Source organism: Lactuca saligna, chromosome 4 (assembly GCF_052625555.1).
Source record: "Lactuca saligna cultivar CGN05327 chromosome 4, ASM5262555v1, whole genome shotgun sequence".
Classification (NCBI taxonomy): Eukaryota; Viridiplantae; Streptophyta; class Magnoliopsida; order Asterales; family Asteraceae; genus Lactuca; species Lactuca saligna.
The window spans coordinates 94113110-94253685 of NC_136420.1; the positions used below are offsets into that span (position 1 = coordinate 94113110).

General features: G+C 35.6%; 5 protein-coding genes and 1 pseudogene across 7 annotated transcripts; 4 read left to right on the forward strand and 2 right to left on the reverse strand.

The window, feature by feature from the left end:
- Positions 1 to 17733: 17733 nt before the first annotated feature.
- On the forward strand, positions 17734 to 22010 carry LOC145042404 (protein ROLLING AND ERECT LEAF 2-like; annotated as a pseudogene). Its single transcript, XR_013680651.1, has 4 exons — positions 17734 to 19079; positions 19958 to 20178; positions 20477 to 20700; positions 20855 to 22010. The product of XR_013680651.1 is annotated as a protein ROLLING AND ERECT LEAF 2-like (transcript).
- Positions 22011 to 24913: 2903 nt separating this feature from the next.
- LOC145042406 (uncharacterized) lies at positions 24914 to 25683 on the forward strand. The gene has a single exon (XM_078990820.1). It carries the CDS (start codon positions 25061 to 25063, stop codon positions 25481 to 25483), a length of 423 nt encoding a protein of 140 aa, XP_078846946.1. The 5' UTR covers positions 24914 to 25060; the 3' UTR covers positions 25484 to 25683.
- A 51-nt stretch (positions 25684 to 25734) lies between these two features.
- On the reverse strand, positions 25735 to 31071 carry AMS (basic helix-loop-helix (bHLH) DNA-binding superfamily protein). The gene is made up of 10 exons (XM_078990819.1): positions 30872 to 31071; positions 30691 to 30737; positions 29297 to 29398; positions 29020 to 29196; positions 28825 to 28903; positions 28643 to 28711; positions 27521 to 28216; positions 26584 to 26892; positions 26232 to 26408; positions 25735 to 26084 (listed from the first exon to the last, which is right to left on the reverse strand). Exons 3-10 carry the CDS (start codon positions 29392 to 29394, stop codon positions 25839 to 25841), a joined length of 1851 nt encoding a protein of 616 aa, XP_078846945.1. The 5' UTR covers positions 29395 to 29398; positions 30691 to 30737; positions 30872 to 31071; the 3' UTR covers positions 25735 to 25838.
- A 28126-nt stretch (positions 31072 to 59197) lies between these two features.
- On the forward strand, positions 59198 to 63610 carry LOC145042407 (S-adenosyl-L-methionine-dependent methyltransferases superfamily protein). Its single transcript, XM_078990821.1, has 13 exons — positions 59198 to 59328; positions 59872 to 59972; positions 60125 to 60186; positions 60297 to 60347; positions 60460 to 60486; positions 60604 to 60708; positions 60828 to 60935; positions 61330 to 61401; positions 61600 to 61650; positions 61836 to 61898; positions 62156 to 62280; positions 62380 to 62515; positions 62636 to 63610. Exons 2-13 carry the CDS (start codon positions 59882 to 59884, stop codon positions 63320 to 63322), a joined length of 1578 nt encoding a protein of 525 aa, XP_078846947.1. The 5' UTR covers positions 59198 to 59328; positions 59872 to 59881; the 3' UTR covers positions 63323 to 63610.
- A 1004-nt stretch (positions 63611 to 64614) lies between these two features.
- Positions 64615 to 66856, forward strand: LOC145042409 (GCIP-interacting family protein). 2 transcript variants are annotated; one of them, XM_078990823.1, is made up of 6 exons: positions 64615 to 64793; positions 65393 to 65561; positions 65658 to 65836; positions 65929 to 66169; positions 66266 to 66402; positions 66491 to 66856. In XM_078990823.1, the coding sequence occupies exons 2-6, from the start codon at positions 65438 to 65440 to the stop codon at positions 66716 to 66718; spliced, it is 909 nt and encodes a 302-aa protein (XP_078846949.1). In that variant the 5' UTR covers positions 64615 to 64793; positions 65393 to 65437; the 3' UTR covers positions 66719 to 66856. The 2 variants fall into 2 exon arrangements, with proteins under 2 accessions (XP_078846949.1, XP_078846948.1); XM_078990822.1 differs by having other exon boundaries at positions 64616 to 64793; positions 65411 to 65561.
- A 1388-nt stretch (positions 66857 to 68244) lies between these two features.
- Positions 68245 to 69618, reverse strand: LOC145042410 (SKP1-like protein 1A). Its single transcript, XM_078990824.1, has 2 exons — positions 69225 to 69618; positions 68245 to 68633 (listed from the first exon to the last, which is right to left on the reverse strand). The coding sequence occupies exons 1-2, from the start codon at positions 69519 to 69521 to the stop codon at positions 68460 to 68462; spliced, it is 471 nt and encodes a 156-aa protein (XP_078846950.1). The 5' UTR covers positions 69522 to 69618; the 3' UTR covers positions 68245 to 68459.
- Positions 69619 to 140576: the final 70958 nt, after the last annotated feature.

Genomic DNA, 140576 nt, shown 5'->3' on the forward strand with positions numbered 1-140576 from the left:
GGACTCCTTGAGCATAAAGCTGCAAGCTTTATGAGAAAATTTGGTTACATGCATGCATTAAGTCACTTATTAAGTCCCTTTGAAGCTTAAGAGCTTCATTTATACATGCATGTACGTAAAGTTGGTAACTTTACGTGGTTTTCCAGCTCAAGGAGGTCAAATCTATGCTTTGAGGCTATGTCTTCAAGAGTTAAGTGCTTATTGGTTAAGCCTTATGTTATTAAGCCTTAGGTGTCACACCCCCAAAACCGGAACGACGGAAACGTTCGGGGGTGGATGACGTCATGTCAAGTATCACGAGATATGTATATGGTAAGCAAGTAATGAACAACCATTTCATTTAAAAGGAAAGTGTTTACAATGTATGTGTTCACAAAACATAGAAGTCATAAACAAATAACAAAACAAGACTTGAAGCTATAATGCTCCATCTTCTGAAGTCCCACCACGAGCACCTGTCTAATAGTCTCCTGAGAATACAAGTTATTTGAAAGAGTTGATCAGCAATTAAGCTGGTGAGTTCATAAGATTTTAGTGATGTGAGTAAGCTATAAAAATGTGGTTGAAAATGTATATGTAAAGTACTGTAAGCTGTAAGGTGTTGTTTTGTAAAGTTCTCCTATTCTTTTAGAAAATCATATATTTCCTACTTAAAATGGGAGTTGAGTAAAATGACACTACAAGCCTTTCTATGCGTAATAAGTGGGTACAAGTTATATATACTTGGAGTAAGCAAACAATCGATTGTGCGCATCTGCCCTCAACCCACAACCCAACGGGGTACAGCAAGTAAGGCGGATAGCACACATTCCATTGGTTGTTAGGTCGTTGTCATATATAACCTTGGTGTATTCACTTGTTACTCATGGAGTTATTTCTAATGGTTCCTTTATATCTAATGGAGAGTTCCTTTTAAGAATACTTATATTTCTTATAGTAAAATATTGACTATGGTGATTACTTTTACAATAGCTTTGTTTATACTGCTATATATAATTTCATATCGGGTAGATAGTAGATTGGGTGACCTCGGTGTAAACCCACATCCAACGGGAACAGGACGTACAGCGAAGAGTACACATCCTACTAGCTGTCGGATACTAGTTTTATATATAAACATGGTGTATAAACTAAGGTATTATAGAGTTAACTCACTTAAAGTCTTTAAAACTGTACTAGCTTAATAAAATGGATTAAGCCCTTAACTGGGAAATCGCTAGTTTTGTATACCAAAAGTACTGACTTTGAAATGAAAGTTTTGTACTAGAAAAACTGTGCATTGACTATGTGTCCTATGACCTGATCCATACCTGGTACCCTTATGATGAATTAACGTATACTAAGCATAAATATATATATAGATTCAGGTAGATAATAGATTGGGCGACCTCGGTGTAAACCCACATCCAACGGGAATAGGACATACAACGAAGAACACACATCCTATTAGCTGTCGGAATCTACTTAGCATATATGTATCCTATAGTGTATACATTACAGAATCATAAGGTTAGCATCATGGTCCTAACTTTTGAAAAGTAGCCTTCTACCAAGACTCGATTGTTTTGAAAGCAGTCTTCTACCAAGACCCTACTGTTTTGAAAGCAGTCTTCTACCAAGACTCTACTGTTCCTTTGTCAACTGTAAAGTACATTCTCCCTAGTTTATAACCTATCTCGAATAGAGAATAGATTAACCTTCAAGTGTTACCGACACTTTATGAAAGTAATGGGAGAAATGAGTACCCTGGTGTCGTTTATAATGACATACGGAGGTACTATCAACCTAAAAACATATGTGTTTTATTATGGTCATAATGTGAAAGCTAGAACCCCTACTAACCCGCTCTCATGTATGGAGATTGAAGGAACCATACGCGACCCGAGCAAATCCATGCAAGTCGTGTATTTCACATTAAAGTTAGATCATGTCTGCGTGTTATCATGCTATAGCAAATTTACTTGTTCTGTTCTGTTCTGTTTTGTTCTGTTATGTCCTGTTTTGTTCTGTTATGTTCTGTTCTGTGTGTGCTTCATTGTACTAGAAGTAATGAATAGCATTCTCCTAAAGTATACCTATAATAGTTTACTAATGTTCTAACTGGACTGATACTGAAAAGACTCATTTATCTACAAAGTTATGCTTATACTTTAAAAATGGAGTTTTGTATAACTATAAAGTAACATAACCTTTAAAAGAGTTTTGAAATGTTTTAACAACTTATAAATTAAATAAGTAACATTTTGAAAGATGTTTATAACAAACATTTACACAATTATCATTGTGTTCAACTTGTATTCCCCCCCCCCCCCCTTAAAACAATTAAAATAGTTAAAAGATTCATTACAGGGTATGAACTCACCTGATGTGGGTGATTCAAACGGGTATGCGCATACGGATGAGAAGTTCCAAGAATGAAGTTCCGAGACACAATAAGTCCTAAATGATATTTAAGGACACATAATAACATGAATATAGTGTTTATAAACAACTATACGAAAGATAACACCTTCCGGGACTAGGAAAACACCTTGGCTAGGTGTTGGAATCACATGTGATTCAACAAAGGGAAGTGGAATTGCACTAAATGGTGTTTACGGTTTTGTAACTCACTCTACTTGAGTTTACGGTGGTAAACCCATGATACCTTGACCATGTGGTGGTTTGAAGTCCTAGAAGTCCTTTTGAAGCACCCTAACTTCAAGTTTTAGCTTTAGGAAGTGATTAGGGCAATATATCACTCCTTTATAGGGTTTACGGTTTTTGGACCATATGACTTTGAGTTTACGGTAGTAAACTCAAATGGTTTATGGTCAAATGAAGTTTTCCAGTCCTAAACACTTCTAGGTAAAGATCTAGGCTAGTTTATAAGCTTAATGAATGAGTTTGGTGCATCAAAACATGTCTAAGAAGGGTTTACGGTTTTTAGGAGATCCCCAAACCGTAAACTCATATATATGGGACATTTTTGAGGTTTTCATGTGCTAAACACATCCAAGGAAGGTTCCAAGTTTGCTCCTAGGGTTTGGCAAGAGTTTAAGGCACTTTGGCACACTTTTAGCAACCTTAATAGGGTTTACGGTCCAAGGAGATTTTTGGACCTTAAACACCTCATCCTTGTGATATTTGGGTGTTTACTTGAGGCTCTTATGGTTTAAACATGTTAGGGTTTGTTTCTATGCTTGTTTCAAAGGTCTAAAGGGACAAAGGCACATTTAAGCCTTACTTTTAGTGTTCACGGTCCAAGAAGATTCTTGGGTCGTGAACACCTTGTTCTTGGGGAATCTTGATGATTTCTTGATGTTGAACACTTGATCTAATGATAATAGGGCTAGAAACACTTACTATTTGAAGATCTTTGAAGAAGACGGGATGATACTTGGGAGAGAAATGGCTCTATTTTTTTGGAATTGTGAAAAAGTGATAAAAATAACTAAGTCACATTTATATAGCCTTTTGGGTTTACGGTCCTAATACCTTTTTGGATCGTTAACTCAAAACTCTTGAATTTTTGGGCATGTTTTGCTACTTAGTGCACCCTAGGGTATCCACTCTCCTGATATCTCTTGAAGCACTAACTTTAAACCATTCAAACTTATTCCAAAAAGTTTGAAAGTTAGCAAAAATAGTTTTAACTCATATTAAAGTGAATGGTTGAACATAATGGAAAGTTTTGGGTTGTCACATCATCCCCCCGTTAGAATGAATTTCATCCCGAAATTAGCTCTCTTAACATTACTACCGCGGTTGAGCTCTTCTGCTTTGTAGAACACTTACTCGTAGACCTGGCAAGTTTCCCTGGTGTTCTTGATAGGATTCATACTTGGTCCATCTATCATTTCCTCATGTATACCAGCCATATATGATTAAGATTAGTAGGACTGTCGGATGTGCGACTCTGCCCCAAGTCCACAATCCATGCGGACCCTTTTGGTGGTCCCTATAGGTAAAGTTGGAAACTTTACCCTTCTAAATCTCGTTTTGGTCTAGATTTGGGTTTTGGAGCCCTTAGAGTCGAAGAAGGTAGCTTAATGTGTTAAGCTGTTGGAACACAGGCAAACACGGCGTGTTTGTAAGTCAGGGCAACATTAATTGTTGACCTTGACCTTGACTTTTGTCTTTGACCAAGTTTGACCCTAGGGAGGGTGTTGAGGTATTTTGAGTTATATCTAAGGATTGGTTACTGTTTAGGTGTCGGGTAGAGTTGATATTCGGAGTCGGGACCTATTCAGCTATCACTTAGATTCAGAGGTGAGTTTCCTCATTGTGTTTAGCAGGTCGAATGCACAAATTTCGACCCATGGTCTATTATGTTAGGATGCTCTTGTCTGCGTGACACTAGTATGTATGTATGCTTATATGCTTACTGGGCAGGCCCGATAGTTATTTTGCTTGCTATTATCTGTTATGCTTATATAGATTGTTTGTGGGCGGGGCCCGTTATGCGAGTTTGGGTGGGCCCATTATACTCATTTGGGTGGGGGCCGTTACGTTTATGGTATGTAGTAGTTTGGGAACTCACTAAGCTTTGTACTTACAGTTTTCAGTTTATGTTTCAGGTACTTCAGGTTCTTAGGGGAAGGGCTCGGAATGACTGCATCGCACACAACATATAGCTCCTCTTTTGTGATATACTTTGATTTGCGATGATATTGATACACTTATTCTACCTGGATTATATTAACAATGTTTGACTGTTTTTATTAAATTAAAAATGAATTTTTTAGGTTATATTTATGGGACACTTTAATCGTCATACGACTGCCTCCAAACATCCTAGTGGTTAGCAAAGGGGTTCTTATCTTTGTCTTCTCCCTTTCCCCAAATGATGGAATTCGTCTCAATGTCCTTGTCGAACACCTCTCTTTAATAGTTCCAGCTCTCGGGCCCTTAGTAGAAGGCACTCAATCTCAATATTATGCGGGTCTCTTAGGTCCGCATTGTTTACTTCATCAATGTCTCTACAAGGTTGATTGTGAGGTTGTCCATGTTCAACCATTTGCGAGACATGTGGTATGATGCCAAATGATGCAAACAAGAAATAAATGGCCAAATCCATACAAATGCAAACCAGAATAAATTCTCCCAAAGTTTTATTGACAAAATAATCAAAAGTTTATCTCAACACAATAGCAAAATAAGTACTTATCAATGGCTTCAAAAAAGTTTTCAAGCTCATCTCAATCCACAAATAAGATACAGCCTAATCCCTAACTATTAAATCTTTTGAATCTATAAACAACTCAAATAATAAAAAAAGATCGACGAAGGCAAATCAAAACATGAGAATTGCCCAAAAGATGCAAGGTTGGATGCCTAGTGCCCCTTCATAAGTTATTATGACTAAGAGACTAACCCTCTTAATTTAGTTTGAAATTTGGACGAATATTACCACAGTGTTCATACATTAGTGACCAAAAATATAATTGAGTGTTTATTAATATGAATCATTATAAATCATCAACTTAAATGGACCATCTTTATGCAATTCTAAATTCTTTTACATTAGAAATATTTAAAAATAAAATGTTTTAAATTGTTTTTTTTTAAAGCAGAATTACAACAAAACAACAAATTAAGCATAATTAATAATGGGTTGAGGCTTTTCAGATTATTTGGTCAGATTGTCAGTCAAACCTATATTCCCACCACCCAACATAAATGGTGTCAATTTAGCAACACCCGAATTGGCTAAAAAGACACCCAAATTTTCCATTTGGACACCCTATTTGATTTTTAAGGTTTTTTTATTGGTTAAATTTGCATTATTTTTTGAAAAAGTAAATTGTAAATAGTTTATTATATGTTAACTTTTAATAAAAGTGTTTATAGGGTGTCTAAATGGTGTCAATTTAGCAACACCCTAACTAGTGATAGTACGGGAATTTTGAAACAAGTAGGAGGATATTCTCTTTTCTTCATCATGGTATGGACATCTCAGTTTTTATTGTAATGAAGTAGTTGGAAAAAATATTGTGTTTTTCAAAAATATTTATTAAAATGTTTTTTTTTTTTTTTTCTTAACTTTTTAGTTTTCTTTTCAGTTTTTTTTTATTTTAAATATCTTTTTTTCTCTTTTATTCCACCTTTTTATTGTTTTTTTATATAATTTTTTTAAATGACAACTTTTATTTTAGTTTTTTTACTGTTTTTTTAAGGGAAATCTTCAGAAAAGTCCCAAAATTTACGGAAAAGTTACACTTTAGTCCCAAGATTTTTTTTTGAACGAAAAAGTCCCGAAAACCGGCAAAAATTTACAGTTTGACCCTTTTTGACCGGTTGAAACCGGTACCAAATTAATTTTGGACTATTTCGTAAACTAATCCAAAATATTGGGATTTTTCAGTAAACAAAAAATATTATGACTTTTCTGTAAACAAAAATATTAGGACTTTTCTATAAACAAAACCCTTATTATTATTATTATTATTATTATTATTATTATTGTTGTTGTTATCATCATCATCATCATCATCATTATTATTATTATTATTATTATTATTATTATTATTATTATTATTATTAAAAATATAAATAAGAATACTTTTTTTGAACTTGTTATTATTAATATTGTTACTAATACATATAAATGAATTTAAATGAAAAAATAATATTAATGACATTGTTTAAGGGTGGAGGTGGAGGAGATGTTGATGCCTTTAACATTGAAATCATGAATGTTTGCTTGTATATTTTTACTTTTTATATGGCCATTTCACATTTGTTGTTATTGTTTTCAATTAAAAATAATAATACTTAACAATTTAAAAGAAGTTGCATGTTTGTAAAATTGTTTATAAATAGTTTAAGTTAGAAGGATTTCTCACTTTGTATATAAAAATGTTTACAGTATAAGGATTATTTTCCAAATCCAACAGATCCACTACAAAAATCTACATAGGTAGCCCATATCAAAATTCAAAAATATTAATTACAATATCTTGTTTAATAAAAAGTAATAGGACATGTTTTTTGGATTAATACTTTTGAATTTTGATTAATACTTTTGAATTATTCCTATTACTTTTTGTTAAACAAAATATTGTAATTAATACTTTTGAATTTTAATATAGGTTACTTATGTAGATGTTTGTAGTAGATTTGTTAGATTTGGAAAGTAATTCTTCAACCTTAAATAATTTTATATACAAAATGAGAAACTCTACTACCTTAAACTATTAATATGCAACTTCTTTCAAATTGTTAAGTATTAATATTCTGAATTGAAAACAATAATAACAAATATGAAATGACCATATACAAAGTAAAAATATACAAGTAGACATTCACGATTTCAATACTAAAAACATCACTATCTCCTCCACCTCCACCCTTAAACAATGTCATTAATATTATTTTTTTCATTTAATGCATTTATATGTATTAGTAATAATATTAAAAATAACAAGTTCAAAAAATAGTATTCTTATTTATATTTTTAATAATAATAATAACAACAACAACAACAACAACAACAACAACAACAACAATAATAATAATAATAATAATAATAATAATAATAATAAGGGTTGTGTTTGTAGAAAAGTCATAATATTTTTGTTTACAGAAAAGTCATAATATATTTTTTTTACAAAAAAGTCCCAATATTTTGGATTAGTTTACAAAATAGTGTCAAATTAATTTGGTACCGGTTTCAACCGGTCAAAAAGGGTCAAACTGCAAATTTTTGCCATTTTTCATGACTTTTTTGTTAAAAAAAATATATATATTGGGACTAAAGTGTAACTTTTCCGTAAATATTGGGAATTTTCTGAAGATTTCCCTTTTTTTAAATAACAGTTTTCTTAATCTTTTTTTTTTCTATTTTTTTTAGATATATGTTTTTCTTATACAAAATTTTTATCATCAAATTTTCGTCATCAAAAATTTAAAATACAATATATTTTAAGGTGCAAAAACTCAAACATTCACATACAATATTTTTAAGATAAAAAAAAAAAAAAAACAAAATATATTATCAACATTTCATCATAAAGCATCTTTATCAACATTTTAGCTTTTAAGGAAAATCCTTTTCAAAACCCCTTTGCAAAAAAAAGACATTTAGTACTCATACTAAAGCAAATTACATGTATAGACACATAAAGATCGTCAAACAAGTTATCATATATATATATATATATATATATATATATATATATATATATATATATATATATATATATATATATATATATAACAATATGCATAAACTTTAGAGTATAATATCATAGTAAGGGACATGTGTTATCGGTAGACTCACATTAGTCCAAAGTTTAGTACAACACCACACTCTCTTCTTTACTTGAACTAAATTTCCCAAGCTTTGTGTTTCTTAATTAACGCCTAATGTCATCATTAAAAGGTGTCAAAAGACTAAAATACCCTTCTATTGCTCAAACAAACATCTTATGCTCACAATGATGCTTAAGTATCCAAATATTAATTATGGAAGCTAAAGAGGACCAAAGGAATGAAATAAAATCAAGATACAAGAACAATACCAATTCTAAACATACCACCTAACATGACACATGTCATTTATGACTTGGATAAAACGGACCTTGTCATGCCTTTTGTACACCCAATTTGTGTAGAATTTTCCCATACATGACACCTTACATTATGGACCTCAATACGAATCAGATGGCTTTAGGAGCTTCAAATACATGTTATAACACTTCAATTGACATAATAAAGGATCTCAAGTGGTTCATATCCTTGGAATATACATCAAACATCAAAACATCTCTCAAACGTCACCTAGAATCTTGAAGAGCACATATTGCACTAAATCGTTATGTGTGACTCGTGAACTATAATAAAATGGACTAGATACCACCTTTACAGCTTAATACACATGGATAGAGGAAGTTATGAATATTTAAAACTCGCTCACTGGAGTACCTTGAGCTTCAAACTTCATATGTACACTAAAAACTTCAAAAGACAAAATATGAAACTAATTGAAAGGATTCCAACTCTAAGTATAAAGTGATGATATAATACTTATTTTTATCAGGATAATTTCATATTAGCATCACATGAAGCTTGAATCTAGATTCATGAACATATATGGTTTGGTAAATCTACAAACCATACCATAGAAGATAAGATTTCATCAAAACTCCATAATCATAAAAATGAGACATGAATTAGCAAATGATCTGGTGATTTAAAGTTAAATACATAACCTAAACATGAAACTAAGTTCATATCATTTCTTGGAAACATAAAATTGGATCTAATGCCTAGGGTTTGAAAACGCCAACCTATGATTAAAAACTCAATTAAACCCAGATGAGAGTAGGATATGAAAATCCAATCATGGATGATGAACTAACTACATTAGACGAACATAAAACACCATAGATTCTCAAATTAAATCATCAAATCCATGTTCTATAGTCTAAGGCTTGAAAACACATAAAACAACAACTATTTGTTAGTTGTAGATTAGAGATGGATTAAGGAATGGAATCACCATATAAAATTCATATGAATTCTATAATTGGAAAGGGAATTCGAATTTACAAACTCATATAAATATTTTTTTGTGTTATATTGTCTATAACCAAATATTAATAAATTATAAAGTTAATCACTAGAATTACCAAATCTTTTGAAATTAACCGAAGAAATAATCATTGTCTTGGAAAATTTAACAAAATGAATATTTTGTTCGCTATATTAACAATTTTATTTATTGTATTTTAGCAATTATTATATTTAGTTATTTCATATAAGAGTCTTTAAAAATCATATCATTACAATGGTCTTTATATTTGATTTTCATATGATTAAAACTAAATAAAATTTTAATTTATAATTATTTATAATTATATTATATAGTTAATTTCAGTTTATTTCAGCAGTCTGCATACGTTAAGAAAAACAAACAAACAAACCGTCTCATTTGGAACATCCATTAAAATAACCTTTGACTTGCATTTTGTGCACGCATTATAGTACCAATTCCGCATATCTTCAAACATCTTTATTGTTCCAAGAATTACCGCACAACTTCCCTATGATAGTAGGTGTATTTGTTGTTAGTTAATATTTAAGTATTGGATTAATTATATTAATAGGGGATAAATTATGTACCTCATTCAATTCGTGAATAGCAGATATTTTGTAAAAGGCGTTCTTTTGAAGAAAATCATCATGTAGTGAATACATGATCGATGATCCTAATGCACGTGAGACCGAAGAACACGAAGAGTCTTTTCTTGCTTGTAAACTGTTATTGTAGCAATTAATAATTATTATATATCATAAATATTAATTAATAAAATATTGTATTGAAATGAGAAATCGTTTAGAAAAATCATGAAACCTTTTTTTGAAAGCACTTATCTCCTCAATGTCGTCCTCAATAAAAAGCTTTGTCGCCAAGTACGTGTTGTTTACATATGGACGCTCTGAAATGGATATTTTAATTTTTGTATGAATGTTAATAGTTTTATAAAACCAAAATTTTAAGAATATAAATATTACAAATTAGTATCATGGTTAATACATACGTCGGATATTCTTGAACTTAGCAAGTTGAATAATCATTACAAAATCACCATGATGCTTTGAAACATATGAAATAATTTCTTCAGCATAACGTCCCCATAGAGTAACAAAAACTTCATGTCCTCTGTAAAAAGAAATAAAATTAAATAACAAACCATCATTAGAATAATAAAAATATTTATAAAGAATGAAACTCACTCTAAATCCTCCATTTTTAGTGTGATTTTCTGCTCCTGTTTGTCTTTTGGAGGTTCCAATGGAAAACATTTCCTATAATATCTATATTATAGAAAACGAAAAATGTAAGGATGTCTTTGTTATGGTGTAAAAAATCAAAATTGGATAAGTTAATCCATTAGCAAAGGGATTGTAGGGAATATACTAACCAAATGACACATTGGGTTGGATTGAATTAGAATGAAGTTGTTTGAAGTCAATGAAAGCAAATTAATTCCGGGGCCCACAAAAGTCTTTGCATCTAATAACCTTAGTGCTATACTGGAAATAGAGTTTATGTGGACCATCAACAAACTTTATAGCACCATTATTTAACCCTATTGTGGGTTTTTGAATGTAGTAATCACCATATTCTTCCAAAGTCTTTCCTTGTAGGGATGCAAATGGTCTATCGACATTACATTCAATTTTGGCACCCTATTAATAGATGAAATAATATAATAATAAGGCATACTACACATAAAAATAATTATAACTTAACATGTATAAATAAATAATTTTAAAAATAATAAACTAAAAAAACCCAAAATACCCTTTCGTCCATCAATATCATTCCAATTATACGAATCTGTTTCCACAGACGAATGATTCGAACCTTGATCATGTAGTCATCTTTTGCAAGTGCCAAGTCACTGATCATGGTAACATTGGTGTTTTCCATTAAGCTGTAAACAAAACGTAGTAACAAAGATTAGCTGTTATATAACAGAAAAGTATTATAAATAAATGACAAAAATAATTTAAGGAAATATAAATTAGGGACATATAAGGAAATATATGGCGAAATGTCCAAAATACCCTTATGTGAAAATACCAGCAATATATGTAAAACCAAACAGAGAAGAAAAAAAAATTGATACACTTTTATGTTCAAAAGGCAATCACAGTCATATATTTATTCCAAAAGAATGTTGGATTTTTAGAAATCCATAGATGAGAAAGAATATATGTTTTGGGTGTTTGTACTTTGAGAAACATGAAAATATAATGCGGTTGAAACGGCATAAGACACATATATTAGCGACATTTAAAGAAAGATTTGAAGTTTTTACATGTAGATAAAATAAAAAAAAAATTGTCCGTCATTTAAAGAAAGCCATTATACAGGTTCAAAGATCAGTAAATAAAGTAACAATAATAAAAAAATAGAAATTCCTAAATCGTTGTATTCCATAACTTTGTGTTACAATATGTAATAATTGTAAACCAAGTTATTCAACTTTAAAATTCCTTTATGTACAGAAATATAAAGTAAGGGCATTTAAGGAAATATGGCGAAATGTCCAAAATACCCTTATGTGCAACTACCAGCAATATATGTAAAACCGAACAGAGAAGAAAAATAATTTGATACACTTTTATGTTCAAAAGGCAATCACAGTCATATATTTATTCCAAAAGAATGTTGGATTTTTAGAAATCCATGGATGAGAAAGAATATGTGTTTTGGGTGTTTGTACATTGAGAAACATGAAAATATAATGCGGTTGAAAAGGCATAAGACACATATATTTCTATCACAAATTTATTCCAAACCATTATTCACAAACTGTTTAGTACAAGTGCATCACGGGAAACAGTTTGAATGTTGTTTAGTAATATTAAATCTGGAAAGGAAAATTTCCTTTCACTTAAACGACAGCATATGGTTTTTTTAACTCGGAGTAAAAGTGCAAAAAATAACAATCACAATTGTTGCAGGAGGGTGTGTGACAGGGAAAAAAAATTTCTTTGAGGCATTTAATCGAACACCTTATATGCAGTAAAAAATGTGTAAATAATTAGTATATAAATTTGTATATAAATCGACCATATGATGGAAAGGAGAAGAGGAAAACATAAAATGTTCAAATAAAAAAGAATCAAATAATTTTGGTGATTCTGTAAAGTAATTGTATCGATAATTACATAGGCTAACCTGGTGTAGAAGATATTGTTGATAATGGAGTTTGATGATGAACGTGGTGATGCTGTAAATCTTCAATCTCTCAATAAAAGGCGACATATGAATAAGATTGAAGCTGTATATATTTTTCAAATTTGATTCTGGAAAGGATATGAAGAATAGCTGTGATTGAATTGATTTGATAAGTTTCTGCAAATAAGAGTTAATATGAGTGTTGATTACCGACAATTGTGTATGTTATTTAGGGAGATATATTTGGAGTAAATGTATTCATTGACAAAAAAAACTGAAGGATATCGCCGTTTCCTTTAATTTTGTATAATGCAGTAAATAAATGAGAATTTTTAATTTGAAAAAAAAAATCCATAATTTGCCAAGTGGAAAAGAATTTAATTGAAAAAGTATAAAAATGTCATTTGTCATATTAAATGAGAGGTTGCCATGTGGCAGAGAAGTTTTCATTTATTAAGGGAGATTTACTTATTGCGGTGAGAATAAACATTTTTTTAAAATGTGTTTGGATTAACTTATTGCGGTGTGAATAAGCAATAAGCATTTAAGTGTTTGGCAAAATAAAACAACTTATATGAGTAAAATAATCAATAATCAATAAGCAATAAGCATTTCCCTCCTTGCTTATTAAAATCACCTTATTTGGCTTATTTCTACCGCAATAAGCTGATTTTTAAAGACTCATATACAAACACTTAAATTTACTTATTACGGTGAGATTAAGCAATAAGCAATAAGCAGTCTATTTTTTCCCTATCCAAACACCCCTTAATATAGTGAATTATACGAATGATCAATTTATGTTTTATATATTTAATTTTTTATACTTTAGTAATGTTTCATTTTACCACTTAAAATTTTAGTTTTAAATAATTTTATTTATGTACTAATGTATTCATTGTATTTATAAAATATAAAATTATATTGAGTAAACTTTTTTAATTTTTTTATGAGAATGACCTAATAACTTTTTTATATTAATTTTATAAACGATTTGTTGTAGTATATTTCTTTTGAAACAATATATTATAACATTTCTAATAAATTCAAATATGATATGTTTAGAAATGACTAATCAAATAAAAATGATTGTAGTATAACATTTTAGATAGATGTTGATAAATTAATTAGATTTATATAAATAAAAAATTATATAAATAAAAACTATTGAAAAACATTGGCCGCTATAAATATTATTTAATTGGAGATTAAAGTTAATATAATAATATGGTGTCAATAATCTTAAATAATAAAATAAGTTTACCATTAACACTATCATAAAATATAATTACACTAGGTGTGAGACCCGTGTAATACACGGGTTTTTAAAAAAAAATTAATTAATTTTGTTAAACATTACATGTTTAATAATTTACAAAACTGAATTTGGAAAGAATATCAATATTAGCTGTGAATAAACCAATTTTTGTAAGGTTTCTTCAAATTATCGTGAATTCAAATGGATTGCCCGAAAATTGTGTTTTTCAATTAAGAAAGTTGATTTGAATTTAAATTGAATTTAATACATTAAGGGACAAATTATGAGATGATTTATGTAGATATTTAAGTTTCCTTATTTTGTTTATTATATTTTTAGATTAGATTTTTTTATAATTTAATAACAAAGCCAAAAAAAATCACAATTTGCCAAGTGGATTTAAATGAAATTGAAAAAATTAAAAAAATGACATGTGGCATATTGAATTAGGTGATGACATGTGGCAAAAAAAACCTTTATTTATTAAGTAGGATTAATTGTTCATAAAAAATTCTTATAAGATAAATAGTTATTAATTTGTAACAAATATAACAGATAGATTAAATAAATTACATTTTTGTATGCATTTAACAGAAATAAAGTAATAAATGTTCTCTAATCTAGCATACACCAAGAGGCTAAATCCACCTCCCTCCTCGAGCCCCACCAGCTTTTTCTTACAACCCTTGGATTCTGCCCCCCTCTTCTCACTTCCATATTATCTCCATTTCCACTACTTTACAACACAAATTAATATCAACTGAACATGTACAACTACCAATGCACACAATACAACTTAAACTCTATTTTTTCCAAAAATAATTAAGTTAATGACTAAAATACTACTAATATCACAAAATAAAAATAACTCTAATTTTATTACAAAATAAGTACTTATTTTGTAAATAATATATGGAACACATATTTTCGAACGATTTTCTCTAAAACTCTTTAAAATGGTTGCTCGTTTTAGTTTCACAAAATGGAATTACAACTACAAGCAGATATTTAAGTTTCTCTGGACTTTTAATAATTTTACATAACAGTGCATAACAAGTTATTCTTTGATCGCACCTTTTAGCCAAATATAAGGGATAATGACTTAAAATGGTAACATATTATTGGTTTTGTATATATTTAGTACCTGATTTTTTTTGTCCATATTTTACCATTGAACTTGTTCTTGTGTATAAATCAAATCATTATTATCGGTTGCTTCCGATTAAGCCGATCATTTTGTGTTTGAATGGTTTACATGGCAACTACTCTCTTCCACCCTCATTTATCAAGAAACCTCATTTACGAACGAAGATCAGTTAGGGTTCTATTGTATTTAATCGGTTCGTGATCAGTGTCTCATTACTCACCCGTCTCTTCTCTCAATCTCTCAAAACACCATTCTGATTCAATGGAGGAAAATCAAGCTTTTTCAAAAGTCGATGTACCCTATAACGGTAATTTTGTGCCTAATCCATTAGTGTATTTTGGTCCACAAGTACTACATCTGAATTAAGATGCAAACAAGTTTGCTTTCTCCGATTTCATCAAATACGTTGAGAAGCTTATCGATTTTTAGTGCAAGCATGTGTATTACTGTATACAAGAAGTGAGATTGAGTGAGAGGCTCCAAACACTACAAAATGAATGTGACTACTCCGAGTTTCTTGATGTTGCAAATGCTAACAGACATGTGGATGTGTATGTTGACCATGATAATTAACCTATATTTGAGTGGATTCAGAAAGACGAACCACAAGATGAAGAACTTGTGTATTCAGAAGATGTTGGCTCTGTTTTGGCAGATGATGAGAACTGTGAACATGAAGAGGATGAATCTGTTACATCAAGCAAAAGAACCATCAAAAGAACCTATAATGATAAGTTTTTAAACAAGTTATGTCTAGTAGTTTTTGAAGATGAAGATGAAAAAGGCAATGAACTTCCAGCTGTCTACCCTAGGCATGATGCTACTCAATGTAGGAAGATGAAGCCTGAACTAGGTATGAGATTCTCTTCTCCTGCTGAACTTAAGTCATCTCTCAGTAACTATGTAGCTGCACATGGATATGACTTGTATTATGAGAAGAATGACAAGGATGAGTTGCTTGTAAAGTGTTGTAATGGAAAAAGACCACAATACCCTTTTAGACTGTGGGCTTCCTGGATGAAAGATGAGCAAACATTTCAAATAAAGTCCCTTAGAGAAGACCATAGTTGTTCAATGACATTCAAACTTGGGTCAATTGTTACTTACAAGTGGATAGGGAAACAATTTGTCACTGATATTTTGGAGTCCCCTAAAATGAGTCTGAGGAAGATGAAAGCTATGGTATCCAAATTATTAAACATAAATGTTAGTGTTGGACAATATAGGAATGCAAAAAGATTTGCATTGTGTGAAATTAAGGGTGATTTGAAGGATCATTATTCCAAGTTGTGGGATTATAAAGCTACAATTAAAAGGGTCAACCCAGGATCTCATGTTGAAGTGTATGTGTAGCCCCAAAATAATTCTATTGTGGTGTTTGAAAGGTTTATGTGAGCTTTAAAGGAGGTGTTGATGGCTGGTTAGATGGTGTAGGAAGGTAATTGGGATATATGGATGTTTTCTGAAGGGTATCTGTAAAGGGAAGCTCCTCTCAGCAGTAGGCAGGGATGGAAACAATAACATATACCCAATAGCCTGGGCAGTAGTAAATGTTGAGAACAAGAGTACATGGAAGTTGTTCTTGGACAATCTAATGGAAGACATATATGAAGGGGGAAATGGTAATGGAATCACATTGATGTCAGATGGACACAAGGTACATATATACACAAATTATCTTTTACAAAAATTACCTTTTACACAAACTAACATTCCAAATCAATGTAGGGTATAATGGAGACTGTGAAAGAAAAATGCCCAGAAGTTGAGCATAGGTTGTGTGCTAGGCACATCCTTGCTAACTTCCATAAAAATTTTAAGGGTGAGTATTACATTAAACCTTTTTGGAGGGCTGTAAAGGCAACTACAATTCAAAATTTTGAACTTGCAATGGAAGAAATCAAGAGCTTTGATGTATGGGCATATGATTATCTCATTAAAAGAGACCCCAATTGTTGGTCAAAGGGCTTTTTTTAAGGTTGGAATGGGATGTGATGCAATGGAATATCAAAATCTTGATATTTCCGGTTCTAGACTCACTTTACCCGGTTCCATCCGACCAATTTTAATATTTTTGGGTTTTCCGGTTCTAGACCCATTTTACATGGAACCGAACCGAAACCGGTTCCTATATACCGGTCCGGTTTCCGGTCCTACAAAATCTTGTTAACCGGTTTCCGGGTTTTCTGGATCCGGATCTACCGGTCCGGGTTTGGACTCACTCTCATCCCTAGTCGGAAGTAAAAAGAGATAAGTAAAAAGACGAAAACCCCTAATGTGAGGGGGTATGCAAGGTCTTTTAACGGTAGCAACCAAAAGGATCAGCTCTGATTTAGAAACCATAAGGACCACTCGTATCAAAAATCTAAAAATTAGACTAAAACTGAAGGATAATACTAATCGTAGGGACTAAAACTGTAATTTACTCTAATTTATATAATCTAAGCCAAAGAGGCCAAAATATAAGTATTACAGGTCCCAATTCGGTGTATATGGAGGTCTTACTGAAGTACGTACAAGTTCAAATCAATAGTATACAAGTCAATACAACATCATTAGTCTGCATTTGGGGTTTTCAGTAAGGAGTTAATTCAAACAAATATAACACACACATTCCTCTCCCCCCCCACCCCCCCCCCCCCCCCCCCCCTCTCTCTCTCTCTCTCTCTCATACACACTTATGTTTGACAAGCCATTTTCAGAAAAAACCTAGCTTTACCATTTCTCTTCTCTCTTTCTCTGTATCTCAAGCTCCAACTTTTTTCTCCAGAAAAATGAATACCGCGACATGGGTTTCTCTTGGGGTTTTATCAAACAAGATTTCTTTTAGCTAAAGCTCACCCAGATCTTCAAAATCGAAATGTGTTTGTTTCTCCTTTAAAAATCAACACTTTCTTGAACTCCCTCTGAAAACCTCAAAGAAAGATACCTTTTTTACGCAAACCCATTACTTTTCTACTAAAAATCTGTAAAACCCTTCGTTCATTCTTCTAAAAACCATTCCTTTCATTTTTTTTTTCAAGGGTTTATATTTATAATGGGGTGTGTTGCTACAAAGTTAGAAGAAGAAGAGGAAGTGGTGTCTATTTGTAGAGAGAGAAAGCATTTCTTGAAGTTAGCCGTAAAGAAAAGGTACGCGCTTGCAGAAGCTCATTTTAGGTACTGTCAATTAGTTTATGGCGTTTCAGCAGCCATACGACTTTTTGTTGCCAGACATTCTTCATCTTCTTCGCCATTTCTCATCACTTTTCCACCACCATCTCCTCCTAAAGAGAACAAGGTTGTTTCAAACCCTTTGTTTCTTCAACAAAACCTTTCTAAAGAACCCAACAAAAAGAATAAAGATGCCACTGCATGTGCGTCTGGTTCATGTTCTTGCTCCTCCTCTTCAACATCTTCAGAAGAAGACGAAGAGAGAGAAGATAAGTTTAAGAGAGAGAGGGAGGTAGAGAGAGAAAGAGAACAAGTATAGAGTTGTGGGTATTTTTATATGGGAATGCAAATGCCAATGCATATGCATATGCCTCCTCCAGTTTCAAATATTCCATCGATGCCATCGCCACAGAGGGAGTTTGGGTGGGATTTCTTTGACCCTTTTGTGACGATGAGGCCAGAGGTCATCAGTGGGTATAATCGTAATTCTGACGATGATTTGAGGGTAGTAAGGGAAGAAGAAGGGATACCATAGCTTGAAGAAGAAGTTGAGCGAGTGGATGAAGTGAAAAACAAGGTGGTGGGGGGAGTGAAGAAAAGAAAGAGGAAAGTTGTGGGGGGTGAAGTTCTAGGGTCCACAGTGGACTGTGCTAACGTGAGCCAGGGTGAACCTCAAAAGGGTATAACAGTCATTGATACACCCGAAAGTGGAAGAGAGTTGTTGGAAGCATTGAAAGATATTGAAGACTATTTTATACGGATTTATGATTCTGGAAAAGGTGTATCCAAGATGTTGGAATCTAACAGGATCCAATCACAATCTGGCTTAGAGGAAATAAAAGGTAGGGTCTTTTTCGTCTTTTTACATCATGAACCCACACCTGGTTGGTTTTCAATCAAATTTGTACAAATTACTTCTTCATAACTTCACTTGTCTTCTTATGCGAGTAGATATTTCCTTCTCATTTGCCATTTTTCTCCTCAAAAAATGTCACTTCTTTAATCAAGATTTTCAAAAGAACATTAATTTATCATATTCTGACATGATTTACAATTTTATAAGAATTACTCTACAGAACTGTAAGAAAAGCCTTACTTGAGTAGTATTTGGTTTGATTATCTAAAGTCAATGTTAAATTTTCATTTATGATTGTTTTTTTGCATGTTTCATTGAACATGCTTCTGTTTAAGCTTTTTTCTTTACCAATATCGTTATTCCTTTATTATGGGAGTAAAAACCAAAAAGGGTACTTAATTATTTCAGGTTTCATTTGTTGTAGCTACTTTTTGCATTTAATTTTCATGGGACCTTGTTTGTGAGGTTGGGGATAATTAAGAAAAATGATCAAAAAAAAAAAAAGTGGACCCTTTAAAAAGTACCCATGAGAATTGCAGTAATTGCTTATGTGTGAATTACTTATTTACCCATTGTCAGCTCTACATATAACTCATGCAGTTGATGAGGTCACTCCTTTTTTCTTAACTAAAAGAAGTCTATTCTACATAAATATTACCTTTCACATGTTTAATGCTTATCTTATCCTATTCTTGTTTCTTGAATTACCCTTTTCTTTTCAAGAATTATCTGTATATTTTGACTTTCTAGAGTTAAACTTAGGAATTCACAAATTAAAATGTGGTGTGAGCTTAACAAATCTACTTTTTCTGTACCTTTCTTTCATTTAATAATTGTGATAATTATTGTCATATAATTATGAAGAAAACTCAACTAAACTCATTCAAGCAATCGCACACAGATCAACATCCTATCGATTAACAACATGTAAGACTCTTGTAGCGTCAAATTCTAAAACGGCTTCTACATAGACAGAATTCAATAATGATCTATTTGATGATGGAGGGGGAATGAATTCAGGAAGCCATACATTAACATTAGGAAGACTTTATGCTTGGGAGAAGAAGCTATATGAAGAAGTTAAGGTAATTCCTATAATCCTATCGTCTTTGTGTGATTGACTTTTCTGGTCAAACCGCATAAAATTTTAATATAAAAATTTATGTGAGTTGTTCAAATTACACGAAAACATTTGTTACCCATTGAACTATCTAACATATAATATCAATAGAGAAAATATTGGTGGTTAATCTTTCAATATCCGAGTCAATATATAATTTGAAAAACTGTATGTTTGACCTCGATAAAAACAGAGGTAGCTTTTTCTGAAGGGTATTTTAGACATTTAGTTAATAGTCGTTGAAACATTTGCATAATTCATAGGCGGGAGACAACACTCGGAAGTTATACGATAGAAAATGCAGCCAATTGAGGAATCAAGATGTGAAGGGGGATGAGGGAGTTTCAATAGACAAAACACAAGCTGCAGTTAAAGATTTGTATAACAGGATTTTGGTTGCAATTCGAAGTGCTGAATCAATCTCTGAAAGAATTGAGAAACTCAGAGATGAAGAATTGCAGCCTCAAATCATTGAACTCTTACATGGGTAAGTACTTAATAGTTAATAACAAGTAAATTTCCACATACTCATGCATTTGATACTTGTACTAGACGCAATAAAGATGGTACATTGTTAAAAGATACAATCTTTTAGGCTAAAGAAGCAATCTTTTTGATACCCCGTTTCATATTTTATGCAGCACGATGAACATGTGGAAGATTATGTTGGAATCACATGAAATCCAAAACAAGATCATGATTGAAGTCAAACTATTCACTTGTCCAACGTTTGGAAAATTCTCAAACAACACTCATCGTCTTGCAACTCTATAGCTAGAGGCTGAGCTTCAAAACTGGAGGACATGCTTCAGAGAATATCTCACTGCACAAAAACAATACGTTGGAGCTCTTTACAATTGGCTTTCAAAGTTCATAGTACCTGAAATAGAATTCTACTCAAAAAGCCGAAACACATCGCAACCTTTTCAAACAATAAATGGGCCTCGATTGCTCATGATTTGCCAAGATTGGTTTAATTTGATGGATAAATTGCCTGATAAATCGGTTTACTTTGCCATGAAAAGCTTCTCAAAAGATTTACACTCTTTGTGGACACAACAAGGAAATGAACAAGACCAGAAGAGGAAAGTCGATAGTTTGTCAAAAAAAACTCGATCGCAAGATTCTTGCTTTTCAGAAGACTGAAAACCGGGTTTTTGAGCCGAATCTTGAACTGTGTGAGATTGGGGTTGATCATCGGGCAGATTATTTGAAAGAAAGGAAGGATTTTTTAGATGGGTTTAGGGAAAAAGTGGAATCAGAGAGAGGAAAACATCAAATTTATATGCAAGAGACTCAGAGGATCACATTGAATGGATTCCAAACGGGATTTTGTCGGATTTTTGAGGCGTCAATTGAGTTCTCAAAAGGGTCGATAAAGATGTATAATGATCTTGTTGGCTCTTCTCAGGAAGAAGATGAGAGTATGAGATGATAGGTTTTTTTTATTAATTGATTAATGGTTAGTTTAGTGGTGATTGTTGTACATTAGATTGCGATCGAAGCTGCTTGCTGAGATAATATTGGTTTAGACTTTAGATGATTAGTTGGATTTGTTTAAGGTGATCAAGAAGTGGTTTTTTCTTCTTGATTTGATTAGGGTTTGGTGTTTTTGCTCACAATTTTGTTGGTAAGAACTGAAATTTCCTAATTTCTTGCAATCTTTATTGGTAATAAGTTCCAAGAAGTTGTAGAGAAAGTTGGAGATTCAAGTGGGCAATTGGTTTGTAAGTAGTAGTCTCTGTTTTTCTGAAGGAAACAGGGTTCTATTGTGTATTTGTTGAGTAGCTTTCTGCAGTTTATTGTTCATTTGGGTTTGATATTAATCTGTTAAAAAGTTCATATTCTCGGTGGTTGTAAATCAAAAAGGAAGATTTTAGTCAAGAAGAATTAAGAAATTTGAAAATCAGGAGTAGATACTCAAATATTGTGCCACTCCACACGGCATCCTCCTGTGGTGATTACAGCGGCGTGGTGTCGTCTTCTCCACGTGCCCTCCTTCCTCTATTCGGTAAATATATTGATAATGGAGTAAATTATTGAAATGGTCCCTATGGTTTGGTTAAAATTATATGTTTGGTCCCTATTTTTTTTTATTCGGATTGTCCATGTGGTTTGATTTTGTTGCATAATATATATATATATATATATATATATATATATATATATATATATATATATATATATATATATATATATATATATATATATATATATATATATAAGTTGTTATGAGTTAGCTCCAGATCTATTTTTTTAATATCTCGTAGCTAGCAATGGTTATTGAAGCAAGAAGTTTTGAATGTAGTTAAATTTGGCTTTGTTGTTTGTTGAATAATAAGATGAATTGGGAAAAGGGCGAAACAGTTTTCATAAATTATACATATAGGTTGTTTATTTTAAATGGGGTTAGTCTGTCTTAAATTTTGAAGAATGGGTGTTTTTTGGCTAAAGATCTTAATAACATTGAAGATTGATGGCAGTTGAATCCCCTTTAGTTTCCAGTTGTTCTTGGACTGAAGAGGATGGAGGGGGTAAAGTGTAAGGGTTGTAAGGTGGATGGATTGTGGAGTGGAAGAGTTTTAAGTGTTGTGAAGGACCATAACTTCTGCCACCTTCCATCGTCCTTGACAACAAACACAATCTCCTTCTGCATGTAACACAACATTTAACCACAATGTTCTTATTTGCATGCTCTTCCAATGGACTACATTACAATTCCTATGATGGAAACTGATAATTGACTATAAAAAAAGGTCTCTTTCAGAAGTTGGTTTGATTAAGGAGTGCATACAAGCATTTATATTTGAATTTGACTTTAAAGTATTAAATGAGTTTTTTGCTTCACAGAATTATGCACAAATAACGTCAAGCTTGACTTTTCTCTTTTACTCGATTTGTAGGTAATGGAGATGGAGGGTATGCAAAAGAGAATGGTCAAGCTAATATAAAGTCAACCCAAGTCTTGGAATGTACTTTTATGCTTATACATGTCTACTGAGATCTACTATATTAATTTACTTATTGTGTTGTTTGACTGTTTATGATTCAGTTGACCTATAATTAATGATGTGAAACAAATTTCTTTGAGATTAAATAATGCAACTAATTTATGATTCATTGTGATTCCTTTTGATTGTAGCTTATGTATGTGTGCACCCCTGTTTTCATTTTCTTACAAACATAAATTTGGTTCACGTCTATTTAAACTTGTGCTTTTATATGAATCCAATTTCGAATGTGTCTGCATTGAGAATAAGAAAGCTGGTGGCAGTGATTATTTTTCTGTAAGAAATGGTCATTTGCAACGTTTTTTTTAATAAGATATTTCATTATCAATTACTTATTTTTATTAAACTAATAAAATGGACAAGAAATATAGTGTTGGTTTACTTCTAACATAAGAAAGGACTCGCATCAAAGTGATATGCGAGGTTCCCTTTTCTTTGGTTTTTATGTATGCATATGTCAGTAATTTCTTTTTTCCACTGTTCATACAATGTTGTTTTACTTCTGACTTTGTAATAGAAATATAGGCTACTTCATGTTCCATAGGAGCTTTGGCGATGACCGTTATGCCCATCCACAAAGCATCATATTTATTTTTCATGGCTAACTTTTCTAACAACTACTTTTGTACAATGTTCTTAGAATACATGAAGGGTAGTTTAGATTTCAATATTTTATAACTCACATGTTAAACTCAAATTATATTATAACATTATAGAAATTGTTCTTTGAAAATTTCATGTATTCATGTATTTAATTATTTTTCATTTTCTGTTCCAAATTAAAGGAGCTATTAATGTTTTGGACAATCATAAGCAATATTTTCTGATAAAAATATAAAAATAATATTTGTTTACTTGGTTATTAATAATTTTTTTATAATAATAGTTCAATAATACTTTTTAAATAATTATCAAAATCATCTAATATGATTCTTATACACATAATCAAATATGAATATATATATATATATATATATATATATATATATATATATATATATATATATTATGATAATATGATTATTTAAGAAATCTTTTATAGTAAAACTATTTTATGTTTTCTATGTTTAATTATATATTCAAATATTAAAAAACATTTGAAAAAGTTTAATTTGATTTATTTTGATATCAAGACACAATGTATCTTTCAATCTACAGATAAGATATGTGTGTTGTGGTTTAAAAAATAAAAATAAATAAAATAAGATTTTTTAATTAATGTAAAAAAAAAAATTATAAAATAGTGTGTGTCATTGAAAGGTAAAATATATTTATTGTTGCATTGCATACTTTTGAATACCACACTTGCCAAAAAAAAAAAAAAAATAGTTGTCTATCGAATCCAAACAAATCACCAAATAAAACTAATTTCCGTAATAGAAATTAATAACTACAAAAATAATAGTCGAAAAGAAATTGACGTTGAAAAATAAACTTCATTATTCAATAAATGAAACTAATTGACACTCGAACCTATTCATCGATCCCGCCTTGAAGATCATTACATACATTTTTATATTTAATTTAATCGTAAAACAAAACCCACATCGCATTAGAAACTATTCCGCTCCTACATTTACATACCTAGCTAGAAACTATTCGCCGAATAAACTATCTGACACAAAACAATCTGTCAAAAGGCTGAATAAACTATGCGAAAATAAAACCAATGACACGGTTGGGTCACTTTCCTTGGACCGATAAAGCCCAGCCCGATAGCATGCTGAAAAGTCTACCATCGGCGGCGCCCGTCAAACGACTTTTCATCCTCTCCGACATCTAAAACCCTGTTAACAAACCCTAGACTATCAAATCCACGAAGAAATTCTTACATCAATGGCTGGAGGTCGATTCCGTGAGTTATTAAAGAAGTACGGAAAGGTAGCTCTCGGAGTACACTTTTCCGTCTCCGCCGCAAGCATCTCCGGTTTATACGTTGCTATAAAAAACAACGTCGACGTCGAATCCGCTCTGGAAATGGTTCGTTTCAAACAGCTTGAATCAATCCTCGAAAAAGTCGGTATGGGAGGCCCAAAAGAAGAAACGGAAGGAGAAGTTGCAACTATGTCCCAATCAAATCAGGAAGTGAAACCGAGGAATCGGACGGCTGAACTAGCGGCATCGAGCGGCGGTGCACTGGCGCTGGCTGTTCTCTGTAATAAGGCTCTCTTTCCGGTAAGGGTTCCAATCACAATTGCTCTCACTCCTTCCATAGCAAAGTTTTTAGCAAGGAGACAAATAATTAAAAGCAGTGTATGACTGATCATCTTATTTCATCTTTATGAATCAGAAGTGCTTTTTATCACCAAAAACTTAGGGATTGTGAATTGTTCTTGTTAGAAAAGGATACTGAGTTTTGCTGGATGCCATAGTTGATCGTTTTGTACAATTATTTTGATGTTGTGCTTAATGACTCTTCTTCGTTGATTAATAAACACCACTTATGTACGATTATGTGATACTATTATCAAGAAACTGTACAATTATCTCCATTGAATAGCAAATTATAGTATCAGAAACTGCAATTTATTGATGGAAAGTAGGACAAGTAGACAACAGATCATTTGTTTCATATGAAGCTAAAACATTGAAACTAAAAAGTGTTTTGAACACTTCAGTTAAGAACTTGATAAATTGCATTGTAGTGGTACTGTGGTTTCTGGTGGTTATGGAGGTGGGAATGGTGGTTGTGGTGATGATTGTGGTTGTGATGATGGTGGTGGAGTTGGTGGTCCGCCATGCCATGCCCATTTTCTGGTGCTTTGGTGGTGGTTTCCGGCCACCCTCTAGATGGGTTTCGTGTTATCTCAAGCAGGGATTCCCTGACATGGTCTGCTTGCACCATTTCACTATCTTTCCTCTGTTACAACAAACACAAATATATGTCAATAAACTTATAACTCTTCATTAAAGTAGAATGCTAATAAACAAATAAATGAAAGTATGTTGCTATTTCTTGCATTTACACCGAAAAGAGAAGTGGAGTGGTTTTTGTTTATGTGCTTACCTCAACTTTGAAGACATTCAAAACCAAACATCTGAAGCTAGTAACATTCACATTTGTCACTTCGAGTCCTAGAGAATTGAATGCTTCCATTAACCTCACAAATTCTCCTGGTTTGTGCTCACAAAATACCTTCACGTAAAATTCGTTTCCATCTAAGGATGCAACTTCCACTTGTGGCTATGCAAAACATGAATAGAGAAATGAGTTAGAAAGTTTTCTAGTCAACACTCATATGGTGTTTCCATCTAAGGATGCAACTTCCACTTTGTTTTTTGTTTTTGTTGTGATTTTCTAAGATGTTATTTTACATATTATTTATCAAGAAAAAAATGAAATAACGCGTTTGTTTTACCTCCATTTGTTGCCCTTTTTCGTTAGCACCTTCAGTGTCTGGTGTATGTTTCGGGACATCAATGGCACCAATGCCTGAATAAGCTTCTAATTGATGACCATTCACGAACATCCCTTGTCCATGGCTAAACCTACGTTTTAGGTTGCTTCCATTGCCATGCATCACCTCTTGTTCAACAATTGTGCTTTGGTTATTTGTGGTACCCTCGTCATCGGAGTTCTCTTCTAACTCATTTTGGAGTTCTTCTACTTGTCTCTTCAACTCCATCACATACTCGATTGCATCTTTTAGTATCGAGGCTCTATCCAACTACCATAACATAACTCAATGTCATATTGGTGATACTTTTTTACTTAATAAACTTAACATGAACATGACTTAATCATGTAGGCTACATATAAGTGTTTTCTTTTAGCTTAACATACAAATAACAACTCAATAGAGAAAGTGAGATAAATGAGGCTTTCTCATTTTAGCTTAACATACAAATTACAACTCAATAGAGAAAGTGAGATAAATGAGGGTTTCTCGATCGCATCCTCGAGTATTGAGGCTTTATCCTATTACAAAAACAAAGCTCAAATGATCCGTTATGGGTACATTTGACTGTTAGTGTTATTAGGGTGATATTTTTTTTTACTTAATAAACATAAAAATAAACATGATTAATATGCTAAGGTATAAATGGATTTATTTATTTATTTATTTTTTTGACATAATGCAAAAAAAGAACGACTTAATAGAAAAAAAAAAAAAACCTAAGAAAAATGAGATTTTATTCATCAAGCCCAAATTATTTATAGATTTGTCATTTATATTTTTCCTACCATTTTCTAAATATGGAATCAGTTTCTTAAATATTTTTTAACATCATTTATTAGACTGCCATTTAACTTGATAATCAAACGCATATGATAACTATAGCTTTTAAGTGTACCTTGGTGATTTTGGGTACTAAAGAACGAAGAGTATAGAGGCGATCATTAAGCTTCTTTCGTCTCTTACGCTCCGCCATAAGGTTCTTCGACTGTGGTTTTCCATTCCTCCTCCGACATTTTGGATCATCTTCTTCATCATTTTGATCACTACAATCAGAGATAGAATCCGAACGATTCATGTCCCCTTGCTTCTTTGCACCATTCTCCAACGGCTCCATGAGGTGCCCCTTGTTCATATTCTCACCCATCATTTGCCCTTGCAACGCCATATCAATCTCATGGTCAAACCCTACATTCTCCTCCGAATTAGGGTCAAAAGGGTCATCATTGTTCATCATCATCGGCTCACTCGTGCCTTCCAAGAACATGTTCTTGCCATTTCGATTTTCACCATAGTTGAATTGTTGCAAGAAGTTCATCGGATGCAAATGATTATCAGAGATATTGTGGGGTGAGAGGTTTAGGTTTTCTAACATGGTCGCCGGAGAAATCGGTGGTTGGAAATGGTTATTTGGATCTTTTTGGTCGTCAAGTACTTGAGCTATGTAATCCTTTGATTCTTCATTGTCTAAATTGTCCATGTTTACCGAGAAGCTTGAATCCACATTGTTGTTCGTGTTCAAGATAGGGTGTTGTTCTAGTGACATGTTGAATAGAGTGGTCACAAAATCAATGATGCTTTGATCTTCAGGTATCTACATACAATAACATATATTTGAGAAAAAATCCTGCAAGGAAATCTTGAGTTCATTTTCTCTTTTAAAGGCGAAAGCACATAGTTTCCATTCTTGTTATTTATGATAAACAAAATGCTAAATTCAAGAAACAACAACATACTTTTAACACTCTATTCATGTACTTCTACTACACAACTTTTTTATAATTTTCCACAATTAGGGCATTATACCTTATTAACCCTACCTAAGTATAGTAGTGAGAATTGCTTTGTCGTAGATTTTGAAATTACAAATTTTGTAATATGAGGAAATGGAAGTTGAGTGCTATAATAAACAAATCAACAATATTTTGCTACTAGTTCTCAAATTAATCATATTGATTCATCATATTCTCGTTGTTTCATATGTAACATATCAAGGCTTTCTAAAGTAAAAAAAAGTTACTTGTTTAGATACAAAGAGTTCAACAAGTCCAATTGGAACAGGAATCAAAGCTTTGGTCCCAAGATTATCCTGCAATACAAGTGAAATTACGTAATTAATATTGGTGTAACAACAGTAACTTATACAGTAAAAGTTAAAGTTGCTTGGAATAAAATTGGGTAAATATCGATGGTTAATTTTACCTCAGAAAAATCAGTATTGGAGCTATTGGAAAAGTTTAGCCATCGTGGTTGATTAGATATCATGGTTTGTCCATATATCCTGATGAACATAAATTTAGTAAACCAAAGGAAAAAATATTAAATAGTCTGATTACTCAAATATATTACAAAAGAAAATATACTAGAAGAAAGAAAAATTAAGAGAAGAAATTTAACCCAGAGTGATCATAAGGCATGGAAGAAGGTAAAAGTGAAAGAAGGTGGCAAGCATCCGTGGTTGAGTGATTGAAGGTGACATCTTTGCACTGAAAGAGCACTTGTTGTTCATCGTCTCCACCATTTCCATGGCTTCCATTGCTCCCAGAACAGCAGCAATCCGCCCATTCAATCAACCTAATTCATTTCACATTTTAATGATCACCACTTTTCTTAAATTTATCACACCCCATCAACACACATGTATGTGTATGTATGTATGTATGTATGTATGTACCTTTGATCTTTACTTGGTTTCCAAAGCACACAGTAATCCCAACTTTCAGGACCCACAATTGATCTTAGCCTCTCCATTACCTCTTGAAGCACTTCCATCTCCCTACACCCAAAATAAAACACAATAAGAGAGGCCCTAGTGAAGGTCATATACATAAATATCCATATATACACGTATATGTATATATACATATACATATACATACATGTAAATGTCATGTGTATGTGTATCTATGATGGATATACTGGTTTACGTGGTTCTACTTAATGATATAGACCCTAAGAAAGAAAGTAAACAAAGAAAAACAGACAATTTTGTAAGCGAAGAAAAGAAATTAACCATGAAATTGAAAGAAAAAGAAACACAATTTTTTTTTTTTTTTTTTTATCGTAATTAAATAAGTTTTCGACTAATAAATAATAAAATACTTAGAACTAGAATATCATTTCGGAAGACAAAATAATAGAAAACTTTTGAAACATGGGAAGTATTCTCTGTTATGTCGTGTAAAAAATTAATGGGCAAATAGGCATATTTGAAAACAAAATTTCCCTAAAAGGAAATGCATGTCTTTTGGTGATCATCTAAAATAGAAAATGGTAACGCTACTATAAATTGATTTTAGCGACGCTTTCTAAATCCGTTGATAATACACATTTACTTCTCTAGCGACGAGTTCGTTTTATTTGTAAATGAAGAAACCCCTAAAGAGGTTTTTTATTTATTTATTTATTTATTTTTTTATATAAATCTAATTACACTAGAATTCAAAATACAAGAAACATATGTAATAATACTATTAACAACAACCAATATTCACATGTACTTCATAATTAATATAGGAAAAGTTGTGGTTTGTAAACAAAGATGGCTTAAAGGAAATTTTTAATACAAATTCTTAGTGTGTGATCTTATCACATCTGGCAGACACGTTCCCTTCTATATTTCTTTATGCATGTTGAAATCTATATTTTCGTCATAAAGGCTCTTTACATATATCTTATACAAATAATGTGTGAATTTGAATTCAAAATACAAAGAAAGTATGTACGAAAACTCTTAAAAGCAAACTATTATAAATTTCATCTATTTTGTACAAAGATTTAAGAAAACCATATACAAATATTATATATGTAAACGATGAAACCCTAAATTTTTCTGAGAAATTTCGTCCAAAACGATTCTAGGAAAAGTAACATGTATACCATTAATATTAATAACAAGCTACATAAATTTTCAAATGTTAAAAGACTAATAAGTGCTTCATGTATTTATAAATACTCTATAAATGAAGAAACCATATAAGACTTATCTACCAAAGACAAATCCAAATTTAAAAAGGTACTCGTTCTATCACAAAATTTGACAAAAAATCAAATGTATACGCCACTTACAAATTAAGCTTGTTGATCACTCTTATGATGTTATGATCCTCCTTTGACTGAAACAAATGTAGAGAAAAGTTAACCCCAAAATTAAATGATGAAACACCACTCACTCAAAGTACAAACAACTAAAAGCAGGTGAGGGCCTTCTTTTTTTGACAGCAATGGTTAACAACTAGAAGATACCCACCTCATGTTCTTCATCATCTTCAAATATCTTATGATCTCATGATGAAAAACATTAATCCCAAGCAAAAAAAGCATCGAAAACGAGGAGATAGAATTAGGGTTTTTGCAAAGACATACGAAGATGAAAGTAGGTTTTGAATTTTATATGGAGATGTTTTTGAGGGTAGGTGAAGTGTAGATGATGCATGAGAGAGAGATCAAGAAACTAAGTTCTTGTGTAATTGGAGAAATATGTGCTGTTAGGATGGGAGCAGCTCAGATTGCATGACCTAAGATGGCGTATAAATTAAACTTAAACTACTTTTTTATTAATTTTTTTAACTAAAGAACTATATTAGAGCATGTTTATTTTATTAGAGATTGATGGAATTGGGTGGAATGAAATTCAGGATTCGCTTTTACCACATTTCGTATATATATCATGCATGATTTAATGATTGGAATTGATCAATATAAATTATTTCAGATCAATCTTAGTTGTAAGCTCTTAGATGGAGTTGTTTCATGTTACAAACATTTTATAATTTCATTACATATTATAAAGTCTTCTAAGGATGCAAAAGATAGGACTACGAAATGGCTACCATCTCCTAAAATTCTTGGTGGTATGTCGTAGGATGCACATTCAAAAAAAAATAATTAGATGCCAAAGTGTAAAGTTAGTTATGGTTTTTATATGTGATAGTTCATTATTTAGTGGTTTGGGCTAGGCAATGATATGTATAGGTCTTAACAAGTTCTTGGTCATGTATTGTTGATTTTGGTATAGTTTACGGTTGAGTTGGTGTTTACGGCCGTAAACAGGTTTACGGTCAGTCGTTCCCTATATATAGTTTGTTTTAGAGTCCTGTTTACGGCCGTAAACCTGTTACGGCCAGTTGTTCCTTATATATAGTTTGTGTCAGAGTGTGTCAGAAGGTTGATGTACTGAGTGACGAATCACAACTGTTTACAGTCAGTGTGTGTGTATCTTCAAGGTGTACTTGACGTTTTAGTGAATGAACATGTGCATTGCTTGATCATCTTGTTCTTCTACTCATTCTTGCTATTGTTTGTTTTGATCACTAGTTTTGATGTTCATAATTGGGACCTTACAATTGGTATCAGAGCAAATATGGTGTCAAAACAACTTTAGTGGAGTTTACGGTTGAAAGAATTTGCATTTGTTCGAATAGTCACGGCTAAGGGAATCAGAATCAGTACGAAAAACACTTGTTCTCATCAGTTCTGTGAGTTTATGGTTATTGGTGTTGAAGGGAGTACATCCATAAACATTTTATACAGCTGTAATTCGTTGATCTTCAAAGGCCGTAAATAGCTAATTTTCGATAGTCGTAAACAGTTAATCTTCAAGGACCGGAAACTATTGCCTGACCGTAATCTATCAAACTATATTTGAGTATACGATTGTAAACAACTTTCCACCGTAAACTAGTGTGAATTGATTACGGCCGTAAACAAGTTCTCATATTTTAATTTTTTGTTCAAGTATATTTTCTTTTAATCAAGAAAAAATTAAAAAAATATATTAAAAAAATGGATTCACAAAATTCTCATCATAACTTGATTCGGTTATGGACACTACCACTCGCATCCCTCGTTTGTTATCGGTTGAGGGGTTTTCGGAATAGAAGTATCGTATGGAGAAATATATCAAGAAGAAAGATTTTAAAATTTGGAGATGTATTTTGAAGGGACCTATCAGAATCACCACAATACTTTCGGATAAAACGATCCTTGACAAGGCTGTCGAAGAGTATACTGATGAAGAATTCGATAAAATTGAACAGCAAGAAAGAGCACTTGCTACTCTTACTATGACTTTGTCACCAGAAATTGCTCAAGGATTTCGTGAATACACGTCTGCAAAGGCACTTTGGGAGGCTTTGATTGAAGTGTATGAAGGGAATGAGGATATGAAACGAAGCCGTTAAGACATGCTGAGACAGAAATTCAATATGTTTAATCACATTCTTGGAGACACTTTGGAAGTTCAACTACAACGCTTTATCACACTCACCACTGAGATGAGTTCAACTGGTGTTTTAGTGCCAAGATCAGAAGTCAACAAGAAGTTGCTTAACTTTCTCCCAAAGAAATGGGATATGAATGTTGTTGTCATCAAGAAAACAAAAGATCTTGATCGACTTAGTTTGGCTGAAATCATGGTCATCATTAAAGCTTGTGATCTGGATGACAAACAAAGAGAGATCACATGTTAACTCATATTCTTCTGCTAATCTCGGAATTCAATCAAACAATGCTTTCTCATTCTTCACCAATCCTCAAGTTCAACCATTTGCTGCTCCTCAATCATCATCATATGACACTCCATTCATGCAAAGTGCTCAACTTCCAGTATCTTATCCACAAGTTACTTCTTCTTCAAAGACACATGCTCCAGTTCCTGCTCCAATCCTTGCTCCCAAAGAGAATGACGAAAATTTGGCTCTTGCAACCAGTCTTCTCAATTGTTATAATGCTTTTGTAGCTGGTGAGCTACCTCCCCAATTGTCATTTGTTGATTTGGACAAATTCATCCCGAAGATGTTGGCAAATTACTATGGCGGTGTTCAGAGCCAACAGTTCTCCAAAGAGACCGGCAAAAATAACTGGGGAATGAATGTAGAGAAGAAGGTGGGGTTCAAAAAAGGCAAACTCTGATGCTTTAACTGCCATTAACCTGGTCATTTTGCTAGAGACTGCCCTAAGCCTGATAGGAGAGAGAACAATGAAAGAACAATGGTGCCAGTAGGTAACAGCAGGGGAGCCACCATCAACAATCAGATCGCAAATATTGCGGTGGTGGCTCAATCATTTGATCGGGATGACCAAATTCAGGCCCTGAACATCTCAGGACCTGAAAATGCGCATCTAGCTCAAATCAACGATATTGTGGAAGGAGAAGTTGAGATAGATCCAGAGGAGGAATGTAACGTCATAAAATTTCCAACCAAAAATTTTCATTTTTACAACCATCAAAACATGAGTAATAAGTTTAGATTTCCATAGTAACAATGTAGACACAACTGATTACATAACAAAAGATAACAAAATAGTTTCCCGAGTGTGTGTACGGTCACGTTGGCGCCTTCCCACGGTCCTCACTCGTACCTGAAACACATAAAGCAACAATTGTAAGCATAAAGCTTAGTGAGTTCCCAAAATACAACATACGTACATACGCCTTTCCAGGCCTTGACCTTCCGGTCCATGTGTCTCAGGGGACTTCCGTCCCGACTGGGTAAACCTTCCGGTCCTACCCACGTCAACCCTTACAGTCCATATGACCACGCCTTCCGGCCCATATCAAACATATCATACATGACACATATAACAAATAACTTAACACACATAAGGCATATATTTCATATCATATTCGACCTTCCGGTCACACAGTCAAAACCCTTCCGGGCACAGTATAGTGAGAAGACTCACCTCGTATGCCTCGCTAAGTCGCTAATCGTGAATCCTGGAATCACTCGGGCTCGAACCCTCGAGCTGCAATCCTCCTATGATATTATAAATCTATAATTATTACTTGTACCACTAAGGTGGACCATCCAAATCAAGTCAACACAGGTTGACCTGGTCAATAGTCTTTGGTCAATTTGGACCAGACTCGGCGAGTGCACAATAGTGACTCGGCGAGTCTACGCGTTTTTACCAACTCTCAAGAATTTTCCCTTTGACTCGTCGAGTAATCCCCCGACTCGACGAGTTCCACCTGGGCCTGAATCACAGGGCCACCGCGACTCAACTCGCCGAGTCGAAGGTCAACTCGACGAGTCCCAACCTGACTCGGTCCACCTGTCAAAACCTTTCCAACTCTCTGCGACTCACTGAGTCGCCCACAACTCGGTCCGGTCTACACACAGGATGGTCTCAAGGACAATCTTCAAGCGACTCGTCGAGTCTGTTCTTCAGACTCGGCGAGTCCATGCCATGCACCAGCTAAAACTGGCTTTTGCGGTCAGATCCGTTCCATAAATACATAGATCTGGCCTTCCCAAGCTTATTTGTCACGTAAAGTCTCAGTCTTGGTTGCCATGCAATGCATACAAGGCTTATTTTGAAGAAACAACCTTTAATATGGCAAGTTTAATTTCTAACTCAAAAGGATGGACATAAAGCTTGTCATAAGGGGTCTCCTGGACCTGCTAAAGTCCAGATCTAGGTCCCATATCCCCATGGGACCTCTCATACTTCTTATTCAAGCCAAGAAATGCAAGAAGAAACCCTAGATTTGGCACATCAACACAAAACACGAAGTTTGGCTCTGAAAATTACCTCAAGAAGACTCCCTTGATGAAATAGCAACAGATCTAAGCTCCCCAACACTTCAAGCTTGCTCCTCTCCCTCCTTTCCTTGCAAAATCCCACAAAATGATGAACAAATGGCCTTCAAACACACTCACAAGGGCTTACAGACGTATGGAGGCTCTTAAGGTTCAAGGTGGCCGCAAATGAGGGCCATAAGGTCCTTTAAATAGGGCTTAGGACCGGGAAATTAGGGTTTCATTAAACAGCACGGACTCGCCGAGTCCATCCCTTGGACTCGCCGAGTCCGGACGCGAACCCCCGCTAAAAACCGCGACCCGACTCGGCGAGTTCGACCACCAACTCGTCGAGTCCCCTCACAGAATGTCAAAATATAAGAAATGAAGATACCTGGGGATCCGGGCTGTTACAAATCTCCCCCACTAGAATAAGACTTCGCCCTCGAAGTCTCGCTTAGGCAAAAAGCTCCGGATGCTGCTCCCGCATCTACCGTTCCGGCTCCCAGGTCATCTCTGATCCCTTCCGATGCTGCCACTGAACCAATACCAGGGGTACCTCCTTGTTTCTCAAAACCTTGATCTTCCGATCTTTGATGGCTACAGGTCTTTCAGCATAATTCAGACTTGCATCCACCTGAATATCCCTAACGGAACCACCGCTGATTCGTCGACTATACATTTCCGCAGTTGCGACACATGGAAAGTATCGTGAATCTGTCCCAACTCTGCTGGCAAGTCTAAACGGTAGGCTACCCGACCCACCCTTGCGATCACACGGAAAGGACCAATATATCGGGGCCCCAACTTGCCCCTCTTCCTGAACCGAATCACTCCTTTCCAAGGAGAGACCTTCAGGAGCACGAGATCACCCACTTGGAACTCAAGCTCGGACCGTCGCCTGTCTGCATAACTCTTCTGCCGGCTCTGAGCGGTCAACAACCTTTTCCTGACCATCTGAATTTGCTCGGTCGTCTGAAGCACGATCTTCGTGCTACCAATAACCTGCTGTCCCACCTCACCCCAACAGATGGGGGTGCGACACCTCCGCCCATACAACAGCTCAAAGGGCGGCATACCAATGCTCGAATGATGGCTGTTGTTATACGAGAACTCTGCTAAAGGTAGATAGGTGTCCCAGCCCCCTCCGAAGTCCAACACACATGCCCGAAGCATGTCCTCGAGTGTCTGAATTGTCCGCTCACTCTGACCGTCTGTCTGAGGATGATATGCTGTACTGAAATGTAACATAGTACCCAACTCTTCATGGAATTTCTTCCAGAACCTGGAAGTGAAACGCACGTCGCGGTCCGAAATAATCGAGATCGGCACCCCGTGCCGAGATACTACTTCCCTCACATATAACTCAACCAACTTCTCCGCAGAAGAGCTCTCGCTAATGGCTAGAAAATGAGCGCTCTTTGTCAGCCGATCCATGATCACCCAAATCGCATCGACTCCTCTCGCAGTTCGCGGTAACTTGGTGATGAAATCCATAGAGATTTGTTCCCACTTCCATTCGGGAATCTCTAGCGGTTGCAGCTTGCCGTGCGGTCGCTGGTGTTCGGCCTTGACCTGCCGACAAGTCAAGCATCTCTCGACGAACCAAGCGACATCCCTTTTCATACATGGCCACCAGTACTCCTTCTTGAGATCCAAATACATTTTCGTAGCACCAGGATGAATCGAGAATTTCGATCGATGCGCTTCCTCCATCAAAATAGTGCGCGCACCGCCCACAAACGGCACCCAAATCCGCCCCTGAAAAGTCATAAGCCCTCGACCATCCGTAACAAATCCTGATACCTGACCTACAACCCGTTCCTTCTTCTGATGCTTCGGCTTCGCAGCCTCCACCTGAGCCCCTCGGATAATATCCAGAATCGGGGTCAAAACCGTCAACCTCATACAAATATCTCGGATCGGGGCGCTATCCGCCCTACGGCTCAATGCGTCGGCTACCACATTAGCCTTGCCCGGATGGTACAGGATCTCACAATCGTAATCCTTCACCACATCCAACCACCTCCTCTATCGCATATTCAGATTTGGCTGATCCATCAAGTATTTCAAGCTCTTATGGTCCGTGTAAATCGTACACCGAACCCCGTACAAATAGTGTCGCCAGATCTTGAGGGCAAACACCACTGCCCCCAATTCCAGGTCGTGCGTGGGATATCTCGACTCATGAGGCTTCAACTGCCTCGAAGCGTACGCTATCACATGACCCCTCTGCATAAGTACCGCCCCCAAACCCGATATAGAGGCATCGCAGTATACCACAAAATCCTCCATCCCTTCCGGGAGTGCAAGCACTGGAGCCTCGCACAATTTCTAACGAAGCGTCTTGAATGAAGACTGCTGCTCCGGTCCCCACGAAAACGTAACACCCTTCCGGGTCATCCTAGTAAGTGGCACAACGATCTTGGAGAAATCCTTGATAAATCTGCGGTAATATCCAGCCAAACCTAGAAAACTCCTGATCTCGGTGGGCGATCTCGGCACCTCCCACCTCAACACCGCCTCAATCTTGGCCGGGTCGACCAATATCCCCTTCTGGTTCACAAGATGTCCGAGGAACTGGACCTCTCGTAACCATAAATCACACTTGGAGAACTTGGCATACAATCTTTCCGATCTCAAAACCCGAAGAATCTCCCGCAAATGTTCCTCATGCTGGTCCCTAGTCCTCGAATACACCAAAATATCATCGATGAATACGATCACCGACCGATCCAGCATCGGTCGGCACACCCGGTTCATGAGATCCATGAATGCGGCCGGGGCATTGGTGAGCCCAAAAGGCATCACCACAAACTCATAATGTCCATAACGAGTCCTGAAGACAGTCTTTTGGATATCCTCCTCGCGAACCCTCATCTGATGATATCCCGACCTCAAGTCAATCTTGGAAAACCAAGATGCCCCCTGCAACTGATCGAACAGGTCGTCGATCCTAGGTAACGGGTATCGGTTCTTAACCGTCAACTTGTTCAATTCCCGATAATCGATACACATCCGATGTGAACCATCCTTCTTCTTGACGAACAAAATCGGCGCTCCCCAAGGCGAACTACTCGGTTGAATGAATCCCTTCCCCAACAGCTCCAGAAGCTGCGAGGATAATTCCTGCATTTCCGGTGGAGCGAGATGGTAAGGTGCCTTGGCGATGGGCGCCGCTCCCGGAACCAAATCGATACGAAACTCCACTTGCCTCTCCGGAGGCACACCTGGTAACTCCTCGGGGAACACATCCGCAAGCTCGCATACAACCGGAACGTCATCAATCGAATTGGGCCTCTCCGCGGTCACACGAGTATCCATCACATAAGCTATGAATCCATCACAGCCCTGCTGCAAACTCTGCCTTGCCCTGGCCGCTGAACAAAACGCCGACCCCCACCGGGTCCCTTCGCCATAAACCGTGAGCACTCCCCCACTAGGGTCTCGAATCATCACCAGCTGTCTCTTGCAGTCAATGACTGCTCCAAACTTACTCAACCAATCCATGCGCACGATAATGCAAACATCCCCCATAGCTATAGGGACCAAGTCTATAGGAAACTCGACCCCAAAAATCTCGAGCACGCATCCTCGAATTACCTCGGTGGCGTATACCGCTCTCTCATTCGCTATAGCAACTCACAGGGGACGACTCATCGTCTCCCGATCGATATCGATGTGCTGGCTAAAAGCCAACGAAACAAAGGACCGACTCGCACCCGAGTCGAATAATACCAAAGTAGGCACATGATTCACAAGAAAAGTACCTACGCAGATAGTAATATAAGCATAATATCTCAGCATAAATGTAAATACTTGAAAGAATACATACCGGCCACTACATCAGGCGCCGCGCGGACCTCCTCTGCAGTCAACTGGAAAGCTCTCCCACGAGCCTTCGGGGCCTCGGTCTTCACTGGCCGAACCTCAGGAACCCTGGCAGCAGGCGAAGATCCCTGGCGAAGCTGGGGGCACTCGGACTTCCGATGGCCAGTCTGGTTGCAATGGAAGCAAACCATAAATCCCTTGGGGCAATCCCTCGCAATGTGCCCCTCCTTGCCACACTTGTAGCAAGCACCCGATCGACATTCCCCCTCGTGACCCTTGCCGCACTTCCCACAAGTGCGGCTCTTCTGTCCTCCGGATCTCAAATCAGCAGACTTGGTCCGCTTGGCTGCCGGCTGCGACTGAGCCGGCCGCAGATCCACCCGTTGAGACTCGACCTCCTCCCTGGCCTGGGTCTCCAACTCGATCTCCCGCTTCCTGGCATTCGCCTGAAGCTCAGCAAAAGTCTGATATGACGAGTTCGATACGAACTCCTGGATGTCTCTCCTCAGCACTCCCAAATACCTGCTCATCCGATCCTGCTCCGTGGACACCTGCTCGGGGCAGAACATTGCCCTCTCATGAAACTTCCGCGTGATCACTATAACCGAATCGTTACCCTGCTTGAGGGTCAAGAACTCCTGAACCAACCGTTCCCTCTCCACCAGGGGAACATACTCGTCTCTGAACATAGCAGTAAATCTCTCCCAAGTCATGGCTGAAACCTCCGCAAGAGTGAAGTTCGTTGTCACGAACTTCCACCAATCCTTTGCTCCCAGGCGGAGCTGGTTCAAGGCGAACCGCACCCTCAGATGCTCCGAACATGAACAAGTATAGAAGCATCCCTCGATATCAGTAATCCACCTCATTGCAGCAATCGGATCCTGCGTCCCGTCAAACTCTAGTGGTTTCGTGTTGCTGAACTCCCGGAACAGCAGCGAATCACCCCCCTATGGTCTGGCAGCGGCCACAACTGCGGTAGCTGCAGCGGCGGCAGCCTCGGACAACGCGGCGTACTGCTCATCAAACATCTCCATCAGCGTGGTCTTAATAGACCCAAACATCTCCGGAATCTCGGCCCGGATCGCTGCAGCTACCTCCTCATGAATCATCTGACGAAGCTCCTCGTCATTCACTCCACTCGTGCCAGGTCTGTGTCGTGGTCCAACCATGATGTCTCTGAAATACAACATAAAAATATCAGAGACTCTATCGGTAAAATCGCACTCGATAACGCAGTCCTACTCAGTCTCCGTTACTCAGGGGTTCTTACTTGGGCTGCCCACTGACCCGGTGTCCTTGGTAGTACGGGCCCAATACTACCAGTTACACCGCATCGATATTCACCCCAAGTCCTCCTCCCTAAACCCCGAATCCTGAGTACTCTATTCTTATCATATTCTAGTTACCCACTCGCTCTCGAGCACCTCATAGAAGCAGGTTCCCTAGACTAAGGCATCACAAAATCAGGCCACTCTAGTCCTAATATGTATACCTAGTCTACTAGCATGCGTATCATATCATATCATATATCGTAACACATATAATAAGAGTATTTTGGGGATTTTTACCGTTCGGGCGCTGGTTGACCGTACACACTTTTTCTTCTTTGGTCATCTCACTTATCAAAATTTTTAATTTTAATTAATTAAATTAAATTTTTTTTTTTAATTTTCTCAAATCCCCGGTTTGAGTCCAGTTACGCCCGAAGGTGTACCCGAATCCCTCAAACCAAGGCTCTAATACCAATTGTAACACCCCCCTCTGGCACGTATCACAATATTGTCCGCTTTGGGCCACTCGGCATGAGGACTTCCCAGGGGGTCACCCATCCCGGTACTACTCCCGCCCGAGCACGCTTAACTGCAGAGTTCTTATGGGATCTGCTGCCCTCACGGCTTTAAAACGCGTTGTGACAGGGAAGGTATCCACACCCCTTATAAGGAGATGTTTCGTTCTCCTTCCAAGCCGATGTGGGATCAGATCTAACCCACTTTCACCCCCCATTATAGGGCTTGACGTCCCTGTCGAACACATCGACCCGTGCCCTAGCTCTGATACCAACTTGTAACGTCATAAAATTTCCAACCAAAAATTTTCATTTTTACAACCATCAAAACATGAGTAATAAGTTTAGATTTCCATAGTAACAATGTAGACACAACCGATTACATAACAAAAGATAACAAAATAGTTTCCCGAGTGTGTGTACGGTCACGTTGACGCCTTCCCACGGTCCTCACTCGTACCTGAAACACATAAAGCAACAATTGTAAGCATAAAGCTTAATGAGTTCCCAAAATACAACATACGCACATACGCCTTTCCAGGCCTTGACCTTCCGGTCCATGTGTCTCAGGGGACTTCCATCCCGACTGGGTAAACCTTCCGGTCCTACCCACGTCAACCCTTACAGTCCATATGACCACGCCTTCCGGCCCATATCAAACATATCATACATGACACATATAGCAAATAACTTAACACGCATAAGGCATATATTTCATATCATATTCGACCTTCCGGTCACACAGTCAAAACCCTTCCGGGCACAGTATAGTGAGAAGACTCACCTCGTATGCCTCGATAAGTCGCTAATCGTGAATCCTGGAATCACTCGGGCTCGAACCCTCGAGCTGCAATCCTCCTATGATATTATAAATCTATAATTATTACTTGTACCACTAAGGTGGACCATCCAAATCAAGTCAACACAGGTTGACCTGGTCAACAGTCTTTAGTCAATTTGGACCAGACTCGGCGAGTGCACAATAGTGACTCGGCGAGTCTACGCGTTTTTACCAACTCTCAAGAATTTTCCCTTTGACTCGTCGAGTACTCCCCCGACTCGACGAGTTCCACCTGGGCCTGAATCACAGGGCCACCGCGACTCAACTCGCCGAGTCGAAGGTCAACTCGGCGAGTCCCAACCTGACTCGGTCCACCTGTCAAAACCTTTCCAACTCTCTGCGACTCACTGAGTCGCCCACAACTCGGTCCGGTCTACACACAGGATGGTCTCAAGGACAATCTTCAAGCGACTCGTCGAGTCTGTTCTTCAGACTCGGCGAGTCCATGCCATGCATCAGCTAAAACTGGATTTTGCGGTCAGATCCGTTCCATAAATACATAGATCTGGCCTTCCCAAGCTTATTTGTCACGTAAAGTCTCAGTCTTGGTTGCCATGCAATGCATACAAGGCTTATTTTGAAGAAACAACCTTTAATATGGAAAGTTTAACTTCTAACTCAAAAGGATGGACATAAAGCTTGTCATAAGGGGTCTCCTGGACCTGCTAAAGTCCAGATCTAGGTCCCATATCCCCATGGGACCTCTCATACTTCTTATTCAAGCCAAGAAATGCAAGAAGAAACCCTAGATTTGGCACATCAACACAAAACACGAAGTTTGGCTCTGAAAATTACCTCAAGAAGACTCCCTTGATGAAATAGCAACAGATCTAAGCTCCCCAACACTTCAAGCTTGCTCCTCTCCCTCCTTTCCTTGCAAAATCCCACAAAATGATGAACAAATGGCCTTCAAACACACTCACAAGGGCTTACAGACGTATGGAGGCTCTTAAGGTTCAAGGTGGCCGCAAATGAGGGCCATAAGGTCCTTTAAATAGGGCTTAGGACCGGGAAATTAGGGTTTCATTAAACAGCATGGACTCGCCGAGTCCATCCCTTGGACTCGCCGAGTCCGGACGCGAACCCCCGCTAAAAACCGCGATCCGACTCGGCGAGTTCGACCACCAACTCGCCGAGTCCCCTCACAGAATGTCAAAATATAAGAAATGAAGATACCTGGGGATCTGGGCTGTTACAAGGAAATGATGAATCTATACCTGTCGAAAAAACCTGAAACCCGTTCTACCCACCCGACCCGTTCTGAATTCGGGTAGAATGGGTCGGGTAAAACGGGTAACAGGTATGAACATTCGGGTAATAGGTTAACTCGATAATAATATAGGTCGGGTTTTAGGTATGAATATTTATTTTTGGGTATACCTGAATACCCGAATTCGTTTTTTAAATAATACCAAATATATAATGCAGTCACGTACGCACACTTCAAATAAAACAAAACCCTTTGTTTCCTTCTTATGAACGACGGCTCGACAGTCAACGCAAACTTGCAAAGGGAATATGTCATGAACCGTCATCACAATTCTCTGTTTCTCATTATCGTATGATATCGTAATTCTCAATTTCTCAGTTTCCCCTTAACCCTCATCGACTCCTCTATCTGATCACGCTTCGGTTTCTTCCTTCTCCATCTGATCACGCTGAAAAGTCCCACTTTCCTTGAACGATTGAAGCTTGATCGATCAAAAGACTTTTCAAGTATGCAATCACAATCAGAGGTTAATAATTATGTATTTAAGAAATTTTCGGGTATACCCGATAATTACCCGACCCAACCTTAAACTCGAATACCCGAAACCCAAAAACCCGAATTACAATATAGGTCGGGTATCGGGTATTATGTTCTTAAGAAAATACTTGTTCTACCCGAAACCCGAAAATTTTACCCGTTCGACACCCCTAGTAGAGAGATAGAGGAACTAAAATATGAAGGATATCAACTTAGGAAATGCCAGAAACCATTGAAAGATCAATTAGAGGCCAAGTGTGTTCATTATAAATATCTTAAATAGGATTTTGATGTTGTAATTGTGGAACTTGACACATTGAAGACTCATTTTGCAAATGTTGATTTTAATTTCGAAAAATTCGATGTGCCAAGTGAAAGAGTTGCAACAATAATTAAACACCAAATGAAATGGAGGGACCAGAGGCAAGTAGGAATAGGTTATGTGAGTGTCCCTCCCCCATTTAATCACAATTATACTACTTCTCCATTAACTTAAGTTGAGATTGATCGTGAACCATTTATGGTTTATGGTAAATCAACTGCTAAACAGGCAACCAAATGTAGTGCTAGGAATTTAGATACTAACGTTTCTACTTCCGATGCAGATTCATTAGTAAGCCAAGAAAAACAGGAGAATAGAAGAATTGAGTCTGATAATAAGTTTGTGTCAAAATTTGGTGTTCCTATCTCAAAAGTTGATGAGTCTGTTTTTGATGTTAAGACTGATGTTTTAATTTGTGACGATGTGGTGTCAAATGTTAATGTCTCTGATAAATGTGGTGTTGTCTTTGTGAAACCTACTAAATCTGAATCTATCACTAGCACATCCACATCTTCTACACATGTCAAACAATCTGAATCATGCACTTGCACGTGTGGGAATAGTAGAAAAGTCAATAAGAGCACGGAAATTGATTAAGGCGATACCAGATCTTATGATAATAAGCAAATTTGTTTTAACTGTGGTACTGTTAGATTAGTGTCTAAGCCCATAACTATTTTGGTATGTACTTGAACCGATGGTGCATGGTTCTTTTGGGTTGCCTTCACCAAAGCAACTTGATTGGATGAATTATGGAGAGAGATGATTAATTATGATTTATTAATATATTATGAAAATAATATATTAAAGGAGAAATCATATTGTTTAATGCATATTAGTCAATAATTAATTAAGAATTAATTTTGTGGCTAAAAGATATTAACTAAATAAAGGGGACTAGAACTGTCAATTGTGTGATAGTTGAATATTGGGCCAATGGACTCCATAGAGGATGGAGTGGACGAATTCTATGGGGAAACCCATTAGAAATCATCCAAGGCCTATAAGGAGGGATTCCATGGGCTGCTTAGGGCTTAAGCAGTCAAATTAGGGTTTCCTTGTTAGATAACCCTAATAGTCTCACTATTTAAGGACCTATAGGGCACCAAAAACATAGCTAAGAGTTTCCTTAGGGTTTCTAGACGTTTTGGGGTGCCTCTCCTCTTCTCCTTCTTCATCCTCTTGCTCTTGGTGTTTATAAGTCATTAGAGGAGTGACACTTGTGACTCTAAGCTTTCAGAAGCCGATTACAAGGAGGAATAGAGATTGTTATTGCTACATAAAAATCAAGGTAAGATCTAAACCCTATTCTTATGTTAATATCGATTATCACATGCTAGATCTAGAATTTAAAGTCTTGGATGAATGCATGTACAATAGAGAAACCTAGATCCAAGCACTAGGGTTTGCATGAGCACATAGGATGTTCTTGTGGCCAAAACCCATCAGTGGTATCAGAGCCATGATTGGTTTCTATTGTATTGATGCTTAGTGTTTCATCCTTGATTGCAAAATCGAGTTTTTGGCCATCTTCCTGACAAACTCGTCGAGTCCCAATGTGGACTCGTCGAGTAGGATGAACTCGACGAGTCCATACGGTGACTCGACGAGTCTAGCTGTCAGACAGATGGATTTTCGGATTTTTTTTGCCTATTTTGACTTAGGATAATTGACATAATTGCTTCAAATTAATAAAATACGAATTTATTGAAACCTTATGATTATCTTTGTCAAAATAAAAGATTTTTTATCATCTAATTAGATGATTGTTACATTATTTGATAAATGTTAAATTATTTGAATTATTTGATCAATTATCTTGCATGAAATTGGATTATATTAAAACTAGATAATCACCAATTATTATTTAATTGCCTTATTTGTTTTTTGATCTAGGTAGTTTTGAAAAGTTTCAAAACTTGCCTTTAAGTTTTGGAATTTTTTTATTAAAAAGTTTAATTTTGAAATATTTAAATTCTAAACTCTAATGATTTGAAATGTTTCAAAAACTTGCCCACAAGTTTTTGAATTTAAATTTTAATTAAAAGTTTAATTTTAAAATGTTAAATTCTAAAACCCTAATTTTTGAAAAAGTTCAAATTGCACTCTTATGGTTTTATTAAATTAATTAAGTGTATAGTTAAAAGAAAGTTAATAAACCCATAGTGATATAGTTAACATTTAATTAAATTAAAAGTGTAATTTATTAAATTGGATCACCTAGTATTTTAAAAGTGTAAAATACAACCTGATACTATTTATAACATTAAAAGTCTAATATTATATATGTATATGTATAACTTAAACTGTTGGTCTTACCGTTAGTAGGCCTCATTCACGAAGCCGACCTATAAGCGGGGTATAAGGTTATGGCCTATAAAATGGTCGTTTAATGGGTGTCCACACTCACCCACCACTTCCTTGATTGGTGGAGGGTCGTTAGCCGAACGGGTAGGATAAGGCAAACCCTTTCCATTAAAAGTATAATGAAGTATAAAGTAACTAAATGTTTTTTACAAAATTCTCAATCTTAGTTACTCTAGGCAAAAGTGAATTTGATGCAATTCCATGAAACTACACTTTGTACCCTTGCGAAGACATTAGTGGAGCGTGTGTGGTTAACCGGCACACTAAATGGTTCTAAGCAAAGGTAACAAATGGTGACTTAATGTTTGTCATAGTTCGGTAGAGCGTGTGTGGTTAACCGGAACATCGAATAGGTGACTGTAACATTGGGGGCACCATGTAAGTTTGCATGGTTATTCACACCCTGTTTTGTGATCCTCGGCATCCCAGTCACAAATCGAGGGGCATATCGAGATTTAAACATGTCATTGAAAAGTTCAATGAATCTCAAAGGATCTAGGAGTTTTCAATACATTTAAAACTTAATCTCTTTTTCGTTTTTCATGGTGGAAGATTAGTGAATTGTCATTTACTTACCTTCAAATGTTCTGCGATTTGGATTACGACATCCCTCTTCCAAATTGTAGAGCATTGTGTTTGGTCCTACCTTAATATCTCATTTGGGTGTTTTATTAAGGACTCAATTGATCAACTAACTTGAATTTTCTCCCGTTTTGTAGATGTCAAAGTATGACAACTATGGTCTTCCCAAATCTCATGGAACAAGCTTTCTATATGAAGATGATATTCCACGATTCGATCGAGGAACAAGAAATCATGCTTCACTTCCTCCACCTCCTCCTATTGTTCTCCCTAACCCACAACTTCAAAGGCTTGAAAATTTCAAGCTCACTCAAGCCCTTTTGGCAAGTAAACATGAAGACGGAAAGTCAGTGTGTGCACACGCCTTAGAGATGAAGTCACACATTGATAGGTTAAGAATGTTGAGAGTTGTTGTTTGTGAGGAACTAGCTGTTGATTGGGTTCTTTAGTCACTTCCTAACTCATATAGTGAGTTCGTAAAAGAGTACTATATGATAGACCACGACGTGACCCTCATCGATCTCACCTATTTGCTTGTTGCTGCTGAATCAGCAATTATTTGGCGCACTGGAGAAGCAAAGTTGATTGGTGGATCTGCCTTTAAACCTCTATGGACATAGGCAATGGCAACGAAAAGCATGCCATGATCAAAATGTTTGATCATAAGAGAAAGGCAAAGTCTGAAATAGTTCTGTGTGTTGTTCCAAAAGAGTCAATTTGCTTTTATTGCTAAGAGAAGGAGCATTGGAGATGAAGCTGCCCAGTCTACCTAAGAAATTTAAGAGATGGGGGAGTCAAGACGTTTGGCTCTACTTCAGGTAAAATCCACTATCTAACTCCATTAAGTTCCTATTCATTGATTCTTAATACATAATGTGATAAGATTGCATTTGAATGTTTTGCAGGATCAAAGAAAAGAGAGGAAGCTTGATGGAAGAGCAAGATGAGTCTGATCACGAAGAAACGGATCACGATCGCATGGATTCGAAGATCAGATTTTGAGCTTAGAAAGTTATGATAGAGCTATTAGGAATATTTAATTACATAGTTTTTCAGTTGATTTTTCATTGTAAGGACATGTTTTCCGCTGCTTTTATGAATAAAATAAAATTTTGATTTGTCTTATTTATATATATCTTTGCAATGAAATCATTGTGAAAAATTAATGTTTGTGTATTTCTATAAATGGATGTGATTCTTAGTTATGTTATTTATGGTAGTGTCAAAATTTTCTAACATTCCCATCACCCAAGTTTCAATTGGACAGAAACTTGGAGTCATATGATTTGAATCGTGTGATGTATGGAAATCTTGGTACTTAGAAAATTAAGACTGATTCCTTGATCACACAAATATGTGAGTCAAGTGAAGGACTAAAGAAATAGAACACAATGTTGTGCATTAGTCAAGTCTACCACAAATAATGATAAGACTATTTGTCATAATTTACTAAAATTCTAGTAAATGTCGTTATGCTTACAGGATTAAGTGGAATTCTGAATCATTGAAAAGTTTCAATGAATGGCAGAACGAATAAGAAGAATCAATGAAGGCAAAAAGATAAAAGGTTTCTCAAATCTAAGAAGAAGGGAGAGTACTTTTGTATCAGATTTTGTGATCATCTTAATGATTAATAACCATATCACAATTAATCATCTAAGGACATCTTAGTGCACTAGTATGCCCAATAAGAGGAATCGGAAATTATTAAATAGTTAATTCAAAAGGATGAGTCATACTTCATTCCAAAATCAAGTCTTAGAATCGTACTCCAAGATTGTGAATTGAGTGACACACACTCATCAAATGTGAAGTAGAAAATTGTTTTTCCTACTCTTGCACGTTTGAAATTGGTAAGTTGTGATGTCTTGGAGAATACAAAGACCAACTAAGACCAAATGTGTGTAATGTTTTTTCTTGACATAGACACACACTAACTTTTGGATATTTGTTTATCAAAAAATGTTTCTTGATAAAAGAATTTTATATGTTAAGAGGTCAGTGTGAGTCTAAATGATCTTGAAAAGTTTCGAGAACTAATCAAGAGTAAACCTATTACTAAACGCTAGCACACGACTTGAGGTTTGTAACCCATCGTGTTGACATGATCTTGTTTCTGTGCCATTCCGATTTAGTAAACTATGCATATAAGTTCTATGAGTTCTCAATAGAATGCATAAGGCAAGCACCTTATTCAATGAAAGTACATTGACTGGAATAGGTGAGCTTCTAGATAACTTGGAAGCAACGGTGGGACCCTTGATTGCAAGAAATTAAGAATGAACAAGTTATGTCCATAAGAGTTTGAATTTGTCACAAACATTATCTTTCGATTATGGTTATGGCAAATTCACATGGATAGGAACACATATGCCATAAAATCTAAGTGTCATAAGATTTCTCTCCTTCATAAAAATGATTGTGAGGAAACGCTTTCATTAAGAGATATTTTAAGGAGATAGCGATTATGTAAATTGCAATCTCAAATTCGATTATGATTACGACATCCTTTTTCATAGTTCGAATTGTGAGATTTGACAATTAGTCTGAACATTTGGGACTTAGTAAAATAAGTTCTGAATTGGTTTAGACACACATGTGAGCTGTCTAAGGGAAGGTGTATAAGGTTGAGAAGCTTAGATAAAGGCTTATCAAAGCATATCGTATTAGAAAAAATTAACTTTAGAAGTCAATAAGTATTATTTTCTAGAAGTTTAGCTGGTTTCTAAATACGTGTCAAAGCTAGTGGTAGCATAAATGTTATGCTGGAATGGATATAATCATCATGTTAGTGGGAGCATGATTATTATTTAAGTATTGCAAATTGGCAATATTAATTATAGAAAAACAAAAGTTTCACTTTGCACAGTTGCAAGAGTAGAAAAGTTGTTTCCCTATAATTAAGGGAGAGAATGTTATACTTCGTTTCCAATCTAAAAGCTTAGATTGAGAAATTTAATTGTATTTAGTCAAGGGTATATTTATTATTTTCATTCTCGAAATACGATTATGATTACGGCATCCCTCTTCATAGTTCGAATTTTGAGAACACGGCAAATAGAAATATTATGGCGATATTATAGTAAGAAACTGGTAAAGTATCACGTTTTTCATTGCGCCATTGTATCTCATACGCTTCGGGTATAGGATAGATTGCATATGCTGTAATATTCGATCATTCTAAAATTTTCCAAATGCCTAGGATATTTAGAGGGAAAAATGAAATAGAACTGATTTTGACTAAAATAATTAAACAAATGCCAAGGACAATCTAAGGTTCGCTGAAAATTGGTTGCTTGTGGACAGTTGGAAGTATAATCATAGATGGACCATATTGACGTTATGAACAGATAAGATTCTATTTAATGAGTTGTCATGTGGAAAATATGGAAATGTTTCCATATTGGGAGTTGGATATCGAGAATAAATGTCTAGATTAGAAACTTTTATGCAAGAAGGATATTCAAAGGAATGTACTTTGAATATGAGACTTCATGACTATGGAATTATCTTGTAACAATCTCCAATAGAGTATTTTGTAATTTCATTGGCCGAGTCTTGGTGACTTTTGTGCCATGACATTACGAAAAGGACTGTTGCATAAAATGTTAGAATCTAACATATTATAGTAGTGGCGAGAACTATGTATTCTTACACTAATGGATTAGGAATTGTGAAATGAGTGTGATTGAAAATGTTATTCAATTATACTATTTCACAATGTAAGGACCACAAGTAAGCATAGTGTGCATGCTAAGAGCATAGGACAATTGTTGTTATAATTCAAGTAATAAGTTGATTACCCGAAACATTATACAATGAATAATGTATAATCAATATGGTGATTAAATAAAAGGAGTTTTATTTATACTCAAAAGTTTGGGTCATATTGGGTTCGATTATTCTTGTGTTTCACTTTGCATGTTTTGACTTCCTAAATAATAAGATTATTCGAACGCTCCACAGTCACTCATACTTTGCGAGTAGGTATGAAAGAAGATTTTCATGAATTGGTTTGTAGATTTCCTGAAGTGTATTAGACATAGCAAATGTTTGTTGCAACGTTTCTAAGTGCTTATGAAAATGATTTGAGCATTGGATTAAACCCACGCTTACTTGGTTCGCTTCATGGATTTTATCACGAGTGATTGGTGAGACGATAATATTTTATATTCTTGAAACTGAGATGTGTAAGTTGTATCTTGTGAGTCGGTTACACATTGATAATATGTAAACGCACCAGTAACTTGGTGTTATAAAACGTATTGTTGTGTGTGATTCGGTGAGTGAGTACAAGCGAGCATTGAGTCGAATTTTATCTGTTCCTTTTACCCAAAGTGGGATAAAAGTGATATCTATGGGCCCCTCGATGATTTAGTGATGACACCTAGGAGCTTGGCCAAGTCGGGACTAAGTTGATGTGTTCAACTGTAGTCTGTTGTCAGTTGTCATAAATCGGAAATTGGGAAACAAAACATAGACGAAGCGAATGATTTAAAAGCGATATTTGTGGGCCTCTTTCCTGTTCCTTATTTGGTTGTGGGCTTAGGGCATAATCAATCAATCGATTGTCCGTTCGATATTATTCATATATAATTTGTATACACTAAGTGATCATATGAGGTAACAGTATGGGTCATAACAATTACAGAAATCAGAGCCTCGAATCACCAGTTATAAACATAAGAAACTTATACTTTTTGTCCTCAAAGTACCAAGAATACGATTTATTTACTAAGAAAATATTGGGTTTTCTGGAAGAATACAGTAACTTTTTCAATAATATCGAACATGCCTTTTCAAACAAAACACTTATGAACTCACCAACTTTAATGTTGACACTTTTTCAAACCACTTGTATTCTCAGGAAAGTTAGTAGACATACCATCTCAGGCGTTACGAAGACGGAGCATAGTAGCATTAAGTCTTATCTTTTGCTATAGTTATAATGTTCCGGTTTGGGGTGTGACAGTTGGGTAGGAAAGCGAGGTCAATTCTAGGAGAGCATAATGGAGTGATTTTTCATCTGTAAAGGAGGGATAACCATGAAGAAACCTTACACTTTAATGGTTGTGGAACAAGTTTGGATGGTTTTGTTTGATTATGAGTTTGTTTTAAATGTAATGTAATATTGTGATGAATTTAGTTTTTTATATTTGATTGTATGATGTTGTAGTCTAATTTTGGTGTTGTAAGCTTGTGTAAGTTTTTAGTTTTTCACTATATTGGAGTTTTTTCCAAACAAATTCAACTTTTTTGGCATACATTTCGGGTTTCGGGTCTTTATCGGGTTTCAGGTTTAGGGTTGGGTTTGGGGAAATTTTCAGCCTCGATAAGAAACCCGTCGGCTATCGTGTCGGGGTCGGGGACAAATTTAGATATCGGGTTCGGAAGTTTACCTGTTTCCCCAAATCCTGCTATCAAGCCCCAAGAGGACGCGATTCACATGTTGGGAAGTTTACCGAACTCCCAACTCACACATCCCTCAAAAACAACCACTTGGGCTGCCTTCCTCCCCAATGTAAGATGACAACACTTGATCATTATGTACGGTCTTATGAATTATGTTGCTACTGTGGGTTCATAACCCACAAATGTAGATGAACTGGGATACCATATTCATCAAATACTTTGATGACAAAAGTGCCTTTATGACTTTCACTGGCCAAGAAAGCTATTAGCGGTGTAGTTAAGCCCTTTCTTTTAAACGGTTTATCTTCCTGATAACCGTAGACTAGGATCTATGAGGATCGATTGGGAGGGGTGGGCATAGGTATGAGGTTTTATAGATATCCAAGTCGGAAATATATCTATATATTTTTTTTAGTAGCAATTGATTTTGTAGGATTAAGATATATATCATAAAATTGTGGGATTGAAATGTATCTCACCAGGTTTCCCAACCTGACCTACTCAGTTTGTATGCATCACATGTATCAAGAATTAAGCTACTGGAACGTGATTAAGATGTTGAGTGATTAAGAGAAAGAATGTAATGGTGTTCAATACCATTAGGTCTTTACGATGTAACTTATGTATCTGTATGATTATGACATCCTTAAGATTTTATTCGAGACAATCTTGTACTCAAAAGATTTTTATATATTGGGATTTTTTGCAAATGAAGCATCATGATTTTTAAAGCGTAAAGAAAGTTCTTTTGGTTCCGAAAATTAGAGGATGTCACCATTTTTCTCGATTTTCTTGTGTTTTTATTTCATAGTTGTAATTTCGGTTTTTCTTGAAACATGGGAAGAATGGTGAGACATTCCAAGACTTATGGAAAGGCGATGGTGGAATACATAGATCATCAATTGCATGTAACTTTGGGCTTAAATGGAGGTATCTGGTTCTCTAATGTTTTCAATCTTTCCAGGCTTAAAAGGGAGTGGTTTATATTAGTGGTTTATATTAATAACCCAAGTTACAGTAAACATGTTGTTAGAAACAAGGCTGCTAAACAGAAGTCAAAGGGATTGGAGGTGCAACTCACTTAACTCATGGGAAGGGTACTGATGGATGCCCTTGGTAGTCAAATATTTCATTTTTTTTTTTTTAACTTGTAAAGTTTGGCTAATTAGCCTTTGTTTGTTTTATTTGCAATATGCTAAGTAAGTTCTGTAATATGTTTATATGTTTATGCTCTTAAATGTCGTAAAGTTTTTCCATTTTTCACATTTTTTACCTTCAAACGATGTAAATATGTTGCTGGTTAGTCTTTGTTGTATATGTTCGTGTCAATTGATGCCAAGATCTAGGCATTCTAAATCTTGTGATGTTTATTATGTGAGCAAATTATAGGAAAATGGCAATGTACTTTACTTATTTTTCAATATAAGCAATGTACCTTATTTGTACCCATAATAACAAGACACTTACATGTAAATACTTGAAATACTACTTATTTACATTCTTTAATGATAATAGGATTATGTAAGCTATAACAGCAATGTTACAAATTCTTGCGTACGGTCTTTTACTATTGAATCGATGTGGGTCTGGTGCAAATATGTTATACCATCACCTAAATCTTTTATAAAATACATTGTTGTAATGGAAAGTAATGAGCGTATAATGCTCTAATGAACTCCCATCTAGAACCACACCTCTACAAACTATACCACTAGTTTTGGTTAAACTCTTAACCTAAAATCAAAAATAGAAAATCCAGAACCTATAAGGAATCTATTTTTCCAAAATAACATACAATGTGTTGTTTGTAATATTTCATGTTTCCGAAAATGAAACTAATTGTAGAAAAGAAATTATTTGTCGAATGAACTAATTGTCGAAACAACTTATTTGTCATCGCCGCTTTATGCGGGTACACAGCTAGTGTTTGTGTGTGTGTGTGTATATATAACTAGTGTCGAAGCAATTTATTTGTCATCGCCGCTTTGCGCGGATACACAGCTAGTGTTTGTGTGTGTGTGTCTATATATATATATATATATATATATATATATATATATATATATATATATATATATATATATATAACAAATTGGGTGGTACGGTACAATCATGCTATTAAAAAATTTGTATCGTTAACATACCATGACCACTCAATACGTATGCTACTACCAACCAAAGATGTTGACTAACAAACATGTTGGTACCAATTTTATTGGTTTTGGTTGGTTGGTTGGTTTGGTTTGGTACGAATTTGACAGTCCTACTAAAATCTAAATGACATACCAAATTAACTAAAAAATATGTTAAAATTATTTTTGATAATAATTAGAAAATTCTCATATATGTTTTTTTTTTTTTTTAAATAACAATAGCAATACTTAAATACAATGGTTGATATTTTAAATAATAATCATTATCAAATTTAGAAATATAAGTAATTTTTAAAATAATTAATCGTTAAAAGCAATACTAAATCACAAACCGTATTTGGTTTTATTCATACACAAGTCACGTCACATATACATGCAATGCAATTGAATGACATGATACCGATGTTATGTTATAATATAGTTAAGAAAAAAATAGTAATTTTATATATCTAACTTAGTATAATAATAATACTTTTATAAATAATCTTAATAACAGGCTTATTTTTAACATGTATTTGTCAAAAATTTAATCACGAGTAAATTACACGAATGGTCCCTATGGTTTAGGGTAATTTGCGCATTTGGTCTCTAATCTATATTTTTAACTCGGAAGATCCTTATTGTTTGTTTTTGTTACGCGCTTGGTCCCTGTCATACATAAAAAGACTATTTTATCATTGATTTTTTTAATCTATTTAAATAAACAGACCCCAACCCCATCCCTCTCACCTTACCTTACCCGCCCTATCATTTTTTCCTATTTAAATAATAGTCGTTTTGGGTAAGATAGGGACCAAACGTGTAACAAAAACAAATAGTAGGGACCAAACGCGTAACAAAAACAAACAGTAGGGACCTTCCGAGTTAAAAAAATAAATTAGGGATCAAACGTACAAATTACCTAAAACCATAAGGACCATTCGTGTAATTTACTCTTTAATCACATATTTACTATGTGTAACGCGTTGGTATTAGTTGTTTCAAGAAGTTAATATTTATTTTAAACAAAAGCAAAGATATAACTATGAATGCAAAACTTTGATAATATGAATATTTAAATATGGTTCTAGTTTACAAAAAGATACATGCATACACAATACCAAGAGCAGATGTATGTCAAGAGCAGATGTATGTGGAGTCCCGGAGGTTTCAGGCCACCACTCTGATTTGGTCCGTCAGTTTATTTTTTTTATTAGGCGCAACCTCTTCGAATATGAGTACCACTACTATTTTACATTTGTTCGAAAAAAATTTGGGTGCCACCACTTCTGAAGCGTTCTGTGTCCGCCACTGCACAATACATTTAAGCAAATGTATAAAAAATACAACAATATAAATACATATAAACTACATTTGAATAAGATTCTATAAACCTGAAGTTTGCAACAATGTGATTCCTCAATGCAAAACTTTTAAAAAACGAAACATGTTCTCTTTCTTCCCGATCGTATTTGAGCAAATAAAAAAACAACTTTTATATGCATAAAGAAATAAAGTCAACGATTTTTTAACAGCCAACAAACATTTTGTCTACAACAAGATTCAAACTCACAACCTATTGTCGGGAAACATCCTTCAACTACATTTGATATCGTTAACCTATAAATATTTTGGTTGCACAAATAATAAAATTATCAGTATTTTTGTTGTGTCATTTTCCTCGGATCTTGAATAAAAAAATATAAGGATGAGATAGCTTGAAAGTATAATATAAAATGGAAGGAGAAAATCGTCGGATTTATGATTTAAGTATGAGGATTGCTTTTTTGACATTCACATTTATTAGTTTGGTCCACTTCAAATTGTTGTATGACTATTTTAGGTTATGTTATGACAAACTAATTAGATTTCACTAATTTATTACTTGAAATCATGATTAATGTATACATTCACATTCATTATGACAATTACCTAATGACCTAATTTGTTGTGAAAGAGGACATGGTATGTATTACTGAAACGTATTCAAATGTTTCCCAAAACATAACAGGTTGGTCGTGAGATTCCCCCCCTTCTCCTTATCCTCATATATTGAGGAAGTCAAATTGGAAAGCAGGGAATCCATATATAGTCGTATTCATTAAGCTATGAGGAGTGGATACGCTAAGCTCACTCACTAAGGAGTGTTAAGCTCGTCAAACATGACTCCCTAGTGATTGTGCACATTTCTAGGTGATAATTTAATACCTTTTAAGCTACAATTTAGTTAATTGCAAAGATATTTGGTACTTATAATGTTTAATTATATTTTGCAGCCAAAAGTGGACATTCTCGAAGAAAATGATTGAAATCGACAAAAGCTGGATACTTGGAGGACTGGAGCTGAAAAAGATACAAAAAGGATGTTGCTAGACAGCTTAACCCCTCATCAGTATTTTGACCATATCTTATGACTCGTAACTCTGATTGACGAGATTCAAAATGATCTGAAAACTAGACAAAATTTCGGACGCCTTTCATTTTTGTGCCAAATGCTAATTCCCAATTTTCACGACATGAGGAGTATAATCTCACGACGTGAGATTGATTCTTCTAGAAGATAGCTACGCGGGATGCAGTTTCCTTGCCGAACACAAATTCCACTGATCTCACGATGTGAGATACTAATTCTCACAACGTGAGACACAGTTTTTAGAGACTATAAATATCTCTTAGTATATCAACTTTGAGTAGGTTGGATCTGATTTCCTAGAGTTATAATCGAGTTTAGAGGTCAGAAAAGTGCGAAAAACACCTTTTGAAAAGGAGGGATTGTTTGAAGATCGAGAATTTGAAGATTAAAATGCTACATTCGGTCTGCATTAATTTAATCATGTCAATTTATTATGAACTTATGTGTTTACTTTCATATATGAATAGTTAAATTAGTAGACTTTCGTTTAACTAGATGAAACCTTGAATCTATGGCTTAATTTATTAATTTATGGATTTTATAAGCTGGTTTTGTGCATGTGTTTGATTATCATTACCTAGCATGTTGAAGTTTGTGACTTTGTTGCTTTAATTCAGGTTCTGTGTAGCTTAGTGACCATTGAATTACATAAACTTGTTACCTAGTAGTTTAGTGACTATTAAATTGCTAGAGCTAGGATCGACCAAATCTTAGATAAGTGATAAAAGTAACTAATTTAGTTGTGCTAGAGAACATAAATTATGACTATAATTGTGTTTTCTTAGATAAATCTTACATAGTCAATCTATAATTAATAACTAATTATGTGTTTTGTTTATGTATAACCATATAAGGTAGTTCATGAATTGGTAAAAAGATTAGTAAATTGGACTTGAATTACTAATTGAATAATAATTGGTGACCAATTTTAATAATCCATAATTAGTAGCTAACCATAGAGGAAAAGTGGATTCGAACTAAACGGAAGTGTTTTTAGAATATTGATTAAAATTATCAGTTAATTGTTAAAGTTTGTCTGAACTTTTAAAATCAGATAAAAACCCCTCTTAACTTTTGCTTCTTTTAGGTTAATTTTTAGTGATTAGGTTAATTAGTTAAATTTGTTCCCTGAGTTCGATATCCGACTGTTTGTGCTATACTATTTGCGAAAAGGTCCACTGCCTTTAGTCGAATAATTAGTTAGATAGTTGGTAAAACTAGTAGGTGTAGTATTTCGATGCATCACCGAGCATGCGCTAAGGAAGACGCTAAGCAAGCCTCGTTACCCCGTTAACTAGAAGTGAGAGGAGAGAGAAGGAAGAAATGTGGGCTATGATTAGCTGGCCTTAATTTATTTCCCCTTTTTGTTTTTTTTCAAAAATCAATTATATCTAAATGGTTTCACCATCACTCAACAACTTTCACTAAGATGTTAAGATTTTTAAACAAATGCTTATGTGGCTTAACAAAATCTGAACTGACAATATGCTAAGGGTCCGTTTAACGTTAGGAAGAAGGGAAATTGACTTATTAAGGTAATTAACTTTTCGGTTTGTTCACATCTGGGTAACTATCTTTTTTTGTATACCTCAAAGTAATGAACTTTTTGGAAGTGTTCGCATATGACCATTATGACCACCAGTAACATACTACAAGCAGCCATAATGGTCATATGTGAACACTTCTAAAAAGTTCATTATCTAAATGTGTACAAAAAAAAAAGATAGTTACCCTGATTTGAAAACCAAAAAGGTAAGAGTAAATTAACGAATGGTCCCTGTTGGTTTATGTTGATTTGCATGTTTGGTTCCTAACTTATTTTTTTTTAATTGGGATGGTCCGTATTGTTTATTTTTGTTGCACATTTGGTCCCCTCTTACCTAAAAAGACTATTGTGCCCTTATTAATTTATTTTTTAATTGATTTTCTTATTTATGTATTTATTTTTTATACAAAAAAAAAAAAATAATAGGTCACACATATTTGTATCTCATCATTTTAAACTTGAAACTACATTTGAGAAATTTAATTTGGGTCCTAGCAAGCACCATCCCATCTTTCATCATCTTCAACTTATATTTTCTTTCCATCTTTAATGACATCGACGTCTTCACCATCCATTTTTTATCCTTCAACTCCGACGAACAAACACTACAGCCCACTATCTCTTCATCGAATTTTTCACCACCACCAGAACCCAATACATCATAATACTTGCAGGAAAAAAAAATTGATACCAAAAAGAAAAATTAAAAAACCAAATAAATTGAAAGCCATAACTTGAAATACAGATCAAAACCTGAAAGTCTATTAACAACATTATAAGTTTTAACTCATCAAATAATGTATTTTTTTATATTATTGGTCTCCATTTATAATACTTTTAGTCTTTAGTAAATTTAAAATTTTATATTTAATATTTTAAGCAATAAAATTTTATGAAACAATAATATGTTTTTTTCCTATCTCAAATCCAGATTTTTTTTAACAAAATAGTTTATTTTAAAAAGATATTTACCAAAAAAAAAAAAAAAAAAAAAAAAAAAAAAAAGTTAAAATGGCTAATGGCCAAATGGTATTAAAAGCAAGTTAACAAAGTAAATTTAAAATGTCTGCGATGCTCATGAAATACAGGGGTGCAACGTGTAAAAAGAAAACAAGTTAAAATGGGGTATTAAAAAACCTAAGCCTTCCTAAAACCCTCGAATCAATCACAACATCCAGGTCTAGTTCGAGCAATACAACAACGTAAGTTTTCTGAAACCCCAAATTGCGTATGATTGATTTTTGTTATTCATTATAATTTAAGCTCATTCGTATGATGTTTCCGTTTCATAGCACACACAAATTTCTGAAATTTCCAGCCACTTAGAGGATGTTTTCCTTATTGATTTATCCCCCAATTGATCGACTCTGGTTGTTACTATATCCGTTGCTTCATCGATTTGTTAATGGGATGCTGTGATGAACTCGTTTTCTAGTAAACATGACATAGAATAGTGATATTTCGCTTCACAGCCCCTTTTGATGGATATCTTCTTCCTAAATTTTCTTGTTAAGTCTCGCTCCCTCCACATATGATTTTGATAGGGAATTTGATAAATTACAACTATGTTTTGTATATATGAAGAAACTAAAGTTACAATATATTGAACAGATAATTTTCTTTATTAAAAAACATAGCAAGTAAACAGAAGAAAATATAAATAGTTTCATAGTTCAACTTCAAGCTAATCCCATATTGCATGCATACTTTGGTTCTCCTAATTCTGAATATCTTTTTGATAACAGTGATTTGTAAATGGCATCTAATGCATCAGAGAGTATTGGGCAAAAGCCAAAGATACAAATATATTCTACACCAAATAATGAAGTCACCACTTTTTGGAAAGGTATTTTTCTGGATAAACTATATTTACTTATTATTTGAGAAAATACATCACATGTGGACAAATGGAAGGAAAAATATAACCAAGGGCAAACTTGTAAAAAGTTATTAAGTCAGAAAGAAACAACAATCTAAATTTCAAACTGTATTTCACAGAAAAATATGAAAGGGATGCTAAGAAATATTGGGATGTCTTCTACAAACGTCATCAAGATCGGGTTACTTTTTCTTTCCCTTTTTACCCTTGAATACAAACTTTCAAATACCTTCAATGGTTGCTGTTAGATTCTTCTAGAAGTTAATATTGTAACCTTTTTTTTTTCATCAGTTTTTCAAGGATAGACATTACTTGGATAAAGAATGGGGGCAATATTTCTCTGTGAGTGTACAAAGTATTTACTTACCACTTATAATAAATTTAGATTTTTAACTTTTCAAGAAAATGTAAGCATCTCAGTTTCATTAATCTGAAACATCTCTTGCTGTTTCAGGAAGCAGAGGAAAAGGTTATTCTGGAGGTAAATAATTTTATTCCTATATTTTCTCTACAAAAGTATGCTGCTTTTACAAAATGGTTTAAGTATTTACAATCCCAACTCATTTTTTAATTTTTTTTTTTTTTTTTCAATTTTTAGGTTGGATGTGGTGCTGGAAACACTATTTTTCCTTTAAATGCTACCTACCCTGATATATTCATTCATGCTTGTGACTTTTCACCTCGTGCAGTTGAGTTAGTTAAGGTAAAACTTTCATATTATACATACATATATATATATATATATATACACACACACACACATGATTACTAATGACATTTGGTCATTTCTAGTGTTAATTGGTTTGTTCTTAATTGCTACAGGCACATAAAGACTTTAAAAAAGAAAAGATAAATGCATTTGCATGTGATTTGACTAGTGAAGACTTGGTCAAACATATACCTCCATCTTCTGTTGATATTGTAACAATGGTATTACAAGATTTTATCATGTAAAGTTTATAATAAGTACATAAGCAGTTTCTTGATGTTTTTAAGGGATTATGATTTATGTCTTTTGGTTAAATAGAGATTTAGCCACTTAAATATAATAGAAAAAGAAAAAAGAATTATCAAGATTACCCGATTTTGATCACATACTTTCACCATTTTATCGATTTAGCCACTGAACATAGTCATAAAAAAGTAATCCAATGGCTAACTTGTCAAAATGGTGAAAGCACCTTGTGTGTGTGTGTGTGTGTGTTTTAAGAATATTTTGGTCTTTAATAAAACTGGGTAACTGGTAAAAATGGGTTTTTTGTAATTTGTACATGTTTGTGGGGTCATTAATATTATTAAAGTGATTCACTGACTTCTTAAGCAGATATTTGTCTTATCTGCAGTATCACCTGAGAAGATGCCTCTGGTTTTGAAAAACATCAAAAAGATTATGAAGGTAATTATATAAATTTGAAGTTTTTTATTTATTTATTTATAAGTCCACATAGTTACTCTATGTAGTGATTAAACCATCATATACTTTTTACTGCTTAAAAGAATCATTTTTGTTATAGTGGTTGAAATTTTTTGCCTCTATTAAAAATTTATAATAAAGTCAACTGACCTAAAATTTTAAATATTTCTTTATATCCAGCCAAATGCTTATGTCTTATTTCGCGATTATGCTACAGGAGATCTTGCTCAGGTTAGCATTGTTTTTTTTTTTTTTTTTAATCCTTTCAGTCTTTCAGACTTCTTGATTTAATTTTTAATTTTGATAATATTTATAAAAAAAGGATAATATAGTAATTGACTATTAGAGCAAAGTAGGTAGTTATTTCTTGCAGTTAACCCTAAATTTATTTTATGATCATGCTGTTTTATTGGCAGGAAAGGCTTATTTCTAAGGATCAGAAAATCAGTGAGAATTTTTTTGTCAGAGGTGATGGAACTGTAAGTGCAAAATCCAAAAATAATAATTAAAAAAAAAAATACACAAGTGCTTTTTACTATTTTACCCTTTGTGATTGCTCTTTAAATGGTCAAAACATGCATAATGTTTAATCGTTACATAATATAATAGTTAACCTACTAAATCGGTGAAAATGGTAAGTACAAGTGCTTTTTACTATTTTACCCTTTTGAGTTTTAGTCTTGTACTTAATTTTATTGTTCTTATAACTTTTTTTTTATTGCACCTAATCTTTCAGCGTGCATTCTATTTTTCTGAGGAATTCTTGAAAAATTTGTTTCAAGAAAACGGGTTCCACATTGAAGAATGTGGTTTGTGTTGCAAGCAAGTAGAAAATCGTTCACGTGAAATAGTAATGAATCGGTAAGTAATATAATAATATTAAAAAAAAAATTAATAGTTTTATTTAATTTGATTTTTTATTCATATATAAACGAAGAAAAAATCATTTATTATTGTTAGGCGTTGGGTCCAAGCCGCCTTTCGTTTAGATGACAAAATCCCTAAAATTTCAAAGGAGGCAAAAGAGGGATTTGATATCGATATTTCTGAAGGATTTGCTTTTGAAATGTTTGGGATTTCTTCACCAAAGAATGAGGTTAGGGTTTAAAAAATCCACCCAATTATAGCAATGTGATCCAAATACAAAGCAAACATGTTTCAAGTTTCAACCTAAATAAATGAAAGTATGTTGTTAATTTATTTATTTTTGTAATAGATTACAGAGTACAAGTTACGAGATTGGAACTTTAAAATCAAACTACTTTCAAAAGAATTCCAACACACGTGCAAATCAACTGGCTTAATGTTATGGGAATCCGCGCAACTCATGGCTTCCATTCTTGCCTCGAACCAAAATATTGTTTCCGGGAAAACAATATTAGAAGTCGGGTCTGGTTCTGGCGGGATCTGTTCCATGATCGCTGCCAGAACCGCCCGCCTTGTTGTCCCCACAGACGGGGACAACAAAACCCTCGAGCTTCTACAAGAAAACATCACTTCGAATCTTGAACAATCTTTAATTTCAAAGGTAAAAATCAAGAAACTAGAATGGGGTAATGAAGAGCATATAGAATCCGTGAAAAAAGTGAGTGGCGAAAAGGGTTTTGATGTTGTTATTGGTACGGATGTGACTTATGTTGTGGAAGCAATTATGCCGTTGTTTAAAACTGCAAAAGAGTTGATTTCAATTGATGGAGTGCTCATTTTGTGTCATGTTTTTCGGAGAGTTGATGAAGGGTGTATACTTTCGGCTGCTTCTTGTTTTGGTTTTCGGTTGGTTGATAGATGGCCAAATGGTATGTTGAGTGGAAGCCCGATTATTGAGGATTGGTTTGAGGGTAGAATTGGAAAAGAGGATGTTGAAAATACTGCGTTAAATATCATGTACTTCCATGCTAAGTAATATTGTTATTTCTGAGTGTGAGGAAAAGGGTATTTACGTCTTTTGCATAACTCACTGAATATGGTATATTTGTCTTTTTGGATGGGACAAAAGATTGTAATGTTTGTCTCAATGAGTTCAATGCATGTCAAAGACCATGCAAGAAAGTTGTTTGTTGTTTGCTAAGGTTTGTCTTTTTTTTTTTTTTTTGGTGACGATAAATTTGTGAAAGATGATCGTTTTTTTTATATGGAGACATGTATTCATGTATAAATACTGAGAGTGGATAATCTTTTTATTGTTTTTTGATGACGTGGTTGTTTTGTTTTTTGATGATATAAAAAATATTGTCTCATTGATGTTGGTCTCCTTTATCAAATATAATACATATACAAATATTTCTTATGTTTATCAGTAAATTTTGTTTTAACTGTATAGATACTTGCTTGGAATAAATCAATCTATCTATTTATATTTAACACTTCGAAGATTAACAAATTAAAAGTATATAAACTTTTATACCCGTTTTGAGATGTTTAAGGATGAAAGCTATGTCAATTAAATCTTCCAAAAATGTATTAAACAACCGATTTAGACAAACTAACACAATAGTGATAACCTATATTTATTTTTGTTTATTGTAGATAGCAAATAACAAGTAAGTTGGTATGTCCATTAAAATATCATAAAGTATGTGGTCATTATTTATTTTTTCCTATAATTGGGCGTTTAAATGAACGAAATCATAAGTAGACTGTTATTTCTGCCAAGTGCTAGAGTGAAATTAAGATAGCGTTAACTACAAAAATAAATGAATAAATGAAAATTGTTTGGTTCACTAGCGCAGGTGCATGTATTTTTCGTTCAAAGAGGTTTTGAGTTCATATCTCTTTTTCACCATTCTTTGTATTTTTTTTAATAAAATGTTATCATTATATTTCACATCAACAAAAGACATCCAATCAACATAAACCTGATAAAAAAATATAAAGTGAATAAAATTAATACTTTGCCTAAAAATCATGAAGTAAACTAAAAAGAATTTAGTTTGGGTAAAACTTTTTTTTTTTTTTTTTTTTTTTTTGCAAACTTAAATATTTACTTTAAGGAAATTTAAAATGGGTGGAAAAGATAGATACTAGAAAGTTGAATAAATTAATTAGATAAAACTAGTAAAATAAAATAAAAAAGTAAAAAAAAAAAAAAGGAAAAACTCAACTTAAGGTTTTTGTTGCAAATGCAATAAAAATAAAATACGATTTGATGGAAATTTATGAACCCTAACTTGAACCGGAATTATCAATACCGGTCCGAAGATATCTAAATAAATCCTGATTCCTGAATATGATTCCTCCATTAACTGGAATCAGTTTCCCTGAGTCCGCGTAAGAACCAATCACATAAATCCCTTCGATTCGATACTTTAAACAACTACAAATATCTCCCGTCGAGGGTTTGCGTTTCTCCATCTTCATCGGATCGATCTTCGCAGGTAATTTTCATTAGATTCCCAAATTTCATAACATAAATGCATGTAAATTTTGGTATATGTTTACGTTATGCCAAAATCTATATATCAAATTAGAGTCTTGCACAAACACTTTGCGAGTATGTTAATCTAGGGTTTCTACTAAACTATTATTTAGGGCTTTTTTTGGTTAAATTTCGAGAATAACTACTGCCGATGTATTCGTAAGCCTTAAAGATTATGCTGACTCGTTGCTTATAGTGAAGCGACGGTTGTCCAATTTGCCTATGATTGCGATAATTTTTTGGATTTTTTTGTGTTATCCACGTAAACATGGATTTGTTTCTGGCAGTTGAGTGAGGTTTCTGGTTCCTTTTTGTTTAAGAGACTTTGAGTAAGTGATTATGTTAGTTTCTTGGTTATAATATCAGTTCTTAATTCATATGCATTGCACAGTGTCATTGTAATGTCTACTTATTGTTATACATGTTCTTATATTTGGTATAATTGCATAGATATAGCTTTATGATCCAATGAGAGAAGGAAATATGAACTTTGTTGTAAACAAACTTAAAATAATTTCTCTATTCACCTTCCATTACTGAAAATACAGTTTCTTGAAGGTTTATGTTCTTTTTCAGCATCTGACGTAACATATACACAAAAATATGACTGGGGAAAGAGCATTACATCCAGATTGCAGAAATTCTTCAAACCCATACCATGAATGTAGTGAATTTTGCTACAAAGTTATCGCTGAAGCCAAGAAACTTGCTAGTATAAGTGAACCAGGTTATCAATTTTCTCTTGACTATATTTTCTTTTTACTGTTTTTTAATGCTCAATTCTTCTTAACATTTCTTGACTAATTGCTACGAATGAACTCAGTTACCTTGCAAGCTGCTCAACAAACATCTATTCAATCTAAGGTTCCTGATAATGACCAAAGTGACCCTGATGATAATCCAAGTGATGATGACAACAATGCCCTTGATGATCAACCCCAAGTGGACTTCTCTAAGCTTACAGGGAAACAAAAGAAATTATTCGAATTAAGGCTAAAGATGGTATGCAAAAATCAAAATACAACAACATAGTACACTTTTTATCATTCCTTTTCCTAGGTTATATACTTATGTTGTTGTTTTTCTATACGTAGAATGAGGCAAGGAAAGCCAATCAAACTGCCATGGTGGCAGAAAAGAAAAGAATGGAAGCTCCACAAGAATTGAGAGGAATTTCTAAACAAAAGTGGATTGAAGAGAGGAAGAAAAAGATTGGAAAACTTCTTGATGCAAATGGATTAGATATGTCAAAAGCATACATGTTAGATACACAACAAATGGCAGAAACAAAGTACAAAAAATGGGAGAAAGATCCTGCTCCAGCTGGCTGGGATGGTATAAAACTGTAAATCTTTTTTTTTTTTTTTTTTTTTCATTTATTACCCGCAAACAAATATTTAATTATTTATTATTTTATCTTTCTGTCAACAGTGTTTAATCAGAAAACTTTATATGATGCATACAAGAAACGGACTAAAAAAATGGATGTTGATCTTGAAGAATACAATAAAATGAAAGAAGCAGATCCAGAATTCTATCGTGAAGCTTCAAGTCTACAATATGGAAAGGTAAGTTTTTATTTTCTTTGAAAAATTGGTATAAATTTGGTATTTTTATAAAAGTAAAATGGTGTGATAAGAGGTGATTTTTGAACAGGCACCGAAAATTTCAGAGGATAAGATTGAAAGAATGGTGAAGGAGTTGAAGGATAGAGATGAGAAGAAGAACACATTTAGTAGAAGAAGAAGGTTTCATGAAGAGAAGGATATTGACTCCATTAATGATAGAAATGAGCATTTTAATAAGAAGATTGAACGTGCTTTTGGCAGATATACACTTGAGATCAAGAACAATCTTGAGAGAGGAACTGCTTTGCCTGATTAAAATGTGCTTTGAATCTTGTTTTGATATGTAACAATACGTAAAATTTCTGAATTTGTTTTGTGTGTTTCATCTGGTTTTGGATTTAGTTTGAACAAGCTTTAATGAATTTAAAAGTTAGTGACATGTGATTTTTCCTGAGTTTTTAAGTTTTAGTTTTGTGTATAACTGTTATATATTGCTTAATAACTTGCTAAACTTGTGCTCTTGTATTTTTTATATATGCTAAAACTCTACTTTTACTTGGAAAAGCTCCAAAACTTGTATAAACAAACTTGAAACTTGATATTTTGATTAGTTTTTACAATTTTTGGTGTTAGACTGGTGTATGAGCATTATATGTTGTTTAATAACTTGTTAAATGGAATTTCAAAATTATGAGGTTGGTACACAATGGTCTAGTGCTGTTTAATGAGGTTTAAAATATATTTATAACAATTTTGAAATTCATTATAAGTTAAAAGGACAAACCCGAGAAGTGTGGGTACATATAATAAGAGAAGTTTTCATGAAGTATTGTGTAACACCCATAAATTAGTCAAGTAAATTTTTGAACACTTGTAGTTATGCTGAATATGCTTATTACGGTTCTGAGATATGAGGGAACACAAAAATATGTTTACATCATCTTTTTTTCAAACTTCAGTTGAAATAAGTATTTTGAAGGAGTTTGAATGATAGAATAGTTGCTAAAAGTGCTATTCATGATTTCTTGTGCATAATTGAGGATTTTTTTGTGAAGAAATGGACAAAACATTAAGTAGGTTGCCTTAATTGGTTCAGAAGACGAAATAAACACTTTTCGATGATATATGTATCTACCAAAAACACCTTCAATCTTCTTACTAAAATGCACATTTGGGTGTGTATGAATTAGGTCAGTATACATGGTCTAGTGTTGTTTATATAGAATTTCAAAATTCATTAAACTACTTCAAACATCATTTTTTCCTTCGTTTATTTTGTGTTTTCTAATGTTATATTCATTAAAACTTGCACCTTGTTTGTTTATATACATTGTCATCATCAAGTGAAGGATATTAAAATTTGTTTATACATTGTCATCGTTAAGCGAAGGATATTGAAAAGATGAAGTAGCTAAAAGGACAATGAGCATAAGTGTAGGTAGGTTTTATGTCTTGTTTGTCAAAAAATAAGTTAAAACCATGAAAATAGCTTATCACAGGTTATAAATTAGCTTATCAATTCTTGTGGATAAGATAGCTTATTGATAAGCCAACTTCACACCCATGAATTTAATAAGTAAACTTTTGTACACATGTAGCCATGTTTAATATGCTTATTACAACTATGAGACTCTGGGAACACTTAGTGTAACTACTTTTATAAACATTTAATATGGGGAAATCTTGTTCATTCTAGAGTGAAATGTATGTTTTTGTCAAATTTTAACTAAATTAAGTACTACGAAAGAGTTTGTATGATGGATTAGTTGCTAAGAGTGATATTTCTCAGATTGTGAAGAAATTGGCCAACACTAACAAATTAAAACACCACACAAAAAAACATGGAAAGAAAAAGCATCCCACCATAAAGATTAAGAAACCAAGTTTGATATCCTCCAAACAAAGTGGCAGAAAGAAGGATAAGACAAGAAAAACAGCAGAATTCAAACAGACCACATTAAGGATGTTCTGAATCTTTTCTAAACAAAAGCAAAAAGAACCCAACCAACCAACGTTATATACTACTTTTACTACTACCATTCATTATTATTAAATTATTACTCAAATGCCCATGCATTCTCTCTACGAACCTCTTCCTCTTCTTCAGGGGTGAAATCATTCTTGATGTTGAATGTTTTGCGGATCTCTTCAGGTGTCTTTCCCTTTATCATGTCTGCAACTGTTTGGCATGTCAGATCCAACAAGCTCTTTATGTTCAGATAGTTAGCAGCCTGAAAAAACAATTCACAAACAAAGAAAACCCAAACACTAAGTCCATATCACTTTAAAAGCAACAAAATCATGTAAGACTTTAACTGAAGATTTCTTGAAAGAAGAGGAAGGAAACAAAACAAGACCAAAAAATTAGTGACAGAATATTACAAACTAATATGAACTTGGATATTAACAAAGAGAAATCAAATAACTATTAGTTAATACCACTTTCCTCAATTTTAACTATTAACATCCTTTTCAGGGTGTTATGTATAACAAGAACCAACAACAAATCTCTAAATATCTATATATGATCCAAATATATTCAGATATCTTCAGAAAAAACATCAATCGGTAACCTAGTTACCTAAGCATGTTACCACACAAGCATCAAAGAGTATGACCTAAAATATTCACAAAACTAGAGGACTCCGATAATAATATCCGCGAATTCGTCAAATAAACACGAAATTTTTTTAGACACCGATCAAGTATCACAATCGCAAAAGAACAAACATCAATCGGGATTTCTAACGCATATAAACTCGATCGTTTTTGTCAAAATAAATCAATTAGATTATGCGAAAAGAAAGTAGAGATAAGCGAACCAAAATGAGATCGAATAGAGTCCCCTGATCCACTTTAACAAACTCGGCATCAAACGATTTCAGATCGTCCTCAGCTGCCTTATCGTCGGTCTTCGGTGTCTCCACATGCTTCTTACAGTACTCAATAACCTTTGACAGGATCTTGCTTGTGACGTTGGGAAGAGGGATACTAGTGTCGGCACAGTCATCTTCAATCATATGCTTAATCGTCTGTGATTCCAACGCCACAGCTTCTTCAACCTCGAAGGTTTCTCCATCGGAACTTTTCAAAACAATAACCTTAGATGATGAAGACATGGTGTATTGATCGGCAGGAATTCGGAAAGTCTGGGAAATTTTGGGGATGAAGGAAACCCTAACCCTAGAAAAGGATAGAATTTGATGTGCCCCCGCTTACCACTGCTTCAATTATATATGCGACTTCGGACGTCTCTTGGGCCCCAAGCTGTATAATGTTGTGCATAAATAGCCCCTGTACTTTTATTCTCTTTGCAAAAGGTTATTTATATTTAATAATTACGTCTTTAGTCCCTGAACTACTCCTAACCAACGGTCTTAGTTCATTGACTTTGTTTATGTTTTGTTGCATATATATTATATACAAACGGTTTAGAAAATTGATGGAATTATTTTTTCTTTTTGACTTTTGTTATATAAGTACTTTATTAATATTATTAATATTTGTTTATTAAATAAAAGGTTGTTACAAACTTTTAAGTGTTAACTTGTTCAAAAAATTTATAAATTGATTATTTTAGATATATATTACTCGAATGTTATGTATAAATTTCTAATATATAATTGGTCGTTTTTAAGAATACATCATATTTTCGAAAAAATAATATTTGGAGACATAAATATTTAAACAAATAAATAAAACGATAAAATACTATGCTAGTGTAGTATTTTTTTTAATCTTTGATATTTGTGTGGGATATATATACTAAAGTATCAATATTTTCATCAATTTAACAAGAAAGTTCTAAACTTTATTTTTTTAACAGTAAAATCCAAATTACTAGCAGTTTTTGACACTTTTACCATTTTTTTCCGGTTAGCCGGTGATTGGGATTTTTTTGTCAAAAAAAAAAAAAATTTAGGACTTTCTTGTCAAATCGTCAATTAAGACTTTACTGTCAAAAAATAAAGTTTAGGACATTCTTGTCAAATCATTGTAAATATTGGGACTTTAGTGTATTTGAGTAACCCAAGAACTTTTAATTGTGACTTTTGTTGCAGCACCATTGTTTTTCTTATCATCATCATCTTTACCCTGACACAATCACGATAAGGAGAAACATATGCAAAAGAGAGAGCGAGAAATGTTGAAAAGACTTGTAAATTTTTCTTTTTGCTTCGCCGCCAAATCTCGAACTAAAAAGTGGAGACAGATTATACAAACACAAACAACACATAGGCGACTTAGGTTTAGGATTTCGAGATTGAGTTGGTTCCGTTGAATACTAGGGTTTTTTCTATAAAGAAAACCATCATCACATCTAGCCTAGGACCCATGTATTGATATGGAAGGATTAAAACCCTAAATGGATAATTATTTGGTCACATAATAATTATCCATATCTCTGGTAATTATCTGAGTTTCAAATTCCTTTATCTAGAACCTTCTAGATCACTATTTCATTTAATAAATTAAAGACTTAGTTAATTAACAAACCAGGTCCCTATAATTTTCTCGTGTCATCGATTTCTTTTTTCTGTCATTACGTGTAACACAAAGGACCCTATCACTAATAGTAATATTATTGATTGTTGTGAATGTGGGAACCATACTCTAACAATCATAATATAGAATGAACATGAGATTTTGCTTTGACACCCAAACTAATGTGATACTCAAAAGATTATGTAAGGTTGAGTGCAAATAAGGGTGTGTTATAGCTTACTAGAAACCTTGCATGCAAGTAAGCATCGTTTAGATGGCCATGAATCGATGATGTCAAAAATCATCATTAACCCTCTATTTGGTTGTTTCTTTCTTTTCCCGTCTCGTTTTAAACTTATATCATTAGGACTAATGAGCGTTGTCGTCAATTATTTACCCTCTTTCTCCCTCTATCCATTATATTTTTCTTCAAATCGAATTGTAATGGCAGATGAGCAAAACAATGATTTTTTTATTTGATCATAACACCAAAGCAAGTTGAGTATGTCGTCTTGGGTTATGAATTTTCAGATAATGTTGAGATTATGGTTTATGCTTAAAATGCATCAATCATTAAATCGGTGCCCAAGAAGGTAAGTGTTTACTTGAAATCGTTGGAGTTTGGTTTTCAACTTCCTACTAGTTATTTTATCATTGACATTTTTCCACATTACCAATTATACATTATTCGGTTAAAATCGAATTGTGTTGGAAAACTCATGGTTTTTGAAAATGTTGTGTTGATGTTTGATATTACTCCAGCGATGTCCCCTTTTTATGGAAATTTACTTGCAAGTTAGTAAGACTTGTATACGTTCTAGTATTGTTTTGGTGAAACGAAGATTGACATCGATCAACTAGTTATTTTAAAAGATGTTTCACTTTGTCTATGTTTACTCTGATTTGTTCCCACATATGGCCAATATATATTTAAGTCTGACAAATAAATGTACCTTAAACCAAAATTATGTGTCAAGAAGGTATACAACAATTTCAAATATATTACTTTGCATGAGTCGGGTGGTTTTTTGAAGAAATAATGTTGGGGTTGGTTGGTATGAGCCATGTGTAGTGTGTCTGAAATGTGATGTCCTTGTTTTATTTAGATATCATCGGTATGTATTCTTAGACAATTTATTTATTTATGTTCGTCATTGGTTAAACTATCCTTTTGGTCTTAATTGTTGTAGATGACCAAAATTCTTTGAATCTAGTTCAAGTGCTTACTAATAGAAACTTAGATAAATATCATCGTAAGTTTTGAGAAGTTTTTTTTAACGATCACTCTCAAATGCCCTCATATTTAATTCTTTAGGTCGGGTTATAAAGGTTGTTTATCTAGCTAGAGGTAACAACATTGACTAGAGCAAGTGAATGGAGAAAATGATTGTGTTGTTGATTGTGAGGGATATGAATGTATGACCATGATGATTTTGATTATGGTGGTTATATCTTGAATATCCCCACCATTCAACCTAGTTCAAGTATGGATGTGTTTGATCATCTTGATGGAATTGAGACATCATCCATTAGATCCTTGATTTTGACACAAATTCATTGGATCATGTTTGATTTTCAAAATCGTTGGTCTCTTAAATTTATAAAATTTTCCCTTTAGACCAGTCTATATATTTTAAACACAGTATCAACAAAAAAAAAAGATAATGCTTACTGAGATTCATTTATAGACAAAATTAATAATTTTTTTTTCAATATTGTTGTTATGTATCCATAAAATTAGTTGATTCAAATCAATTTGTGTTGGATTCTAATAAACACATCAATAAAACCTAAATTGTTCTTTACCAATGTATTTGTTGGAAATTGTGTCCAAAATCATTAACTAGTTAGTAGTATTTCTAAATAATAACAAGGTCATTTTTAATTAGCATTATGGCACGATTAGCAACAAGGAAATAGAGAAAAATAAGTTGTTGATTAATTAATTAATTAATTAACTAATTAATTGGAAATTATTTTGGTAAAGAATTAAATAGTTTAAATTAATTAAAAAGTGTAGAATATTATTTACACCCTGAAGATTAATTGAAATATTCTAAAATCCTCTAGAAGAATGATATGGACGATTTTATTCTAAAGAAATAGGATAAAATAAGTTTTAAAAGGGATAAGGATTGTCCTTAGGAATCTGACTGGCTTAAATTTTTACTTGGAGCCTATAAATATGATATTTGGGATCAAATTCAATGGATTCCGAAGACTCTAATTTCATTCCCCCTTCCCCTTTCTTTTATCTCCATAAGTCAAAGGATAGAGTAATTTTGATTTAACCCTCACCAGGGTTTATTCATTGCTTGCTTCTTGGAGTCTTGGGTCTGACTACATTTTCATCTATTACAAAAGTTGTCAATGACAATGTTGTTGGATAAGGTGTCTAAGTCCATAACTATATTTAGTATGTATTTGACCCGACTTGGCATGGTCCATTTGGGTTGCATGGCATCTCAACATTTGGATAAACAAAATGAGAATAAGGACACTTATGATTTGTTAATATATTCTTATATATTAATATGAAATCATATTATTTAATTAGTATTGATTAAGAATTAATTTGGAATTAATTTTGTGATCAAAAGAGACTAATTAAATATATGAGGATTGGTTATGTAAATCTTTCATTCTTATATGGCAGACTTAAGGTCACTGATCCACTAGATTGGGCTGGGTCCCATTGGATTCTCCATGGAGTTACAAACCCATGGATCATAGGGGAAATGAAAAGTCATGCACATTAGGGTTTACCCTACATGTGACATACTATATGGAGCAAAATCGACACTAAGACAATAAGAGTGAGGGCTAGCCGGTTTTGTGCTCAAAGTGTTATTCTCTTAAGTTATTCCAAGTGTTGTGGTGTTGTGTGAAACATTTGAGGCATCACATTTGGGGTGTTAGGCTCACAAAGTCTTAAGGAATCCAAGCAACACACAAAGGTATGTAATTCTACTAGTTTTTATATTGCAAGTTCTCCATAACATGCTAAATTAGCATGAGAACCTTGGAAAAATCAATTTTGTATGTATATTAGAGAAAACATAGATCCAAGGTTTATAGGGTTGCATGTACACCATAGGAGTGTTAGAATGCTCAAAACCCATTAGTGGTATCAGAGCCTAGGCTTGTTTTCTATATACTTGATGCAAACTGCTTGAAAAAAGTTGAATTTCTGCTAACTGTTTGATGAACTCGCCGAGTCCATGGGGGGAATCGACGAGTCCAAGTGAAAATACTGTTGGATTAGTGTCTAAGTCCATAACTATTTTGGTATGTACTTGACCCGATGGTGCATGGTCCTTTTGGGTTGCCTTCACCAAAGCAACTTGATTGGAGAAATGAATAAAGAGAGAGAGGATAATATGATTTATTAATATGTTATAAGAATAATATATTAAAGGAGAAATCATATTTGTTTAATTAATAGTGGTCAATAATTAATTAAGAATTAGTTTTGTGATCAAATGTAATTAATTAAACTAGAGGGGTTGATTTGTAATTATGTGATAGTTACAAAATAAGGTAAGGATTATCTTATTTATATGGTGGACGAATTTAAGGTTGGAAAGCCTTAGAATTCGAGTATGATAAGGATTCAAGGATTATCTTATTGGTTGCTTAATCGATAATCAACTAGATAAGGATAATGACTGAAACCCTATCTCTACACCTATATAAACACCCCTAGGGTCATGAATTCGTGTATCCCTTCCCAAGAGGTCCTAGATACGAATTCTAACCTCTCACCTCTCTCTTTATACCTTCTCTATTTGCTTATGGTGTTTGTAAGCCATTAGAGGAGTGACACTTGTGACTCTAAGCATTCCAAAGTCAATCCAAGGTGGAATTGGGATTGTTATTGCTACATAACAATCAAGGTATGATCTTAAACCTAATTACATATTAATATGATTACTTGTATGCTAGAATTAGGGTTTATAGTCTTGGATTCAAAGCATGTACAACAGAGAAACCTAGATCCAAGCATTAGGGTTTGTATGAGCACATAGGATGTCTTATGACCAAAACCCATCAGTGGTATCAGAGCCTAGCTTGGTTTCAATTGTATTGATGCATTGTATAACTGGAAAATCATTTTTTTGGGTTTTATGGCTGAGGAACTCGGCGAGTACCACAGTGTACTCGACGAGTAGACCTCAACTCGGCGAGTACAGTGTGGTACTCGGCGAGTTCGAGCGTCAGATAATGCTTATCTCGGGATTTCTTGCTGTTTTTTCATTTGGATAGTTACCTTATCATGTTAGATCAATATAAATCCAATTTTATGATATATATGACTATATTCTTGATCTAATTAAAGATAATTATCAATTAACAAGATAATTGTTTCCTTATAAGATAATTGATTAATTATTTTGAGTAAATTGATAAATTGTTTTGCAAGAAATCATTAAACAAATCAAATATGGATAATTATGTAACTAAATGTTAGTTTAGATTATTCGTTATTTGATCCTTGTTGTTATGAAAAGTTTCATATTTTCCCCTTTAGGTTTTATAGTTTAAATTTGAACCCAAAAGTTTTAAAGTTTTGAAATTTAAATAGTTAAAACCCTAATGTTTTGAAATGTTTCAAAACTTGCCATCAAGTTTTGGAATTTAAAAGTTGATTAAAAGTTTAATTAGAAATGTTAAATTCTAAAACCCTAGTAATGTTTTGAAAAGTTCAAATCACACCCTTATGGTTTTATTAATTAATTAAGGAGTATAATTAAAAGAGATTTAATAAATCCATAAAGGTTTAGGTTAACCTTTTAATTGAATTAAAAGTGTAATTGTTAAAGTTAACCATATAGTATTTTAAAAGTATAAAATACACCCTATACTATATATAACATTAAAAGTCTAACATTATATATATGTATGAGTAAAAGTCAGTCTTACCGTTAGTAGGCCTCATTCACGAAGCTGGTCTATAAGGGGTGTTTAAGGAAATTGCCTATAAAATGGCGATTGAATGGGTATCCACTCTTACCCACCGCACTCTTGACTAGTGGAGGGTCGTTAGCCTAACGGGTAGGATAGGACGAAACCTTCCATTATAAGTATAATGAAATACAAAGTAACTAAATGTTTTTCAAATTCCCAATCTTAGTTACTTAGGCAAAAGTGAATTGATGCAATTCCATGAAATTACACTTTGTGCCCTTGCGAAGACGTTAGTGGAGCGTGTGTGGTTTACCGGCACACTAAATGGTTCTAAGCAAAGGTAGCAAAGGGCGACTCAATGTTTGTCATAGTTCGGTGGAGTGTGTGTGGTTTACTGGCACATCGAATAGGTGATTGTAACATGTGAGGGCACCATGTAGTTTGCATGGTTATTCACACCCGCTTTGTGATCCTCGGCATCCCAGTCACAAACTAGAGGGGCATATCGAGATTTAAACATTCCATTGAAATGTTCAATGAATCTCAAAGGATCTAGGAGTTTTCATAGATTTAAAACTTAAATTTCTTTTTCGTTTTTCATGGTGGAAACTAGTGAATCGTCATTCACTTACCTTCAAATGTTCTGCAATTTGGGTTACGACATCCCTCTCCCGAGTTGTAGGATATTGTGTTGGGTCCTAGCCTTGGAATTTCATTTGGGTGATTTACCAAGGACTCAATCAATCAACTAACTTGAATTCGTTTTTTTTCTCCCGATATCAAAGTTTGACAACTATGGTCTTCTCAAATCCCGTGGAACAAGCATTCCACATGAAGATGATATTCCACGATTCGATCGAGGAACAAGAGATCATGCTTCACTTCCTCCTCCTCCTCCAATTATTCTCCCTAACCCACAAGTTCAAAGGCTTGAAAAGTTCAAGATCACTCAAGCCCTTTTGGCAAGTGAACATAAAGAAGGAAAGTCGGTGTGTGCACACATCCTAGGGATGAAGTCACACTGATCCGTTATCTGTGAGGAAATGGCTGTTGATTGGGTTCTTCAGTCACTTCCTAACTCATATAGTGAGTTCGTAAGAGAGTACTATATGATGAACCACGACGTGACCCTTATAGATCTCACCTACATGCTTATTGTTGCTGAATCAACAATGGTTTGGCGCAATAGAAAAGCAAAGTTGATTGGTGAATCTGCCTTCAAGACCTCTATGGATATAGACAATGGCAATGAAAGACATGCAATGATCGAAAAGTTTAATCATAAGAGAAAGGCGATGTCTGAAGTAGTTCCATGTGTTGTTCCAAAAGAGTCAATTTGCTTTTATTGCCAAGAGAAGGGGCATTGGAGATGAAGTTGCCCTATTTACCTAAGAGATCTAAGAGATGGGAGAGTCAAAAGTATGACTTAGCTTTAGGTAAGAATCCACTATCTAACTCCATTAAGTTCCTATTCATTGATTCTTAATACATGATGTGATAAGATTGCATTTGAATGTTTTGAAGGATCGGTGAAAAGAAAGGAAGCTTGATAAGAGAGCACGATGAATCTAATCACAAGAGATGGATCTCGATCTCATGGACTTGAAGATTGGATTTTGATCTTAGATAGTTATGATAGAGTTGTTAGAAATTTTCTTTTACATAGTTTTCAATAGATTTTGCATTGTAAGGACAAATGTTTTTCCGCTGCTTTTATAAATAAAATAAATTTTGTTTGACTTATTTATTTGTTTGTTTACTTCCTTGCAATGAAATTGTTATGAAAATTGATGTTTGCATATTTCTACAACGAATGGATATGATTCTTAGTTATGTTATTTATGGAAGTGTCTAGAATTTACCAAATAGTGAGAGTTTCTCATCGCCCAAGTTTCAATTGGACCGAAACTTGGAATCATGCAACTTGGTTGCACGATGAATGAGAAATTACGTATTTGGAAATTAGACTAACTCATTGACAAAGTGTCAAGTGAAGGACTAGGAGATCGAGTACACAAAGTTGTGTGTTGATCAAGTTCACCATAAGAGTAACAAAGATATTCGTCATGATTTACTAAAGGCTTAGTAAATATGATTACACTTACAAGATTAAGTGTAATTTTGAATTGATTAAAGGGTTTAGATCAATAGCAAAACGAATAAGAAGAATCAAGTAGGCAGAAAGATAAGAGTTTCTCCATTCTAAGAAGAAGGGAGAGTAGCTTTTATGCTTTATGATAGGTCTTAATGATTAAGAACCATATCTCAATTGATCCTCTAATGAGTCTTGGTACAATTGTATGTCCAAGAAGAGGAATCAAAGATTGAAGAAATGGTCAAATCAAGAAGTCAATCATGCTTCGTTCCAAAACAAGTCTTAAAGTCAAGATTGTGAAATTGAGTGAATAGTATTAAGAAGGTTTATAACATTCATCAATTGTGGAAAGTTGTGATGTCTTGGATAAGACAAAGACCAACTAAGACCAAAATTATGAAGTGTTTTGTTTTGATATAAGCTACACTAACTCTTGAATATTTGTTTGTCAAGAAATGTTTTGATAAGAGAATCGTATATGTCAAGGAGTCAGTGGGAGTCTTAATAGTCTTGAAAAGTTTCAAGAACAAATCAAATAAGCCTTATCGATCATCACTAGCACACGAGTTGAGGTTTACAACCTATCGTGAAGACATTATTTTGTTTCTGTGCCAATCCAATCGAGTTAATTATGCATATGAGTCCTATGAGTTCTCATTTGAATGCATAAAAGGCAAGGACCTTGATCAATGGAAAGTACATTGATAGGAAAAAGGTGAGCTGCTTAACTACTTGGAAGACGTGGTGGGCAGCTGTGCTACCATAAGGCAATAAATCAAGATTAAGAAAGTTCGATCCATATGAGTTTGAATTTGTCGTAAACTTTGGTTTTAACAAATTCACATGGATAGGAACACATAAACCGTTTAAATCTAAGTGTCATAAGATTTCCTCCTTCATGAAAATGATTGTGAGAAAATGCTTTCGCTAAGAAAGATTTTAAAAGATAGTGATTGTAAAATTGCATTCTCGAATTCGATCATGGTTACGGCATCCCTTTCCATAATTTGAATTGTGAGGTTTGGCAATTAGTCTTAATTGTTAAGACACATATATGAACTATCTAAGGCAAAAGTGTATAAGTTCAAGAAGTCTTGATAAAAGATTATCAAAGCACTAAGTATTAGAAACATGAACTTAAGAAATTCAATAAGTATTGTTTTTCTGAAAGTTAAGATGTTTATGAATATATGTCGAAGCTAGTGGGAGCATAAGTGTTATGTTTTATAATAATCATCATGATAGTGGGAGCATAAATGTTATGATTGTATGATTATTAAGGCAAGTATTGCATAGTTGACAATATTAATTATAGAAAACAAGAGTCATACTTTGCAAAGTTGTAAGAGTTGAAAGGTTGTTTTGCTATAATTAAGGGAGAGGATATTATGCTTCATTTCAAATCTAAAGGATTAGGTTGTGAAATGTTAATAAATTTAGTCAAAGGTACCTAGTGTGTTCTTAAAATTTCGATTATGATTACGGCATTCCTCTTCACAATTCGAATTTTGAGAACATAGCAAATAAAACATTGTGCATCATGTCCCATACGCTTCGGGTATAGGATCGATTGCAAATGATTTAATGTTTGACCATTCTAAAATTTTCCAAATGTCTAGTGCATTTAGAGGGAAAAGGAACTAGAATCGGTTTTGACTAAAATAATTAAACAACTATCAAAGGACAATCCAAAGTTCGACGAGGATTGGTCGCTTGTGAGTAGTTGGAAGTATAGTATTAGAAATTATGGAAATGTTTCCATATTGGATGGACAATATCGACATAATTACGAATAGATAAGATTCTATTGAGAAATTAGTTGTCATATGGAAAATATGGTAGCGTGTCCATATTGGGAAGTAAATATTGAAAATCTATGTCTAGATTAGAAACTTTTATGCAAAAGGATGTTCAAAGGAATTTACTTTGAGCGAGAGACATCATATCTAAGGAATTGTCTTGTAACAATCTCCGATAGAGGAATTTGTAATATCATTGGCAATAGTCTTTGAGACTTTGGTGCAGTGACATTACAAAAGGATCGTTGCATAAAGTGTTAGAATCTAGTATATTCTATAAGTAACAAGAATTTGATATTCTTACACTTAAGAAAAATGGATTTGGAGTTGAGAAATGAGAATGATTGGAAATGTGTTCAATTTGTCTATTTCACAAAAGTAAGAACCATAGGTAAATATTGTGTGCATGCTAGGAGCATGGGACAAGTGTAATGATTCAAGTAAAAGGTTGATTACCCGAAACGACAAATAATGAGTAATCGATATGGTGATAAATAAAACGTGTTTTGTTTATACTCAAAGGTTTGAGGCCATATGGGATTAGTATTATTCTTGTGTTTCACCTTGCATGTTTTGACTTCCAGAATAATTGAGTTTATTAAGAATAATCGAATTATTCGAACGGGCCACAGTCGTTCATATGTTGGAAGTAGATATGAATGAATACTGTCGTGAATTGGTGTGTGGATTGTTTAGAAGAGTATTAGACATAAGCAAATGTTTGCTGCAACGTTCATGAGTGCTTATGAATATGATTTGAGCATTGGATTAAACCCACGCTCACTTGGATCACTCCATGAATTGTATTACGAGTGATTAGTGAGACGATAACATCTTATATTCTTGAAACCGAGATGTGTGAGTTGTATCTTGCGAATCGGTTGCACATTGATAATGTAACGCCCGCAGATCCGGGCTAGTCAATTTAGAGGCAATAGGGGTCGAAAATGACTTTTCGACAAAATATTATTTAGAAAAAATAATCTTAACCAAATTTTAGAATATGTCACAAGGTTTCCGTACATATAAAGAACGCCGAAATCCGAGTTATAACGAAGAAGTTATGGCCCGTCGAAGTTTTACGGCAAAACCGGCACGACACCGGGAAGCGTAAATAGTGAATTTACGATAGAGCGAGATTTACCCTTAGCAATCTAAACAAAAGTCATAGAATATGTTAAACTAAGAGCGTCGATAAAAAGAACACCCAAATCTGACTTCGTATGAGGAAGTTATGATTTTTCTAAGATTCGACTTAGCAGTGCACGACCCGAAACTCGAATTTTAGTTCGAGCGGTTTTTGGCTTACGTGACCTAAATGAGAGTTCAAGATCTCATTAATAGGAACTCAACGGTAAAAAGACAGACGAAAACGGAGTCGGTATGAAGGAGTTACGAATTCTTCGCGGTCATTTAACAGTCTAAACGCCTCGTACTGTTAAATTTAAGATCGGTAGAGAATTAGCCGACGGAGTCAAAATGAAAGTTGTAGATATTATTTTTACCTACGCGTGGATATAAAGAATGTCAAAAATGGAGGTAGTATGTGAAAGTTATGGATTTTAGAAGTCGGAAGTGTGCTGTGCGAAAATGGGTGATGTGACACAATCTTGGCCATTGCTTTCTCCCCAAGTCTTGCCATTAGATGGTGACATGTGGAACCAAGTTCAGCCATTTTCACCCTATAAATACCACCTCTCCCACCCTCATTTTCTTCACACCTTTCCCATTCTTTCTTCTCTTTACTCTCTCTCTTTAGAACCTCTCTCTAGCCCCGAAATCCCCCGAAAAGCCTAGGGAACCTCCCTAGCACGAGGCGGAATCCCCGGAGTGCTCGACAGCTCCGAGAAGAAGAGCTTTTCGGCTCGGAAACGCTGCTCCAAGCAAAGCCTGGTTTTCTATAAAACCCGCTGTAAGTGAGCTACGCCTACGCTATTTTTAATATAATTTTTATTTAATTATATTAACGTTATTAAGAACATATAATAAATACTTGGGCTATTATTATGGGTTATATAAGTATTTTTGTAACGCTTATATAATAGTAATAATAGCTAGACTATTAATTAGTCTTGGCGAATAATAGACTAAAATCTATTGGTGATAATACTAGGTTTCGTCGAAGGAAATTATTTTAAAGTAAACGAAGCGTTGTTCGAGTACCAAGTCACCACCTTCTCAGGTGAGTGCATGGTCCCTTTCATCTTACACATAGATATGAAGTATTTATTATATAATTTACGTGTTGTGAGTGCATGGTCTCTTTCATCTTACAAATAGATATGAAGTATTTTAATATAAATTACGTGTTATGTGTGCATATTGTCTGAATACTTGTTGTCTATGCTGGTGAAAGATTTTTATACATGTTTTAAATGATGTAAACTGTATAAAGTATTTTATATCTAGAAAATATGTTGGGTAAAACATGGGTAGATGAATGATGATGGATAAAAGCTGAAATAGAGGAACATTACTAGTACAGACCTAGTGCCCTATAGGTATACATTGGCAGCAGTGGACCTAGTACCCTATAGATGAGCACTGGCAGCTGCGCCACAACCCGTAGATGATTTAGATCTACGGTAAACATCCTAGCAGCTGCGCTCTAAGGATAGTATCGGCAGCTGCGCCTAATAGGGAGCCTTATGACCATGACAGCAGTGTTTAAAGGTCAATACCGGCAGAAGCGCCTATATAAAATGTCCTAATTCTGGCAGCTGAGCCTAAGTGACAATATTAGCAGCTGCGCTTGACCATGTGTTATTGGCAACAATGGACTTCATGTTGTTTCCTTAGGATGATCCTTAGGAATGAATGAATGAGAAATAGCTGATTCTTAGGGTAGATCCTTAAGAACAAAGAAGATAATGGGGATGGTTGATTGTTTGATTGTTTGATTCTTTAAACATAATAATTATATTATTGTGGGTTGAAAACCCTATGTACTCACCAGGTTTCCCAACCTGACCCACTCAGTTTATTTATATCACAGGTGTTGATATGAAGTGACATTACACTAAGAGATTTAAAGAGATGTAGATCACTAGTGTAAATAATTGTAAGTTTTGTTTATGCTTATGTTTCTGTATTAACGATGACGTCCCAAATGTTTTAAAATGAAATAAATACGTTTCTTCGAAAATGTTTTAATAACGTATTTACCATGTTTTTCTGGGAACAAATTCCGCAACATTTTTATAAAATGAAGTACTCTGATTTTTATAAAGCATAAACAAAATCGGTCTTTTCTGGCCGTGAAAATGGGGATGTCACAGATAATATGTAAACGCACCAGTAACTTGGTGTTATAAAACATATTGTTGTGTGTAATTCGGTGAGTGAGTGCAAGCGAGCATTGTATTAAAGTTTATCCGTTCCTTTTATCCAAAGTAGGATAAAAGCGATATCTTTGGGCCCCTCGATGGTTTAGTGATGACATACGTAAATGCTCGGCCGGGCTAGGGCTAATTTGATTTGTTCAATTAGTCTGTCGTCATAAATCGGAAATCGAGATATAGTACAAAGAGAATGATTAGAAATCATATCTCATACGATATCTAGAATGGAGGAATATATGATCCCTTATCTAAGGACACGCGTATCTGATATGATCAGAGTTGACAGCGACTTTGGAAAGCCACGATTGCAGATTGGGATCTGAAGTCATACGCAGAATAGTTGTTAGACTTATCCAAGTGGGAGACTGTTGGATTAGTGTCTAAGTCCATAACTATTTTGGTATGTACTTGACCCGATGGTGCATGGTCCTTTTGGGTTGCCTTCACCAAAGCAACTTGATTGGAGAAATGAATAAAGAGAGAGAGGATAATATGATTTATTAATATGTTATAAGAATAATATATTAAAGGAGAAATCATATTTGTTTAATTAATAGTGGTCAATAATTAATTAAGAATTAGTTTTGTGATCAAATGTAATTAATTAAACTAGAGGGGTTGATTTGTAATTATGTGATAGTTACAAAATAAGGTAAGGATTATCTTATTTATATGGTGGACGAATTTAAGGTTGGAAAGCCTTAGAATTCGAGTATGATAAGGATTCAAGGATTATCTTATTGGTTGCTTAATCGATAATCAACTAGATAAGGATAATGACTGAAACCCTATCTCTACACCTATATAAACACCCCTAGGGTCATGAATTCGTGTATCCCTTCCCAAGAGGTCCTAGATACGAATTCTAACCTCTCACCTCTCTCTTTATACCTTCTCTATTTGCTTATGGTGTTTGTAAGCCATTAGAGGAGTGACACTTGTGACTCTAAGCATTCCAAAGTCAATCCAAGGTGGAATTGGGATTGTTATTGCTACATAACAATCAAGGTATGATCTTAAACCTAATTACATATTAATATGATTACTTGTATGCTAGAATTAGGGTTTATAGTCTTGGATTCAAAGCATGTACAACAGAGAAACCTAGATCCAAGCATTAGGGTTTGTATGAGCACATAGGATGTCTTATGACCAAAACCCATCAAATACATCCTACTCGTCGAGTAGGTTCTTGCACTCGACGAGCAGGAGGTCCTATGTGCAAATTTTCAAGCTTTGCTATTGGAAATGGACTAGGATCATTACCCTAAACTTTTTGGACTTATAAAAATGTTTTTGATGTGGTAATGATTATGCTAATCCATTTACAATGGTTATTATCAAATTTTCAAGTTTTATATATGTTTATGTGATTCTTGAAATTGTTGATTTAAATATTCATGTTTATGTGTTTCAGTAGATCATAGGAATTATTTGCAAATTGTTTATTAATGTAATTCTTGATCTTAATGTCAATTAATGGACTCCATAACTTGTCCTCAACTTATGGAATTCCAAAAGTCTTTTCTTTAAGGTTATTAAAAACTCATGAGTTATTGAATATGAAATGTTTTAAATAGTTTCAAAACTTGCCCTCAAGTTTTGGAATTTGTAAAGTCACTTTATAAAACTTTAATTCCAAACCCTAGAGTTTTAAAAGTTAAAATTCAACCCTTATACTTTATAATATTAATGGTTTTATATATATATATATATATATATATATATATATATATATATATATATATATATATATATATGTATGTATAAGAACAAAGTCAATCTTACCGTTAGTAGGCCTCATTCATAAAGTCGATCTATAAGGGGGGGGGGGGTGTATAAGGTTGTTGTCTATAAAATGACAGCTTAATGGGTGTCCACTCTCACCCACCGCTTCCTTGACTGGTGGCGGGTCGTTAGCCGAATGGATAAAACAAGGACTATAATTCTCATTAAAGGTATAATGATAAATATAAAGTAACTAAACCTTTTATAAATTCCCAATCTTAGTTACTTTAGGAAAATGTGAGTTTGGTGCTAACCCATGAAATTACAGTTTGTACCTTAGTAAGCCGTTGGTAGAGCGTGTATGGGTAACCAACACACTAACATGGACTAGTAAGAGTGGCAAAGTGTAACATACACGTTCAGTTATCGTGTATTGTAAATTATAAAAGTGAATAATATTACGAAATATTATGTGAATTTGAATGTTGAGTTCTAAAAGATGGTTTTTACTAGAAATAAAGTAAAACTATGCTTACAATTATTCAGAAAGTATTGGAAGTCTTATGAGATTCCAATCAAATGTCAAATAGTAAAATTTAATGGAATTATAAAATTTGAAATAAGTAAAACTTTATTATTGAAATTTGTAGATAATCTCTTTAGAAACATTTAGGCGAAAACCACATCGAAATCCGAGTTATAACGAAGAAGTTATGACTAATCGAAGATCCGCAACAAAACCGAAAAACACTATTCGGCGTAAAAAGTGAGTTTTTGATAAACCAATTTTCTAACATACACGTTTTGAAATCGTGTATTGTAAATTATAAAAGAGAATAATATTATGTGAAATTGAGTGTTGAGTTCTAACGGATAGTTTTTACTAGAAATGAAGTAAAACTATGTTTAGAATCACTTATAAAATATTGGAAGTCTTATGAAATTCCAGTTAAAAGCCAAATAGTGAAATTTAGCGAAAATATAAAATTTTAAATAAGTAAAATTTTATTATTTGATGTTGTAGAGAATCTCGTTAGAAACTTGTATGCGAAAACCTCGTTAAAATCCGAGTTATAACGAAGAAGTTACGACCAACCGAAGATCCGCGACAAAACCGGCACGACGCCGAATGATGTAAAAAGTGAGTTTTTGATAAAGTGATTTTTAGCCTTAGTAATCTAAATGAAAGTCGTAGTATTCGTTAAACCGATAAATTCGATAAAAAGAACGCCAAAATCTGACTTCGTATGAGGAAGTTATGATTTTTCGAAGTTTCAACTTAGCAGTAGACAGCTAAAAACTCGAATTTTAGATCGAGCGATATTTGACCGATACATCCTAAATTAGAATCTAAGTTTTCATCATTTGTAGTACAACGGTAAAAAGTCTGATGAAAACGGATGTCGGATGAAGAAGTTATGAATTTTTAACGAATTTTCCTGTCCCGGACTGTTAAAAATAATAATAATTAAAAATAAAGTCAAAATTAGCCGACGATGTCTAAACGAAAGTTGTAGAGCATAATTTTAGCTACACGTGCATATAAAGAATGTCAAAAACGGAGCTCGTATGCGAAAGTTATGGATTTTAGAAGTCGAGGCCCGAAAACCGAGAAATCTCGCATGAATAGTATCGGCCACGTCACCTCGCACGAAGCAGGTGCGTCACCGGAGACGTGGCCAAATCAGAAGCAGGCGTGTGTCGCAAGTTAATTCGCCGAGGCCGAGGTCCAGCAGGAACGAGACACGTCTCGCATCGGTGGCCAGTCCGACGCGAGACACGTCTCGCCTACCAGCCTCGCATCCGAACCACACTGACCGAGCCTCGCATGCGCGCCAGCTGTTCCGACCCTCGCATCCGAGCCTCGCCTTCGTGCCACCTGCCCCTCGCTGCTGACACCACCGAGCTGCTTCGTTGCTTGCTTCCTTCCCAGCCGACTCCGAACCTCGGCCCTATAAATAGGAGGGTGCGAACCCTCCCGGCTAGAATTTGAAAATTGCCACTTTTAGCCCCTTTTTCCATATTTTCTTCATTTTGACTTTCCCCGAAGCCCCGGTATCAATTTTAGCACCCGAAACACGTCCCGAGACCCCCGAGAAGCCCGAAAATTTTATCTTTTCGGTTTTGAAGCCCTACCTTCGCAGAGCCCGGTTTTCAATTAAGCTCCCGGTTTTCAACATAGAAAGTCATATTTAAAGCCGAAACGCTGTCCAGATTACTATTTTAACCCCCGATTAACTTAAGGTGAGTTCAATATATAGGAACAATTGTATGTTATGTGTTATATGTGCTATGTGCTTTTCAGTGTTATTATTTTGAGTTATTCTCCCGTGTTATTTTATTCGCTATGTTTATAGCAAATATAATACCTTTGACCATGTGATCAGTGAAAGGACTTAGATTCACATTGGTACTGGTACGTAGCCTCTGGCCATGTAGAGCATGTCTCTGTAAGAGAATGACTTCTATTCTATGGCATTGGCAGAAAGTTAGATAGAAATAGTATGTAGTCTCCGACCATGTAGAGCATGACTCCGTAAGGGAATTGAACTCTATTCTATGGTATTAGCAAATGGTTAAACAGGGCGTGAAAACCTGAAATCTACTGAAATGGTTAAACAGTGCGTGAAAACCTGAAATCTACTGAAATGCTAAACAGGGTGTGAAAACCTGAAATCTATCATATTGATAATCATAAATTATATGTCTTATGTGCCATTTGGGCCAAAGCTTTATTAATGCATATCAAGTATTCAAATCTAACTGTCTCATTGAAAAGTATATCTTTGAATAAAGTCTTTGATTGATATGAACGCTTGTCACATGATTTCACATATGTCGTGTTGTTCCTCTTTGCTTTTGCCACATTGAAGTATATATAAGGCATAAGATTATATTGTATATATTTATTGAATTCACTAAGTGTTATCGCTTATTCCTCTCAATGTTTAACAATTGCAGGTGATGAGTATCCAATATAGTTTTATACTGCTGAAAGATTTAGAATAGTTAATACTATTTCTCTGTATTTTAATGTTCATGTATGTATATGAATAGTAGATTCCTGGGTAGACATGAAATGTAATAAAACTTAGTCGGTTTGTATCCAATCCTTTGTAATCACTTTATCAATATAAAATATTGTTTTATAAATATGCATGTAGCATGTTTTGAGGAAGTAACTTAAGAATAATATTAGAATTGTATGAAATTTTGGGTCTTTCATAAATATGAAAGTTGGGGTCTTTCAACTTTATAGCCTCAGTGATCAAAATCAAAGTCGTAGTACTTGTTAAACCGAGAATTTTGATAAAAAGCACGCCAAAATCTGACTTCGTACGAGAAAGTTATGATTTTTCTAAGTTTCAGAATAACAGTAGACAACTAAAAACTCAAAATAAAGATCGAGCGATATTTAGCCGACACAACCTAAACGAGAATTGAAGGTCTGGTCAATAGTAGTACAACGGTAAAAAGTCTGACAAAAACGGATGTCGGATGAAGAAGTTATGAATTTTTAACGGATTTACTTGTCTCAGTCTGTTAAAAATAATAATATTATAAATAAACTCAAAATTATTCGATGAAGTCTAAACGAAAGTTGTAGAATATATTCCCACCTACGCGTGCATCTAAAGAACGTAAAAAACGGAGCTCGTATGCAAAAGTTATGAATTTTAGAAGATTTTGGCACAATTTTCGAGAATTTTCGCATGGATAAGCCTCATCCGGACCGGCCACGTCACCTTGCTCCGAGCAAGCCGCGTGTCCGACGTCCATGAGTTGTGCAGCCGAGAATCCGACACACGTCGCTATCTGATTCGACCGAAGCCGCAACCCTCTCCCCTTTCGATGCGTGGCGTCGCGCTGTAGCCTCCGAACTCGGACGCGTGCCTCCGTTCGAACCGAGCCACCTGGCGCCCCTCGCTGTTGCCTCGCGTTCCCTTCTCGGTTGAACCCTCACATCTCGCACCCTATAAAAGGGAGGGCTGCAAGCCTTGCCAGGTAATTTTGGGAATTTAATGCTTTTTCACCCCAAATTTTGTATTTTAGCTATTTTCACTTTCCCCGAAGCCCTGATATTATTTTTAAGACCCGAAACACACCTAGAAGTGCCTGAAGACCCCGATAAATTTATCTTTTCTGTTTGAAGCTCTACCTTCACAAGGCCCGGTTATCAATAAATCTCCTGATTTTTATCAAAGAAAGCTATATTATTATAACGAAGTGTTGCACAAATTACTATTTTAACCCCCGTTTATTTCAAGGTGAGTTTCAATATATAGGAACAATTGTATGTTATGTTTTATATGTGCTATGTGCTTTTCAGTTGTTATTATTTCTGCTATTTATGATAGCAAATTTATACCTTTGACCATGTGATCAGTGAATGGACTTAGATTCACGGTGGTATTGGTATGTAGCCTCTAACCATGTCGAGCATGTCTCCATAAGAGAATGACTTCTATTCTATGGTATTGGCAGATGGTTATACAGGGCTATAAGCCAGAAATCTACCAAAATGTTAATCAGAAATTATATGTCTTTTGTGCCATTTGGGCCGAAGCTTTATTGATCTATATCAAGTTTGGAAATTGTTATGTCTCATTGATTGTATATCTTTGAATCAAATCATTGATTAATATGAAAAGCTTGTCACATGATTCACATATGCCTTTGTTGGGCCTTGTTCCTCTTTGCTTTTGTCATATTGAAATGTATGTGTGTGTGTGTGTCTATATATATATATATATATATATATATATATATATATATATATATATATATATATATATATATATATATATATATGTATATGGCATAATGTTATATTGTATCTATTGTTGAACTCATTAAGCGTCACCGCTTACTCTCTCAATGTTTAACGAATTGCAGGAGACAAGTAATCAATATAATTGTATACTGATAGAAGATTTTGAATAGTTTGAACTATTGTATTTGTATTTTCGTATGTATAAAATTATAGTATCCTGGGTAGTTATGTAATATATAACATAGTCTTAATAGTCGGTTTGTATCCAGTCGTTTGTAAATAAATTATCAATGTAAAATATTATTTGTGAATATGCATGTAGCATGTTTTGGAGTAACAATTGTTTCAAAAATATGAAAGTTTGGGTCTTTCACAAAGGGTGACTTAATGTTTATCATAGATCAGTGGAGCGTGTGTAGGTAACCAGCACATCGATTAGGTGATAAAGATTAAGGGTACCAAGTTAATTTGCATGGTTATTCGCACCTTGTTTGTGATCCTTGGCATACCAATCACAAACTTGAGAGGGCACAATCGAGATTTAAACATGCCATTGAAAAGTTTAATGAATCTCAAAAGATCTATGAGTTTCAATCCAACTAAAACCTAATAATTTATTTCGTTTTCATGGTGGAAATTGGTGAATCGTCATTCGCCTACCTTAAATATATTTTATAGCTTGGATTACGACATCCCTCTTCCAAGTTATAAAGTATTGTATTGGGTCCTAGCCTTAATATTACATTTGGGTGTCTTATTAAGGATTCCGTATCTAATCTGAACTTGTCTTTCTTCTTTTCAGATGTCTTCCAACAATGTTGCTTCTGGCTCAAACCTTTCTGGCTCCTTCTCTCTCATGAACCTTTATGGGAGAGTAATCTTTGATGGTTCCAACTTTATGGATTGGGTCAGGAACATCAGTTTTGCCACGCGTGACAAGGACAAGGAATATGTCCTCGATAAGGAGCTGAAAGAAATTGATGAGTCAACTGCTACTCCAGAGGAGATCGCTGACTTTAGGGCACATGAGAGAGATGCTACCAAAGTGGCATGTATCATGTTGGCCATAATGGTAGCTGAACTCCAGAAGTCCTATGAGGACTTTTACCCTTTTGAGATGCACATGGATCTGATGGACCACTACCATCAGGGTGCTCTTCAAGAGAGGTATGATATCATCTCTTCCATGATAACAATCCGAATGAAGGATGGTGAATCTATCACGGGCCACTTACAAAAAATGCGAAGGTATGTGGACCGTTTGCTGAAGTTGAATGTGAACTTCCACGAGGAGTTGACTATTGATATCATACTGCACTCCTTACCTACTTTTTATGATCAATTCCGAATGACATGTCACATGAACAAGGAGGAAGTTACACTCAACAAGCTTCAAGGACTTATGAAGACCGCCAAAAGTGGTCTCAAAGGTAAATCGGTTGTTACTAATCCTACTCCTAACACCGCCCCTGTCTTGGCAATCGGGCAAAGTAGAGGGAAAAAGAGGAAGACCCCTTCGAAGGGTACCAAGGGAAAGTATCTTGATGGCTCCTCTTCAAGTGGAACCAAAGGTGGTTCTGTCACTCCTTCTTCCAACCCAAAAGAAGCTCAATTCTTCTATTGTCAGGAAAAAGGGCACTGGAAACGAAACTACCCAAGTACCTGCAAGATGTTAAGGATGGTAAGGTCAAACCTACCCATGCAGGTATTTACACTATGTTGTCTAAGAACTCACCACATACTACTTCTTGGGTTCTTGATACATGTGGCGGTATTCATATATGTTCTGATTTGCAAGGCCTAAGAGGAAGTGAGGATGTGGAGCACGAAAAGATAAACTTGATCATGGGGAATAGGAAAGCTTCACTTGTCACCAAGATTGGAGTTTATTCTTTGTACAAACAAGGTTTTACCTTTTCATTTGATAATGAAATCGGTGTTATTAATGTTTTTTACGATGATGTATTTTACTTTAAAGCATTACCATGTAATGGTGTGTATGAAGTTGTGAGTGTTGTAGACAAATTAGGGAATAATGTTTTACACATCGATTCTTCTACTAGTTTGGATAAAGCATCCTTGTGGCATTGTCGTCTTGGACATGTTAACAATAAGCGCATAGGACAGCTCCAGAAGGTTGGAGTCTTGGAGTCATTTGACTTAAGGTCAGATGATAGTTGCGAGTCTTGTTTGCTTGGAAAATTGACAAAGTCACCCTTCACTGGTACATGTGCGAAGGTTTGCTGGACCTCGTACACACGGATGTGTGTGGACCCTTCAGAACCACCACAAGGGATGCTAACCGCTTCTATATGAATTTTACTGATGATTACATTAGATATGGTCATGTCTAATTAATCAAGCACAAGTCAGAAGCCTTTAAAAAGTTCAAAGAGTTTAAAAAGGAAGTGGAGAATCAGTTAGGCAGGAACATTAATATGCTCCGATCTGATCGAGGAGGAGAGTATCTTAGTACAAAGTTCCTTGACTATCTTAAGGAATATGGTATTGTTTCACAATTGACACCACCCAGAACACCACAGATTAATGGTGTGGCTGAGAGGCGCTATCGAACCTTGTTAGACATGGTTCATTCCATGATGATTCGAGCTTCATTACCAATCTCATTCTAGGGTATGTCTTAGAGATTTCCACCCATATCCTTAATCTAGTCCCTACCAAGAAGGTTGCCAAAACACCTCACGAGATGTGGACTGGGAAAGTTCCCAATTTAGACCACATCAAGATTTAGGGTTACAAGGCTATCATGAGACATGAGACGCAGGAAAAGCTCAAACCTCGTAGTGAGCGGTGTATTTTCATCGGCTACCCACAGAATTCCTTCGGTTACCTCTTCTACAGACCCAGTGAGAATGTGCTCTTTGTGGCAAGGAAAGGCGTCTTGAGAGAAAGAGAGAGAGAGAGAGAGAGAGAGAGAGAGAGAGAGAGAGAGAGTTTATAAGCCAAGGAAACAGTGGGAGGAAAATTGACCTTGAAGAACTTCAAGAGTCAAATAGTGAAGGACCCACAAACCCTAGCATTTATATGGTTTTCATATTACTTCAGAAGGTGATACATTTATCAGTGATAGTACACTGGTAAATTTGGATGAGCCTGACAACTTTGTGAAAGCCATGGCAAGCCCTGAGTCTGGCAAATGGAAAGTGGCTATGGACAGTGAGATTCAGTCCATGTATGACAATCAAGTTTGGAACTTGGTTGATAATGTACCGGGTCGTAAGGCGGTCGGGTGTAAATGGATCTTCAAGAAGAAGCCCTACATGGATGGGAATGTACACACTTATAAAGCGCGACTGGTTGCGAAGGGCTTTACTCAAACTTTGGGAGTTGACTATGATGAGACCTTCTCGCCAGTAACGAAGATTAAGTCTATTAGGGTTTTGCTATCCATAACTGCATTTCATGATTATGAGATATGGAAAATGGATGTCAAAACCGCTTTCCTTAATGGAAAGTTGGCTGAGGATGTTTGTCTGATTCGGCCAAAGGGTTTTTTCGATGCAAAGCACCCTAATAGAGTGTACAAGCTTGAGAAATCCATCTATAGATTGAAACAAGCATCTCGTAGTCGGAATCTTTGTTTCTATGAGAAAGTCAAAGAGTTTGGTTTTTCGAGGATCGAAGATGAGTCATGTGTATATGTTAAGGTTAGTGGGAGTATAGTTAGCTTTTTGGTATTGTATGTGGATAACATACTACTCATAGGAAATGACATCCCAACCTTGTAGGCGGTTAAATCCTGGCTTCAGAAGTGTTTCGATATGAAGGACCTAGGAGAAGTTGTCGATATCCTAAGGATAAGGATACTGAGAGACAGGAGTAAGAGACTAATTGGACTTAGTTAAAGTACCTACTTGGATAAGGTGCTGAAAAGGTTCAGCATGTAGGATTCCAAGAAATGTGACTTACCAATCCAGAGTAACGCCAAACCGAGTAAGACTCAGAGCTCGAGTACAGAGGATGAGATAGTTGAGATGAGTCGAGTACTGTATGCTTCCATTGTAGGCTCGATCATGTATGGTATGAGTTGTACTCGCCCTAATGTGGCCTTTGCTTTGAGCATGATCAACAAATATCAACGGAATCCAAGCAAGGCTCACTGGACTATGGTGAAGAATATTCTCAAGTACCTACGAAGGACTAGGGACTGGGTCCTTACCCTCAGTGGGGGTGATGAGTTGAGAGTAGTGGGGTATAGTGATGCAGGCTTCCAGACTGATAGGGATAATTTATGCTCTCAGTCGGGCTGGGTCTTTACCCTAAATAGAGGAGCAGTTACTTGGAAAAGTTCCAAGCAGGAGATAGTAGCTAATTCAACTTGTGAATTAGAGTACATAGCAGCAAGCGAGGTAGCAAAGGAGGCAATATGGCTAAAGAAATTCATTGGAGACCTTGGAGTTGTACCAACTATTAAGGAGCCTATGGAGATTTTTTGTGATAATGAGGGTGTAGTTGCCTTAGCTAAGGAACTAGAGGATCACGATAGATTCAGGAACATCGATAGAAAATACAACTTCATTAGACATCGGATAGAAGAAGGAATCCTCGTGGTTAGGAGAGTATCATCGGATGAGAACCCAACAGATCCTTTCACGAAGGGACTGTGTAGGGTTAAGCATTTGCAACATGTGAGGCGCATCGGGCTGAAGGATGATATTAGTTTTACATATTAGATAGCTATTTCTGAAATTTGTAAGATGTAATTGACACTTGATCATTAAATAAAAGTTGTTGTTTATTTATAAGTAATGTGTTGCTATCTTGGGTCAATTATTTACTTTTGTTTCAAAATTTGCAAGTTTTGACTTCCAGAATAATTACTTTATTCAAACTCTCCACATTCAGTCATATGTTGGAAGTAGGTATGAATTAAGACTGTCAAGAATTGGGCTTGTAAATGTCTAATATGTTAGACATAGTAAAAGTTGCTACAACATTCATGAGTGCTCATAAGTTCATAGTATTGGATTCAACCCCAACTCACTTGTATCACTTCATGGAATTTATCTCGAGTAATCGTGAGACGGTAATATCATATAAGTCTTCAAACCTAGAGATATGAGTTGTTGATTATGAGTTGGTTATGCATTGATTGCACGAAAACACATCAGTAACTTGATGTTATAAAACATGATTTTGTGTATGATTCAACAAGTAGTTAGTACAAGCATATGAATCGAAGTTTATATGTTCCTTTTAGTCCTTGGAGGATTAAAAGTGGTATCTAGGCCCCTTGATGATTTTGTTTTGACCTATGTGACGGGCCCGATCAGAACCAAATTGATGTGTTCAGTTTAGTTCTATGCCAAACAAATCGGAAACTAGGAAACACACTGTTGGATAATAAGTACGACATTGTTCCATGTATTTTTCCGGCTGATATCTAGACCTGAGGATTATATGATCACTTATCTTAAATGGCGCATCATCATCATCTAAGTTCCATGAGATTTTGAAAGAGCTACGATTGTTGGTCGGTTCCTGAAGCCATACCTGTAACTATAGTTATTAGACTTATCCAAGTGGGAGACTGTTGGATAAGGCGTCTAAGTCCATAACTATCTTTGGTATGTATTTGACCCGACTTAGCATGTTCCATTTGGGTTGCATGGCATCTCAACATTTGGATAGACAAAATGACAATAAGGACACTTATGATTTGTTAATATATTCTTATATATTAATATGAAATCATATTATTTAATTAGTATTGATCAAGAATTAATTTGGAATTAATTTTGTGATCAAAAGAGACTAATTAAATATATGAGGATTGATTATGTAAATCTTTCATTCTTATATAGTGGGCTTAAGGTCCATGATTCACTAGATTGGGCTAGGACCCATTGGGTGCTCCATGGATGCTCCATGCACGGTACAAACCCATGGATCATGGGGGAATTGAAAAGCCATGCACATTAGGGTTTACCCTACATGTGACACACTATATAATGAACCTCATATGGAACAAAATCGACACTAAGACAATAAGAGTGAGGGCTAGCTGGTTTTGTGCTCAAAGTGTTATTCTCTCAAGTTATTCCAAGTGCTGTGTGAAACATTTGAGGCATCACATTTAGGGTGCTAGGCTCACAAAGTCTTAAGGAATCCAAGCAACACACAAAGGTATGTAATTCTACTAGTTTTTATATTGCAAGTTCCCCATAACATGCTAGTTAGCATGAGAACCTTGGAAAAATAAAATTTGTATGGAATGAAAGGGCTGAACTTGCAATTTATAGGGTGTTCTTGGCTCATTCACGTCGTGAACATGATAGGCTCAAGTCGTGAGCTATGTCAAGAATCATCCCGTAGCCGTAACACGTGTTTTCTAGCCTCGAATAGTGTCATGCAGCGTCCTCACGTCGTGATCAGAAAACCTTGCTCACGTCGTGAGATTTTAGGTTATTGTTCCATAGAATTCTAGCTTCGAAATGTGGCATTTTGACTCCTTGCATTGTGAGCTTTTATGCTCATGTCGTGAGTCCAGTCATATTAGGGTTTCTAACACGTGTCATGCCCTTAGACAACTGCATCTACTTAAGGTCATAACTTTTGCATACGAGTTCCGTTTTCGACGTTCTTTGTATCCACGCGTAGGTGGAGACGTACTCTACAACTTTATCTTAGGTCACAAAGGCTAAAAAGTATTTTATCATAAACTCACTTTTTATGATTTCCGGTGTCGTGCCCGTTTTGTCGCGAAACTTCGACAGGTCATAACTTCTTCGTTATAACTCAAATTCCAACGTTCTTTATATGTACAGAAACCATGTGACATATACTACAACTTAGTTGAGATTATTTATTCTAAATATTCCTCTATAAAAAAATCATTTTTGACGCTTATCGTCTCTAAATTGACTAGTCTGAATTTGCGGGCGTTACAATGTACACCATATGAGTGTTAGAATGCTCAAAACCCATCAACTATCTCAATCAAGAGATTAATATGTATGTAATCTATATTTTACTTTGATTTTAAAGTATGTTGCTAAAACTTGTAAAACCTGGATCTTATGGTACATGTACACTTATGTAAAATTTTAATTATTTCACTATCTAGTTAATGTGTATTTGATGCGTAGAAAACTCAATAGTGGTATCAGAGCCAATAAGTTTTAGTTTGTGGCACAAATTTGTAGAAATAAATAACCTATAAAATCTAGATTATTTACAGATGCGGCGAGTCCACGATGCGCTTGGTCAAGATTTACAAATTTTAGATTTATCCATTTTTTTGAAAACCTAAGGATAACTTCTTTATTGAAATATTATTTTGATTGTTTAAATTCGAATATTCAAACCTTAGATTAATTTTTAAATATTATTTAATAAGAATCTGAATCAGAATATTTAATTAATTAAATTTTGAATATTATTTAAACTTTAATTTAAAATTTGAATATCTACCTTGAATATTATTTATATTTAGATAAGAGAATTTAAATTTGAACATTGATTTATTTTATAAAAGGAATATTATTTAAATAAGATTTAAATTAGAATATTTAATTAAAACTTTACATATTATTTAGTAAGAGAATTAAATTAGAATATTGAAAATAAAATATTATAAATTTAAAATGTTTAAATTTAGTATATGGTATGATTACTATATGTATAGCAATTTCACAAACATGTTTCTTCACATGTTTAGCATAAACGTTATCATCAAACGATGACTTGACTCAACAAATCTAATGTTTTGATAGAGGTTTATGGAGGTCTCTTCGATTCTGAATGAGGTCGGTTTTTAAAAGCCCTTAGGCTTACCAACCTCACATCCTCTTTGCATTTTGAGATTGGAGTTATTGAAAGGGTTTAATTGGATAAGTGTTTGAAACTTAAAAGTATTAAGTAAAGTAATAAAAAAAATCTCGTTTTATATAAAAATGTGAGTCATGTGTTAACCATGAAAACGCACATTTCACTTATATTTTGATGATGGAGCATGTGTGATTTACTGGCATATCATTGTGAGAATATGACTTCAAAATGATGTGTCACTCGTGGAATTATTATGTTGGTGGAGCGTGTGTGCTTAACCGACACGTTAATGCGAGAATATTCTATAGTGAGGGTCACACAGTTTTGTATGGTTGATTCACCATTTATTCAATGATCTGCGGACTGCAGCGTCCTCGTCATTGAATCGAGATGAGCAAAATCACGACTAGCGTACCATTGAATGTCATTGAATCACAAAAAATCTAGGTGTTTTGTAAGATATTGAAATTGGCAAAGCACATTTCCTAGCTGAATAATTTTGTGATATATTTATGGAATCTCTTTACATATCGTAAACCCAAATATGGGTCCTAACCTTCGAAAATAATTAATTAGTGTTAAAAACTATTTTAAGGGTTAATAAATTGGATAAAAATGGGACTAAGATTGAATTATGCCTATAAAATAATCCACTTAAATCAATTGTCCTAATAACCTCCCAAAGGATTAGTTGGTAGGATGATCGATTTAATTCAAATTCGTAGTTTGGGAATAGTTCTCATTTACAAATAGAAAGATCATGCCTTCAATAAAGCTCTTCTTGAGTCCCATCCTACCACTAAGGAAAGGTGTATGAGATTAAGAAGCTTAGGTAAAGGCTTATCAAAGCATCAGGTATTAGAAATATGAACTCAAGAAATTCAATAAGCGTTGTTTTCTGGAAGTTCAGCTGTTTTCTGAATAAATGTCAAAGCTAGTGGGAGCATAAGTGTTATGCTAGTGATGAGATAATCATCATGTTAGTGGGAGAATGATTATTATCTGAAGTATTGCAAGTTAGCAATATTAATTATAGAAAACAAATGTTCACTTTGCAAAATTGTAAGGGTTGAAAAGTTGTTTTGCTATAATTAAGGGAAAGAATATTATACTTTGTTTCAAAATCTAAAAGCTTAGATCGAGAAATTTTAATAAAATTTAGTCATGGATACATAGTGCATTCTCAAAATTCGATTATGATTACGACATACCTCTTCATAGTTAGAATTGTGAGAACATGGCACATAAAATGTTATGGCAGAAGACTGATAAAGTATCATGTCTTTATGAGAGACATTATGCATCGTGTCCCATACGCTTCTGGTATAGGATTGATTGCATATGCTATAATATTTAACCGTTCTAAAATTTTCCAAATGCCTAGGGCATTAAGAGGGAAAAGGGACTAGAACCGATTTTGAGCAAAATAATTAAACAACTATCAAAGGATGATCCAAAGTTCGTTGAGGATTGGTCGTTTGTGAGTAGTTGGAAGTATAGTATTGGATGAACCATATCGACATTATAGATAAGGTTCTATTTATAATGAGTTGTCATATGAAAAATATGGAAATGTTTCCATAATTGGGAGTTGGAAATTAAGAATTTATGTCTACATTAGAATTTTTTTTGCAAAAAGGAAGTTCAAAGGAATGTACTTTGAGTGAGAGACATCACATATAAAGAATTTTTTTGTAACAATTTCTGATAGAATACTTTGTAATTTCATTGGCCAAGTCTTGGTGACTTTGTGCTGTGAAATTACGAAAGGATCATTGCATAAAATGTTAGAATCTGATATATTCTAAAAGTGGGAAGAATTTGGTATTCTTACACTAATGATGAGGATTGGGGATTGTGAAATGAGTTTCATTGCAAAAGTTTTTCAATTGATCTATTTCACAAAGTATGGACCATAGGATACCAAAGTGTGCATGCTTGGAGCATAGGACAATTATGGTTATAATTCAAGTATAAAGTTGATTATCTGAAACAGTAAACAATGAATAATGAGTAATCAATATGATGATTAAATAAAGGTGTTTTATTTATACTCACAATATGATGATTAAATAGGATTAAGTATTATCATTGTGTTTCTCTTTACATGTTTTCACTTCCAGAATAACCGGGTTATTCGAACCTCCATAGTCGGTCATATGTTGGAAGTAGGTATGAAGGAAGACTGTCATGAATTTGTCTGTAGATTGTCTAAAGTGTTTAGGCATAGCGCAAGTTTGCTGTAGAGTTCATGAGTGCTTTGATAAGATTAAAGTATTGGATTAAACTCACGCTCACTTGAATCACTTCATGGATTTATCACAGGTGATTAGCGAGACAATAACATTATATATTCTTGAAATCGAGATGTGTGAGTTGATCTTTGTTGGTCAGTTGCACATTGATAATAAGTAAACGCACAAGTAATTTGGTGTTATAAAACTTATTGTTGTGTGTGATTTGATCAGTAGGTGAAAACGAGCATTTGAGTCGAAGTTTATCCATTCCTTTTACCCAAAGTGGGATAAAAGTGATATCGGTGGGCCCCTCGATGATTTAGTGATGACACCCTAAAGTGCTTGGCCAAGCCAAGACTGATTTGATTTGTTCAATCAGTCATGGTCGTCATAAATCGAAAATCGGGAAACAGAACATAGACTGGGAGAATGATCAAAATCCATGTCTCATGTCTATATGATATCTAGAATGGAGGAATATATGATCCCTTATCTAAAGGACACGTCACTGATAAGATCAGATTTCAACAACGGCTTTTGGTAGCTAAAATTTGCTAGTCAATTTTTGAAGTTATATTTGCAACTATAGTTATTAGAATTATCCAAGTGGGAGACTGTTGGATTAGGTGTCTAAACCTATAACTATAATTGGTATGTACTTGAATTGAAAGTAACAATGTCCTTTTGGGTTGCCTTCAAACCTGGCAATAGAATAGGATAATTATTGGAGAGAGAAGAATGATTTATTAATTTATTACTTGGTTAATAAATTAATTTGAAATCAAGATAAATGATTTATTAATGTATTACGGATATAATATATTGATTAGAAATCATATTTTTTAGTTAATATTTAATCAGAAATTAGTTTGGAATTAATTTTAGGATTAAAGGATTTAATTAAAACTGCAGAGACTAAAGGTGACAATGTTCAAAAGTTGAGCATTGAAGCATTCTAGAACCTCCCTTAGAGGTAGGGAGCGAAATCTAGAGTGTCCTAGGGTTTCCTTGGGCTCTAAGGGTGCCTTGGAAGCCTTAGGGAGGAAGTTAAGGGATAATGGTTTATCTAAGATACACCTGCCTTATCCTAAACCTTCCTTATCACCTATATAAACCCTATAGGGTTGGATTTCATCTAAGGCACTACAAGAGAGGCTTAGAGCTGAATTTTCCACTTCCTTTCTCTCTCCATAGTAATCCTTGGTTTCTAGGTTTGTTTGTGAGCCATTAGAGGAGCGACACTTGTGGCGCTTACTACCAAAGTTCAAGATCTTCAAGGATTTGATTGTTATTACAATATAACAATTAAGGTATGTATCCTAACCCTAATTATATGTTAATTTTGAAAATTTCATGTGCCTCCTAGGGTTTTCTAGTTTTTGTGTTCAATGTTTGTATGTCTAATAGTAAAAAAACATAGATCATCAAATTAGGGTTGTAAGCACACATAAGATTGTTTGCTATGTATATAACCCATCAAAATTGTCATTATCAAGTATGGTTATAATGACTCACTTAGAGTAATTAAAAACATTTCAAAATTTACGGGAAACATTTTTTGTGGATAAATCTGTAAGCTACACGCGCTGATACTCAACCTCAGGTGTTGAGTTCACTACGTTTTCATAAACGGACAACATCGGGTTGTTTGGGTCATTCTCTTTATATTCTCACAAACATTAACACACCTGCGTTAATACAAGATCGGACACAAAACATTTCAAACCATTTTTTCGGAAAATATCGGATTTTTTGGCAGTTATAGAGTAATACAAAACATTTTACTCAAACATGCTTATGAACTCACCAACATTATATATACTGACATTTTTAATTAACTTGTATTCTTAGAAAATCGTTGAGCAGGTTGGTCAGCAAGAATACATGGATATTTTGTTATGTTTTGTTTTCATCATATATTGGATATTTTTTCATGTAATATTGAAATGCTATACTTAATCTAAACAATGAAAATTGTAATATGACATGTGTGATGATGATAATGTTTTGTTTCAATTATATACATTGTGATGATACTACAAGAATGAAGTCACTCAAGCCCCCAGACGTTTCCGCCGTCTAGTTTGGGGTGTGATAGATTGATATTAGAGCATTGTTTATAGTGATTTGGCATATCTAATCATACAAGATATGCAACTATAAATACAATGGGACTAAACTACCCTGAACAAAATAATTAAAATACATACCTAGGTGTGCACTAATGCAATAACACAAAAAGTCTCTAGAGGAAATTTAGCATCGTGGTTAAACCCGAACAGTTATGTAGTCGTATTGGGGATAAATAGAGCCTGATTAACTATATTTATTCAAAATACGACCAACATGTGTTTGGGAGTGATCATGGTGGGCGATGAATTTAGAAACTTACCTTGTATCCAAAAAGCTTTAAGGAACTCAAACATGAACAAATAAAATACTATAGGAGTATTTGGAATGCTATCTACATACACTCCCCTTACACACTTCTCACCCCTCCGTTTGTCGCACAATCATCATGGAAGAGTTCTAATAGAGTGTCCTTTACTATCAGGCCCTGGTGGCCAATGGGTTGATCGAGGGAGAACCTGGTATGATTTAAGGAACAGATCCAGGTTAGGACCTGAGGAGTATGTGGAGACAGACTATGAGTACAAGAAATCCGATGAGGAGATTGAGGAAGTCCCTAGTGAGCCTTACTCTTCAAATATGATACAGGGCCATCCCACAGCACCAGAGGATTCCACCGATCGACTACGCCTCTTGGAGGAGGAGGTAGCTATTCTTTGCGAAGTCGTATAAGCAGAACAGAGGAATGGAAATATTACTCGAGAAATAAGTGAATTGGCTGACCTTATGGCACAATATTTTGGCATCTGAGCACCACCACCAGATGCATCCACCCACGATTAGGATCAGCTCCACCCCCACAACTATTCGTTGTGATTCTCTTTCGCGTATTGAGATGGTATTTACTAATGAAACAATTATGTGTTTTCCTTATTTCATGTTATTGCATGAATTCACTTATATGCACAACCGAACCCCGAAACCGCTAGATACTCAAGGATCTCGAAACCAAAATAATCTATGTACTCTATGGATAGACTTAATATTCGTGCAAAATCTACGATTGCTTACCACCATAAATACATCATAAGGATGTAGGTTGAAACATTGTGAATCATACAACAAAATGCGAAATTTATAGAGTACAACCAGAAATGACCATCGTTACTTACGATCTTGCTTGTCATCATGCAGCAGAAAATGTCATCCCACAGAAATAACAAGCACACCCATGAGACACCAATCCTGGAGATGGACTCTGCTGCATTCCAAGCTGCTGTAACAACTATCGTAACCGCTGCTATGGCACAACTCATTACAAACAACACCAACAGAGGTGGAAATAGTGTCGACAACTACATCTGAAGTAACAACCATGGAAACCTACAAGTTACATCTTATCAAGGCACTCCAAACCCCAAGCTTAAGAACAGGAAGTTAGAGTCTGGGAGTAAGAGAAAGGGATAGCCAACTCAAGGGTCTTCGAAGAAACAACATGTTGTTGCTGTCCATGCGGCCATGACACCTACTACATCAACACAAACAAGACCATATGTTAGAAGCCTTCCAAAATGCAACAAGTGCAGTTTCCATCATAAGGGAGCTTGTCGGAAGTTGTATTGCAATAGATGCAACGAGAAAGGTCACACCGCCCGTTCCTGCAAGACTCCGACCCAGCACACCACTCCAACCTTTGTATCTGAAATGAAGCCATTATGCCACCAGTTCGGTGAGATGGGACATTTCAGGAGGAATTGTCCAACAAAGAGTAATGGCGGGGAGACAGGAGGAATTTAGCAATTGGACATGAAGAAACAAAAAGGAATCCTACCTAAATTTTGGGTACGTTCTCGAACAACAATAGTTAAGCATCAAACTTTTACCAAATCAATTTAGAATCATCAAATTGTTATCTCAACTGAATAAAAAACTCTTTCAACCATAACAACAAATCCTTGAACACTCTTTAACAACTAGGCACACTAACATTTAGGCGAAAGACACTACACTCCTACCTCCCCCCACAATGATGATGGAAAAACCGAAACCACAATATATATATATATATATATATATATATATATATATATATATATATATATATATATATAGGGTGCACACTCATGTTAAATAATCATTCATCCCCAAATAACTTGACACCAGTACATATTAGGATCTTTGATGTGATTATAGGCATGGATTGGTTAAGCCCCACTGTGCCGATATTATGTGCAACGAGAAGGTCGTTTTCCCTCACCTCCCTAACCAAGAAACCCTAATCATCTACGGCGACAAGCCTGACGCAAATCCTCGTCCTATCTCGTACATTAAGGCACAAAAAGAAGTATACATTTCTCGCTCACGTGTTGGATAAGCAAAAAGAAGAGACGGACATCAATGATATCCCAGAAGTGCGAGACCTCCCTGGTGTATTCCCTGAAGTTCTCCCAGGAATACCTTCCTAGAGACAGGTTAAATTCTGAATTGATCTTGAACCTAGAAAAATGTCAATTGCCAAATCACCCTACAGGTTAGCCCCGTCGAAATGCCAGAATTATTGAGCCAACTAAGTGAACCTCTGGATAAAGGATTCATCAGGCTGAGTTTCTCACCATAAGGAGCTCAGGTCTTGTTTGTCAAGAAGAAAAATGGATCATTCAGAATGTGCATCGACTATAGGGAATTGAATAAACTTACCACCGGTATCCACTTCTACAAATTGATGATCTATTCGATCAGATTCAAGGAGTTAGTTATTTCTCTAAAATAGATATGAGACCCGGTTATCATCAACTCCAAGTTTGTGAAAAAGATATTAAAAAAAACACGAAGTCATCCGGTCAAGAGAATAACCCTGCGAGTATGAGAGTTACCAAACCAAGACTTGAACCTCAGAAAATGTCTATCCAACTCATAAATAGGAAAGGTTAAGTATCCATAGGACCACTGACTACTAAGAATCGAATGAACCCCTCCTTAAGGATCAATATCCCGCATCCCGAAACAAAGACTTGCTTGACCTGCTCCCAGAAACAAGCAAAGATCAACATCCTACCAGTTCAGAATCCCACAGTAAGAAGCTCCAATGGCAGCCTAAAAAGAATGAGGCAAACTACATCTCGCTACCTTAACCCTAGCGATAATAGTGTTCACTTTAGGGTGTAGAGATAGAACCTTCGGGACGTCCAATACACGATCCTCATTAACCATGACCATCAATCCACCTCACCATAGAGGACGTGAAGGCGAAATACCTCAGTGTTGGTATGAGATGACCAACACCCAACTAGCAAGAGCACAAGCACCGAACAACACTCTTACAGACCCCGAGATCATTTGAGAAAGTACGGAGAAAATAGTTCAAATCAAGGCACGACCCCAAGTATCGCGAGACTGACAAAAGAGCGATGCTGATAAACGGTAAAAGCCTCTGGAGTTTCAATTAGGAGAGCAGGTGATATTGAAGGATTCTCCCTAGAAAAGGAAGATCCAAGTTGGAAATCGAGGCAAGCTAAACCCACGATACATCGGGCTGTTCAAGGTTCTTTTTCGAATCGGTCTGGTGGCCTACAAACTACTACTACCCTCAGAACTTAACAACGTACACCCTGCATCCCACGTATCAAAATTGTAAAAGGGTGCCTATCAGATGAAACCCTCACCATTTCCTTGGATGAGATCGAGATAAATGAGAATACCCTGTTCGTCGAAGAGCCGGTAGAGATAATGGGCAGGGAAGTGAAGCATACAAAACAAAGCCACATTCCGACTGTGAAGGTTTGATGGAACGCTAAGCACGAACCGGAATTCACATGGGAGCACGAGGACCGAATGATGCAAAAGTACCCTCACCTTTTCTCTAGTTCTTAGGATCAACCGTCAAAAGAATTTCAGGGCAAAATTCCCTCTAACGGGGGGATGATGTCACAACCAACATTTTTGGCTATGAAATTATGTCCTCATGTAATAAGCTCTTGTATAACTTGTAATCTAAGTTATGCTCATTCAAAATCAACCATTGGAATCAAAACTCACTCGTGAAGTTCAAAACCAAATTCAATACATATCCTATGCTCAACTACGGGCTTGAAACCCTAATATCCCGGTTCAAACTCAGAATGGACCAGGATCCTTTTAATGGGCCTAATAGGCTAATAAACTCACAACTTGGTTATTTTGGGCTAAAAATCCTTAAATGGGACCTAATTAGACCCACATTCATTAAATTATAGCATTTTGGGCTTTAATGGGCCTAAAATATCTCACTTCATTTTCATGGGCTGTGAATAATCTTCTTGAACCTAAATAGGCTGAAAACCCATTATGTTCACCCTTTTGGGCCGTAAACCCACTTCGTTGTCATTATTGGCCTGCAAACCCTCATTTGGGCCCAATGGGCCGAAAACTTTCATATTGGGCCACATAATTTCGAATATATTAAAAAATGGCCCAAACATTTCTTTCTCTTTCCTTCCCTCTCATTCATGGCCCACATAAAAAAAACTTATTTGAATTAAACCGTGCCACCTCACTAATGACCAACAAACGAAAATGTAATTACCTCTCAAATCTCCATGCATCTAATTTATTTCCTCATGTAATAACCACTTCTCTCTCTCTCTCTCTACTTCTTCTTCTTAAACTCTTGGCCAAGGTTCTTCTTCTTAAACTCTTGGCCAAAGTGAGTTCATACCCCCTATTTTCGGTTTTTACTATGTTTTGGGGGAGAATACAAGTTGTTTTGTGTAGATCTATGTCTGTATGTATGATTATGTGTGTTTTTCATGTTATATGTTGTGATTATGTGTTATAGGCTACATAAACTCTAAAATATACTAAAATATGATGACTTTTCTAGAACATAACATTTGAGACAACTAATTATGCAAAGAAAAGGCTTAAGAGGGACAAAAATGAAAAATAACCTAAAAGTTAAGTTATTATGCGTAACTCACGATTTTGAAAAGATTTATTTGAATAACTATCGATCTTTATGGTACTTATGATTTTAGAAGGGCTAAAAGTGTAAACTTTCACAAATGGGCCTCATAGTGGGCTTTCACGATTTTTGGGCTAAATTTGTAATTTTTTGGACCTTCGTGGGTTTAAGTGTCATTTTAAACAAGGTTGATCCAAAAATGTTATTTTACTCGAGTCAAGCCCTTAAAGGTAAATTTTTGGTTTTAAAGGACCTAAAGTGTCATTTTTACTAAAAATGTGTCATAATTGTAAATTTTCGGTTTTAAGTACCAAAAATGTCTTTTTACAAAAATTGGGCCTTTTATGTCATTTTGGTAAACAAATAAACTTAACAACCAACGTAACAACAAACGGATCAATTACGTCATTTACACTTCTTATTTGGCTTGGAATATAATCTACATGTTTAGTGGGCCTTAGTTGTCATCTTACATGTTTATTAGGCCTGGAATATACCTTATATGTTTATTGGGCTTTAGTGGTCCATCTACATGCTTGTTGACTTCACACATTCACATACATACTCGTTTGGCTTTGTAAACTTAAAACTTACACGAAAACAATATACACTGTGCAATTCAATATTAGCGTAAATACCGTTAAGGATCTTGTGAGACATTGCATTTGACACCTATTGAGTGTATAACCATAACCTATAGTTATAACCAGAGTCTCCTGGAGAGAGAGCGGGAGTTTGTGTATAGATTTATACAGGGGTGACACCCCACACCTGAGTTGTTCGCTATAGTTAGACTAGGCCAGTCTAGGGTGACAAACCTTACCTTAAACAAGTCGGCATCTGAAAGACGTCATGGCATGCGAAAGTGTCATTACAAAATATGGCTATAATGGCTCACTTAGAGGAATTAACACCATTTCAAAATTAACGGTAAACAATTTTTGTGGATAACACGGTAACCTACACGCGCTGATACTCAACCTCGGGTGTTGAGTTCACAATGTTTTCATAAACAGACAACATCGGGTTGTCCGGGTCATTCTCTTTATATTCTCACAAACATTAACACACCTGCATTAATACAAGATCGGACACAAACATTTCAAACCATTTTCGGAAAATATCGGATTTTCTGGTAGTTACAGAGTAATACAAAACATTTTACTCAAACATGCTTATGAACTCACCAACATTATATAAGTTGACATTTTTAAATTAACTTGTATTCTCAGGATATTGTTAAGCAAGTTGGTCAGCAAGAATATATGGATATTTTGTTATGTTTTGTTTTCATCATACATTGGATATTTTGACATGTAATATTGAAATGCAATACTTGATGTAAACAATGACGGTTGTAATATTACATGTGTGATGATGATGATGTTTTGTTTCAATTATATACACTGTGATGATACTACAAGAATGAAGTCACTCAAGCCCCCAAACGTTTCCGCCATCTGGTTTAGGGGTGTGATAGGTTTAACCGGTACTCAAAATCCCTATTTTTAAACTACTCATGAATATTGCAACAATTCCTATGCAATGTTCAATCCATATGAACAATCTACAATCAATTCATGACGGTCTTACATCAATACCTACTCTTAGAAGTATGACTGACTGTGACATTTCAATAAATTAATATCCAAGAAATAACACACAAAATGAAACAGAATCATAAGCTAATAGTTTTATGGTATCATCATCTTTGAATATAAATAATTCCCTATTATTTAATCACAATAATAGTTAAAAGTTTATCTATTGCATAAATGTTTCGGGGTAATCAACTTAACAACTAAACTTGTTAACATTTCTCATGCCAATTCTCTTAGCATGCATATTATGTTTTCCTTTGGTCATCACTATTGTGAACGCATCATTGAAAATATATTCACTTCAAAACTAGATCTATTTACTTAATATTTTCTTGAATGTAGTAGAATTTCCTCCTTCTAAGCATTGACCTTCTGTGATCTCAAGAATCCTAAGTAAATATGACTACACTATCACATAACTTTCTAATGGTAATTTGCTACTCATAACAAATCCAAGTTTAACTGTGAAGTTTTCTAGTCCAGGTACGCTCATTGGATACTTCACTTGCACTAATATGGTTTCATTTACATTGTCAAATCTACAACCATTTCCAGCATGAAACCTTTCATAATAAAAATGAATATCTATTTAAACTATAACTTAAAGTCATCTCTAAAATTCATGTCACTATAACTCTTCTCAATCATGTTCTCTACTATCTACAAGCAACCATTCCTTGGTATATTTAAATACTTCAGAATGTTCTTGATAGTTATCTGGCAATTCAGTCAAGCCAATTTCTAATATAAACTTATGATGCTCATAAGATCTGAGACATTAGAATAGGCACAAGTCATAACATTCATTATTGATCCTATATCTGAAGCATATAATACTCGAGTCATTCTATCATATTTATAACTAGTGCAAAGGACTTTTGAGATCCAATCATTTCCTTGCTATGAAGCATATATCCAATCCTTTTAGAATTTTCCATGTTGAAACCTTTCAACACATTTTTCTTTAACTGAATCCTATTAAAATTCCAATATATACATTTTAGATCCAAAATCCAAGTATAAATGTTGCTGCCTCATATCCATCATAGCGAAACAATTTTCGAGCTTTTGCACTATGCAACTTAGAGACAATGTTTACTATGCATAATATTTTCATCAACATGCAATACCAGGAAAACAATGACACTCCCACTAGCTTTGACATGTACTCAAGACTCATATGGACTTCTAAAAAGCAACACTCATTGACTATCTCATGGAAGAACGCATTCCTACTACGCGATGCTTGCTTAAATCTATGAATAATTTTCTCAATCCTACACACCTTATTTGGATACTTTGCATGTTTAAATCCTTTCAAAATATGTCATATACCCTTTGAAAGTTTCCTATTGAGGAAAGTCATTTAAACATCCACTTTACCATATCTTATATCAAAGAAGGCAACAATGGTAACAAACAACCAAATAGATCCTTTCTCAGCTACTCGTAAGAATGTTTCCTCATAATCCAATTTCTTAAGTCTGAGTGAAACTATGTTCCACCATACTAACTTTGAATGTGTGTACATTCCTATCCATGTTAATATTCACATTGAAGATCTAATTGTAAAACATTGTTATAAGACTAGGTTTAGGATCAACCAATTTCAAATTAGTTATCCTTCATGGATTGAATTTCACTATCCTTAAACTATTTTAATGGTAGCCCTAGGGTCCACCATTGCTTCCTAACAGCCATTAGGATTATCCAGATTGATCAATATTTTGTCACTAATCAAGGTATCTCCTTCCACAGTTAGATGAAATTCATAAAACTTAGGAGGTGCTCTAACTCTACTATATCTTGTGAAGAGGTAATTTAATGTCATTTTACTCAACTAGTTTTCTAACATCAGGTTGAGAGCTAGTGCCAAATACATGTTCATTGTTGGTTGTAACGCCCGGGTTTTGGAGCTAAGCATTTTTGACAATGTAATAGTCTAGGTCAACTATTGTAACTCTTTTTGAAGTAATAAAGATGAAATATTTGAGTATTATGTGAGTTATGTGTATTTATGTGCTTATTATTTAATTATAAATGTATAATTAATAAAGAATAAAAATAAGCGTCAAAATTAAAGTGTGAGATAAGTCCGGTATCTCTACATAAAGTTGTAGTGGTCGAAACAAGGATTCCGAGGATATAAAGAACACCGAAATCCAAGTTATAACGAAGAGGTTATGACCCGTCGAAGTTTCACGACGGAACCGGCACGACACCGGGAAGTGTAAATAGTGAACTTACGATAGAGCGACTTTTAGCCTTAGAAATCTAAAAAAAGTCGTAAAATATGTTAAACTGAGAGTGTCCATAAAAAGAACGCCCAAATCTGACTTCGTATGAAGAAGTTATGAGATTTTAACGGACCAATCCTGTCCCGGCCTGTTAAAACTATAAATTCAAAAATAAAGTCAAAATTAGCCGACGGAGTCTAAACGAAAGTTGTAGAGTACGTCTCCACCTACGTGTGGATATAAAGAACGTCAAAAATGGAGTTCGTATTAACGAATTACAAATTATAATAGCATATTTACGTATTAAAATAAAGTATAAATCATATATACGTACACATATATATACATATGTATATATCATTAGAAAGGTATTGACAATACGGTCATTATAAGACTAATGTTGAGTTCTTTCGATATTAGTTTAGTACAAATATCATTAAATCCATTTAAAATAATATTATAGAGGGGTGTTTAGTTGTTTATATAACTAAAAGGTCATTAAGTAATTATGAAAGGTAGTTTTTGAAAATTCAATCAGTATAAATAAGAGCCTTGGGCTCTCATATTTCTTGCACCATTCTCTTGATTCAAGAGTCTTTCTCTCCTTATCCCCCGAGCATTTCTGTCCTCGTGATTCAACTTCTCTTTCTGTAGTTTATAGTATAGTAAGGTGAGCGCTGAAGCGCTACGCAAATCTTTCTTAGAAAGATTCAGCGACGAAGTTCTGCCGCTGCAGAGCCCAACTCATAGCTAAAATCCCCTTGTAATTAAGTTATGATTACCTTATTTTAATATACCTTATATTTAAAATTAATATTGTTATTATGAACTTATAATAAATATTTGAGCTATTATTATTACTTATATAAGTGTCGTTATAATATATTTTTAACTACTCGCGGTACGGGCAATCTGGTTTATAGGGCCGCATAGGGTTGTTGGATTTCAGAAGTGCTATACGCCAAAATGGTCCTGCCCTCCGGTGTTTTATGTCTAACCCCTGTCTGTACATAGTGGTTGGAAAGTATTGTTTAAACGCTTATATAATAATAATAACAATAAGACTAATAGTTAGTCACGGTAAATATTAGACTAAAATCTAGTGGTAATAATACTAGGTTTCATCGAAGGAAATTATTTTAAAGTAAACGAAGCATTGTCCGAGTACCGAATCACCACCTTTTCAAGTGAGTGCATAGTTACTTTCATCTTACACATAGATATGAAGTATTTTATATATTACGTGCTATGTGTGCATATTATATGTATACTTGCTATCTATGCTGGATGAATGTTTTTATACAAGTTTTAAATGATTTAAATTGTATATGTATTTTATATCTACAAAAATGTTGGGGTAAAACATGGGTAGATGTAATAAGATGATGTGTGATAAAATGATGAGAGACCTCGATGTTGTTGTTATTGATCCAGTCATCTAGTGAAGTATAGATGACGACCACGGACTCTTCTAGACAGTCCAGTGGAACGCTGACAGGCTCGCAACCTATAGGTTTTTGTGAACGATGTGTTCACCGGTGTACTCCATCCCCCTCACGGTTGCCTTTAGGACATTTATTGTTGAGGAACCTCCTTAGCAGTATTGTCCATCCCGATGATGATCCTTAGGATAGGTCCCTTATGATAGGTGTTTAGGGACGTAATGTGAGGATAACGGGAACGGGTAATCGGGTTATTGTTGGTCGATGAAATTAATAAACTTGCTTCTTGTGGGTTGAAAACCCTATGTGCTCACCAGGCTCCCAAGCCTGACCCACTCAGTTTCATGTATTACAGGTAGTGGCGCTCGAGCATAGTTGTGATGTGTTGGGATGAGGGATTACGGATATAGGCCTGTAGATATGAAATAATGTAGTAAGGCTTATATTGTATTGTTTATACTTATGTACTGTATCGAACATGACATCCCGAGGCTTTTAATGAAATACATTTCTAAGGAAATGCTTTTGATAACTCTTTATCATATTATTGTTTTGGGACAAATTCCGCAACTCTTTTATTAAAAGGTTACTCTTATTTTGAAATAAAGTATAAACAAAAACCGGTCTTTTCTGGCCGTGATTTTGGGGATGTCTCATAGGTAATATCTCGAATTCCTTAAAGATCATTTCAATCCCATTGACTTGTTGATATGTATATCTTCCTATTCTCAAGGAACATTGCTTTTGAGCTATAAGCACCACACTCTTATAGATCTTTAAAAAAAATATCAAAAGTCTTTAGTGAATACCTAACAATGTTACACTTCTCAAATATCGATTCAAGTTTGTCATTAGTTTCTTGTCTAACAAAGACCTCATAACACCAGTTCTAAATGTGAGGTAACTTTTCAACTCCACATTTCACGAGGTGTATTCAAACCTTCTTAGTTGGAAACAATGTTCAAAATATTCTCTACTATTTCAAGTGTATATTCCTAAATAATTATGAATGGTAGCGAAGCACAACTCATCATAGATTGAATCAAATAACATTTGATTCTCCTTTTAGAAACATCATTACATTATTGTGTCCTTGGAGAAGCTTATTATGGAAAATATTCCATAATCTGTATGATGATCGTAGAACCCGATACTAAGACATTCTCCCTTCCTTTCAGATTGAAGTCCCTTTATATTTATGCCCCCATTGATTCCTACTTTGTTTTTATACTCTTTGAAACTTTTCAAAGTGTCAGAATTATGCTTAAATTATATAAACATAACCACATCTACCGAACCTATGAATAAATATGACATAGTAGTATATGTATTCCCTTGTGGTGGATTGGATGGGTCCTGTGACATCCCCAAAAAATCTCGGCCAGAAAAGACCGATTTCATTTATGCTTTTTAAAATAATTTCAGAGTAAATCCTTTTGATTTAAAAAAATTACGGAATTTGTTCCCAAAAACAAAATATGATAAAATAATATTTATCAAAGCATTTCATCAAGAGATGCATTTTCATTATATAATCAAAACTCGGGATGTCATGTTTCGGTACAGACCATAAAGCATAAACGATAACATTACAAGTCATTCAACAAATATATACATATACAGACTTGTAAACAAACCAACTTGATGATTCATCCATCTTATGCCCTTGCGCCACTTCCTGTAATACAAATAAACTGAGTGGGTCAGGCTTGAGAGCCTGGTGAGCATATAGGGTTTTCAACCCACAATAAATAATTATATTTAATTTCACCAACCAACAATAACCCGATTACCCATTCTCGTTATCCTCACTTTATGTCCCTAAAACAACATCTATCTCAAGGGAACTAATCTAGTATTTTCATCGGGACAGACATTACTGCTAAGGGGTTTCCTCAACAATAGATATCCTAAAGGCAACCGTGAGGGGGATAGAGTACACCGGTGAACACATCGTTCACAACACCTACAGGTTATGAACTTGCTAGCATTCCACAAGACCGTCTAGAAAGAGTCTGTGGCCGTTATCCATACTCCGCTGAATAACTAGATCAACAACAATGACATCGAGGCCTCTCATCTGTTTATCACACATCAACTATCTACCCATGTTCTACCCAACATATTAGTAGATAAAAATATATATATATTTATACATAGTTTAAAACCTGTATAGCATGTTCAATCAATACATATTCCACATAACAGATGAGGCACACACACATAACACGTATTTCATAGAGAATGAATCAGATGTATGAGATAGAAGAAAGTGAATATACATTCACACATATAATCAACAAAATATACACATAACACGTATTTTGTATAAAATACTTCATAATTATGCGTTAGAAGAAGGTAACTACACACTCACTTAATCGGAAGATGATCGGACAACACTACGACTTGTAGAAGTAGTATTCTTCGGTAGATCTGGAAGATCTTCACAAAAACCGGGTTCCTCGCGGGCAGAGCTTCAGCTCGGGAATTGCACTTCTCGGGATCTTCGGGGCTTCGGAACTCGCTTCGGGGCTCGGGATTGATACTGGGGCTTCGGGATATTTCTAGCACGCAAAACGATGCAAAACGGGAGAGAGAGAGAGAGAGAGAAGAGAATTTGGCAAAAGAAGCCGAATGACCTCGCATGCCTTTTATAGAGGCTGAGGCCTCACATTACGCTGGGCATAATGCTCTATGCGGGGCGTACGCCTCAGAAATCGTCATCACTTACGTCATCGGAGCTCTTGAGTCCGAGGCGGTGCATGCATCGGGGTACGCTGGGCGTACATTCCTACGTTGGGCGTAACCCGGATAAGTCCGGTGACTCCCCTTCGGATAATGTCGGATTTAATAATTAAATTTATATCTTAATTATTTAATAAATTTCAAAAATTCATATCTTCTTCATACGAACTCCGCTTTCGACGTTCTTTATATCCACGCGTAGGTGAGACTACGCTCTACAACTTTCGTTTAGACTCCATCGGCTAGTTTTGACTTTTATTTTTATTATTTATTTTTAGTAGGCCAGGATAGGAAAACTCCATTATAAATTCATAACTTCTTCATCTGACGTCCATTTTCGTCTGTCTTTTCACCAATGCACTACTATAAACAAGATCTTCGATTCTCATTTAGATTTTTTCAACCAACAATCACTCGATCTCGAATCGGGTATTCGGACTGCATACTACTAAGTCGAAACTTCGAAAAAACATAATTTCCTCATATGAAGTCAGATTTGGGCGTTCTTTTTATGCACGATCTTGGTTTAACGAACTCTACAACATTCATTTAGATCACTAGGGCTAAATATCATTCTAACGTAAATTCACTTTTTACGTTATTCAGTGTTGCCGGTTCTATCGCGAAACTTCGACAGATCATAACTTCTTCGTTATAACTCGGATTTCAGATTTCTTTATATATTCGGAAACCTCATTTCAACTACTACAACATTATGTAAAAATACCGGGTTTATTTTACTCTTAAATTTTGATGCTTATTTTATTCTTAATTAAATCAAATCACATAATTAAGCAATTAAGCATAAAACACATAATACTTAAATAATACATCTTTATTATTTCAAAACGGGTTACAAAGGTTAACCTAGACTATTATATCAACATTAATGACAAGCCCATAAACGCAGGCGTTACATTTCTCTCCACCTTAGAATGATTCCGTCCCCGAAATCACACATTAACAAACAAATGCGGGTAGCGACTCATCATGTCACTTTCCGTCTCCCATGTGAGATTTGGACCATTCGTGTGTTTCCATAGGACAAGCACTAACTCGACCATCTTGCGTCGCAACTTCTTAGTCTTTCGGTCAACGATTGCCTCTGGTTATTCAATCAACCTTTTGTTCTCATCAATTCTCAAATCCGAAAGTGGAATCATGTCGGGAACTTCTCCCGTGAACTTCCTCAAATAACACACATGGAAAGTGTTATGAATTCTATTCAGTTCTTCTGGTAGTTCGAGTTTGTAAGCTTGGTTCCTAGTCCTCTAAAGAACTTTAAACGATCCAATAAACCTTGGACTTAATTTTCCCCTTTTACCAAATCTTATAAGTCCCTTCCACGGTGAGACTTTAAGCAAAACCGAATCTCCAACTTCAAAAGTCATCAGTCTGCGCTTGTTGTCAGCATAGCTCTTTTGACGATCCTGAGCTGCTAACATTCTTTCCCTAATTATTTTCAACTTTTCAACAACTTGATGGACTATCTCCGGTCCCATAAAATGCTTTTCCCCAGCCTCAAGCCAACAAGACGGCGTACGACACTTATGTCCGTACAAAGCTTGATAAGGTGCCATCTTTATGCTCAAGTGGGAGCTATTATTGTAGGAAAATTCTACCAAAGGTAAATGTTCATCCCAGTTACCTTGGAATTCCAGGGTACATGCTCTCAGCATATCTTCAAGTGTTTGTATCGTCCGTTCGCTCTAACCATCAGTCTGTGGATGGTAAGTTGTACTCAAACACAACTTGGTAACCAATTCCTCTTGTAGACTTTTCCAAAATCGCGAGGTGAAACGGCTGTCACGATCTGACACAATCGTTAACGGAACACCGTGAAGCCTCACAATTTCCTTCACATAAGAATTTGCAAGCTTTTCCATAGACCATTTTTCCTTGGCTGCTATGAAATGTGCACTCTTAGTGAATCAATCAACGACCACCCAAATCATGTCGTGACCAATTTTTGTTCTGGGCAGTTTAGTGACAAAATCCATAGCAATGTCTTCCCACTTACCCATAGGCACATGCAAAGGTTCTAAACTACCGTATGGTTTCTGATGTTATGTCTTTACTCTTGCACAAGTCACACACTCAGCCACATACTTTGCAATATCAAGCTTCATCATCGGCCACCAGTAGTAGGGTTTCAGGTCCCTATACATTTTAGTGCTACCGATATGAATCGAGTACATGGTTTTGTGAGCTTCTTCCATCAGAAGATCTCTGACTCCTCCTATCTTAGGTATCCAAATCCGATCTTGGAAGACCTTTAGTCCATGACTGTTTACACAGAACACCAACGTTTTGCCCAAACGTTCCTCCTTTTAGTCATTCTTCTCAGAAGCTTCCTCTTGAGCTTTCTTTATACTTTCCACAATTGTCGAGACAACTTTAATTCTCAATTCTCTTGGCCTTTTCCTTTCAAGATTGACTTTCCGACTGAGAGCATCAGCAACAACATTTGCTTTACCGGTGTGGTAAAGTATCTCACAATCGTAGTCCTTAAGTAATTCTAGCCAGCGTTGTTACCTTATATTCAATTCTTTCTGATTAAAGAGATATTGGAGACTCTTATGATCAGTGAAAAGTTGCACTTCGTGCCATAGAGGTAATGACTCCATATTTTCAGAGCGAAAACTATGGCTACCAACTCCAAATCGTGAGTAGGGTAGTTCTTTTCATGATCCTTCAACTGTCGAGATGCATATGCTATCATCTTTTCTCTTTGGGTCAAAACACAACCCAATCTAATCCCAGACGCATCGCAATAAACAGCAAAGTCTTCAACTCCATCGGGTAGATAAAGTATCGGTGCCTAGCATAGCTTCTTCTTTAGCTTCTCGAATGCTTCTTTATGCTTATCATTCCAAGCATAAGTAGCTCCTTTGTGGGTCAAAGCTGTTAATGGAGTAGCTATCGAAGAAAATCCTTGGATAAACCTTCGGTAATATCCGGCTAATCCCAAAAAGCTTCGGATCTCCATGGGACTTTTCGGTTGTTCCCACTTCATCACAGCTTCATTCTTCGTTGGATCAACCATTATCCCTTCTTGGTTGACCACGTAACCCAAGAATTGGACTTCTCGAATCCAAAAATCACATTTGGAGAACTTTGCATACAACTTCTCCTTCTTCAATACTTCTAACACTTCTCGCAAGTGTCTGCCATGCTACTCTTGGCTTTTCGAGTAAATCAGAATGTCATCTATGAACACTATCATGGATTTATCAAGGAACGGATTACAAACCCTATTCATTAAATCCATGAATGTTGCTGAAGCATTGGTTAGTCCAAATGACATAACCAAGAACTCTTAGTGTCCATATCTAGTTCTGAATGTAGTCTTCTCGATATCCTGTTCTCCTACCTTCAGCTGATGATACCCTAACCTTAGATCGATCTTCGAAAAATAACTTGAACCTTGTAGTTGTTCGAACATGTCATCAATCCTTAGCAACGGATATCTATTCTTTATTGTTGCCTTGTTCAGCTCTCTGTAATCAATGCACATTCTCATACTTCCATCTTTCTTCTTCACGAATAACACCGGAGCTCCCCAGGGTGATGAACTAGGTCTAATGAAACCTTTGTCCAATAACTCCTGAAGTTGCATCATCAGCTCCTTCATCTCTGTCGGTGGTAATCAGTAAGGTGCTTTTGCTATCGGCGTCGTCCCTGGTAACAAGTCTATTCTAAACTCCACTTGTCTATCAGGCGGTAATCCGGGAAGATCTTTGGGAAGTATTCGTCCATATAAGTTCATTATATCTTCACATATGCCTAATTGTGTTTGAATACATTAGTATATTATATGTTCATTTATTATCTTATATCATCAATTATGTTTTTTTTATCTTTGTTCATTTATGTTCGATTATTTATGTTCGTTCAACATGTTTACGAACATAAAACAACGAACATGAACAATGTAATTTGTTAAATGAACAAACATGAACAAGAAAACTCGTTCGTTTAACCATTCATGTTCGTTTATTTGTTCGACTAACTTAAATGAACGAACATGAACACGCTCCATTCGTATTTACATCCCAAAAATCACGACCAAAAATTCATTTTTAAATCATTAATTAATCCATAGTTAATAAAATCATTTCATGAAAACATAAATAATAGAATCTCAAAACATCATAATCAGTGTATCTATGTCAAAAAACTTGTCAAAAATATCAGAGTAACATCCCAGGCTAGAAATCTTGGTGTGTGCAACGCAGTCATCCGGGCCTTTCCCATTGCTACCGGAAGTACTTGAAACAAAAACTGAAAACTATAAGCACGAAGCTTAGTGAGTCTCCCGCAAACTACAACATACCATACACATAACATGCAGCTAGAAGATATGGGTCTCGTCCACACTCAAGGAGATACGGGCCTCGCCCACACTCTACTAACGGGCCCCCACGTCTAAAATATGGGCCCCTCCCTCTAAAATATGGACCCCACCCACACTCAGCTTTCTAGGAGATACGGGCCCCGACCACACTCAGCTAACTAGAGATACGGGCCTCGCTGTAACGCCAGTAGATCAGGGCTAGTCAATTTAGAGACGATTGGCGTCAAAAATGAATTTTTGATGAAAGATTATTTATAATGAACAATCTTAACTAAGTTTTAGTATATGTTACAAGGATTCCGTACATATAAAGAATGCCGAAATCCGAGTTATAACGAAGAAGTTATGACCTGTCGAAGTTTCGCGACAGAACCGGCACGACACAGCGCAACATAAAAAGTGAATTTAAGTTAGAGCGATATTTAGCCTTATCAATCTAAATGAAAGTCGTAGAATACGTTAAACCATGAGCGTGCATAAAAAGAACGCCCAAATCTGACTTCGTATGAGGAAGTTATGATTTTTCGAAGTTTCGACTTAGCAGTACGCAGCCCGAATGCTCGATTTGTGACCGAGCGGTTTTTAGCCGAAACAATCTAAATGATAATTGAAGATCTCATTAATTGTAGTAAAACGATAAAAAAGATAGGCGAAAACGGACGTCGGATGAAGAAGTTATGATTTTATAACGGAGTTTTCCTGTCCCGGCCTACTAAAAATAAATAATAAAAATAAATTCAAAATTAGCTGACAGAGTCTAAATGAAAGTTGTAGATCGTAGTCTCACCTACGCGTGGATATAAAGAACGTCAAAAACGGAGTTCATATGAGGAAGATATGAATTTTTGAAGTTTATTAAATATTTTCGATATTTTATTTAAATATAAATTTTCGATGTTATCCAAGGGGGGAGTCACCGGGCTTATCCAGGTTACGCCCCGCGTAACCTAAGATTACGCCCTGTGTAAATCGGCCTTCCAGCCCCTATAAAAGGGTGTCAAGGTCAGCCGAGTAGTTTGCTCATTTCTTCCCGTTTTCTCGCATTTTTGCATCATTTTTCGTGCAAGAAATATCCCGAAGCCCCGGTATCATTCCCGAGCCCGAAGCAAGTCCCGAGGCCCCGAAGATCCCGAGAAGTGCAATTCTCGAGCCGAAGCTCTGCCCGCGAGGAGTCCGGTTTTTGTGAAGATCTTCCAGATCTACCGAAGAATACTACTTCTACAAGCCGTAGTGCTGTCCGATCATCTTCTGATCAAGTAAGTGTGTAGTTACTTTCTTCTAACGCATAATTATGAAGTATTTTATACGAAATACGTGTTATGTGTATATATGTTGTTGTTTATATGTATGAGTGTGTGGTTACTCTCTTCTAAACACATAAATATAAAGTGTTAGCTATGAAATACGTGTTATGCGTTATATATTAATTGTCTATATGAGATGGGATTGAAATTGATGTTTTTATATGGGTGTTAAATGATTTAAACTATATATGTAATTTATATCTACAAATATGTTGGGTAGAACATTGGTAGATGAAATAGTTGATGTGTGTTGAAAGAATGTGATAAGAAAAGGTGAGTATATAATGGTGATGATAATTAGGTGATGATAGATAGGTGATGAATTACGAGTCTAGGCGATGTTGTGGCTACGTATTCATGCGATGATAGTCTATCCCTTATTATGAATTACGAGTCCAGGCGATGTTGTCGCTACATATTCATGCGATGATAGTCTAACCCTTATTATGATTTACGAGTCCAGGCGATGTTGTGGCTGTGTAATCATGCGATGACACCCTAACCCTTACTAGACATATATTGAGGGAGTGATCCCCGAATTAGTATTGTCTATATGATACATGCGATGATCCTTAGGAAAAAGTTCTTAGGAACAAGCATATAAGGATATAAAATGTAAGGAGATGAGCGGTAAATATGATATAGGAGATGACCCTTAGGATAATATCTTTAGGGATGATTAAAAGAAGATAATGGGGATGGGTAATTGGGTTGATTGTTTGATGATTGAATATAATAATTATATTATTGTGGGTTGAAAACCCTATATGCTCACCAGGCTCCCAAGCCTGACCCACTCAGTTTAATTGTATCACAAGTATCGATACAAAGCTGCTTTGCACTAAGAGATTAAAGGAGATGTAAATGATCAGTGTAATTAAATGTAAGTTCTATTTATACTTATATCTCTGTATCGGAACATGACATCCCGAGGTTTTATTATTAAATGAAAATACATTCTCTTTGAGAAATGTTTTGATAACTTATTATCATATCTTGTTTTAGGAACAAATTCCGCAACCGTTTTCATTAAAAGATTACTCTGATTTTATAAAACAAAGCATAAACAAATCAGTCTTTTCTGGCTGTGAAAATGGGGATGTCACAGTTGGTATCAGAGCATTAGTTTAAGCGAACTAGGAAATTGTAGGAAATTTCTAGACTTAAACTTAGAATGCTAAGTAATGATTGTGAGGAGTGTGTCTAAGATATGTTAGGTAGTACACCAAAATTGACACAAGCACTAGTTTATTTTAGGAGTGATGCCTAAAATGCTTTTATGTGCTAAATGTTATATGTTGCCATATATGATATTATTTGTTCGGATCTATGGTTTATTGCCGACCGGATCTTGAAACCTTATGTGTGTAGGATTCTAAGCGTACGTCTACGATATTAGAACTAGCATGTAAATGTTTTGGAGTGATAAGGATGATTTGAATATCTATCGTGAATAAGGATCTAATTTCACCTTATTCGGTGTATAGATCAAAAATGACAAGAACCAGGAGTGGAGCTGGAAACGTGAATGAAAATAGGAATCAACCACCTGTGGTTGAGCGAGTGGCTGTTGTAGCAGCAACACCTGAACAAATTACAATGGATGGAGTGCGAACCATGATTCAAGCCATGATGGCTGAACAAAAGGAGGAAATGAGACAATTGTTGCTGAACAACAGGAGTGAACCCTCAATACCAGTTGAACAACCTGAGCTGAATGAGGGGCAGTCGGAAGAAGGGAACTATAGTGGGACCATTGGTCAAGCCAACCCACCAATAGTTCGCCGAAACAATCAGGATGGAGACAATGATGGACGTGGATGCAAGTACAAGGATTTCATGGCATCCAAACCACCATGTCTTTCTGGGAGCCCGACACCGGTGCAAGTCATGGACTGGATCTCCGAGATCGAGACAATGTTTGAAAGTTGCGAGTGTAGCAATAGACAGAAGACCGCTCTTGCAATCCCTTTGTTAAAATCTGGAGTATTGAGCTGGTGGAAGTTACTGGCTGGTTCAATGCCCAAGGGGGAAGCTAGCAAGATGTCTTGGGAAGAGTTCGTGGAGCAAATGAAAATGCAATACTGCTCTGAGCAGGATCTTCTGGAAATCAACAATGAGTTCCAAAATTTAAAGAAGGGAAAATTGAGCGTCACTGAATACGCTACAAGCTTTACGGAGAAGATGAAGCTTATTCCATACCTAATTCCAACTGAACTTTCCAAGGTCAACAAGTTTGCCAATGGATTACCATCGGACTTTGGTCCGATAGTCAAGCAAGCAACCACTCTGAAAGCCGCCATCTGGGCAGCCAAGAATGTTGAGACCCAAATAAGGGAAAAGGGTCTAGAGAGAGTTGAAGTTGGAGGGAAAAGGAAACACGAGGGATCTTCAATGATCGACAAAGAAACCAAACTCTCGAAATCCGGAGGAAAAGATGAAACCAAGTGGTGTGAAAAGTGCAAGAAAAAGCACTTCGGAAGATGCGATGGAGAAGTGACCTGCTATAAGTGTGGTAGGACCGGTCACTATTCCAAAGATTGTACATTCGACAATAGGAAGTGTTACGAATGTGGAGATGGTGGTCATATTTCGAAGAACTGCCCAAAGAAGGAAAAAGCTGCAAAGAAAAACGTACCGCCGCAACCAAGTGCATTCCACATGATCCTCGATGAAGCGAATCAAGGATGAGGATTTCATATCCAACGATCAAGTTATGAAGTAATAATGCGAATAGTAACTTATGATGTAGCCTATTAGAGGCATAGTATAGGGTGAACTTGAACTTTTGTGTAATAGTTTCAAGAATTAATATAAACCCTGGTTTTGTTATCTGATGTGTTGAATGATTATATGATTTATGTATGGTGACTTGGTTAACTGTGAGACAATACTTGGGACAAGTATGAGTAGGTGTGAATGGTAGTAGAGATCTATACTACCGGAAGCACAGGACTCGCACTTGGATCACGGAAAGTCGCAAGGTTACCAAGAAGCTAGTGATTGATTCCATTTTATTCTGGTATGTCATTACCATTGTTTCGGTAATGACTAGTAAGATGGTTCTTGTTCTGACCCTAGTGGTCATGTTTAAATTTGAGTTCGACTACGAGGAGTATGTTACGTGGTCTAGAGGACCAAGTTAGATGTAACATCTGACTTAAGTCAGAAGGTTGAAGTTAATGCGATTGATAGTGTCGCGCTCGTTGTTAAAAGAAGTTTGTAGGTAGAAATGCTACATGCTGAAATGTGATTATATCACATTAGAATATGTAGGAAGGTATATTCCATTTTGGAATTTAACTCTAATAGACCTGAGTCTAAGCATTGCATCATTCGATCAGAGGTCAGTAGAGCACGACCCATCGGTTTGTTACAATAGATAAAGGAAAGTACTTATCCTGAGAAGAAGAAGGAGTCCATAATAATGACTTATTTGGTAACTTGAAGGTTACGATTGAAAGTATAACATAGTACGATAAGCAGACACAAGATTGAGCATCGTCTGTGATCAAGAAATCCATAGAGTTAAATACTCTTTCGAGGAAACATAGAATTTACGGTTATTGCCTAGGATTAAGAGATAGCGTATCGAATCATTATATAAGTTCTATTTTCGTTGATGATTTCGGGACGTAATCATCCTAAGGGGGAGATAATTGTAACGTCCGTAGATCAGGGCTAGTCAATTTAGAGACGATAGGCGTCAAAAATGAATTTTTGATGAAATATTATTTATAATGAACAATCTTAACTAAGTTGTAGTATATGTTACAAGGATTCCGTACATATAAAGAACGCCGAAATCCGAGTTATAACGAAGAAGTTATGACCTGTCGAAGTTTCGCGACAGAACCGGCACGACACAGCGCAACGTAAAAAGTGAATTTACGTTAGAGCAATATTTAGCCTTATCAATATAAATGAAAGTCGTAGAATACGTTAAACCATGAGCGTGCATAAAAAGAACGCCCAAATCTGACTTCGTATGAGGAAGTTATGATTTTTCGAAGTTTCGACTTAGCAGTACGCAGCCCGAATGCTCGATTTGAGACCGAGCGGTTTTTAGCCGAAACAATCTAAATGATAATTGAAGATCTCATTAATTGTAGTAAAACGATAAAAAAGATAGGCGAAAACGGACGTCGGATGAAGAAGTTATGATTTTATAACGGAGTTTTCCTGTCCCGGCCTACTAAAAATAAATAATAAAAATAAATTCAAAATTAGCTGACAGAGTCTAAATGAAAGTTGTAGATCGTAGTCTCACCTACGCGTGGATATAAAGAACGTCAAAAACGGAGTTCATATGAGGAAGATATGAATTTTTGAAGTTTATTAAATATTTTCGATATTTTATTTAAATATAAATTTTCGATGTTATCCAAGGGGGGAGTCACCGGGCTTATCCAGGTTACGCCCCGCGTAACCTAAGATTACGCCCTGTGTAAATCGGCCTTCCAGCCCCTATAAAAGGGTGTCAAGGGCAGCCGAGTAGTTTGCTCATTTCTTCCCGTTTTCTCGCATTTTTGCATCATTTTTCGTGCAAGAAATATCCCGAAGCCCCGGTATCATTCCCGAGCCCGAAGCAAGTCCCGAGGCCCCGAAGATCCCGAGAAGTGCAATTCTCGAGCCGAAGCTCTGCCCGCGAGGAGTCCGGTTTTTGTGAAGATCTTCCAGATCTACCGAAGAATACTACTTCTACAAGCCGTAGTGCTGTCCGATCATCTTCTGATCAAGTAAGTGTGTAGTTACTTTCTTCTAACGCATAATTATGAAGTATTTTATACGAAATACGTGTTATGTGTATATATGTTGTTGTTTATATGTATGAGTGTGTGGTTACTCTCTTCTAAACACATAAATATAAAGTGTTAGCTATGAAATACGTGCTATGCGTTATATATTAATTGTCTATATGAGATGGGATTGAAATTGATGTTTTTATATGGGTGTTAAATGATTTAAACTATATATGTAATTTATATCTACAAATATGTTGGGTAGAACATTGGTAGATGAAATAGTTGATGTGTGTTGAAAGAATGTGATAAGAAAAGGTGAGTATATAATGGTGATGATAATTAGGTGATGATAGATAGGTGATGAATTACGAGTCCAGGCGATGTTGTGGCTACGTATTCATGCGATGATAGTCTATCCCTTATTATGAATTACGAGTCCAGGCGATGTTGTCGCTACATATTCATGCGATGATAGTCTAACCCTTATTATGATTTACGAGTCCAGGCGATGTTGTGGCTGTGTAATCATGCGATGATACCCTAACCCTTACTAGACATATATTGAGGGAGTGATCCCCGAATTAGTATTGTCTATATGATACATGCGATGATCCTTAGGAAAAAGTTCTTAGGAACAAGCATATAAGGATATAAAATGTAAGGAGATGAGCGGTAAATATGATATAGGAGATGACCCTTAGGATAATATCTTTAGGGATGATTAAAAGAAGATAATGGGGATGGGTAATTGGGTTGATTGTTTGATGATTGAATATAATAATTATATTATTGTGGGTTGAAAACCCTATATGCTCACCAGGCTCCCAAGCCTGACCCACTCAGTTTAATTGTATCACAGGTATCGATACAAAGCTGCTTTGCACTAAGAGATTAAAGGAGATGTAAATGATTAGTGTAATTAAATGTAAGTTCTGTTTATACTTATATCTCTGTATCGGAACATGACATCCCAAGGTTTTATTATTAAATGAAAATACATTCTCTTTGAGAAATGTTTTGATAACTTATTATCATATCTTGTTTTGGGAACAAATTCAGCAACCGTTTTCTTTAAAAGATTACTCTGATTTTATAAAACAAAGCATAAACAAATCGGTCTTTTATGGCCGTGAAAATGGGGATGTCACACTCGCCCACACTCGGCTACTAAGAGACATGGGCCTCGCCCACAATCGTCTACTAAGAAACACATACAAGTATCATAGAGAAAACAAGTATAATCAAATCTATCAATCCATATCCATATTCAAATAATGCTAAGATACGGGCCCTGCCCACACTTAGCTACTAATCAGCACACATACTATACACGGGCCGACCTTGGTGCCTTCGACCCGTTCAAACTAGAGGGAAACTCACCTCAGTGTCAGATGATAGTTGAAATGTCTCTACCCAGAATCAGCTATACTCACTCTCTGAACCAAAGCAACCCCTTAGATATCATTTCATACTCATAGCCCCTTTAGGGTCAACTGTGGTCAAAGTGAAGGGTCAAGTAAAAGTCAAAGTCAAAGACAACGCTCCGAGTTGACTCAAATCATCGAGTTTATCCTTCAACTCATCGAGTTCCCATGAATCAAAGAATCACAAAAATGCGATGCAACTCATCGAGTTCCTCCATGAACTCGCCAAGTTCTTCATAATTCTTAATCAATTAAGCCATTTCCTCAGATCTAAGGTTTCATAATATAGATCTACATTGTTTCCATGGTATATATCTGTAAAGTTGACAACTTGATGGCTTTGCATGCCTCAAATGGGCCTAATCTCGAGATATAGCAACCTACTTTTATGAATGTGGTCTTTTCTTGAGCATGAATGGGTTTAGGACTTCTTTTATGAATCTAATGGCTAAATAACACTGAGAATGAAAGTTTTTTGCATCACAACTATAAAGGTTTATCATACTCCAACAATGGGGTCAAAATGATCCATAAAACAAAACTAAGAGAGATCTAAGCTATTAAACATCAAGTTTGGGACTTTTTCATCAGAAAGTTGCCAAAGATGGATGAGATCCTGGATCTAATGCTTCCCCTCAAGCTCAATGACCTTTTATCTCTTCTAAGTCCTTCACCAAGCACAAAAACACACAAAAACCCACTCAAAACCTCTAGTTTCTCAACAAGGAGCTCACAATATGATTTAGGTTTTAGGGAGGCTGACTAGGGGCTGGTGAGGGAAGATTAAGTCCTTTAAATAGGGTATAAAAACATGGAAATTAGGGTTTCATCTCAGCCGGTCTACTCGTCGAGTTGAGGCCTCTCAACTCGTCGAGTAGGTCACTTATTTATACGACCCTTATAATCTCTACTCAACAAGTTTGGGGCTTCCAACTCGTCGAGTTGCTCTTATAATTTGAATAAATAATAAATTAAATACAAACTAGAAACTAGGCGTTATAATTCTCCCCCACTTGTCTCAGACTTTGTCCTCGAAGTTTGCTTCCTCAAATAACTCTAGGTAATGCTCCCTGATGTCTTCCTCTGGCTCCTAAGTCCACTCTGAGCCCTTATGTTGCTACCACTGCACCTTCACCAACTCTACCCTCTATTCCTCAGCTCCTTCATCTTTCTGTCGAGGATGGCTATGGGTCTCTCTATGCAGTTTAGGCTATCATCCACCTGAATATCCTCTAAAGGCACAATCGTGGAGGCATCCACTAAGCACTTTCGAAGTTGTGATACATGAAAAGTGTTTTGGATCTAGCTAAGCTCAGCTGGCAGATCCAGTCGATATGAAACCAGGCCCACCCGAGCCACAACCATGAACGAACCAATAGACCTGGGGCCCAACTTGCCCCACTTCCTAAAATGGATGACACCTTTCCAAGGTGACACCTTCAGGAGAACCATGTCACCCACCTGAAACTCCAAGTCTGATCGGCGCGTGTCGACATAGCTTTTCTGCCGACTTTGAGCAGTCTGGAGCTTGCTCCGAACCAGCTGGATCTTCTCCGTGGTCTTAAGTACCACCTCAGTACTCCCCATGACTCTCTGACCAACCTCACCCTAACAGATTGGGGTCCTACACTTTCTCCCAACTCCCACCAAAATCTAATACGCACGCACGCAACATGTCCTCTAAAGTCTGAATCGTCCTCTCAATTTGCCCATCCATCTGAGGGTGAAACGTTATACTGAAGAGAATACGAGTACCCATATCATCATGAAATCGCTTCCAAAACTTAGAAGTGAAACGAACATCTCGGTCTGACACAACCGACAACGACACTTGTCACAACTAGCATTTTTTGCTAGGAAATTTTATCTACATGTAATCAACTCTTTTATAATTTGTAATCTAAGTTGATGTTATGTACTATGTTTATTCAAAACACAATAATTTCAATCAAAACTCACCTGTGAAGTTCAAAAATCTAATTCAATACATCTCATATACTCAACTGTGGGTTTGAAACCCTACTTTCCCAGTTCAAACCCCTATTGGACTAGAAATCATTTATTGGGCCTAATGGGCCAATAAACTCACAACTTGGTTATTTGGGCTCTAATTGGACCCACTTTCATGAAACTATAACCTTTTGGACCATGTTGGGCCTAATATATCTCACTTCACTTTTATGGGCCTTATTGGACCTCAAATGACCCACTTCATTCTCATGGGCCTTTATGGGCCGTGAACAACTCTCTTGAACATTATTTGGGCCGTAAACCCCTTTCCTTATCAAATTTGGGTCGTAAACCCTTATATAGGCCCAATGGGCCGAAAACTTCTACATTGAGCCTTGTAATTTCAAGAATATACAACATTAGCCCAACATACTTTTTATTTCTTTCCCTCCGCTCCCTTTCTCGGTTCTATAAAAAAAAGAGGAATAATAAGGGAATAATTAGGGTGTTTCCGCCTAATTATTGTTTAATGGATATCTAAGCACATTACACACCATACAACCATGCATTCCCATATCTCCATGCAACATCAAATCAATCCTTTCTCTTCTTCTTACCCTTGGCCGAGAGCACCCACAACACCCCCATTTTCCACTTCATACTCACTAACAATTCCTCTCATATCTCTCTATAACACCAAGGAGTATTCTACCCTTTTTCTTCCAAGATTCGTGAACTAGAGGTGTTTCACCAAAGCTTTTCATCGAAGATCATCACTTTGGGGTAAGCTACTCTCTAAGTATGATGATTAACTTCATTTTATGATAATCTTCACTCCTTAACACTCTATTTCATGATCCATGCTCTTAGAGCTTCTTAGAACTCGGAAATCCCTTCAAGGAAGCTTGTTAGAGCTGAAAACTCCTCCAATCTTCTTCCAAAACCGATCCATCAACCCTAATGTGAGTTCATACCCCCTATTTTTGGTTTTTACTATGTTTTGGGGGAGACTACAAGTTGTTTTGTGTTGATCTATGTGTATATGTATGGCTATGTGTACTTCATGTTATATGTTGTGATTTTGTGTTATAGACTTCATAAACTCTACAATATGCTAAAATATGATGATATTTGTAGAACATAACACTTGATACAACATATTATGCAAAGAAAAGGTTTAAAACATTACAAGGTTGTTTAAAACTAAGAAAATGTACATAAGAGGGCCAAAAAAAGGACAAGATAATCAAAAAGTGAAGTTATTATGCATAACTCACGGTTTTGAAAGGATTTATTTGAGTAAATATGGATCCTTATAGTATTTATGATTTTGTAAGGGCTAAAAGTGTAAACTTTCACAATTGGGCCTCATTTTTGGCTTTCACGATTTTGGGCTGAATTTGTAAACTTTTGGGCTTTTGTGGACTTAAGTGTCATTTTAGACAAATTCGAGCCAAAAATGTAAAATTTCGGTTAAAAAGGGCTGAACATTTATTAAATCTTGGGCCAAAAAGGTTAATTTATTCATAATTGGGCTGAGATTGTCAATTTTCATAAAATTGAGGCCAAAAGTGTTATTTTTGACAAAAGTGGGGTTAAAAATGTTATTTCATGCGAATCAAGCCCTTAAATGTAAAGTTTTGCTTTTAAAGGACCTAAAGTGTCATTTTTACAAAAAATGGGCCTTAATTGTAAGTTTTCGGTTTTAAGGACCAAAAAATGTCTTTTTACAAAAAGTGAGTCTTTTATGTCATTTTGGTAAACAACTAAACTTAACAACCAAGGAAACAACAGATCACTTACGTCCTTTACATGCTTATTGGGCCTGGAATATAATTTACATGTTTAGTGGGCCTTAGTTGTCCTTTTATATGTTTAGTGGGCATTAGTTGTTCTTTTACATGTTTATTAGGCTTGGAATATACCTTACATGCTTATTGGCCCTAGAAATACTTTACATGTTTACTGTGCCTTAGTTGTCCTTTTACATATTTATTGGGCCTCGAATATACCTTACATGCTTATTGGGTCTGGAATATAATTTACATGTTTAGTGGGCCTTAGTTGTCCTTTTACGTGTTTATTGGTCCTGAAATATACCTTACATGTTTATTGGACCTTAGTGGTCCATCTACATGCTTGTTGACTTCACACATTCACATACTTACTCGTTGGGCTTTGAAAATAAATACGTACACGGAAACAATATACATTGTACAATTTCATATGCGTTTAAATTTAGTTAAGGATCTTGTGAGACACTTCATTTGGCACCTGATGCGTGCAATAAGCTACACCTAATTTTAATATTTATAACCTAGCATCCTTACTAACTAAATTGCACTTAGGAAGTGTACCTAGTCAAATTATAGAATAGTTGGGTAAGCTGGGTGTCGATCACAGGGAACGGTGCTAACTAATTAATCTATTTAACCCTAAATTAACCTAATTACTAACAAAATGAGGGTTTTTATCTGATTTTGCAAGATTAGACGAACTTAATTCAATTTCAATCAATTACTAAAAACACTCTTGTTTAGTTCGAACCCACTTCTTCTTTATGGTTAGTTAACAATCATGGATTATCAAGTTGGTCACCAAATATTATATTAATAGCAATTTAAGTCCAAATTTACTAATATTTGACTAATTCATGTAAAACTATATATCGTTACACACAGATAAACACATAACTAGTTATAGATTATGGATATGCTATGTAAGATTTATTATGCAAACACAATTATGGTTATAATTTATGTTCTCTAGCACAACTAAATTTATTTACTTTAATTACTTTCTAAGATTTTGGTCGATCCTAGCTCTTGCAATTTAATGTTCACCAAATCACTAGGTTAACAAGTTCATGCAGTTTATTTTTTTTTTATTTTTTTTTTTGAAACGACAAATCTAACCTACTCCTAAACTACACCTTAAATCCACCTATATCCACGACGGGACTTGAACCCTCAACCTCAAGGAGGGAGGGCAACACCGGATACCGCTGGGCTACAAGCCCTTTGGTTCATGCAGTTTAATGATCACTAACTACACAGAACATGAATTCAAGCAACTAAAGAAACAAATATTAACATGCTAGGTAGTACAAATCGAACACAAGCAAATTACCAACTAAAAAAATCCATAATGAATTAAACTAGACCATATGTTAGAAGCTTCATCTAGCTAAACAAGAATTGCTAGATTCAGCTACTCATAGTAGCAATTAAACAAACACAAATCAAAGTATAAGACATGTTCAAGTATCAACAATTAAACTAATTATGAACCTCTACTCTTTTGGTGTTGAAAAACTTTTTCAAGACTTTTCTTCTGCTAAAATTCATCTTTTGAACCCCTTTTCTCCAGCTAAAAGTATTTTAAGTCGTAATGAGCAAGAGAATTCATAATATATGATTTTACCGAGTTCACGTCATGAACCATAAGGATTCACGTCGTGAATGCGAGTTTTACGTATTCAACAAGGACTCTTTCACCCGGATGCATATCTTCTGGAACACTCCACTCACGTTGTGACATCAAATTACTAATTTTGTGGGTTTCTTGTCTTTTAAGCCTTCAAGTCTCCAAAGTTCCAATTATTGTCAATTCTGGTCCCTTTCTTCGAATTTGCTTCTACTTTGGCTACAAATAACAATTTATCCTTATAAGTACCATAATTATATGCAAATAATCAAAATATTACAAGAAATGTAAATAAATATTGCCTAAAATATGTATAAATATGGTAATATCAGCACCTATCGAGTGTACAACCATAACCTGTAGTAATAACCAGAGTCTCCTGGAGGGAGAGTGAGAGTTTGTGTATAGATCTATACGGGGGTGAAACCCACACCTAAGTTGTTCGCTACAGTTAGACTAGGCCAGTCTAGGGTGACAAACCTTAACTTAAACAAGTCGGTATTTGAAAAACATCATGATATGCAGAATTGTCATTATCGAGTATGGTTATAACGACTCACTTAAAGGAATTAAAACCATTATAAAATTTACGAAATAGAATTTTTGTTGATAACACGGTAACATACATGCACTGATACTTAGCCTAGGGTGTTGTGATCACAACGTTTTCATAAACAGACAACATCGGATTGTCTGGGACCATTCACTTTATACTCTTACAAACATTAACACACATGCATTAATACAAGATCGGACACAAACATTTCAAACCGTTTTTCTGAAAATATCGGATTTTCTGGTGTTTACAAAGTAATACAAAACATTTTACTTAAACATGCTTATGAACTCACCAACATTATTTATGTTGACCTTTTCAAATTAACTTGTATTATCAAGAAATCGTTGAGCAGGTTGGTCAGCAAGAATACATGGATATTTTGTTGCGTTTTGTTATCACTGTACTTTGGATATTTTGGCATGTAGTATTGAAGTACAATACTTGATGTAAACAATGGCAGTTGTAAGATTGCACGTGTGATGATGATGAGGTTTTGTTTCAATTATATACAATGTGATGATACTACAAGAAGGAAGTCACTCAAGCCCCCCGACGTTTCCAACGTCTGGTTCGGGGGTGTGATAGCACTCCATGATGTGCCACTACCTCGCATACATAGATCTTGACTAGCTTCTCAGCCGATATACTCTCCTGGATCGGGATGAAATGAGCACTCTTGTTTAACCAATCCATGATGACCCAAATCGAATCCACTCCACGTGTGGTCCTAGGAAGCTTCGTGATGAAATCCATAGTGATGTCTTCCCATTTCCACACGGGAATATCCAATGGCTGCATCTTGTTGTGAGGTCTCTAGTGTTCGGCCTTCATTTTCCTGCAAGTCAAGCACTACTCCACATACCATGCTATGTCCTGCTTCATGCAGGGCCACCAATAATCAGAGGGAAGATCCCGATACATCTTCATCGCCCCGGGATGGATGGATAATCTCGATGTGTGAGCCTCCTCCATCAGAAACTATCATACACTACTCCAGTAAGGATCCAAGACCCTCTGATGCAGGGTCAACAACTTGCGATTGTCATAATCGAAATGAGTTACCTGGCCTATGATCCGCTCACACTTCCAGCGTTCTTCCTTCATACCCTCGACTTACGCCTCCCAAATCCGTTCTAGCAACGGAGTAATCACTATCATCCTTAGGCATATATATCCTGAATCGGAGCCACGACCGCCTTGCGGCTAAGAGCGTCAGCCACCAAATTGGCCTTCCCCGGGTGGTAAAGGATCTCACAGTTATCATCCTTCACAACATCTAACCAATGATGCTGTCTCAAGTTCAAATTCGACTGCTCCATCAGTCACCTCAAGCTCCCGTGGTTCGTGTAAATGGTTCAACAAACCCTATAGAGGTAGTTTCGCGAAATCTTGATGGCGAAAACCACAGCCCCCATCTCCAAATCGTGCATCTGATAGTTTGCCTCATGTCACTTCAGCTGCCCTGACGCGTACGCTACCACGTAATCTCGTTGCATCAGTATTGCGCTACCTGTAATCGAAGCATCACAGTAAACCACAAAATCGTCGACACCCTCTGGAAAAGTCAGAGTCGATGCCTCGCACAACCGCTATCTGAGAGTCTCAAAATTTGCCTGCTTCCCCCAACAGCATATCGCAGACTTCTTGGTCAGGCGGGTCAATGGAATAGCAATGTTGGAAGAATCCTAGATGAATCTCTGATAATAAACCGCTAGACCAAAAAAACTCCGGATCTCAGATGGAGACCTCGGAACCTCCCACTGCATTACGACCTCTACCTTGGCCGAATCGACCAGAATACCCTTCTACTTGATGAGGTGTCCCAGAAACTACACATCGCGCAACTAGAACTCACACTTGGAAAACTTTATGAAAAGTCTCTCCCTCCTTAGTGTCTCCAGCACCTCCCTCAGGTGCTCCTCGTGATGCTCTTGAGTCTTGCAGTAAACCAAGATATCATCGATGAAGACTATCACATACTGGTCCAACATCAGTCTGCACACGTAGTTCATGAGATACATGAACGCGGCCAGAGCATTGGTGAGCCCAAACGGCATCACCACGAACTCGTAATGGCCATAGCGAGTCCAAAAGGTTGTCTTTTGCACATCATTGTCTCTGAATCGCATCTGGTGATAACTCAATTGCAAATTAATCTTGGAGAACCAAGATGCACCCTGAAGCTGGTCAAATAAATCATCAATCCTCGGGAGGGGATAATGGTTCTTCACTGTTACCTTATTCAACTCCCGATAGTCTAGACACATCTGATGTGATCCGTCCTTCTTCTTCACAAACAGGATTGGGGCTCGCCTTGGCAAACTGGCTCGGCCAGATAAATCCCTTGTCTAACAGATCCTGTAGTTGTGTAGATAATTCTTGCATCTCGTGAGGAGCCAACCAATATGGGGCCTTGGCTATCGGAGCCGCACCTGGAACTAGGTTAATCCGGAACTCTACATGCCTCTTCGGAGGTACCCCAGGAAAATCCTCTGGGAATATGTTCGGGTACTCCCATATGATTGGTATATCATCCACATTCGCCTTAACCTTATCCCAAGTATCCATGACATAGGCGACATAACCTAGGCAACCCTACTGAAGGTAGCATCTCACCCTCACTACTGAACACAACATCAGTCCATACTACGACCTCTCGCCTTGAATCACTAACCCTCACCCACCTGGGGTCCAAAATCATACCAACTGTTACTCACAGCGGATCACTGCACCATTGGGACTCAATCAGTCCATACCCATGATAGCCTCATTCCCTCGCAGGGGAATAGGGACTAAATCCATAGAAAATTGCTCATCGAACAACTGCAGTGTACATCCCCGATGAACCCTCACAACCCATACTGTCCTATCATGCATGATCTTTACATCAAGAGGATAGTCCAGCTCCCATAGAGCCCGGGCCTGATCCCTCGCTGGTGCCAGAACTACCAACTGGCCTAGTGAGTAGCATCACCACACTGAAAATACGCCATAAAAATCATCAGAATACTCATCATAACTCGAGGGATCACACACACAAGCTCCCTGGGTTTATCTCGTCCTTCATTGATTCGAGTACGGATCCTCTGCTTGCAGTAGTACGGGTCCATATTACCTTCCACATCTATCCGTACTTTCCTCAAGAAATGCCTTGACTCCACCAAGTCCCTTTCACTACTACTGTTGCCCGAGCTAATCTCATCCTAGGCATGCCCTTGGGTAATCTCCGAGCCACTCTCTTCCATCATCTACATAAGAAGTCCCTACTACCTTTCCTTAAATAGATCTTAAATACCATTACATATTACTAAGACCAGATAATTCTTCGAATGAGAGGTCTCTCCCTACAACGGTTAGACGCAAACAAGAGCTGCGAAATAAGGCTAAACCTAACCCTCTGGAATTATTTAGTCCTCATAATATGTAACTTGACATATTTGTTTACTAGTTAGTTAAAGGTAAATCGAACTCCTAAAATCACAAAGAAAACAACATTCAAGCGTTGAGAAAACAAAACAAAGAATATCCTAATCAGGTCATCATATCATTGACTAATTAGTACTAGCATGAAGTTCAATAAAATCGTACAGTAGGCATATAAGGCATCCTTCCTAGATCCTTAGCCCTAATCTAGCATGCAGTTCACATATTCACGTTTCATATCATAACATAAACGTGTATGGGTAAATTGGGAGAACTTACTTGAGCTCGGCTGATTGCATGCACCACGTCCGTTTTCTCTTTTCAAAATCCATTTTATAAAAATGGTTTTCTTTTGAAAAATTTCATACCAAGTCTTCAGTTTGAGTTCAGACACACCCGAGAGTGTGCTCGAATCCCTCAAAACAAGGCTCTGATACCAACTTCAAACATCCCAAAAATCATGACCAAAAATTCCATTTTTAAATCATTAATTAATCCATAGTTAATAAAATCATTTCATCAAAACAGAAACAATAGTATCTCAAAACATCATAATCAGTGTATCTATGTCAAAAATATCATAGTAACATCCCAGGCTACACATCATGGTGTGTGCAATGCAGTCATCCCGAGCCTTTCCCCTTGCTACTGGAAGTACCTGAAACCAAAACTGAAAACTCTAAGTACGAAGCTTAGTGAGTCTCCCTCAAACTACCACATACCATACAAATAACATGCAACTAGGATATACGGGCCTTGCCCACACTATGCTAACGGGCCACACCCTCTAAAATACGGGCCCCACCCACACTTAGTGAGATACGAGCCCCGCCCACACTCAGCTATCTAGGAGATATGGGCCCCGCCCACACTCGGCTAACTAGAGATACAGGCCTCTCCCACACTCGGCTACTAAGAAACACATACAAGTATCACACAGACAACAAGTATAATCAAATCTATCAATCCATATCCATACTCAAATAATGCTATGATACAGGCCCTACCCACACTTAGCTATTAATCAGCACACATAACATACATGGGCCGGCCTTGGTGCCTTCGACCCGTTCAAACCAGAAGGAAACTCACCTCAATGTCGGATGATAACTGAAATGTCTCTTCTCGGAATCGGCTTTACTCACTCCCTAAACCAAAGCAACCCCTTAGATACCATTTCATGCTCATAACCCCTTTAGGGTCAACTATGGTCAAATTCAATGTCTAGTTAAAGTCAAAGTCAAAGTCAACGCTCCGAGTTGAATCAACTCGTCGAGTTTACCCTTCGACTCGTCGAGTTTACATGAATCAAAGAATCGGGAAATCGTGATGCAACTCATCGAGTTTTCCTCCAACTTGTCGAGTTCTTTCCTTTAACAGAATCGGGACTGTTCGACCCAACTCGTCGAGTTCCTCCATGTACTTGTCGAGTTCTTCATAATTCTTAATCTATTAAGCCCTTTCCTTAGATCGAAGGTTCCAAAATATAGATGTTATTTGTTTCAGGTACTAGTGACGACCGCGGGAAGGCGCCGGCTTGATCAGTACACACACATGGGGTTTGTGATTTTGAGATCTTGGGATTTTGTATTACTTGAATTGAATGATCAAATATGGTTGTTTTCTGAATATTAAATGAATTATGTTTTATATAAATTTGAAAATTTTGTTTTGAAATTTACGGTGTTACAGTTACACCATGCAAACCCTAATGTGCATGACTTTTCATTTCCTCCATGATCCATGGGTTTTAAACTTCATGGAGCATCCATGGAGCACCCTATGAGTCCTAGCCCAATCTAATGAATCATGGATCATAAGCCTACTATATAAGAATGAATGATTTACCAAATCAATCCCCATATATTTAATTAGTCTCTTTTGATCACAAAATTAATTCCAAATTAATTCTTGATCAATACTAATTAAATAATATGATTTAATATTAATATATTAGAGCTTATAATATATTAACAAATCATAAGTGTCCCTTTTCTCATTTTGTCTATCCAATTTTACAATGCCATGCAACCCAAATGGACCATTCAGTTGTGGTGTCCTAAGAGGTGTCAATTATGAAACAATTCCACATTCCTTAAGATAGTTAAGGAACTCAATACTGAGATACTCACCACCCCGATCGGATCGGAGCATCTTTATCGTCCTGCCCAACTGATTCTCCACTTCTTGTTTAAACTCTTTATTTTTCTCAAAGGTTTCTGACTTATGCTTGATTAAGTAGACATAACCATATCTACTGTAATCATCAGTAAAATTCACATAGAAGCGGTTAGCATCCCTTGTGGAGGTTATGAAGGGCCCACACATATCGGTGTGTATGAGATCCAACAAACCTTCACCCCTAGCACAAGTACCAGTGAAGGGTGACTTAGTTATTTTTCCAATTAAACAAGATTCACAACTATCATATGACTTTAAGTCAAATGACTCCAAGACTCCAGCCTTTTGGAGTTGGCCTATGCGCTTATTGTTGACATGTCCAAGATGACAATGCCATAAGGATGCCTTATCCAAACTAGTGGAAGAATCAATATGCAATATATTATTTCCTAAGTTGTCTACAACTAACAGAATTTCATATACACCATCACAAGGTAATGCTTTAAAATAAAAAAACACCATTATAAAAGGCGTTAATACCACCAAATTCATTATCAAATGAAAAAGTAAATCATTGTTTGTACAAATCATGAAAGGAAATATAATTTATCGCGATTTCAGACGAGTAACAACATTTATTCAAATCTAATATTAACCCACTACTAAGCAATAAAGAGTAAACTCTAATCTTGGTGACATGTGAAGCTTTCCTATTCCCCATGATCAAGTTTATATTCCAGTGCTCCACATTCTCACTTCTGTTTAGGTCCTGCAAATCAGAACAAAAGTGAATTCCACACCCCGTATCAAGGACCCAAGAACTAGAATGTGGTGAGTTATTAGACAATATAATGTAAATACCTGCTTAGGTGGGTCTAACTTTCCCATCCTTAACATCCTGCAAGTACTTGGGCCAGAGGGAATGGTAGAACCACCTTTGGTTTTTAGTCAGCACATCAGTGTTAGTCGTGAGGCGCTGAGTCGGCCTCTGATAGTTTCCATAGTTGACGAGAAGGCGATATATGCCACGGAGGTGATCCGTGGGTGCATACTCGAGATTTTCGGCATTGAGTTCCCGATTGATTTGGTTCCTATTGCCATGGGGGATGTCTGTGTTATTGTGGGCATGGACTGGTTGAGCAGGTTCGGTGCGGTTATCGACTGCGAGCGACATCTAGTGACCATACAAGACCCTAGTGGGGGAGTTCTTACAGTGTATGGCGAGGGTACTCGTTCTGGATCGGCGTTTTGTTCGGCTGCTAGGGTGAGACAGTGTCTACAGCAAGGCTGTAAGGGTTTTGTGGCGTACGTGTCGAATATGAGGGTTGATACCACGAGGCCTAGGTCAGTGGAGGAGGTTCCTATAGTGCGAGAGTTCCCGGATGTCTTTCTAGAGGAGTTGCCGGGTGTGCCTCCCGTGAGGCAAGTAGAGTTCGGTATTGATTTGGTCCCGGGGGCCGCGCCTATCGCTAAGGTGCCTTATCGTCTTGCACCTCCAGCGATGTAAGAGTTATTCTCGTAGCTTCAGCAGCTGCTGGGGAAGGGGTTTATTCGGTCGATCAGCTCTCCATGGGGAGCGCCTATTCTGTTTGTCAAGAAGAAGGATGGTTCACACCGGATGTGCATTGATTACCCGAAGTTGAACAAGCTGACGGTCAAGAACCGTTACCCATTGCCGAGGATCGACGATTTGTTCGACCAGTTGCAGGGAGCATCTTGGTTCTCCAAGATCGATTTGAGGTCTGGCTACTATCAGGTGAGGGTGCGAGATGAGGACATCCAGAAGACAGCGTTTAGGACGCGTTATGGGCATTATGAGTTTGTGGTGATGCCTTTCGGACTCACCAATGCTCCGGCAGTGTTCATGGATCTCATGAACCGGGTGTGTAGGCCAATATTGGATCGGTCGGTGATCGTATTTATTGATGACATTTTGGTATATTCGAGATCTAGAGAGCAGCATAAGGAGCATTTGAGGGAGATCCTCGGAGTTCTGAGATCAGAGAGGCTTTACGCCAAATTCTCCAAGTGTGATTTCTGGTTGCGAGAGGTCCAGTTCTTAGGACATCTTGTTAACCAGGATGGGATATTGGTCGACCCGACCAAAGTGGAGGCAGTGATGAGTTGGGAGGTGCCGAGGTCACCCTCCGAGATCAGGAGTTTTCTAGGGCTAGCCGGTTATTATCGGAGATTTATCAGGGACTTCTCTAAGATCGCAGTGCCACTCACTAGGTTGACCCGGAAGGGTGTCGCTTTTTCATGGGGCCCCGAGCAGCAGGCCTCCTTTGAGACGCTCCGCCAAAGGTTATGCGAGGCCCCGGTGTTAGCCCTCCCGGAGGGAATGGAGGACTTTGTTGTATACTGTGATGCATCGATCTTGGGGTTGGGAGCGGTGTTGATGCAGAGAGGGCATGTGATAGCGTATTCATCGAGGCAGTTGAAGCCTCATGAGATGAGGTATCCCACCCATTACCTAGAGTGGGGGCAGTGGTGTTCACCCTCAAGATTTGGCGCCATTATTTGTATGGGGTTCGGTGTACGATATACACGGACCATAAGAGTCTAAAGTATTTGATGGATCATCCCAACCTAAATATGCGGCAGAGGAGGTGGTTGGATGTGGTTAAGGATTACGATTGTGAGATTCTGTACCATCCGGGCAAGGCTAAT

Excerpts from the sequence above, each read along its gene's own strand:
- LOC145042406 (XM_078990820.1), top strand. The coding sequence starts at position 25,061 with ATGGCTGGAGGTCGATTCCGTGAGTTATTAAAGAAGTACGGAAAGGTA.
- AMS (XM_078990819.1), bottom strand. The coding sequence starts at position 29,394 with ATGGAAGTGCTTCAAGAGGTAATGGAGAGGCTAAGATCAATTGTGGGT. Across the intron at positions 29,197-29,296 it reads AAACCAAGTAAAGATCAAAG|GTTGATTGAATGGGCGGATT; the intron begins GTACATACATAC and ends GAAATGAATTAG. Across the intron at positions 26,085-26,231 it reads TGAATGTCTTCAAAGTTGAG|AGGAAAGATAGTGAAATGGT; the intron begins GTAAGCACATAA and ends TTGTTGTAACAG.
- LOC145042407 (XM_078990821.1), top strand. The coding sequence starts at position 59,882 with ATGGCATCTAATGCATCAGAGAGTATTGGGCAAAAGCCAAAGATACAA. Across the intron at positions 60,709-60,827 it reads GTGCAGTTGAGTTAGTTAAG|GCACATAAAGACTTTAAAAA; the intron begins GTAAAACTTTCA and ends TAATTGCTACAG. Across the intron at positions 62,516-62,635 it reads TTTCTTCACCAAAGAATGAG|ATTACAGAGTACAAGTTACG; the intron begins GTTAGGGTTTAA and ends TTTTTGTAATAG.
- LOC145042409 (XM_078990823.1), top strand. The coding sequence starts at position 65,438 with ATGACTGGGGAAAGAGCATTACATCCAGATTGCAGAAATTCTTCAAAC. Across the intron at positions 65,562-65,657 it reads TGCTAGTATAAGTGAACCAG|TTACCTTGCAAGCTGCTCAA; the intron begins GTTATCAATTTT and ends GAATGAACTCAG. Across the intron at positions 66,170-66,265 it reads TGCTCCAGCTGGCTGGGATG|TGTTTAATCAGAAAACTTTA; the intron begins GTATAAAACTGT and ends TTCTGTCAACAG.
- LOC145042410 (XM_078990824.1), bottom strand. The coding sequence starts at position 69,521 with ATGTCTTCATCATCTAAGGTTATTGTTTTGAAAAGTTCCGATGGAGAA. Across the intron at positions 68,634-69,224 it reads CTCTATTCGATCTCATTTTG|GCTGCTAACTATCTGAACAT; the intron begins GTTCGCTTATCT and ends TTGTTTTTTCAG.